The following is a 142,164-nucleotide window of genomic DNA, read 5'->3' on the forward strand; positions in this document are numbered from 1 at the left end:
GATATCTGGCGTTAATAATGAAGAAAAAGGTAAGTTTGTTGCGGAATTTTTAGTTTTGCTTGTAAACATTCCCTTCGTGTGAGGCTCACATAAACATTGCAGCCGAGATTGCGCAGTACGGACTGGAATTCATCTTTAAGAGCTCTAAACGTCAAATTGGCAGAGCAAAAGTCTTTTATTGACAAAATCACGGCCACATCACAAACAAGGATGATTTTTGTCATTTTTGTGCATCGTAAATGACACTTTCATACAAATTGAGATAAACTTGAAAAAAAGTCGGGCCAACGTTTTCAAGTTTACCCAAACCCTGAAACGCAATCCGTTTAAATATTCTCGAATTTTGCCCATCCATGCCGCTTTTTGGCCTTTCTGTGTTTCTTTTGAGTTCTACAGTTTTAAGTCGTTATTGTGATATTTCAGATAATTCTATGACCAGTTGGTCAGTGCCGAAATTGCCTTAAATTACGGGACATTAATAAGAAAAAAACTTAGTTTTGATTCCTGGGAAACATGAGAGCATCTAAGTTGCAAATTTCAATTAGGGAACCTTGTGACACCTCTCATATGAGTACACTATACAGTAAGTTATGATAAGTACCTCGTCTGGCCTTGCGGTCAGTGTTTGCAGAGCTAAGCATGTTTGAAACACTGAATTCTAAAAATAAAATTGAATCAAAATTAATATGAATTCCACAAAGAGATTTTAAAAACGATTTTTCCTACCCTCCCATAAATGGAAATCTGTCAGACCTCCCATAAGCAGACAGATTGCTAATGACAGATTTGCTAATAATAATCTCGTTACCTTGTCGTTAACAGTGAGATTCCTAATAAGCAGCAGCAGCTTCTCCCTTATCTGCATTCTCAGGTGAAATTTGGAGCTCACATTTTTGACAGAACCAAGCCTGAAATACAGCAGAAAAATTGACGTAAGTCACTTTCCAGATATTAAGATATTTGTTATTTGCTCCTTAGAAATTCTTTAGCAAGTGACATAACATTAGTTTTTGTTGAATATAGCACTGTTAAAGTGTTTTGAAAAGCATTTTTTGAAGGACAACTATTTAAGTGAAGTTCAAAAGAGAAATGAAAACAGTAATTAAATGTTAATTATTATTTTTTGTTTGTTTTGTTCTTGGCTTTTTTGGCTTTTTTTATTAGTGTTAATTAATACATGTACAACAGATTGAGTTACCTGTTGAGAGAATTCGCCAATGCTGTTATAAATTGCCTGACACCTTGTTCATTCCCTGCCTCTTGTAACATAGACAGATACTTTCCAACTGTTTCATTCAACCTAACAATAAAAACAGACCACAATATCATATCATTTTATGCAAACCTCTTTTGACTTATCACTAGTTGAGAGCAAATTACTCTAACCACTGAAATAAATTTCATTTTGCATTTGGGCTCAGTTTGTTAGTTGAATGCTGCTCCCTATCATGAATGCCAGAATGTACTCCTTCTACTAAGGCCCTGTCCACACTGACCAGGGTAAATTTGGAAACGTATCCTTTTTTCTCTGGTTAGGCCAACCGTCCACACTGAACCTGCAGCTTTTCAAAAACGCTCACCAAAGAAGCGTATCGTTTTCAAATTTACCTGGGTTAATGAGGATGGAAAACAATTTACGCTGCGTTTTTAAATTTCTCTGTTTTCAAATTTACCCGAGTCGGTGTGGACAGGGCCTAAATGTGGTGGCCTTTATTACTGTTTTTGACCTCCAAGAGAGGATATAAACGTTGGTGTTGGGGGGAGGGGGGTGGGGGGGGGGCTGGGGGCGTTTCATTCAGTACCTATGCTATTGTAAACTTGTAAATAGTAATCTTACAATATTTCTTCCATAGTGACTCCTTCTGTAGCAGTCTTAGGTGACACCTTTACTTTTAATGGCTGTACTCTTTGCTTAGTTCCTTCTCCACTGCTCACTGTCACATGAATTTGAACTACAACACAAAGAAAGCATCCTTTTATAACTTACAGTGATATTAGCAACCATATCACTAAATGGATGTTGGGTGCCTGAGACGTCCAAGAGCTTCCATGTTTGGTATTCCTGAATAGAGGAGTGGCCCATTCCCTGGCAGATCCCAGCAACCCAGCCATGATCCTCCCATGCCACGGGAAACAGGCCCTATTACACTGACAAGGCAGTCAAGAAAGGAGGTTGGAGGTTGGAGGGGGGGGGGGACTAGGAAGAGGGAGAGGAAAAGACATTGGGGTCTCAACATGCAAGAACCTTCAAAACTGCTGGATGAAACAAAGTGCTTGGTTTAAAGATGCTTGTCTCTCAAGAAGACATGGAATCCTGGAACATGGCCCAGATTCCAAGCTTTGCCTGTCCTGAAGTTCAAATCGTGTATCTTATCATGGATCTAATTGTGGATCTAACGAAGTTCGGATAATGGAACTTTGCTCAGCCTTGGGCAGAAGGTTGGCATTAATTTTCTCCTTTTTCCAAAAAAACAAGAAAATTGTGCCAGATCAATGGACCAAAACATAGCACAGATTGACGTTTTTGCATACTCCTATTCACCATCTCTCTCCCCCCTCCCCTCCCCCCCCCCCCACACACACACCTTAACATTAACCCTATTCAGACCGGGGGGGGGGGGCTTTTGAGGCCCGCACTGACTTTGAACTTTTATAACTTTTTTAAGATTTAACCAAACGCTGGCACCAAACTTTCTCAGTTTTCCTAAAATTTATCTGGCAACAAATTTGTAGGGTTGGATGATGTGTCAGGAACTTGACATCACCATGGCAACAGCATTTTGACAGGCATGTTTTACCAAATTTGTAATTTTGCGTGTTTCTGTTACTAAAAATCAACTTAAATGGAATTATTTTTACATTTTTACGGGTTTAAAGCATATTTTTTTTCATTTTGAGTACTTTGCAGTGATTTTGGGTGGTTTTCTGGCATTTTGCAAAAATTTTGAAATCCAAGATGGCGGATTCAAGATGGTGGCTGTTTTGACATCATGATGTAATTGTCACGTGATGTGACGTCGCCATCCCACGTGACGTATACCACAAGAAAGAGTTTTGGACGTACTATACATCCTATAAGTTTCATGGTGATTGCTTAAATATTCTGGAAGTTACATAGGGGGTCTTCCAAAGCCCCCCCCCCCCCCCGGTCTGAGAAGGTCCAAAAAAGCCCGGTCTGAATAGGGTTAAAATGCAGAGCTTAAGTTTTTAAGACTACACTCAGATCAGTCACTACAGCAATTAATTACAAACCTGTGTGATTAGAGGAAGCTAGTCCAGCTGGTAGTACAAATGGTACCACTGATCTGAACCCAGAGTAGATCAAAAGCTTTTCCTTGTCGTTACTGTCATCAACACTGTAGCTTATGTGGAAGCTTAGAGGACCTCGACCCTACCAAAGAGATTGATAAACTAAATAACTGCTGGGAGCAACACATAACTTGAGTAATCTAACATAAAACAGTATTAACGCCCACATCACAAGTGGAGGTTAGGTGCCCAAGGGACCCGGGGGCTGCAATTGGAATCACACCCCAAGGTGCCAGAACACCCGACTGGCCTGCCCAAACCCGCAACCCAGCCACGAGCCCCCTGCCTCAGGCCCCCACCCGAACCCAAGCACCCGTCACACTCAAGCTCAAATTGCTCAGTGGAAGAAAACCAAACACTCAGCTCCCAGATAAATGGCCCGGACCCAGGGGAGGGAAGGAATTGAATGCTGAGAAAGCTACTCCAAACTAAAGAATGCCATGCCAAATGAACAACAAACACAAGCACATGGGATGGCTACCCATGTACAAAATGGAGACACATCTGGATGGAATTTGGCCCCAGCACTCCAGCAACCATATGAATGCCACTAACACTACAAACAAATGCCAGATGCCTGGAACACGCTACTGACAAGGCTCTTGCTCCTTGTCCTTAACTATGATAAATTGAAGAGCTCCGGGGAAGAACGGCCCCTGGAATTTCTGGCTAATTCGAACATTATCGAAACAGCTCCAAATTGCGCATGCAGGTTTGTTTACGTGTGCTTAACACTGTCCTGTGTTTCATTTCGCTGGTCTTTCTTTCATTTTCGCAAAATAACACATGCAAACTCAACCCACATATGCCACCCGGTCGGAATGGAACCCAGGCCACACTGGTGGAAGGCGAGGCCTCACCACTGCGCCATCCCCACTGCCCAAAAGGAGGAGAAACAATGAACACTTTTTGCCAGTCCCTTGGCACTTCATTCATGTTTCACTGTAATAACATCAGTGACAAACTGACAACAAGCAAAAAGGGAAATGGTCAAAACTATTGTACTCAGACAGGACCCACCACTCTGCAAACAGACAGGTGGTCTCTTCCTGTACCCTACCTTTCCCACTTTCTTGTTTGTATAGCCCCCACTCTATCAGGAGTAGAAACTAAGAAAAGTATTAAAACCTCATTGTGCCCATATCTCCAGCAATACAAGCTTCATGCACACCGAATATGAAACTCTCAACTTGAATTTTGAGGCAAATAAATTTTGTCCATTTGGCTAATCAGACAGGTGGTATCTTGCATAACCCCCTACCCCTACACAAGGTGGATCCTTGTCGAGTACACTTGTTATGACCACTTCCCTAATTATTTTACTCTGCTTAGTCGCTTACCACAGGAGTCCACTTTGAGCACATCAGCTGAAATGTGGTCTCCAAGGCAACTCCCTCAGAAGGCCCTATTGTACACACTCCACACTCCGGAATGACACTTGTGTTGAAGTAGACAGTCGCTTTTCCTTGTCGTCCAGTCTTACCATCAGATACCTTGAACGACACCATGTATGTACGTCCTCCTTTAAGGAACTTGCCAAGTAAGACAAAGTTTTGGCTTTTGAGGCCTGTAGTTGTGTGCTTCTCCGGGAGTCGCATTTCTCTGGGTTTTAGTCTAATGATACTGGCTGAATGTTTTGCAGATGCTGGAACATATGTTGGGTTGTAAAGATCAGGAGGGCCATCATCATCATCATCGTCATCATCTTTGTCCTTGTCTTTGTCATTATCATTGTCATTGTCGTCAGTCACTGGAGCCGCTGTAGTGAAATTTTGTTGTGAAGCAGTTGTGGACACCTTGCTTTCATTTTTAGCCCCAGCTCCAAAGTCAGGGTCAACTCCTGACCCAGTTCCAGTTCCAGTCCCTGTTCCTTGCCCAGCACCTGTCCCCCAACCACCACCACTACCCCTGCCGCTTCCTCTACCGTGACCAAAGCCCCCGCCAGCTCCCGAACCACTGCCACCACCACTTCCTGGAAATACTGGAGGACGCCTTGTGGAGTGCCTGACAGGTGGACGTGAAGTAGGCCCTAAGATTTGATCAGGATCTCTGCAGATTCGTCCTTTAGCAAATTTAACATGATTCTGTTGTGCATTCGTTGGTTTCACAGTTTGACTGTTTACTGGGCCATTAGTTGGGTGATGTAATGTCGTACCAACAACCAAGTTGCTTGCTGCAGTCGTTTGAGATTGTGATGGTGGTAGTGTAGGCGACGGCGCGTGTGTACTTCTTACACCAGAATTAGGCATTCCACTGCTCGGTGCACTGTCTATTTGACCAGCTTGACACTCTTCTACCTCCCACTTCTTGTCCTTAACATCGCCAACGTGAAAGAGTTGCCACTTGTACTTGATATTGGCGTTTTCCAAGGGACATGACAAGCACAAGCCTGTAATAACTAGGGGAACACTTGGATTTATAAGTCCCTTGTCACACTGGGGGCAGTTAGCAGACAACCTGAAAAAAACAACAACAACAACTCCATGAACAGTTTGTACCTAAAGCATTGTGCTTCCTGGCACTATCCAGACAACTTTATTGAATGTGGTGTTATCTTGCCTCCTAACATGTATGTAATTAAATAAATACAACATGTAACTGAGGTGATTCTGTTACAAACAGGTCTTGAAGTAAGAATAAAAATAAGAACTACTATGCAGTGGGTTTGGAATGCTACAAAAATGCTACAAAAGTTCGAGCATAACAATCAAAATTGGTGATAAAATAATTATTTGTAGGAAAATAGGCCCATAAGCAGAGATCAGTTTAGGACCAACCCTCCAAGTTTATTTTTTTCCATTAGTGGCCATTTGGCCACCGACTGTTCAAGTTTGGTCGCCGGTGAAAAATTTTAGTCACAAAATTAAGATCGCGCTTTGCCAGTCTGGCACCGTTAGTTTCAATTTAGTCGCCAGCTCCAATACTTTAGTCATCATGGTGACTTAAATGGTCTTAACTTGGAGGGTTGGGGTCGATCCCTGCTTACTGACTTGGGTTTAAACTTATTGCAAATAGATGAGCTTGGGAACGGGTATCTTTAAGGTTATCCGAGTGCCAGATGCAAAATGCAGCAAAGAGGTCACGCAGTAAATTAATTGATCTGCAAAGATCAGCTAAATGCAATGCACAGTAGCCATTCCCAGTGATTCCCGGGAGGTCTCAAGTTCGAGTCCCAGACCGGACTAACACTCAGGGTCTTAAATTTAACTGAGGAGAATATGCTGCCTTTGCAATAACATCTGCAAATGGTTAGATATTCTAGTCTTCTCAGATAAGGACAATTATAAACCGTAGGCCCCGTCTCCTGTATCTTCAGTGTTTTGGTCAGCAGGGGACATTAAAAAACCCACACACCTATCATAAAGAGTAGGACATGGAGTTCCCGGTGTTGTGGTTTGGTCTTTGCCCGTTGTACTGTGCTTACTGTGAAATGCTCGTAGATATTAGCTGTATAAGCTACTCTACAAATCCGAGGGTAAAGAAAAGTGATGTATGTATATATAATATATGTATGGGCCACCCCACAGGTCACGTATTGCAGCAGGGAAGACCACTGGCCACATTGGCTGGAGTTTAACTTTGCCTAAACAATATTTAGCTACATGTGACACACTGTAACATTTGGTACCATAAACTCATTGGCACTGGTCAATTTGTGACCCTACATACCAACTTGGGTGTAACACAAATTATGACGACAGTGGTGATGGTGACGAGAATGATGGCAGTGGCACAATAACATGGGCAGTGGGACAATGATGATTGTTGTGCCATCAATGTTGTGGCGTGCTGACAACAACAACCTCAGAAACAAGGGCAACACTTCAATACTGTTCAATTTTTGCCTGGAATTTTTTTTTATCATTTCAAAAAAGGGTTTCCTTCAATTTAATTTTAAGCTTGTTTGACTTTCCTAAGATGATGTGACTTTTTATGTACATCGTGTGTCCCAACATTAAGCAAACACTTGTATAAGAAACTAACACTACATACCATATAATGATTCGCCTGGGCGCTTCTTTACTTTTGGCACCTCAAGGGAGGGCACTTATTCGAGACAGGGCGCTTATTCGGGGCAGGGCGCTTATTTAATTTTGTAAGAAAAACAAAATGTTCAAAACAAAACTTAAATAAATATTAAAATAACTAACAATAACAGAAACTGTAACTGTAACAAATTGTTGGAAGTTCAGTTACTTTTAAAACAATTGTTCGTTTTAGCAGTAAATACATACATGTACGATACGGTGAATGTTCATGAGTTTATCAACGTCGATGACTTCAGCACGGGCAGTTCAACCCTCCAAGTTAAGACCATTTTAGTCGCCATAGCGACTAAAATTTTGGAGCTGGTGACTAAATTTAAACCAAGGTCGCCAGCCTGGCGACTAAAATTGAGAGGAATGATTGAAAGCATCAGCTTAATTTGGTGACTAAAATTTTTCACTGGCGACCAAAACTTGAGAAGTTGGTGGTCAAATGGCCACTAAGGGAAAAAGTAAACTTGGAGGGTTGCAGTTATACACAATAGGGATGCTTACATGTATTTGAATAGGGGCACTGTATAAGAATGGGGGTGCTTATTAGAATGGGGGCGCATATTGGAATAGGAGCGCTTATTGATAAAAACACATTCATTGGTGGGCGCTTATTCGGAAGGGGACGCTAATTGGAAGGAGGGCGCTAAATTGAATCTTGAATCATAACAGTAGCAGAAAAGGTTAGCATAAAAGAGACTTGAAACTCACAGATGTGCTTCTCTGGTGTCCACAAACAGAATCTGCAGTGCTGTATGTTTGCGGGAATCCTTTACCGACGAGACTGTAACTGTAAATTGAAATACGCTATCTGCCAACAGCCAGTCCAATTGAAATGTAAGAACACTGAGCTTTCTGTTCATTCCAGGGGTTCTTGACTCATTAAAACATGAGATGTTACTGTTTCCTAACGGATTACAACTCCAATGAAACCTGTGTGTAAACGTACAGTAAATTAATGATAATGGTGACGAAGTGATGATGGAATTATGTTTTGATAATTGAGGCCCTGCCAGGGTAAATTCCGACAAGTGACATGGCCCAAAAAGTAGCGACAGCACATAAAATAAAATCGCGACAAACAACAACCCTTCTGGAAAAACTTATTATAAATTCCGACAAGGACAAGCAGTTTTCCTTCAATTATTTTAAGTTACCGGCAGTGACATGAACAGCGATAAAACAGCCACACGGAACATTATTTTTTAAATTTAGACGAGTGATACGAGAACCCCCCCTGGCGGGGCCTCCCTAAGGCAAATGGTCTTTTCTTGTAAATTAAAAAATATAGACCAGATAGCCATGTACTGTATGATGCATCCTTTGAAAGGTGTTGATCAGTAGTTTTCATAAAACACTTATTATAAACAAATAACAAGATAGTGACAGCTTTGAAAGAAATGAATTAAAACGTTTAAAAGAAAAAAGATTTGAAAAGTTGTTTTATTATCTCCATACATACTGTACATATATCCCTAAACTACCGGTATAAGGAAGTAAGGAAGCGCAATGCAAAACAGGGGAATGACCTTAAAAGAACCTTTAGCCAATCTCTTTATTATACTTTCTTACACAACAACCCTCCAAGTTAAGACCATTTTAGTCGCCATGGCGACTTAAATTTTGGAGCTGGCGACTAAATTTGAACCAAGGTCGCCAGCCTGGCGACTAAAATTGAGAGGAAGGATTGAAAGCATCAGCTTAATTTGGTGACTAAAATTTTTCACTGGCGACCAAAACTTGAGTAGTTGGTGGCCAAATGGCCACTAAGGAAATAAATAAACTTGGAGGGTTGCACAACTGAAACAACTGATGGGCCCAATAACTAAACTCAGCCAATCGGAATGCTTAATTACTGGAATAATATTTTTCAACTATTGGACAAATTTCTACATAACTGTTTCCACTCTTTTTTACTGATAAAGTCATGTAATAAATCCCTTATAAACCAAGCTTGTTCAGGATCATACCAGAAGAATATTGGCTGTTGCATTAATTGGTCTCCTCTCTAAGCTAAAGGACCTCACTGTACTAAATTGTTCCATAGCTTGGCTTGTAACATACCGTATACCATAAAAGCACCCCCCCCCCCCCCCCCTGCCACCTTCCACAACTCTCTATACTAACCCTCGTTTCCCTGGATGGCAACTCATGACAATTTGACGGTATGTATGTATTAAGTAACAGGAAAATACAAATTCACGTTTTTTTGCTTTTTCCTACCTAATGTTATTTCCCTCATCTGGGGAATCAGGGTCATGAGAAGAAGATGCATCCATTGTGATTTTCTTGCTTTTACGGCTAACGACCTTCGTCGTACCTCCCTCAATAACTGCCACCAATGGACTCTTCAAAATCCTAAGAATTTGCTTCCTCTCTGCTGATAAGCCTGTGCCTTTTACCTTAACCTGAAGAGAAGTTGCAAGTCAGTTTCATAAATTTAAAGTGTTATAAAATATGCATTTGAAGTAAGATACATGACAACAAATGTAAAGGGTTTAGGTGCTTAATAGAGACCGCAGAGCAGAGGTCTATGCAGGGCTTCAAAAACTTGAAAATCCAGCTTGCCTTTCAGAGAGGAGCTCTCAAATTTGCTTGCACAAGTCAGTTGCAAGCCTCTCTTAGTTTCCCTTTTTAAGGTGACTTACTATAGTTTTGAGGGGGTAAATGAGCCCAACTTTTAACTCTCTTAAAACCATTCAGAAATGTCTTATCTTTCTCTTATTATTGTTGTCTACTGTGTACAACCATCATTATGTGAAATTTGAACAATAAAAATTCCCTTATAAACAACCAAAAAACAGCCAAAATGAACGATCGGTTGCTTAAGAGGGGACTGGGCACTAGAAGTTTCAATGGCGTTTTTCTCAAAATCGACATGTATGACCCCACCTCAAAATTTCAGAAATTACAAATTGGCTCTGATTTAACATTCATGCAAAATAAAATCTGTAAATGATATTTTGCCTCTGAAAATAGTTTAAATAAAGAACTGTCTTACAGATGAGGCAACACTTATAATATCTATGTCTACATAGAAACTTAAAATTATCACAATGAATGTTATAGAAAAGCATAACAGTCAGCAAGGAGAACTGTTATTCTGGTCAGGGGCACACAACGGTCAAACGTCGATCATGCGCGCAGTTCAAACTTTGACCAAACAGCTCCATACAAACCACTTAAATTTCCGCAATTTCTTGCTTTAAAGAAAAAGTTAACGCCGTCACTGGAAAGTTAAGGTTTATACCCCTCAAGTTTATGCATTGTTAATTTAATGACTGATATCCACTGAGTTTCCCCACTCATAATTTTCTTTCACCATACCATTTTTATAATGTTTTCCTTTTCGCATGAAATTCTTGCAAAGTTTGAGGATGACGAAAACCGGAAGTGGTGTTGGATTTTTGCATTTGACTGCTGCAGGGTTAGGGGACTGAAAGGGCAAATTTACATACAATGTACCTCAAGCTGGAAGTGATGTTTTCCGTAATCCAACACACAAGGCGGGACGATAAGAACTTGTTCTGTGAAGCTGACTCCTGCGGGCTTCACAAGCACACTGGGGGATTTCTCAGTGTGAGTTATCTGAAATGTTGGTTAAATAAATAAAAGATTAATGAGGCCCTGCCAGGGGGGTCCCAGAGTTGCTTGCTGAATTTCAAAATGCTTGGTGTCGCTGTTTCATCCGCCATTCTAGGCATTTTTGTCACTTGTCGGAGCTGTGGTCACATCAAGACTACTATCTAAAGTTTTGGCAGAGATACCTTTAGTAAAATAATAATAAAGAGTAAATTTCAAGCTCAGTGATATATAGTGAAGAAATTATTCAACATGACACGAGCGTGGGACAAAGAAAAAATATGAGTCCCAGACAGGAATCGAACCCATGGCCTCCCAGATACCAGTTGGGTGCTCTAACCAACTGAGCTATGAGAGACTCATTGTGAGCTGGGCCATTTACTAGGTTGATATATATGACACGCGTCCTGCATACTGCTAGGATCAGCAATGTCTAAATCATCAAATATGTACTACTAGTAAATAATAAAGATGGTAAATTTCAAGCTCGGTGATATTATAGTGAAGAAATTATTCAACATGACACGAGCGTGGGACAAAGAAAAAAATTAACAAAGGAAATTTAACAAAGGGATTTTCAAACATTCTTGGACATAACGATAAAACATAAAGCTGCAAAAAAAAAAAAATTCCCTCTGTCAAAACTTTACTACTTCAGTGTTAAAATCTCAGAGTTTGTTATTACACAAACAATGAAAAAAATCCAATGACTGAATTTTCTGAAGTCGAGCCAAATTAAACTTGTTTGGTTGATTTTTGAGTCTAATGCTTGCGTGCGCTTTGCGCATGCGCATTAGACTCTTTGTTATATGAAAAAAGCTGTTAGCAATCCCAAGGGAATGGTTCGGGATCGATAATCGTTCGCTGTAATGTAGAAAACAATGATCAGCTGCAAGAACGGACTCCGTACGGACACGCACGATTAGTTTCAATTAAAAACAGCCAATCAGCGACACGTGTTCCCACGCATAATTAAAAGTTCTTTCTCAAGTCACGATTATTCAACACTTGAACAGGACGAAATAATTTTCCAGTTAAGACATTTGTAAGCTTTTTGTGAAAATAAATCTTCGTTTTCAGTTCAGTTAAGCACTTGTGTTTTCGTCTTGCTTTTTCGTCTTTGAGAAAAAATATTTCGACGGTGACTCGCGTTTATTTACACAATGCGACCAAATATTTATTTTGTTTTAAAAAATAGAAAACTTTACCTCGGTTTTTGTATTTAAGTCATTCGAATTTTGACCAATTTTTTCTTTACAGTGCAAACAAAAACCTTCAAAAATAAAAGATGTACATGGATAAATGTAAATCAAGTTACGCGACTAAATCAAAATGCGTTTGTTTGGCCGCTTTGCAGTATTACACTGTCCCGGCCTTTGCCATACACTGAAATCGAATTTCATGCTTTTACGACTCTCAGAGATCTTAAGTTCTTCTTACAGCTAGAAAAATCATAAAATGGTTACATTGATATGGAAGTGATGATTCGCGAAATTTGTACATCATGATAAACAGTCTTCGCTCCTGTGTATGGTAGCTCGATAATAATTGCCTAGTTTCCAGCGTTCAAAAGGTCATTATAAAATTGACGTGAGCATTTACACCCGTTTTTAGGAAAATCTGTCACTAAGTGCTTACAGTACAATGGAGTAACAGTCACTATTTCAAGTGCTTTTATTCCAAAATCTGTTTCAAGAGTCATCATCAAAATGGTGAAAAATCTGAAAGAAAACGATGTGAAGTTCTTCAACCCTTGTTGTAATGAACATGCTTTTTGTAAATCGTCACGCAATCTTGTCCAAATGTTTAATCGTTTCTGCTTTTACGGACAATACGGAAGAAGTAACATCAACTCCTGTTCATACTTTAACTTTTGTGAAGCATATAACATTTATGACTGTTTCGTTTTCATCCATAATCATCCACGATGCCCCTAGCTTGCTATAAGCATTTTAAATTAAACTCCCGAACACAAACCTCTAACCAATTTTAACCGGCTTACGAAAACCGCGCAATCTGTATCACTATGCCATACGGCATTAGACTCATGTCACCCTTGGTGACCTATTTTTAATTAGTTGGGTTGCCATGATAATGCAACATGGTCTAACGCGACAAGCAAAAATTTCAAATACAGTAGCTGATCTCGTAAACTGCCAAATTTAAGCTCGTGAACTGCAACGGTTTGGGCGTGAGAGCAATATATAAGTTACATACTCCAGAAAACTGAAAATCAGAAAACTGTGTTCAGCCACCTTAAATACAGCCACCTCCTAATTAACCAAGTACTGTTCATTAAAGTATCATACCGTCCACAGGTACTGAAGTTCCCTTGCCTCACTGCAGTTTAAAGTGACATCAGCTTCTAAGCGGATCTCTTTGGATCGGTTTACTAGCTGTTTAATTTTAAGCATTAACAAAAGTCATTATTACATAACGGCTAGCTATTTGACATCAGATTCTGTTTTTCCCATACAAATACTTTAGTTTGTGCCATACAATTGTACATGTATTTGTACCCTTGTTGTATAATATGGCAGGAAATAAACTATCAAAGGGTGATCTCTTCACATTGAGAATAGGCACAAAGTCCAGGAAAACTAAATTTCTAACAGTGTTTGATTTTACTGGGCTTTTTAAGGACATACAGTGTATCTTTTGTACAGACAGCCTTCAATACCCTGAAAGAAAGGAAGGCCCAGGGACATGGCGAAGTATTGGCAGGTGGATGAAATTGAATGTCGTACAATATTAAATGTCGTACAATTGAATGTCGTACAATATTGAATGTCGTACAATTGAATGTCGTACAATATATTACCAAAAAGAATGAATCACGTTCAAATTGAGTGGCTCACAGCTGAATGGCATACTACTGAATGGATCACTCGTCCCAGAAAACTGGATGGGATCCTAGCCCTGATGACAACATGTGTAGAGCAGTTCGCACAATAATAATGACAATAATGGTTAGATTTTCTAGTCTTCTCGGATAAGGACGATAAACTGTAGGCCGCATCTCCTGCATCTTCAGTTTTATATGGTCAGCATGGGACATTAAAGAACTCACAGACTTATTGCAAAGAGTAGGGCACAGAGTTCCCAGTGTCTTAGTGTTGCTCCCAGCCTTGTTTCACGGGTTGGTGCTTCACATCCCAGGGGGGGTACTCGGGATTTAAAGTGACGGGGATGATCGAATGGGGGCAAAAATCAAGACCCAAAAAAATCCCTAGGGCTTAAACAAAACCCAAAACAATCCCTGGACCAAAAATCAACCCCCCAAAAAATCCCATGCCAAATTTCTGACCCATTACATTTTTCAGAAAGGGGGAATAATCTTAAGATATAACATACCGTTAGTTTATTCGCAGAACTACCAATTTTAGATTGTTTTAATACCAAAAAAAATCCATACTTAAATCAAGACACCCAAAAAAATACTTGCCATATTTTCCTATCCAAAAAAATTCCAGAACCGAAAATTTCAAACCCAAAAAAATCCTTCGATCATCCCTGTCACTTGAAATCCTGAGTACCCCCCCCCCCCCCCGGCTTCACATAGGGTTAACTTCATTGCGCCTTTCCCCCTTGGACAGAATTGTCCGACAAAAATTGCTATGACTATGACTACATGACTAATTTAAACTGACCTGATTCTTGTGAACTCCAAGTATGTTGATCTCAGGAGGGTAGCAGTGTGGCACGTTAGTCACATAAACTGTGATGGAAGCCTCTTCCTCATCATCCTCGAGACCATTTCTTGCAATGAGATTGATTTTGTATTTTCCTTTCCTGTACAAAAAGGTGGGTAATAAATAAAATTATAATGAGATGCTCTTAATTGTGACCACTGAAGGCTCAAGGATTTGCAATGCTTTATAGGGCGATTTTTTGGACGGCAAGTTTTCAGACATTTGAGGATCTTTTTTACAGTGAAGGAAAAGGATGGATCGACTTTTTTTCTCATTTTGAATATTTTAAAGGCAAAGATCTACCAATTATTTTAATTTCCTGAAAGGACCAAATGTGTGAGAAAATGGCCGTTATTAATCGTCAACACAGAGACAATGTAGTCGCCGGTTTGGTGACTTAACCAGAACGTTTAGTCGCCAAGGATGAAATGTTAGTCGCATTGGCGATCAGTAAGCCCAGTAAGGGGTACTTGGGATTTTAAGTGATGGGGATGATCAAATGGGGGCAAAAATCAAGACCCAAAAAATTCCCTAGGGCTTTAACCAAAACCCCCAAAAATCAACCCCCAAAAAATCCAATGCCAAATTTCTGACTCATTAAATCTTTCAGAAAGGGGGAATGATCTGAAGATAAAACACAAAGAAAAACATTAGAAACATGTTCAGTCTTTGTACTTTATTCGCAGAACTATGCGGCCAAGAGACTACTGCAAATCTTTAGGTCGTTTTTAATACCAAAAAATACCTATTTAAATCCCTTTTTAATTCATGCCACCCCCCCCCCAAAAAAATACTTCCCAAATTTTCGTACCCAATTTAAAAATCCTGGAATTGAAAATTTCAAATCCAAAAAAATCCTTTGACCATTCTCGTCACTTGAAATCCCGAGTACCCCCCCCCCCCCCCCCGGGCCAGTAAGTCCTAATTTTGAGCCCTGGCTAAAGGAATTGACAAGCCTGATCATTACACGTCTAATAAAAAAATTAAATAACGATAACATTCCTGTAGATCTCTTACTTGGTGAATTTGTAGGTGACACTTCGTGATGTGGTATTCAACGTACTGCTTGCCAATCCGTCACCAAAATCCCAATAAAAGGTAACATTGGTTCCTGTCTTTAAACGTGCACTTAAATGCACTGGCTTCCCCAACATAATTGTTCCTTCATGATGAATTGAGAGCTGGTGGAACAAATTGGTAGTAAGAGTATTGTTTTTAGTACATAATGACATAACCTAATGTAACCAGATGCAAAAATTTATCAGCTTTTTCTAGCAGTTACTCACGCACAGAATACATTAAGTGAAGGCGTGAGCGCAAGAGACGCACTTTGTGTTTTGGCCAAATTGAAAATTGTCACAAACAACATTACTCCAAATTTCGCACGCAAGTTCGTTTACGTGTGCTCAACACTGCCCTGTATTTAATTTTGCTGGTCTTTCCTTCGTTTTCAAAAAATAGCACATGCAAAAAGACAAGGTTTTTGCTTGCGCGGCGTCTTTTGACTTTTCTTTTACAAACGATAAACAAAGGAAACCTTTTGTTTCTCAAGACGATGAAGTCAGCTAAATTTTTAGGGTTACAGTCCTATCCCTAACGCAAAAGGTAACCCCAAGGCCGTAGGGTCGGGGTTAGCGTTTCAGATTAGGGTTACAGACTTAGCCCTAACGCAAAAGCCTAGCCCTAACGCAAAAAAAAAAAAAAAAAAAAAAAAAAAAGTTTAACACTAACCCCAAGGGATTAGGGAGTTAAGCCTTTGTTCTTTGCATACGTAATTTCTAAAAAACGAAGCTAGGTTCAGCGAATTTGAATACAGATCAATGTTAAGCACACGTAAACGAACTTGCGTGCGAAATTTGGAGTTGTTTGTGACAATTTTCAATTTGGCCAAAACACAAAGTGCGTCTCTTGCGCTCACGCCTTCAAATATTAGTCTTAAAAGTCTTGAAAGCTGAACTTTAACGAACAAAAGATAACCAGACAAGAAACCCACTAAATGCAGTGAACTTGTGGGGGGTGGGGGGCTCTGTCTGCAGGTCCGCTTGTTTACAAAGAATTTTCACGGATAAGTATTATCCATCCAGGTATTTTCCTCAGGCGGACACTATGGGCTGCTAGTGCCCTCCGCGGATGAGCACTATCGCGTCACCTGATCAAATGAAACCAATCAGTATCGGAGAAAATTTAGTGGTAAACTATAAGCCAAAATAGGCTATAAGTACATCCTGCGAGCCTATCCATTTCTTATCACTAATAATGCACACCTTACAGTACCGCTCAAAAGTTTGTTACCACCATTTTTCTTTGAAATGCATCTCCTTTCACTCCAGCCTCCCACGCAGTCGTTCTAAGGGACGATGGTGTTACACTCCTCCCCACGAACGCCTGCTTAACTAAGGCCAACATTCCTTTCCGCTGCTTAGCCAATCAGATTTTACCTACTAAAATCCCGAAGGTTGACCTTGACCGCAGGACGCTCTCTGTGGGACGAGAACAAAACAATAATTGAAGGCCTAAGCGCAAGAAACGCACTTTGTGTTTTGGCCAAATTAAAAAAATGTCACAAACAACTCCAAATTTCGCACGCAAGTTTGTTTACGTGTGCTTAACATTGATCTGTATTCAAATTCGCTGAATCTAGCTTCGTTTTTTAGAAATTACGTATGCAAAGAACAAAGGCGTTTTGCAAAGCTTACGTTCTCCACAGTCAGCCAGCAGCATGAGTTTTTCGACACATCGCGTGTAAATCTTTCCTTCTAGCATTATTTAACTGTCCGGGGAGGTTGAAAAACGTGTCAGAGCCTTGATTTTAGTTCCTATCCACCATTTTGAGGATTCACTTTAAGAAAAGGACTAAACTGAACACATTGTGACGCGATGTCACCTGATAGGCGTCACGTGAGAGGAAAGAGAAAAAAAAAAATGGCCGTTTGTTCCTGAAAATCATTTAAAGCCTTTGGTTAGTTTTAGCGTAAGTGCTGCTGCCAGGTGGTTGAAGGACATCATTAAGTCTGAATACCCGTAAGTTTACAGCATCGCTCGAAGAACTGAGTGATGTTTCTGCCTTTGTTTTGTACAACAGCGCTGTTTAGCGCTTCGGAAAAAACGTTGCACAAACCGAGGTAGTTTTGAGCCTGGCGGCATAGAGAGTCTAAAACAAGAGGTTTCTTGCCGGGAACTTCGTCAAGGCGAGTTTTGCAGGATCCGCTTAGGTTCTGCCGCGACAAAGTTGCCGAGAAGTGACCTGGTTTTAGACTTAAAAAAATTCTTTATATGTTCCCCAGGGCACCTTCCCTTCGCAAAATATTTTCTGTGTCTCATTAAATATTCATCAATGAATCTATCGATTCGTGCGAACGAAAACCTCATAAGTTTATCTTGTTTTCGTGGGATTTTGTAGATGTGTGATGATGTAAGGAGTGGAGATAGAAGTGAGAGCAAGCCGGCGGCACTCAACTGAAAGCAAAACTAGTATAATGTGACAACACGAGCAAACGTATTCAATCAACAATCAGTCTTTATTTCACTTTCACCTCGGCAAATTACAGCTAACGGTAACAGAGTAAAATAGTCTTGCCCGCAACAACAAAAACTAGATAACTGCAAACAGACTGCAGAAAAGCTAGCTGCAAGCAAACTGGCGTGAAAGCTTACTGCATTAAATGCGCGATCTATAAAAGGTTGAGGCTGACTCACTCTGATCCTAAACTTAACTTGAAAACGGCTTAACTCCCTAATCCCTTGGGGTTAGCGTTAAACTTTTTTTTTTTTTTTTTTTTTTTTGCGTTAGGGCTAGGTTTTTGCGTTAGGGCTAAGTCTGTAACCCTAATCTGAAACTCTAACCCCGACCCTACGGCCTTGGGGTTACCTTTTGCGTTAGGGCTAGGATTGTAACCCTAAAAATTTAGCTGACTTCATCGTCTTGAGAAACAAAAGGTTTCCTTTGTTTATCGTTTGTAAAAGAAAAGTCAAAAGACGCCGTGCAAGCAAAAACCTTGTCTTTTTGCATGTGTTATTTTTCGAAAACGAAGGAAAGACCAGCAAAATTAAATACAGGGCAGTGTTGAGCACACGTAAATGAACTTGCGTGCGAAATTTGGAGTTGTTTGTGACAATTTTCAATTTGGCCAAAACACAAAGTGCGTTTCTTGCGCTTACGCCTTCAATTGTTTTGTTCTCGTCCCACGGAGAGCGTCCTGCGGTCAAGGTCAACCTTATTAATCAGAGCTGTTGGTACTGTGTGCGTGGGAGGCTGCTTTCACTCAAGATGTGTCAGACTCATTTCTTTTGAGAGGAGTCTTATTTATTTCTCTCAAGTGCACTAGAAGAACCAACACTTCACATTTTGGTGATATTCGAAATAGCTTCACTAACATGATTGCACAAAGTTTTTCATTCTCACCTCGCTAATTGGTTCCAACACACTAACGATAATCTTATTGGAAACAACCTGACTGACTTGATTTGCTGCCTCAGCAAACACAACAAACCTTCAAGAAAAGAAGAGAGTTACGAAAAAATTCAAGAAAATATGAAACAAAAAATCTCTGCCCAAAAACTTTTGATAATAAGTCATAGAGCAAAATCAAAAATTTGGAAGAAAATGAAAACATTTTGATTCTTTAGACTCTAATTCCGTAGAGGTTTTCAATATGACTCTCTGCGCCGCCAACGAAACTAAACCCTGACCGGGGTTATATACCTGCCAACTCTCACGCCTTGGGCGTGAGTCTCACGCCTGCGAGTTGAAAACTTCGATCTCACGCCAACTCACGCTTACGAACCAAAACCTCACGCCTGGCCGAAAAATGTGAGTTATTACAACCACAAACGACACACTTTCCAAAAAAATGTAAACTCAAACCAATGTGAGAAACGAAAACTCCATGTAAAATGAGTAAATGGTGATACTTTCCCCGAAATCACAGAGTTTTGAGGGAACGAGGTCGTGTTTAGCAAAACACGTCCATGCACTGTGATCGGGATATGTTCGGACCGTCTTCGGAATACTTCGGACGTCTTCGGACATTGTCGTATCGTCTTCGGAAATCTTCGCACTCTCAGGATAAAAATCTCACGCCTTTGACCCATAAAAAAATGGCAGGTATAGGGTTAGGTTTTGTCTGCGGCGCAGGCTAGGTCATAAGCGCTCTTACCAATATGGTTACAACTCTGACTACGACTCTGTTAATGAAAACCCGGAAAAGAAAAGAGGGAGGCGTTGAGCCAAGCGTCCCATACTGCCGGAGCTTACCCTGGTTTCTGTAGCATTAAGCAGCTAGGAATAAAATTATTTCCATTCCCCCCTGAATCGGATGTTAGTCTATCACAGGCTACCCCCCCCCCCCTTCCCTCAGCATTACAGTGTATGTTGCCAGTACCCATTTATACACCCGGGTGGAGAGATGCACTATGAGAGTAAAGTGTCTTGCCCAAGAACACAAAGCAGTGACCCAGGCCAGGTCTCAAACCCAGACCGTTCGATCCGGAGTCCGTCACACTAACCATTAGGCCACCGCATCTCCCATAATGAAAACCAGCCATTAGTGAATTCTTTCTTCACGCCTTAGTCAATAATGTTAAAAATGCCCCTTACCTTCCTGGTTTCATAAATAAAATAGGAAACTGTGGGCCGCCAGTTAATGGGTCCTCCCTGTCACTACTGTAAAGCTTAAATTGGACTGTTCCTTTTCCTGTAAACGGTGCACTGAGCTGTACAGTGAATTTGGTTTCTCCGTCATCTCCTCTTTTCACTATCATATGTGGTATCTTGTGTGGATCCTCAGGCTTTAATATCACACCTGTGTAAAATGACCATAAAATCAGTTGAACTGTGTACATAAAAGGGACCGAGTGTAACAAATATGCGAGACATGTGAGGCATGGCGGCAAGGCATGCAAGGCGGAAGTGTCTAATCCCAATAAAAAGGCTAACTGCAAGCTACCTTAAGCCTGCCGCACACTAGAGCAACCAGCTGAGCTATTCGACTCACGTGCCCGTTTGCTCAGCCATTTACTCACTGCACATTTCACCACAGACAGTGAGGAAAGTGCTTAGCAAGTTTGATTTAGAAGCCGCCATGTTGAATCACGTGAGCATTCTGCATGTGTTTATTGGTCAGTTGATATATCTGGCTGAGCAAGTTTCTCATGTCGCCCGCACACGTTGAGGATTTTGCCTCTCGAGGCAAAAAATATCAAACACGATAGATATTTTCCTCAAGGCCTTGCGAGGCAGAATTCTCACGAAAAATGTCCGCACACGAGAGAAATCTGCTGAGCAAATGGGCACGCGAGGCAGTTAGTTCAGCTAGTTGCTCTAGTGTGCGGCAGGCTTAAGCTAACTGTAGGCTAACTGGAGTGCCATTTAGGCTAACCCAAGTTCTATTTTGGCTAACTAGAATGGCTTGCATGCCATTCTGCCTCGCACTTTGTAACGAGCCAAGCGACCTTCAGCTCGGGTATGTGTAAATGAGAAATCACGCGGAGAACTTTAATCGAAGGGGACCAAACTACTGTTGAGCTGCACGCGAATTTTCTTCTAGCGAGTAGCGAAATATTGCGAATTATCGCGAATTATCGTTGAGGTAAGGAAAATTCAAAGAAATATCGGCCTTTGTTCTCGCGAAATTTCGCTCGAAGTGACGTGAACTTTTTACGCGACTTTTCGCGTGAAATTTTGCGAGAACAAAGAACAAAATTCACGCTTTTCGGGTGCATTACTTTTTCACAATACTGTAAGTTTAATTTGTATTTCTTGAATAATACAAATATTGTATGACAGGAGCATTAAATGTTGAAGCTACATGTAAAGACAATTAGTGTTTCTATCAATTTATAGAAGGTAAAGTCTGCATACCAGCCTAGTGGCCAAGTTAAGCTGTCAACCCTGTTTTAAATATCATTGTACTGACCTTGCAGTCTTTCTTGCAGACATACTTGCTGTGTTGTTTTCTTTCTACTGTGGTCATTGAATGCGACAACCGTGACATAATAAAGACTTTGAGAGCTGGAGAATGTGTGAGACACCAGTGGAGCTTGTGTAAAAAGCAAAGACATATAACAACATTCATACCTCAAGTCAAAACAACATACAAGCCTAAAAGCGGAGCTCCCTGGTTATTCACTTTGCTTTCACGTTAATCTTAATTGACTGACCATTGACAGAAAAAAAGACTGGAGCCCGCAATGCAGTGACAAAAACTTAAGTTAAAGTGCCTATGAAGTAAAAAATAATTGCTGTTTATTTTAAAGGCTTTTCAAAGTAAAGAAGAATGGCGTTTTCCTTTTTGCAATATCTTTTTTCGTTTTAGAGATATTTACGTTTTTATATTATGCAAATGAGCGAAGTGATGACGTCATTAATTGTTCCACAAAAAGATGAAGCATTGAATCAAGAATATCTCTTGGAATATTTGAGCTGAGTTCTTCAAACTTGGCACGATTAATGTACACCACAAAAGACACAAAATGACACATGTCGTGCCGTTGCCATGACAACAGTTTTGCTACAAATACCCATTTTAATTAATACTGATATCCCCAGTTTTTGCTTAATCAAAGATTATCCACACCCAACAAGCTAATGAGAATAGTTAAGGTAATAGGGCATTATGTGTGTTCCAAGCTGGACCCTCTGTCCCACTTTAAAGGGTTGCAAATTGAGATATTTGGTTTATGTTAGAAGGAGCCTGGAATCAAGAGTGTTGCCATGGTTACGTCATAGTTTGAGCCATCGTGCACCTTTAAGGAAGGTCACTACTGATGCCAAGTTTCAGAAATTTCCCCTTTATATTTTTAGAGATATCCTTGATTTTGTGATCTATCTTTTAGTGGAACAATTTATGACGTCATCACTTTCCTCATTTGCATAACACAAAAACGTGAATATCTCCTAAAGGAAAGAAGATATTTCAAAACGGTAAACGCCATTCTTCTTTATTTGTAAAAGTCTTTCAAATAAGCATTAATTAATTTTTTCTTCATAGGCACTTTAAACCTGGTAAGCAACCAACTTCAAAAAACACATGACTTCGATGAGTTCCACATCCGAGCCCCCGATATGGTCATGTGTTGCTGGTCAGCAGATGCCTCGTTTTGACAGCTGTCAATCGACCATATTATGGCTGTCCAGTATGAATGATGTAAGCGGGCGTTAACCTATTTTGGAGTATGGCCGCCATGTTTGTGCGACTTTGTTGCACCGCTAGCCTTGATGACCATGAAAAATCAAATGCATGGTTTTTCTATTTCTATGCATGCATGATTGTCCTTTTTCCATGGTTATGAGGCTCCGCTCAGTGGCCTGAAGGGCCGCTTGGGAGCTCCGCTATAATCATGACATGAAATAACAACATATAAAAACTTCCTACATGTATGTATCTTACAAAACAATAAGTAAATTACCGTAAAGTTCCGTGTATAAGCCGCACCTTTTTCCTCTAAATTCAAGTCTAAAATCGGGGGTGCGGCTTATCTACGGAAACATCTCTGGTTGGAGTTCTCAAAGGCCTAATTAATATTCATAAAAAACTTCTCAAGACGTCATTGAATAAACATATAACAACCTGAAAACTTTGTTGTTGTTCACTACTTTTTAGTTCCTCTGCAAAGCTGTTTGCAGTGAAGCGTGCCAGTCACTTCGAATCATGTCTTTCCGCCGCGTGCGAGAAGGCACCAAGATATAAAACGCAAATACTCACAAGGCAAATGGCCGACCGCTTCGGTTTTTTATTGACCTTCACAGCAAATACATCTGCTGGATTAACAAACTCTTATTCTGCAGTAAGTTTTTATCCTGTTGCGGGTAGCAGTTTCCAAGAATCTTGAAATAAAAACGTGGTTTCTTCTGAAGAAAATGCCGCCATGTTTGTTTTTAATGCCCAGACTCCTCTCTACAATTCAGAGCTTGGCTACTAAGCATTCATCATTCGCGAACGATTCGAACGAATTACAAGTGTTTCAGGAGTGTTTAGAAGTCATAATCCCGAAAAAATGATATCAAGAGAGCATCCAAGTTTAAGATATTGTGAACTCAAACTAAAAAGGAGGTATGACAAGTGAAATTTAGCTTTCGTAAGACTTAATTTATATTAAACATTGCAACAACCACCGTGTCAGTGTTTCGAAACCGTGCTTGTTTGCCCTTGTTTGTTTACCAATAGAACTTCACTTGATCTTCAAACTTTATGGTCTGTATATTTTTTTTTCCAAAATTTGAGCTTCCAAATCGGGGGTGCGGCTTATCTACGGGTGCGGCTTATACACGGAACTTTACGGTAATACTATTCGCAGGCACACATCCCAATCATCCCAATGGCATGCACCCTTAGCTGGCTTACCTGTGGTTGTCACATCAGGTGACGAATCATTAAAATTCCACCGAAAGAACACAGCACACCCAGGAACTTGTTTGACATTGGCTGTCAAGTTTGAAGTGACATTGGCTTCCACAAACATACAATCCCCGGCATTTTTCTTTATTTCCACCTTCTCGACAGACAATCCCACATAAACTTGACCAGGTTGAGCTACAGACACCAAACTGACAGCATTTGATGCTGTCACATTGACAGTAAAGTTACCACATCTGTCATATACGTGAGACACAGTAACGCATGAGCATACAGAAGAATAACGGTCAGAAGCAGTGTCCATGACTGTCAGCGGAGAACTACCATCCCCAAAGTCAAATCTAAATTTAGGTCTTGACCCACTTGCGGTGAGATATTTTAAAAACATACTCTTAGAGTTTGCAATCAAAAGTGGCGAAGAGAGGCTCAGCTTTTTACCTCCTTGAAAGACTGTAACAAGTTTTAAGCCTTTTACAGGAGCAATCACACCCACAAAAGCACACCTCTTTTGGTGCGAAAACAAATTAAATGCTTCAATGCAGACTTTGTGATTAGCAGGTGTTGCAAATAAGAAAACAGTTGAGGTTGCTGTCTGATTTCCCCGAAGAGTAAGTTGTGTTTTATTCTGAAACTTGTCCCCTAAATACCATTTCATTAAAATGATGCCTGCAGTTTGATTTCCTTGTTTTATGCTGTCCAAATTACTGACTTCACCTCCTGGTCTCTTGATTGACAGCTCAGCATCAGCAGTGATTGAGGTGTTTGTTTTGACTTGTTTTGGTAAATTGATGTGAAGCGACACAAGCAAGGGAACTGCGGTTGAATAAATGCTACTTGCATTTGTTCCTCCACAAATAATATTTTTATCACCATGACAACTGCAAAAAAAAAAACGAGCAAAAATTCTTGAAGTCCTGATGTCAACTAAAGGTCGATATACACGGTACGATTTTGTCGCATGCCATATGCTTGCAACATGCTTACGACAGGCCTACAACACAAATTGTGTCGTATAAATCAATCCTACAACTTGTTTACAACTGTCGTAGGCGTGTCGTTATCTTGCTGCATCCGACAATATTGTACCGTGTAAATCGGCCCTAAGAATTCTATCGAAATTGCTTTGATCTTAAAAATAATTATCAATTAATACTACGTGCATTACAAAATGTGTGAGGTAATGAGAATACGTCAGGATACAGTAATTTGTATGTGGATATTGGGGCTTCAAGGGTTAAGATTATCATATAAAACTTGACCGTGTAAATCGGCCTTAGTAATTCTATCAAAATTGCTTTGATCTTAAAAATAATTATCAATTAATACTATGTGCATTAGAAAATGTGTGAGGTATAATAACGATACATGTAAGTCAAGATAATTATTTTGTATGTGGATATAGGGGCTACAAGAGCTAAGATATAAAACTTTCGCCAAGATTTCAAGACCACCAACTTGTACTCTTCCATGGACTCTCTTGCACTCAAATTTACTCCTGCTCAAATTCCCATGATAGTTAACTAGTGCAGATTTTATATTAAACACTTCTATATACTTTATCTGATCATTTAACAGAGTGCTAATACAGAACCGCTCAAATGTTAGTTACCACTTCCCATCTTGAGAGTAATGAAACGCATCCCTTGAGAAACATGACGCATCCCAGAAGTGTCTTGTTTCTCAGTCTCGTTTTTTTCGTTGATGACAGTAAAAGGAAGCTTTCCCCAGACTCTCATGGCTCACTCTTGGTATCATTAAATCCAGGAAATTTATAATTAATGAGTCCACAGAAGTGAAGGTAGTTTATTAGTCAGATTATAAAAAAGGTTGCATGCATACCTAACATTGCAGAAAGTGTGGTTGATAGTATTATTCTGTTGTATTTGTGTGAGACAAATACAGATGCTTCCATTCCTTACTGCAGCATATCTGAAGCTGTGAAGGAAAAATAACACACAAAAATTAATGTCAATTACTATATACCTGCCAACTTCTTCTGGGTCAAAGGCGTGAGATTTTTATCATGAGATGTGCCAGGATTTCCGAAGGTGACACGACCATGTCCGAAGATTTCCAAAGACGTCCAAAGTATTCCGAAGACGTTCCGAACATATCCCGGTTCCAGTCCCAGGACATGTTTTGATAAACACGACCTCATTCCCAATGCATTTCTTGCCAAAACTCTGAGATTATAGGAATTTCTCCTTTCTCGCATCCTTGGTTAGAGTTTATAATTTATACTACCGGTATTATTTTTAGAGTCCCAAGCTTGCCATCTTCTTGTTTATAAAAGGCTAATGCATGTTAACCAAAAAAAAAATAGTTAATAGTTTTGTGGAAGCTATCTGTTATCCAGATTGTTCTACTTACCTCTCATTAAAAGTACATTGACGGACACAATAGACAGGTGTCATCTGATCTTCATCACCAATAGGTTTGAAAGACGCATCTTCAGCAACTTCGCTGTTATTGAAACAGCCAATGTGCCACGGAACTGAAAAGCAAACATATGTCATTGAATGGTTACATAGCAGAAGGGTACATGTAGTTCCTATATATATACAGTTCTCTCTCCCTCGATGTTAACTAATGCATTACAGGAACGCTATGTCACGGTATGTTAGGTAATTTTATTTATTTTGGTAATTTAAGAGCTCTAAATTTCAATTTGGCAGAGCAAAAGTCATATTATTGCAGATATGTCCAGGATTGAACGCTAATGAGATGCACTTTCCTCATGACAGGCATCACAAAGTGTCCTTATTAATAAAAATTCACCAAAACACACCAAATTTTGTCAAATATGAAGTAATATGGAAATATCAAATAACACAGTCAAACATGAAGTACTGATCATTAAACAATACCTGAATTTAATTCTGGACATAAGTGTATTATTGGCAAAATCACGGCCACATAATAAACAAGGATGATTTTCGAGCATTGTAAATGACACTTTCATACAAATTGGGATAAACATGAAAAAGGTCTGGCCAACGTTTTTCAAGTTTACCTGAACGCAATTGCCCTGTTTTAATCTTCGCGAATTTTGCCCATCCATGCCCCTTTTTGGCCTTTCTGTGTTTCTTTTGAGTTCTTCTACAGTTTTAAGCCATTTTTGTGATATTTCAGTTAATTCTATGATCAGTTGGTCAGTGCCGAAATTGCCTAAAATTGCGTGACATAGCCCCTTTAAATGGCAAAAGATCAGTTATCTAATGAATACAGTGTAAATTACAATAAGCATCTTAAAACAAATTTTCCGAATGCATTTATTTAATAAATATTCATGAAATTAAAATAAGGGGAAATTAGAATTGTAATGGTGGTTTGGATATGTGATCATAATTCGCATAGATTTTACAATTTTATTACTCTGATTTCTCTGTAGAGAATGACCATTTGTCAGCAAAGAGGTGAAGTATCCCAAGACTTTTGACGAACATTGAAGGAGTCTATTTAAAACTACTCCCCTGTACTGCGCAGGTTTCGTTTGTGAACCGCGCGGTTTTGTCTCGTTCCTCTCGTGTGCGATACACGCATTCTGCACTCATGCTTCACGCGTGCCAATGTGCATATGATTTCAGGGGGTACTGTATGATTGTTCAAATGGAATCCCATTGCAAACTCTGCCTCTGCCGAGGTTTGACCATGATGGTGTGTAGCCATGAAAACAGTGCTTTAAATAATTTAGTCAACCAACAAATGTGCTAATTAACTTGTAAACAACCTGGTTGACAGTTTTTTAATATTTTAACTCATTCATAAAAAGATGTCTTTCCCAATGAAACTTTCATTTGAAAGCCATATTCTTAACAAAGTGTCAGTGACCGTCTGGCTGGCGACTGCGGTTCTTACTTACTATGATTGATAAACTGGCTGTCGGGATGATTAACGACCATCCAATTCCACCCTTATATTGGTATTTTGACTACAAATCAAGCATGCTAGCATAGAGCTTATGAAATTTACACTGTCCATTTCCACCTCAACAGATTTCCACATACACACATGTAACAGATGAAGTAAATGTTTTGTTAACGAAACAAAGAAATTACTTTTTTCATATGATAAGCAAAACTCTCCATCCTTGATGATTTATTTAGTAGATTAAATGATAGTGTGTCCTTTGTTTCGTTTGCTATTCAATCAAAGCAAGAGCAATATAAACCTTCAAAATTATCAATTTTATTAAATTATTGCTCACGGATTTTCAATATTAATAACGCATGACTACGAATGCTATATCTTTCCCTTGGCTTACTGTTTGTCCCTAATATAATTATTGCTCTAAAACCAACCTTGCTAGCAAGAACGTCGTTATTTTACGCTTTCTCGCGAATCGTGATCAATACACAGCAAGCCACTTGAATATTTATTTACCTTTCTATCTAAAGACGTGAGTATATCATATTTCAGATCGAGCGTAATACGTTTTACACCCAAAACAAGAAAAAAAAGGAACCGATAAATGATTTGACTCGCAAGTTCACCACAACGGTTAGGTATAGACTGAAATAGCTTGAAAATAATACAAGTAAATTAACAATTAAGCTCTCAACAGTAAAGCGACAGTAATAAAGCCGCGATTGTTCGTTTTGAATGCACGCATTGGAGCGTTTTCAAAACCACTGCCAAATTCACATAGCTTATTGTCTTCGACTATTAAAATGATCTACGATTCCACTTTGTTATAGTTGACCCCAGCGGGAAGAAATTATCTCTCTACAAAGAGAAATAACTTCAGTTCTATTGAATTAAGATAGCCGTAAAGAATAGAATTCTTGATCTCGAAGAACGTTTACCAAATAGAAGCAATGCAATGTGCATAGTTCATGCCGAACGCGTTCAAACAATTCCCATAACAATTTAGGCTAGTCAATAGAACTCAACATGCCGTGAAAAGGACACAAAAGCGACAATTATAAATCGACCTCCTTCAGCGTAAGGAGTCCCACACGTACACAGAAGATCAAAGTCGATGAACTTCACCTACTCGAACGCTAAATATAAGCTTACTCTGCGCGTAATCTTCGATCAACTCACCTTGATCAACATGTCCCGAGAAAGTTCTTGTTGTCCGAAAGAAAGCCAAAAGTAAAATAAATCCAACTGTTAAGTGTAGCTTCTTAGCCATTAGCAAGTTAGATGAACGGTGATCTTTGGCATTTTCTCGCTTTTTCAACGACAAAACATTGACATTTTTCTTGAGTACAAGTGAATCGTTTGCCCATATCGAGATTCCTCGCACAAACACGCTCCGTGCCAAAGTGTATGGTTACTAGTCCCCAGGGAATGCGTCACGGTCAGGGATCACGAAACCCTTTCAGTTTCATTCTCGACTTGCTCATACTTTTCGCAAGAAAAATTTCCAACTGCAAGAGGAATTTTTCCGAAACGCTATAGAACTTACAGAATCTTGCGAAAAATCGCCCTCTACGCCGTCCTATCTCCTCGGGAATAAGCGACCAGAGGACGACGTCTGAAATTCAGGCCCAGGGGAGGGGGGGGGGGGTACTTTGCAGTATACATGACGGGGAGGTCCGACGTATTTTTTTTGGGTTGAAAATTTACACTACTAGTTTTAGGACTTAAAGTCTGTTTGATTAAATAAATCAGTATCGAGGTGCTAGGTTTTGTATTTTTGGGGGTAGAAAATTTTGTTGCCAGGTATTCAGTTTGGGTGTAAAATTTCAGGCTCATGTATTTTTTGGGTTCGCAATATGAAGCTCCGTCGGAACCCCCCGTCATGAATACTGCAAGTACCCCCCCCCCCTGGGAATTCAGGCAACCCTACTCCAGATTTAGCAAAACGCGCCATTTTTCCATCATTGAAATGGGGGGGGGGAGGGGTGTTCTAAATTGTTCATTTAATTGTTCATGAGTGCAATCTGAGTCTGAATAAAAAGAGAAATCAACACCTTCTCTTCACCCCATCCCGAATCATCAGTGAATTCGCGCTTAACCCAAAACGCGTCATTCTTCTTCCCATCATTGAAATGACGAAGGGTGGTCTCCACTCGGTATACAGGGTGTAAAAGCACTTTGAAAATAGAAACGGGGAGAGGGGGGGAGCGTTAATGCTAATATTTCGACTAGCAGAGCTACTCAGTCTTAATTACAGGACGGGATACAAAGGTTTCTATTAGGAACACCATATGTTGCCAAACAGGAGTGCAGGAGGGCATTTTGCGGGCGCATGCGTGCAACCGCTGTACAAAGACCGCGTGATCTTGGGAATAAAAATGGCGCGGAAGATTCAAACTTTGTTTTTTTGTACTGTTTATCGTCACATAATTTAATATAGACGTAAATTTCGCTAAGAAAAAGTGTTATGTGTGTGGCAAGGCTCTTATAAAGCAGATTTTCTGGCCTGCTTCGGGATCGTTGTTGCAAATAATGGGAAAATATGTGGAACAGGTAGGAAAGCCTTCACCGACAAAAATCAAACAGGCCGTAAAAAGAGGAAAACATTTATTCGTGTGCTGGAGTGTGATATATTAGGATCAAAACTTCACATCAAATCAATTGCTGTAATACAGGCAGAGTGCGAGCAAAATTATAGCTTGTCGGGAGATGTTTTGCCTAAAGGGACGGCCACCAAAGAAAAGGGTTTTCCCTGAGGGTGAAGACATGTTTGGCTGTTCTGCACATGATAATGCAGCTCACTGATGACTCTAAAGCAAAGCCAACTTGCCCTCGACTGGCAAACAGGGTTTCCTGGAACAAGAACTGCAGTCAAATCACATTTAGGCGACACAGAAGTAAAACAGTCGTTATAACAGAACGAACATCAATCTTAAAGAAATAAACATTGAATGAAAAATTGAAAATAACATTGTTTATAGTCAAAAATTATTTCTTAAGACATTTTATGCAGCAGTTATTAGAACGTTTCTGAAAAATATATATATCGCTTGTTCGTTTCATGCTATTTTTTGACTGGTGATCAAGGCTAGATTTTGATAAAGGAGCCAAAAATGTACTAATTAACATAGTAAAATGTAAACAAATAGTCTACCAGCAAAGAATTACCATAACACTTTAAAATTAAGACCGATCGCAGTAATTCTTTTCTTGTTCAACGGAATAATTGTGGTACATCGAAATGTGAAGTTATTTTGACCACTGCTTAAGTTTAAGGAAATAATTACAAACGATAGTTTCTCTCTTATAATTAACCAGCGAGAACGTACGTTAAAGAAAGCTAAAAATTACCACAATAGACCATTTTTTAACGCTACCTTCGCAGCATTAGACGATAGTTCAAGTACTTCAGGCTCCATATATCATCGGTAGACGCTGGAGATCAAGGTTAGATTTTGAGATTTTCGCATCGTGAGAACGATGAAATTGCAGTTTCATGAAAAATCTGAACAAAATCATGACCACTCGCTCAAACCCGGGATACTTGATTATAACATCGTATAGTTAAAACTGCTGTTTTATATTTTAGTACTAAGTAGCCGTAGCGCTTTGTCGGTTTAGATCTCCCGGCTATTAAAAACATGGGCAAGGTATTTAGGTTCTCGACATTCGGTCGCCATTTTGTCCACGCGCAATGTTTAATACACATAGCCAAAGTCGATCAGATAAACGGCACGCCGACACCAAAGTATGCTTGTTGTTGCCAGAAGATAAAGCAAGGACTCTTAGTATCGTATACAGCAAATAAAACTTAAAACACCTTTTATTTTGAGCTAAAAATTAGGCCATAAATTGTGAAAAATATGTAAACAATCGATAGCAGAACTTCTCTGTCGTGCGCACTAGCCCATATCGACGCATGCGCACGCAAAATGCCCTCCTGCTAGGTTGCCACTAAAACATTCGGAAGGTTTAACCTTCGTACCTTGATTTAGCAACCTCGTTCCCAGGGCTTTTCCCTTGCTGATTTGGAACGGGCGGGAAAAGATCTTGGCATCGGCCGGTCACGTGAGCTTCAGACACCCGAAAATCATGGGTGTCATAAATTTTAGATAGCATCAATTGAACCAAGGCAACGCATGAATTATCTGTTTTCGGTTTGCTCAGTCAGCTTGGAATGGCTCCAAACCACCACAAATGTCCTCTGTTTCTCTTAAAGCCACTTCAAGAGAATTTTTTATATATATAATAGCATATACAACACGAAAAACAGTCAACAGATTCCACTTGCGCGTGTGAGATTTCAAATCTGCATTGAAATCATGCGGTGCCACAACGTAACCTAGCGAACAAGGGAGCATCGAGCTCAAGAGACAAAACGCTCGATCAAATTAATACAAGAAGCATAACCTTTACTACACAGAATGTCTCTCTATAAAATAAACATTTAGCTTTCTCGAAGTAAAGCTCTGAAAAAGCCGGACAAAAATAAATGTCATCCGTGATATGATACAATACATCTTGCAACAGTATTACATGAAATTAAACAGCCGGACCCGGCATCACAATGCAAGTAATCAACATTATCACGGAATATTTCAGATCCTGTCCTTCCAGAGCAACCATTTTGAGAGCTTATAGAATATCTTGCAAATAGAAAAGAGCCAAAACAATCCGCACGTTCCAAATCACCAAGGGAAAAGCCCTGGGAACGAGGTTGTTGATTTAGAGCATATGAACTTCTGATTTTCCCGACCCCCACCCCCTTCCCTGCCTCCTTGGTCGACCCTGTATTTTCAACAATAGAGAATATTTTGGTTTCGGGAATGTCTTGACAATGATAGTGGTGGCCAGTTTCGTTATTCTTAAGGAAACCAGTGCTTCTAAACAAACAAACAAAATCACAAGTGGAAAGAGCGTATAAAATTCCATTTCTTTATCATAGGTTGGAAGTTGTAAACAGTGTAAACGTGGGCAATCGCACGATAACCCATCCTCGGAGACCCAGGGGCAGTAAGTGGGGCGAAACGAAGGAATAGAAACTTTCGTCGCTACGATTTCTGCCCGGTTTATTCCTTCGTTTCGCCCCACTAACTGCCCCTGGGTCTCCGAGGATGACGATAACCACAACTTTTATAAAATGAAAAAAAAAAACAATGTTCAGCAAATACTAACACAATAATTTCATTGGATGCATCCAAAGACATACTAACCAACCGGTGTCAGAAACTTGAAGAGCTGTTCAATATGTGCAATAATTTCAATAAAAAAAATTCATTCAAAAAATTTTGAGGCCCTCCCAATGAAATGTTTGGTTTCCAATCATTTCTTTTTTGTGTGGAAACAGGGTCAGTCGGTCAGGAATAAAATACGCCGAAAAGAAAAGAAAACAATAAATGACTAGGGATTTTAGGAGCTCCTGAGGGGATGACAGCTGCCGATCCGGAGGCACTGAAAATTTTATAACGAGACCTTGCATAACTTTTTTTAAGTCTTCGAAAGGAGTTTGAAGATGTTTTCACGGATGATTTTAATGTCAGTGGTACTTGAGGATGCATTAAAAGATTAAAAACTTAAAAACAGACGGGAAAGCTTAGAGCAGGCAAGCATCGGGAATTTTTTATTTTACTTTTTCAAGATATAAAGAAAACGAAACATTTCACTGGAATAGCCTTACTAATTTAAATTACTATCAATTTTTTAAAACAGCGTATGAAGCTAAAATGGAAAAATTAAATTAAAAGATCTTATAAAATAATGAGGAAAGAGCTAATTCTTCTTGCACGATTGCGCGTTTTCTTAGGCTAAAGGTAACATAATTCAGGTTAATTGTCTGGCGGCCAACGAATCAATATTAATCTTTTATCTCAGTGTATTCAGTATCTTGGCGGGTTACACTTAATCGTCTACAGCAATAAGCTCGTGGCATTTTGTTTCATGAAAAAAACTCTCCTTATCGACATTCTATTTCCAAGATGTCTTATTCATCGGTTATGTTTTTAGATCAAGAAAATTTAAAGATGGTGCAAGCGCTGCATGTATGAATAGGTAGTAATATAAGTGTTTAAATACTGTTTACTATTTAGTGTGTAGACCAGCTCTCTAGAGTCAACCGTTGAAAACGGTTTGTAACCTAATGTGACAACTTTCGTAGACTGTCCCAAATTTTCAGTGACATGAAAAGAGACAATGGCAGCTGGCGAAAGGAGAGAAAAGAGAGCACTCTCCTTCGTTCCTTTTTCGTCCAGCGCCACGACCAATCGTCATTTTCTTCCTTCTTTTCAATATGAAAGCCTGAATGGATTAGGATTCAATTTTCGTACCGTTAGAGCAGTTTTCAATTGGGTGTCATAAAACCAAAACCAAAGTAATTACTCTGGCCAATCACAAAGGACACAGACAATCCAGTGAACCAATCAAAACTCGAAGCAAATACATGTAACTGGCACGAAGCGCGGGAAAACGTGCGCGAGGGAGTCACGATTGGTTTTGGTTTTACTTCTGATTGGCTAAGAAATTGGCGCGAGATTTTTAAGCCAATCACTAAGCGTAGTAATTCAAAACCAAAGCAAACGCAATTTACTTTCGACACTCAAGTGAAAACAGCTCTATTACATTGCATTTGGCTAAGGTGTTACTTTGCAGATGTATGGTGCGTCTTAGCGCAGGCATCCCAAGCTCACGTTATGAATAAAACAAACTCACCACTTGTGTGTCCGTTGTGTTTTTCGGCTAGTTTGTTGCTGTTTTAGGCTTTTTACGCATAAGACTCCGTCTTATGAAGAGAACTACAGTGGTAGCGTATAAAAAGTCCCAACACAGCAAAAGTTCACGTTCCGACTCACACAATGTACCGTGACGTTTATATGAAGGAAAAGATAATTGATTCTTCGCTTTCTCTAAACGTGAGCTCGGGACGCCCAGGGTCTTGTTGGAAAATGTGATCAATATGTTTCAAGTCAGTCGTTGTTCTTCTGCCTTAAGCCTGGTTTTCACTAGCGACGCAAGCACAAGCACAAGCATAACAGCTCTTATTTCATCGTGAAAACGGCATCGACGCAAGCATAAGCACAAGCGCAAACACAAGCACAAGGATCAAAATTTTTTCCTTTTCTTGTGCTTGCGCTTGTGCTTGCGTTTGTGTGAAAACAAACATCGCATAAGCACAAGAAAATTGTTTACGTCTAGCCGTGTCTAGCCAATTAAAGCACTCGTTCCAGCATTTGAACAAAGTCGCAGAGGCCGCGGTTGGTTTTGATAAACGTTTTTCGAGAATGTTCGGAGAAGTGTAGACAAAAAAAAGGCCCAAGCGCGGACTCGAGTAGCGAAAGAAAAAACGGAGACGAATGCTTTCTTTAAAAATATTTATAATCCCAAATGTTTCGTTTTTCTCCTTTATTAGTCGCTTTCACTTTCTTCGTCACACGAGTAGAGGAGAGAGAGTTTTTGAGAGTTTCTGCCACAATATTTGCAGGGAGAACGGAGTCGAGAACGGAGCCTTCTAACTTGTAAACATCATATTCTTATGCTAATGTGCTTGTGCTTATGTCGACGTTCGTTTTCACTTGGCACGAACTACTTATGCTTGCGTTTGTGCTTGCGCTTGTGCTTGCGTCGCTAGTGAAAACCAGGCTTTAGCTCGTTCAGTATTAATTCGAAGCTTCCCTCGCCCCGGGGGACCCTATATGAAAGGGCGTGGCTCAAGCTTTCCTTGACCTCGAAAGATACCATTTTTCACGCCTGAAAGTATGAAAGCGTTTTGATTTCTGATCATGTGCAACCCAAAACGAGGCCTTGACGGCTAAGAACAGTAATAGACCTTTTCACTGGAAAAAATAATATGCTCCATATTGAAAATAGGTCCAGTTCCAGTTATTTTTTTCTGAAATTATTGTTGATTACTAATCAATATCGTAACGTATAGAGGAGACAAACTAACTAATAATAAAGATATTTTAGCAGGGAGCCCACGTCACAAAAAGGTGGTTTTCAGTGGGGCCCTGCATAAAATAAATAACAAATATGATAAAAATGGTTAAAAAGTGAAAGTTAAAAATAGAAGATGTAAAAAGTTAAATTTTAAAAAATGAATATAAGAAATTAAAAAACTTATCAAATACTTCTAATATGTCTTTTAAAAGTTAAAATGTCAATTGCGCTTTTTGCTTTGTCGGGTAAAATGTTCCATTCGTGAGCAGCTTGATTAATAAAACGGTTCTGGCCCCAGGAGCGACATAACTTGGGCCTACAAATGTCATTTCGTCCATGCACGAGTATTATAATTATGAATGTCTTTAAAGCTATAAAAATTAAAATCCCAGTCAATCAAGCCATTTAATGCCTTAAAAAACAAAATTAATCTATGAAGTCTTCTTCTTTCCATTAAATTATCCCAGCCAAGCTGTTGGAGTGCCTCGGTAGCAGATGAATGCCTTGGCATATCGAGCACAATTTTGGCAGCTAAATTTTGCAGAACTTGGACTTTCTTCATAAGAGTCAAATTGGCTTTGTCTCCCCATGTGACATCCGCATAGTCTAACAGAGGTATTATAGTCGATTTAACGAAAAGTTCTCTGATATCTCTTGGTAGAAAACACTTAATTCTTCGTAATAAGCCCAACCTTTGCAATACCTTAATACGGAGGTTTTCTATATGATCTGTCCAAGTCAAGTTCTCGTTGATGATCACACCCAGACACTTAAAAGAATTAACTCGATCCAGCCTTCTGTCATTGATTGACAAGGCCACTTGTGAAATAAGTAAGCTTCTTCGGACCACCGATGAGCATAAATTTAGATTTCGAAACATTTAATGTTAGTTTGTGTTCGTGAGGCCACTGTGCTAGTATGACAAGGTCTTCATTTAGCATGGTCTGCAAACCAAAAGCTGATTCTGAAGAGCAGTGAAGGGCCGTATCATCAGCGAATAATGTAACAGTACTGTTTCGAAGGACGGTAGGTAGATCATTGATGTAGATGGTAAACAATAGCGGCCCTAAAATTGACCCTTGAGGAACACCAACAGACACCTTTCTAGTAGAAGACGAGGCCTCACCAATAACTGTTTTCTGACATCGAGAAGAAAGGTAAGAGTCGAACCAAGCCAGATGAGTGCTGGTTACTCCTATGTTCTTGAGCTTTACTAACATAATGCCATGATCAACAGTGTCAAAAGCTTTCTTTAGATCAATAAATACTACGCCATTTACTAATCCATTATCCATGTTCCCTAGTACCTCGTCCGTAAACTGAGTTAGAGCTAGACTGGTAGATCTCCCACGCCTAAAACCAAATTGATTAACGGCGAGCAGGTTATTTAGAGCAAGGTAGTCATAAAGTTGGGAATGCACAGCTCTTTCAATTACTTTGCTAACGGTGGGGAGGATGGAAATCGGACGATAGTTATCTTTATCAGTTCTGTCACCTTGCTTAAAGAGAGAAGTTACTTTGGCGCACTTCCACGAAGATGGAAATCTACCACTTTCCAGAGATAAGTTTATGATGTATCGCAGAGAAGGAGCAAGTACATCTGCTGCATCTCTAAGTAAGCGAGCGCTGATGTTATCCAAGCCAATGGCTTTATTGATCTTCAACTGGCTCAGCTGCTTTTCGACGAAAGATAGTGTGACAGGTTGGAGGGAAAATCTTGCACTGCACGTAAAACATTGACTTGGCACGACACCTCTAAAGGCTTTGGCAAGCTTCTTACCGATACTTGAAAAATGATTGTTAAGGGTCTCAGCAATATTTGTAGGATCAGTTTGCAATTTTCCATCGGCAAAGATTGCGTTAATTTAACTTCCGAGTTAGGATTTCGAGTTGGATTTTCGAGTTAGGATTTTCGAGTCAGGATTTTTTTGGCGAAGCAAAACCCATTACAATTATTGTAAGCTAACCGTAAACAGGCTAACCGGAGTGCATAGTAGGCTAAACGGAGTGTATAGTACGGTAAGTGGCGGAAATCTTGAAGTTTTACTTATTTCGGTGATTTCGTTTCGTCCTAGCTCAAAAATCCTAACTCGAAAATCCAACTCGAAAATCCAACTCGAAAATCCAACTCGAAATCCTTACTCGAAAACCCAACTCAGAAATCCAACTCGAAAATCCAACTCAAAAATTCAACTCGAAAATCCAACTCGAAATCCTAACTCAGTAAATAGGCAACCTCGTATAGAGCTGTTTTTTACTTGAGTGTCGAAAGGCGCCTTTACTTTCAACTGGTTTTACTACGCTTAGTGATTGGTTTAAAAATCTCGCACCACTTAATCTTCTCAACCAATCAGAAGTAAAACCAAACCAATCCTGACTCGCCCAACAAACACTGATGAAGGTGTTATCCCCGAAACGTCTGACCTTTTTTAAGAGTACATTCTCTTTCATATAAGAACCATTTTTGAAAGAACGTTGAGGCTGAGATTTGCCTCAAAATTTAAGAAAATGTATGGGCTAAAATAAGAACATCCTCATGCACAGCCAAATTTTGCGCGTTCTTATAAAACAAGAAGACTGTATTTTAAACATGTCAAAGCCACTTCAAATATAAGTTTCACTATTTTTATCATTTAATTTGAGTGCTACGCAGCAAAACATTTTAGTGACTCGCTCGTTTTTCCCCGCTTCTTGTTGGCTACATGTATTTGCTTCGGGGTTTGATTACTTCACTGGATTGTTGGCGTCCTTTGTGATTGGCCAGAGCGATTACTTTGGATTTGGTTTAAAACATATTGTAATAAATTTTTAAGTTTATGTAGTGCCCTTCAAATACTTAATTATTAGCTTGCTTGCTTGTTTGCTTACCTACTACTCTTCAAATTTTTAGACCCAGATCGACGAGAAGTCAAGGGTAGCGAGGGCTCTGGGTACGAGATTTCGATAAAAACCTCTCCTCTTCATTCTTTTGGTCACGTGCTGGAACAGAGAAACGCAAAGGACTCTGGTGACGAGAAAAAGGCCATTAACAGCCCCTACTGCGCAAGCTCCGTTTTAGACTGTCCACAGCCTCTCGATTTTTCAAGGCAAAAAAAGCAGACGAAGTTACATGGCGTCCAGTTCTCTCGCCGTTCTCACCGCGCGCTCATCGATCGAAAAACACGAAAAAATAGAGGGCTGTGGACAGTCTAGCTCCGTCTTGACGGTTTGAGCGCTAAACAATGATGAATTTACGGATTTACAAACAAACGAAGCTACGACTTGGTCTTTCTAAAGGTCCAAATGTGCCAAAACTCTGATCAAATCCACAATTTCTCCCAACTAGAACTATAAAAAATGTATGGAGACCAGTAAAGAAAATTTGTATATTGGCGTCAGTTCAGGAAGGGTTCATGTTCGCAACATGTGCCGTGCTTGGCAGAGAGCTCGTGTTGCTTTCTAATTGTCGCGTTTTGCAATAAGAGTTGTTTGAATGGTTTAATTTTCTCTGCATGGTCTAGAAGCAAACAAGTGATTCAGTGGGGCTCTGCAAATCCATAACTTCCTCCTCCAGATAATATTGCGAAAAAATTTGGTGATATCCTATTCAATCTGTTTTACCATGGTCTAAGAAACGCACTCTTTTCCAGAGACAAGAGATGCAATGGTGACACTACGTAGAAATGCAAAACTTTAACGGGACACCTCCAGATAAAGTCCAAACTGAAAGTCAAAAATGCAAACTCTGGACAGCTATTTCGACCTATCGCCAGCTCCTTGTACACTAGCAGCATTTTTGTCCGAAGTCCCTGCTTTCTATTGTCTCTTTTCCAGACCATAGGCCGGAAAATTCTCGACGAAGAAAAAACATATAACCGCACGTACAGGCTTGTACTTATGGCTGTGACAAGAGGTTTTTTGTTGTCTTAAACTGACCGCATTTTCTAATTAATTTGCTTCGGTTCGCGAGCTCAAAGTGATCTGACAGTTACTTAAAATAAAAAGCCTCGATAAATATGTGTTAGCTAATATCCGCCGATATATCAAATTCTTTCCCTCTACATGAAATGAACTTAAATTTAATTAATTTGACGTGAATCGAATTTACTTCGTAATGAGACTAATGTTTGTATTAAGTGAAAAATGAAGTGGAACCACTCGAAATGTTATATAACGGAAATGCTAATTGGTTCAACCGATTGACTTAGCGGAGCATTGACAGAACTTGGGATTCCTATGAAAAACATTGCTGCACGTTCTAATGAAATCAAAATATTGCAACACAGGTAATAAGGGAATTCCAGATGCTCTGCTTCGAATAATCAACGAGTATAAAATATTTCAAACGTTTTTCCATTGACTCTGTTTGAAATACCGGAAATCTTACACGAGTTAAAATTAGTCCTTGCCCTCTACCGACGCTTTAGATAGTCACGTTCGCTGGAAACTAACCAAGCAGGGAAAATATTTTTGTACGCCTACTTTAGAAGACGGTAACAAAGAGAGACACTTTTGTTTCATATAAAAAAGGCGAAACAACACTGCGGACACTATTGAGTGCTAGCTCAGTGTCTGAGCAATGAACTTCTGAGGCACAAAAACGTCCCACAAAAATGTTATCTCGCCCCTTTCACTTCATTGAAAACCAGGTTCAAAGTCGAAAAATAATAATAAAAAAAAACTCTTTAAATTCATTTTGCAAAAAATTGAAAACAGACAGTACAGCATGAAAATAATGCTCAGGGGCTTTCATTTGAATGGTCACACACTAGGGTTTTATCCATAGACTTCAAAGTTAAACCTATTTGTATAACATAAACAGGGTCAGTGAAAACAGTATTACATGAAAGTACCGCACTCTCTAGGGTTTTATTCACAGCTTGCTTAGATCACATACTTGCAGTATGTCACCGGGAGTGTAAAAGCACAAAACCCGCCGCTTTTAATTAAACAATGACACAATACGTCAATGAAAACAAAAATGTACTTTACGTGAACTGTGTGACCGCCAGTTGAAGGGTGCATAAAAACAAACTTGGCCAAAATCGGCGCTTGTTTCCGGAGGGTCTATTTTTGAGCGCAAACGCACCCAGTCTAGGTATAATGCAACTAATTAACCTCGACCTAATTCTACGGATGTGGAGGTTTCGTCTACATTTCATAAAGTAACCGCATCCCTTAATAATTGATTTAATTTACGCTGAACTATTTCCAAGACGGCTATTTATATTCAGCACGTGCGGTATGGTGGTTAATTTGCAAAGCCCCATTTATTTCCGCCCTGCTTATGGCCCGCTATGGAAATAATCTTTCACGGGTCATGTTTACAACTTTTGGCTAGGGTAAACAGAGAATTTACTTAAAAGATTTTTGGTTACGTTATTGATCAGAGTATAAGACTGAGTGTCGTGGTCAAATTCTTTACCCATTCGATTTCTTTATTGTCTTTGAGGGGAGGGAGTGGGGACCTTGTAACGATCTCATTTTTACGGAAACCACCAAGCGCACATACGGGGAGATAGGTACTTAGATTTTTATCCACTATTTAGTGAAGCACGTTTCAGTTTCATCTATTAATCAGCTACGAGGCGTTTCCCACCCTGCGCGGAGGCGCTCCTTTTCTAGTGGCGTCTTAATGCGAGCATCAAGCTTATCCCGCGTTGACCAAACTGCAACGCAAAACTCCCCGTCTGCACCGATTAATCAGTTTCGGAAACTCGTTTTCTTCCGTCCTAGGTTTCGCAAAAAATTGCCACAGTTTGCGTTCTTGTAGGTCACGTAAATAAGTGGTCAAATCTGGTGACAACAAGCCGTTAAACCTAAGTAAAACGTGTTTGTGCGGTGTAAAGATCATGTACCATGGGTGACAACGACATTGAAGTATTTCCTTTACATGTGTGCTTTAATTCCTTCTCTGGCCGAGCTTTGGACGTTTTATTGACATGAATCATTCGCACAATTCACCGACCGACGTGGGGATCGTGATCTGGTGTCAACGACAGTGAAGCACCGGCGCGACGGAATCCACAGGAGAGTATTAGGACACTCGAGACCAGAAAAACCTATTGCATTCTACCCAAGAGATGAGGAACGATGACACCAACAACAATTTCGATCACGCGCAGTGCGAAAATGAATTCAAAATCTCACGGAGTAGTCGGCGACAGTGGAACCGAAAACTCGATGTGCGGAGAAATGATGATAAATACGAAACAGAACACAGAAGTTGCAAAAGATGTAAATAATGAGATCCGTCATTCCTCCTAAGCTTGCGAAGCCGTGGGCGTTTTGTCAACATAAATCACTCGCAGTATTCACCTAGAGCTATGCTTGGTTGCTGTACTAGCACAGTCAGCGCCGAGAGAACATTAGTATGATTTAATTCAAACATAACAGTAACATTTTCGACATTTGTCGTTAATGTACCGATTTTATTTATTTTACATTTGCTGTTACTGAACTAATATCTCCAGCTATGGGTTGGATCCATGATCTCCTTCCTGCATTTTTTTTAGAAAAACAAAATCGGATTATTTGGGCAAATCGATAAATTCAGTGAACTCGAGTGAATTTAGCTCGAAAACGAAACCACACAACTCCATTTCTGATGTGCCAAGAAAACTAAATCAGACAGGCACACTAATAGACTAAAGTCAACACTGGGGCTTTCATCACAGACAATTCTGGCCATTTAACAGTTTTCAGTTCGGACTACACAACTCCTTTATTGATCAGTGTGCCACAGTACACTCAATCAGACAGGCATGAATTAAAAGTCGAATGTGGGGTTTTCATCTTATCACAGACAATGTTGGCCGTTTAACAATTTTAAAACGGATGTTAAGATTGGCCGACATGATTTGTAGTTTCCAATTTTCGGCACTTTGTTACTTGTCGCCAGTTCTATATTTGGCATTTTATCATTTGGCATTCTACATTATCAAAATCCTCTCCTAGTGGGTCCCGGAAATTGGGAAATCCTACGTTTCGGCTAAATTCAAAGTACAACAGCAAAACTGTTTAAAATTTCTATGGTTAGAGGAATTTGCCCAAGCTGACCAAGCTATCGAGTTCTGAATAGGCATCACGAGTACTGTGGTGGCGTAGGCACGGTCAAGTGCCGTAAGATTATTCATTCTTATTATTGCACTTAATTATTAAACATTCATTTATCTTTACAAGTTTACTGCCATCGTAACGAGTTCGTACAGGCAAGCAGGGCCCATGTAGCTCTCTTATCCTTTTCCGAGAGTGCGCGCGAGAGACGTGCGAGAAAAATGCATAAAATAAATTTTAAAAAAATGTAATCGATCAACTTCTAGCGCTACGCATAGTCGAACAGGCTTTGTCGTGCGATCTTTGTCAAAACTTAAGAAGATAAATCACTGAAAATCTTTTTTAATAATGATCTGCCAGCTTCATGAAATATAAAATATCACCAAAACGCACTTGCTTCTTTAAGTGGTGCTAGACGGTTTTGTTAGTGTGGGGCGCATGCATAAAAACTGAAACAGAAATTAAACGACTTCTACCGAGATATCAAACTAAACATTTATTATTCTTATATATTTACACTGTTTACGCTGGCTTACATCGTCTTCAGACATCCCTTCGTGGTACAATGCAAACAGTAACAGATACCCGTTACAAAATCTCAAGCGAGAGGCGACAAAAACGAGCTAGACAATCCACGAGTTATAGGGACTCCTTGTAATTATATTGTGCTCCATGGGAACTTTAATCACTGATAAGTTTGACCCGTATCCTTTACATAAGTAGCTCAGTACCGTTTTACAAATCTTAACAAGCACTTCCAAATGAACACCATATATTTTTCGGCTAGCTCAAGCTCGGGTTCAGAACAGAAATACAGTAGTAAGCTTGAATAATCAAGGCTAGGTTTTGATTCAAAAGAAGTTTGTTGAATCTACATAGGTGTGTAACTGTTTTCTATAAGTCGATACTAACATTTCGCATCCTCATTCGCAAAAAAGAACTAAAAAAAAAAAAAAAAAATAAGCGGCCGCCATTTTAGAAGAAGTGTTTTACTGGCTTTGTAAAATGGTACTTGAAAACCGAAAAAATAATTACCGATATTTACGGGTTACTTAGATTATCAATGTTTGGAGCAAGTAAAGACATTGAAAGTTGTTTTTTCTCGACTGGCTCACAGGTGGTTTAAAGTACGGTATTGAGTACATTATGAACCCGTCCGGGAACAAATGACCTATCCCACAACCGAAGTTATACGCGGTGTCTGTATTATAAAAGTGCGCACAAAGGCGTCCGCTTGTATCTTATAGGCTGGTTCTCATATGATCGTCTCGATCGTCTCTGTCGCTTCTGTCGTTAGCAAAGTCTGAGGTGATTGGAGCAAGCAAACTTTTTGAAGCGACAGAGGCGACAGAGACGATCGGGGCGATCATATGAGAACCAGCCTTATATACACAGTTCTTTTCTAATATTGCTTAAGTTGTCTCCAGATTTGTCACAAAATAAATTGCCCGCGTTTCGGATAGCTTAGCAATATTATTTTGCGGCCTCGTCACGCGTAAATTCCGCTGTGAAACACGCTTTCTAAATACCATAGTTCCTGACGCAAATATTAGTTTTTTGTGTTTCAAACAGCTCAATATCAAAACAAACATCATCGCTATTCTAAGGTACACAAAACAGCATTCCACGAGAGCCACTGAATTACTCAGCCAAGATGGCTGTTTTAAGTGTTAAATTTGTGAAGCTGCTCTTGCCTAAATACTTACAATTCTTCTGCCTTGGCAGGCCATTTATCTTGGCTACCGGATAGCCTACCTCCTACGCAAGTTACAAAGTCGTGGCAAGTTTTTTTACAAGATGTTCCTTTCTTAACAAACTTCAATCCAGGCCATTTTTAGCTAACCCTTGGTCTAAATATATTTACTTAACTTTTTCTTACTAGATTTAACGATGCAAGACTCTGCTCTACTTTTCCGTAATTAATCATTTTAAAAATTAAACTCTTCTACTTTTTACATTAAAAATTATAGTGTTACTGAACGACACACTTATAACCGGGCGCTATTTCGCTTAATCAACACAGGACTTCATCCGCGATATTAGCCCGTCGGGGCAAAATATTTTCAACACGGAAAACAATTCTCATATCTGCTCTGTTTTCAACGATTGACGCATTTCATGCAAATTATCCTCAAGACGTATTTCAACGTTGATATTCCGAAGTCTTTTGTTGAAAAAAAAAAAGGAATAAATATATAAAAAATCCGAAGTCCTGTCTGGTTTACTACTCTATTTGATTTTAGCTTTTACACCGAATATCATATTTACAGTTATTTGGAAGAACCGTGTTCAGTTTTTATTCCCCTTTCTGGGAATCCATTCGGGTATTGTTAACAATCGGCACGGACTCGCAGCATTCGCCTCGACCCACGTTTCGTTACATCTCCTTCCAGCAAGCGTTGTGTAGGTTGCATTAGAGTTGATTCCAGTCTCAGTTTGTGGCATCGATAAAGAGCCGGTTGCTTGGAATTCTTTTTTAATCTCCTGTTGATAAGATAGCAGAAGTGAATATTAGTACCCGAGGAATTTTATTTATACAGTGCCTCTCTCCACACAGATGTAGTAGGGTCAACTGGACAAATCCTAGAGTCAACATTTTTGGGCCTTTTTTGAAAAAAAAAATGCAAAACGAGCATAGCTATTTCAGTTTAATCTGGATCACACCGCAACGAACCTTTGTTTCACTAATTTTACTCTTTTGCATTCAATTATGTTGAAAAGAGAACAACGAAACTGTACACTCAAATGTTAATCAATTATTAACAAACGAAAAGTCGAGAGTTTCTACGGCGAATTATAACGCAGAAACAATTTCAGCTTGCATACAATTAGAAACAGTTTGTAGATCGAAGATGACTAAAGACAAATGCCTATACTGCAAGCATTTTTTCGAGATGATAATACGAAAGCAAAAATTTCCTTTTTTAGTTTCGATCCGGTCCGGCGAAACCAACAGGAAAACCACGAAACTGCGTGGAACGTGCGGGCGGGAGCGTGCAGCACGGACACTGAGAAATTTTTCGCGTGTCCTCGCGCGCACGTCGCGTATTCTACACGCTCAAATACAAATTTAACGATCATGAGTCATGCTTTTACCTTGACAACGTCTGCCACGCATTTTGTAGTTATTCCTTCTTCACTGTGCTTGACAAACGCGTCGGTGAAGTTGCTTCGCCATGAATACTCGTTCCACGATGTGGACGAGATAGCCACAAGATTTCTGAAATGGTCAGGATTCCGGTTCATTTTGCTTTTTATTTTATTGATCATGGCCCCGGAATAGCTGTAGTCAGCAACGATAAAGAGACGCTTGGCTGTGCAGTTCTTCACGTCGTCCATAAGTTGTCTTGGCGTATAAAGTTCGGAATCGTCTGTGAGTCCGTTGCCGTTATCCCAGAACAGGAGCGAACCGTCATTTTTGGAAGGGCCGGTCAAGTATAGTGTGACTGTGTCCGCACACGTCCTAGATTGGCACAACTGCTTGATGTACTCCTTGACTCCTGTTGCGCTGTTCACTGCGTAAGAGTTGTCTCTTTGATGTACGGCAACTAATGATAGAAAATGAGAGATCAATAACTGGAAATTTGTTTGCTTCGGAGGGAGAGGACGAGACATAAAACAGGCAAATTATCGGGCGGAGTAGTAGCTCCGACATTGAATAATTCCCTTCCGGTTTTAGAGGCAAAAACCTTAACTAAAAACTGTAACCCAGTCTAACATTCTTGTTGTCTTCTTGGTTTATTATCAGATCCAGGGTTTTTTTGTAGCTTAGTAAACTATTATTCCCAAGTTTTATTCTGTGCATTGAAAATAAAATGAATAAAAAGATAACACAACTATAACACCCTTCGTAAAAAAACCTCTTGAATCAGGGATTCGCTAAAAATCACCCAGGGCGGATATAAAATACACAAGGATCTTTCTCGACCCCGAAAAATGATATTTCACCTCCGGGGTAGAGATTTAATGGAAATAGAGAAGCAACGCAACGGAAAATCAGATATTTCGTTCAGCTATCAGCAACCCCAAAGATTTGTTCAGTATGAGAGAGGCATGCATTGTATAAAAGAGGTTAGCAACTTTAGTTACTTTATGACTTCAATGGTAGTACATAATTAAATATTTTAACATCAAATGGAATATTTATGTGTAAATGTGTGCGTGTAATGGTAGAAAAGTTACAAAAAAAGTTGACAAAAAATTAAAGAAACTTTTATATCAACTGTCTTATACATATGCGTTCAGAGGAATTGGAGCTGGCGTAGTCAGCGAGCCGGAATTTACTACGTTTACCTTGAGATTTTAAAACAGAAGGGTAAATAGTTTAACAAAAAGGCCGTCATAAAATCGGCACTTTTTGTCAGTAATCACATTTTACTAGTCTAACAACTGGTTAAACGAAGTTAAACTTTTTAATAAACAGTTAAATCGGTACGTGCTCGTAGATCTTGGCGGTGCCGCATGCGCCTCAATTTACTTAATTAAAACTCAGTGAAAAAATCAGCGACCCAAGAGAAATAGTGACTAGAATATTAATTGACCGAGATGACTAATGCTTCCGCCAAATACGTGAGGTTTTTGAACAGCTCTGCGTACGTGAAATACTAATTAACGTAAAATCAATCTTTCGGCTTGACGAATCATACCCCATTTTTTTGTGATGACATGAGCTCGCCGAAATTAAAAAAGTGGTTTGGACGTGAGCCTGGGATTAATGTTGCGGTATTTAAGTTATATTACATTCAATTTGTTTATTTTTGGGGTCAAGCGAAAGCTTAAAATAATGCGAAAGCTTAAAATAATATAACACGCGCTCTATTAGCCCAAGTCAAACAACAGGCAAACAATCAGTTTTTTTTACACCAGTCAAAACGAAAAAATGCGCTCAGAAAATGTCCGTTATTCGGACATCTCGCATGACGCTATTCCGCCCAGCTAAGGAACTCGCAAACGGAATTATCCAGAAAGTTCCTAAGCATGCTGACAAATTTTAAGGATTTTGTAAACGAATCGAAACAATTTTAACAGATGGATGTGAAATGAGCGGCTTCATTTGTATGGCGGCAAAACGCAAAGAAATTTTTTATTGTTAGAAAACACCACATAAATTTTATTTTTGCGTCAAAAGAAAAAGGCTTGATATCACCTCTGTGCGCTCAGCAGAAGAGTTTTTAATTTCTATTTTTCATTACAACACCGTATTTTTCATGAGCAGGTAATACCTATGTATTGTTTTCAGGGTTTTATTAAAAATGCCACCCATTGGCTTCTGTTTTGTTTTACAGCTTGGTTTACAAGAACGAAAATTAAAGCTTTCACGGTCTTGCCAGCCTATTGTCTTCCTCATCGAAGGAATATTACAAGCAGTTATTGCTTTCTAAATAGCCCTTGTTGGAGATCTGGAGTATTGAAGACACAGTTTTTCCGAAAAATATTCAGCGTCTGGAGTCGAGATTTCAAAGCTAAAGAACGATTGATCAATTCACACAATGCGAGCAGTTTAAGTATTAATGAATTGATTGTAAAGATGTGTGAAGTTATTTAGTTTCGCAATTTTTCGCCGGTACGACAGATAAGTTCTAAACAGCAGAACTGGAAAAGCGACAACGAAAAAAAAGTCGCATTTGATCGACAAGCAAAGAGCGGTAAAGATGAAAAACGCAAAGCTCGTCAAGGGGTTTTTCTGGATCAATTAAAAGCTACTTAAACCAAGTGTTTTCATATTCTAATAAACGAAATTGTTTTTGTTCGTCTGGCTGTAACGCGATGAAACCGCTCGTTGAGATATGAATATTGTACCGTGAAAGGTATCGGTTTCAAAAATAATTACCGCGCTCAGCTTCGCCTATTTACAATTTAACACATTAAGGGTTTAAACCGAGCCGCTTAGCAGCGACCTGCTGCGCCGAAACACAGTGGGCAAAACAGATCTCCAGCGCATAGACGGCAAAGTGGAAAGGTCTTCTCCGCAAGCGAGGATGGAGACTCCATTGACTAACCTTTACCTAGCTGATCAAACAGTTTACTCTAGGATTACTAATCCGTCAGCTACAAAATCTACCATGACACAGCGACTAGGAACTAAACTTAGCAGCATCGCAAATCTCATTAAGCATGGCCAAAAAGAATGATCTGTGATAATAAAGCGATTCAAGCAACGTTCATTAAAAAGCTTTGACAAAACATTTTGCCGACTGCAAAATGAATTAGTGGCTTTCCCATGGCGAGGGCATGCCGCCCGAATAATCTACTCACTTGCGCAAAATAAACAATAACCTAAAAGACAAACAAATATACTCTTGTGTATACTTACGTTCTTCTTTTTGGCCCTGCCCAAAGAAAGTGATGATTTTGTCTCTCTTGTACCGCATAACGGAGTGCAACAATTTCCAAACATTGTGCAGATTTTTTCGATAGTGCGGCCGGCTTGTGAACGGGTCCCAGCCACCGGAGACCAACACTGCGTAGTCGCATTTCTCATAAGTACATCCGTCAGGAGGAACGGGACGAGCTCCGTCAGACCCAGAAGTACATCGTGCAGAGTTGTCGCTGCAAGGCAGACGGAAGTCTTCTCGCACGCCACACTTTGCAAACGACAATGTTTTCACACGCTGTCGGCACTCAAGAAGCTGTGTTTGGGTCTCGTCGTCCTCAGAATAAACAAGCGGAATGAAGTTGATCTCGCATTTGACTTGCCTATTGTGCAAGTTTTTGCAATGTCTCTTTTCTGCTCTTCTAATACACTCATCACGTCCTGAAAAAAGGAAAAAAAATTGAAAAGCTCCATTTAGTTTCAAGAAAAATGTTTTTATTCACGCTAAGAGCCGATATATAAATGTGCTATATATCTGACTGCATATGTGTAAAGGCCGTTTTCAGTATATCCTTGTTTGGTCTGGTCTATGACGATAACTTTCTACACAAAACAAATTTTAGCGGCTGATACAATATGCCAATATCAACGTCCGTTGCTCATAACAAGCTGTTATTAAACCGCGGCTAGACCGCAACGATAGTCGTAAGACTCTATATTTAAATCTTGCTATCAAACCCCGCAAATGGCACGATACCAAAACACAAAATTATAACAATTTCTTCACCGGCGCAAACGCCTCTGAACGACTCGCGTCGCGCGCGATGTCACGCATGCTTGCGATGGAGTTAGTGTAACTATTAAACGGCTAGAAACCACTCACCAGTAAAGACATGATCTCCGTGCAATCTCCTGTTACAGACGGTACGATTCACGTCGAAGTCAACGAGAAAAATGAACACAACGTGGCCAAAGTTTGCGTCGGGGTGAGGATCTAGTACGAATACAGCATCATAGGTGTCATTCCGGTACGAGTGTGAAGTCAGGCGCCGAGGTTTTTTCTCAGGTAGCACGACCCTCAATTTTGACTTTTTTTGGCCTTGTGCTGTGTACAATCTTACTGTCCGCGTATCCAGGTTTCCAAAAGTGGAGGGATCGCATTGGAATCCTCTCGATAGGCCCCTGCAGGGATTACTTTGCAGAGAAGCCACTGTCGCACGGATACGCGTTTCCCAAGCTTGTGTTAAACCATCTTTTCCCTGCACAAAGTTGCCCTTGATGCTGTAAACGCACAACGCACAGAAGAGTTTTGCCACCAGAGACGCCATTCCAACAGGTCTTTTCATCATGTTCCGCTCGCTTCCAAAGATAACACTGTTTTAGTAAAAGCGGTCAATCGGTCAGTTTTTCTTTATACTTAACAATAACAATAAACAATTCCGAGTTCCTACTGTGCCCTTGACGAAAGCGCTACTTTTCTATGTCCCTAAGGTCGCTGGACTCTTTGCCGACTGATTGCTGGTTTCCACTGAGTGTATACCAGAGCGCGCAGGGTACTTAAAAACTTTCCTTTTACAAAATTAAATAACACAATTGTTGATTGGCTCGCGGCTTCCTCTGACACGGTGTTAATTATTTTGGCAATACGCGGTCAACTTGGGTCGGAGTGACTGCTAATCGTTTTTCTTTTTTCTGAAATCTTGACAAACTAGATTCAAATAATGAAGTTGAATTATTAAGCGACACGCATATATTTCGTAACTGAAGAAAGAAAGCCGACAAGGAAATTTCAATTACTTTTCATTCTCTGACTGTGGGTGCGCTAAGTTTAAGAGGAAAGAGAATAGAATAGATTCCCGCTCTCTCAGCAATAGCTGTAAACTCTGCCCCGGAAATACAACGTTCGACCATATCACGCCCACTGCGCAAAAAATTCGCAATAAATGGTGTTGAAAAGCGACGCAGTATGCGGTACGCGTGCACTGTATATCAAACCGGCGGTTTACGAGGAATTTTCCGCAAAGGAAGATTGAAAAAAAGTTCTCTCAAAAGGTCATCAACGATCTATTTTCAGTTTACAGTGTTTGTATTAGGAAAAGAATCGTCAACACTTCTCCCGCAAAGTTTTCTTAAGGAAGGCGTGATGCTGTGGCATTGTTATTGTTTGCTGAATGAGCGGCATTTTTGCAACGTTGTCTAAAAGAGACCTGAAAGAGCCGCGCGAAAAATGATCTAGCTAATTGAGCTCGTGATACTCCTGACTGTTAATAATATTACATTCTTAACTTGCCGAAAGGGCAAACAATAGACGGCAAAGTAGCGATATTTGACATATTTATTTTACAGATGACGACTTAGCGGAGTCTCTTTTATCGAAGCTGGAATATTTGCTTGCGCACGTTTTCTCATATTCAGTCCGATTGTGACGTACTTCTTATAAAATCATTTTCTACAAAAAAAATTACTTCTCCTGTTCTTTTCACTTGGTGATTCACGCGCAACGAAATTGCCTGACATTTAAATGCGTAGAAGCTTGCCTTTGTGCGGAAAACCGCATACTTAAGAATAAGTAGTGATATTTTAACAAGGTCTATTTCGAGACCGGTATCAGTGAAAATTCCTTTATGATACGAAGACCTTGCTATAACGTCAGTTTACATGGTTCTGGTTTAATGCTCACTTAAAAAAGAAAGTCATTTACTATTAACTCTTCATTTCAATACGGATTCTCGCCATCAGAAGGCCGCGCTAGGGTAAAGAGTGAGGTTAGGGGGGGGGGGGGGGAATTGTCATTTAGAGGGGTTTCTATGTAGGCTACATGTCTCTATATCGGTATTTATTTCTTAGCTTCTTGAAACGTTCTTGTTAGAAATAAGCGATGTTTCGTTGTTACTCTAATAGCTTACTTCTCAAAAGGCAACCTTATCTGAAATGGGAAACTGGCGACCTTACATCATAGAATTTCATTGTTAAGATAGTTTTAGACTGAAAATTTGCCAAACGGCTAATGATAAACGATGGGGGACTTGGCAATATTAGAGCGGAAAAATGTTACATCATGTAACCAAACGTTTGGTAATAGTAATTGGAAATTGAGAGACAACAGATGGTGAGATGTCAAGGCAATATATTTTATGATATCAACACTGCACGTGCGTGCATTACGATGAATTATAAACCAGTGAGAAAAGATATACGTCAGCGATCTCATAATGTTACCGAGACAATGCAAGTCGGAATTGCGTAGCATCATGACTTATTATTTCGCAACAGAACATAAAGAGCTAAATCCTCTTATTCAACGGTTTTTTTCTTCTTCTATATACCTGTATACTGAAACAACAAAATCACATTTCCTCGCCGCATCGCTGAAAATGCAAAGTTCAAGTTGTACTGCCGCTTAAGACGTTCAAAGAATAGAACTTGTCGACAGCTACATAAAAGGAGCTTAAATCTTTTCTAAAATCGTCCTTACCAATAAAATCTATTCTTCTAGACATTGCACAAAAATGAGCTAAAAATTCATCGAGTTTGAAACAAACGAGGATCCGAAAACGAAGTTTCCTACAATCATGATATAATCAAAATTAGGCGCACTTTTCAAACGAAATTCTTTCAATAGCAATTCTACAAGCCATTAATACGTAAGCTTATTAGCTAAAAGGCCCTTAATAGAGAAAAATGAGTTAATTTGCGCCACAAAACACTGGGCGGTCAACGATTGTTTGTTTCGCAAAATAGTTCGCCGCGATTGAGCTTTGTTCGGTGAGAGCGGTACACAACTCAAAGGCACTTTTCAATTCAACTTTTCAATAGAACTTATTGTCTTAAAAATATCGGAACCGACTATTAAATATTTTAGAAACATTCCGTCACTTAAGCAAGAAACCCGCTTTTTCCCGAGTTCTCGGTTTAATATTTGTTTTTAATTCAAAATGATTGTTGCTTTGGCTTTTGTTATTTTGAGATTATAATTATCTGTCGCGTAGTGCTAAGGTATTTCGTGGAGAAGAACAGTGGAAGGTGAGCGTAAAGACCTGGGTGGACTAGCTGGATGAGGTGGAACAGCGAGCAAAAGACCGTGAAGGATGGAGGACGTTTCTGGGTAGCCTTATGCTCCAGTTAGAGGAGCGAAGAGGATGAGTGTGTGAGTGTGAGTGCTAAGGTCGTAAAGCAAAACTATTTCCCGACGTTTCTTACGAAGGCGAAGAGAGAGATTTGAAAGGCTACTTGTAGCTCTCATACAGAACCATATAGTCTTATTGAAAACACATAGAGACTTTTTTGTAAGGCCCCTAAAGCAGTTTTGTAGATGTGTTTATCGCCTATCGATCACAAAGACACGATTGAAAAAGTAGCGTTTACAAAACCGCCGTTTTCACTGTTTACGACGGAGCGCTCTTTGTCTTTGTAAACGTCTCTACATATGTACGGCGTTTTTAAATGGATGAGTTTTCGATGAACGTTTTCGATTGTATCATTCTGGACGATAGGCAAAAAAGGCATCAACCAGTCATCAACGCATCGAGGTAAATGTGTCGACAAAAAGGCATTCGTGTGCACGACACCTAAGGCTCACAGTTATAGAAAACTAATAGAAAAAAAATCATTGATTGATACGTAACACTGGAAAAAATTCAAAGAATTTTTTCATCCGCAGAATCGCTTTTGTTACGCTGGCTATTTTTGAAGGGCATGGGGAAAAAACTACATGATTAGCTACAATTTTCTTTCGACTCAACCTGACCAACGCTTAGATAATGAACTTTCAGAACTCTTACAAAAAAAAGCCAACAGCCTCTTGAAAAGACGATGGAAAACCTAGGGATACCTAGCATTAAACCAAAAAATCCCGGTAGTTATCGGTTGGAAAGAAAAAAAAAGGGAATATGTTTCCGCGGAAATAAGTTCGGAAATTGTGGAAGGTTGCCCTTTCATTCCGTGGTTGGTACGAATTGTCTCGTTTCCAGTCTCCCCAAGCGAAAACAATAACCGGAAACCGAATTATAAATGGAAGACGCCATCTCTCTTAGACGGTTGCTGATTTTGGCATAAATTTCCATTATTTAAACAGTCTTCAGCAGATCTAGTTCCGGCAACTGGCAACCAACCCGGAAAAAAAAGAAACAAGATTCCACAACTTAACAATATCTAAAAATCACAGACAAATTTTGACAAACGAAAGACTGTAAAATTCTAGCTCGAAAATGGCTCCGAAAAATTTGGCTCGTAAAAATTCCTAAAATAAGTCTCACAAATCTTATACTAGACGCAAAAAAAATACTTCCAATAAAAGGCCCTCGCCGAATATTAGCTAATGGACTTTTATTTATAAGTATTTACATTTAGTCTTAGCTCTTAAAGAAACAATATTTTTTTAAATTACAAGGCCCCCTTCTGCTAGGGTTGCTTGGGTATACTGTATGCCATTACGATATTTCAGACAATTTTGATGTTCAACTTAGAATTATTTTAGAACTTGTTTTTCTTGTTTAAAGAGTTTTAACATGCAGTATTCGTATGTATAGGTAAAATTTTCTTTAAGTACCTTCAAAGTATTTGGAAACGCGAAATTCTCACGGAAAATAAACCCATCCAAAAATAAATCCATCGAAAATAAACTCATCCGAAAATAAACTCAACGAAAAAAATAATAATTTCAACAAAAGTAAACCCATGGCTTATTAACGATTATCTGGGGTATCGAAAAACCGGCGTAATAATCGAAATGTTCGTTTTCTTTGAACTGTATGTCTGTCTCAAAAGCCTTTTTTTAAGTACAGAAAATGTTCAATACAAACGTCGATTTTCGTTAAAACGCGACACGTGGCCCCGCGAATTACTCCATCGCAGCCAAGTCTTTGTAGGTAGATGTCTGCAGTATGGCAATAGGTTTTGTAGCAGCTTTGCAAAGTCTCACTTGAATGGCCAGCTACCATTCAAGAAAACAATAGAACAAACAACCCGGGACAAGACGGAACAATGCGCGGGGAACAATGCCCTGGCAACAAAGGCAATAGTAAGTCACTCTGGAAGACCAGTAGCATAACAACAATCATTGACAAAAGTGTTGACACATTGTCAATTTACGCCCTTTTTTTTTGTTATATGGACCAATTTCATCCTTTGCCCCACCTTTCCACCCCCTCCCCCCAATCAATGTTGTAGTTTGTTTCTAAGAGTCCTTTGCTACCATTTTACAACATTGGAAGGGGGAGGGGATTTTAGCAGAGAGTCAGAATTTTAAACTAGTGGTAGTCATAAAACGGAGCGAAGTCAATGTGTCAATACTTTTGTCAAAGATTGAAGCTTACGAGAGCTACTGATACCGCCGGGCAATGAGTGCAACCAGTGCGTACTGAAAACTGTGTGTGATTTAAACGGAAATAGGTCCCACGGATTTTTTGGGGGGTCTTGATTTTTGCTCCCGTTCGATCATCCCCGTCAGTTGAAACCCCGAGTACCCCCCCTCCCACCCCCTGGGGAATTCATTATGTTCCTGTTAGTTTATTCACGTCAAAAAGTCTGGCATCTCCGGTCGTACTGAATAACTACAGTGGCAAAGAAAAAAATTGTTGTGCGATTCGATACTATTGCAAAGAAGTTAATCTTTGGTGCAGTTAAGAAGATTATCTCTAAGGCCTCAATACTTCAATCTTTATGGATGACTACCTATCAAAAGATAGCAGTGGTCTTGAAAACAAAAATTGACTTAACGGAAAGTTCTAGTAAAAAGTTAAGACTGTTTCACGCTTCCATGCACAGGAAATAGTTTTGGTACAAAAACCGTAACAAACTCGTTAGAGGATTTTTCATTACTTCTTTAAATTTTGACTTGCGATTTGGCAGTTAAGGACTAGTAAATTCTAACACAATTCTTGGTACATTAAAAAAGGAACAAAAAAAAAAACAGTTTTGACTAGTGACGGTTTGTTTACCAGATGAAAATTCTTTCTGACAAAAAAAAAACGAAGAGTTAAAAACTTTCCGTTCAACCATAAAGATAGCTAACTGCTCGTGAAATAGCCGGGATGCGACTTGTAAAAAAGAAATAAAATGCACACAGATAACACACTTAACTAGTTGAACGAACAGGGATGTTCGGTTTTTAAAACTGTTAGCTGCCAAGTTAAATTTCGGCCATTTCTCAGCTAAGGGTTAACACATTTATAGCCATAATTTCAAGATTCCAGCTATAAGCTATTGATATCGCATCTATCAGTAAAAAACAAAAACAAACAAAACAAAAACCTTCTCGTTTCTCATATAGATATAAGATGTACCCCATTAAGACCCTAATGAAAGAAAGAGTTTTTGCCCACAGAAAAAATATATATACCATGCAAGCAAATGCGTAATACTGACATTAAGGAAGTGACAGTCATGAATGAAACTCTTGCGAGAAACAAGAGAAGAAAATACTTACCGGGCTTCTTTAAATGCTACCAACAGGAACTTTAAGACGAAACCGAGAAGGCGAAACTGACGAGGGAGTGTTCAGGCACTGGATATATAAATGTGCAAAACGCGTTCCCAACTTTCTGCGCAGTCTGGCTCATAATTGAAAATTGAGAAGCTGTCCAATTAGTAAAGTCAAGTACTTCAACTGTACGTCCCACGCCGATTAGCCGGATTAATCGCCGTTCAATTATTTCGCTTTTAGCCAAACAATGATACGTCGCGAATTAGTGTCCGCTTCAAGATGTCCCCTCCCTCGAATCTGCGTCAGAATCTAGAGCATAGACGGTGACGTGGGAGCAATCAGTTGTCGGATCACTTTAAGTCTGTGTCTAGGGAACGTTTTTCCGCCGGCTGTAATAGCATTTTGATAAGGTAATATGCTTTGAGCTTGAACGTTTTCTGTTACGATGGTAAAGAGTAAATACTTCTACAACTTCCCAAGAAAAATACGATGCAACTTTCGGCTAATATCTAAAATTGCGAAACGCGTGACGGTACCATGAAACTTCAGTGTTAAAGACGTCGTGATATCCATCTGGTTGTGGTTTTCCAAACTTTTAAGCCAATCAAAGAGCCCGCAACAACAGAATGAGTAATTTGTCGGCATGTAATTTAAAAACGTCGTCGCCTCCCAGACCAAAGGTCGCGCGAGACGACGAGAGCTAGGGCCTGGGGATGAGAGTTGGGCATCATCACAAGTGCCAACTCAAGCCTCTTTTTTCCCATAAAAGAGACCATTTTTCACGCCCGATCGATCTAGAACTAGAAAGCGTACACGGTAGGTATCACGCCTTTTTTTATGTCAAAGCAAGCGAGAGGACAAGAATCCCCCGTCCCTTTCACATGGGAGTCTTCCCCCCGAGTTGGCATGATTTAACAGTCAAGAGAAAACTCTCGTCGATTCTCATAAAAAATTGCGGAGAATCAAATTCGATATTAATGTGCGTGTAGGAGGCGTTGAAAGCTGGTATGAGAGTGCGAACTTTCTCTAGCTCTCGCTTGATGCGACGTTAACTTGGTTTTCACTTAGTTCATAATTATCAATGTGGCCAAACTGACCTTCGCTTTGAACAAAATAATAAAGGTCATGTTTTGTGCAAAATTTTTCGTGCCATTTTTCGTGCCTTATTTGATCGGAACGAATTTGTAATCCCTAAATTTGCTCAAATGCAAAAGTAATGCCCGCAACTTTCTTAAACAGCAGGTATTTATTTACTAAATCAACAGCGACTTGATAATAAACTAAGTGCTTTTAGTTTACATTTCCGCCGACGAAGCATAACTTAGATTTTTTTCGTCGAACAACAAGAGAAACCAACCAAAATCAGCAATTTATAAAGTACGAAAATCAAACTGTGCTGGGCAGCTGATTGGCTTAAAACTGGTTTCTTCGGAGCACTGAAATGGTTTTCGAAAACGCCACGTTGTTCTGCGAAGAACTTAATGGGAAACATGTCCTTACATTAAAGACTCTTTCGCTTAGTGACTGACTAAGTGTCTGACATCGTACAACATGCTTGAGCCAATAGGAGGGGTCGCAATCTCTTTACGCAATATTTCCCGCCTTTTTGTCTGTGCTTGGTTACTCGCATGAAATCGGCTTCCAGTCTAAAGGCATAAACGGTGGTAAAATGTACTATTCAGAGTTGCTAATTTATGAAAGAATCCAACAATTGAGTTTATATTAATGAACAAATTATGCAAAAACAACAGTACATTCCACTAATAGTTCACAAAAATGCCTTTAAAATGCCTTTAGAAGCGCACGCAAGTTGCGAAATCTGAAAAGCAACCGGAAATATCGAAGGCACTAAAAATGTCCGAAAAGGAAGTTGTTTAGAAAACTTTTTGACACTTTTCGGCTCTCCGTCAATCAGTAATTGCAAACACTTATGGCATTGCTGTCAGGTGGATAACATAGATATATACACAAGATATGCAGCAACGTTCAAGGGAAAACACAAAGCAGTCATGCGGAAAAATTCTTCATTCATTAAACATTTTAGCTAGGCTACGTTGTGTGTTTTGCAGCATTAAACTAGCAAAAGATAAGAAATTGAACAGAACTTGTCTGTATATCATGACAGACAAAATCATCTGAGAAATTCATAAAAACACTGGCAATTCTAACAGTTTTATACTGCACGAGGCGAGTGCCCCCTTAATTATAGACTTGAGACATCGTAAGAGCTTCGGTGATTTGGGTTGCCTTCAAAAGTTAATTCGCAGAAAGTGTCCCTTAAGCTTCAGCGATTTAGACTTTTTTTTCGCGCAGCTAAAAACTGAGAAAGTGTCCATTAAAGGATTTAGCGATTTGCGGTACATTAGCATGGGAAATAAATTACTCGCGTGCATAAACTTCCGTACACTTTGCGGTTTCACTTGCAGAAAACATTTAAAACAACTTCATGCACTAGATATCGAAAAGCAAAGTTATACATATCATAAACAAAGTAATAACATAACTGACCAAGCATCACCCTTAAAAAAAAGTTATTGGACGGTTTACCGCTTGAAACATTTTTATATTTTATCTGTTTCTATGTAGGAGGGCGATTGCAAAAACCTTGCGTAGCTACGCGAGGAAAATAACTGTTATTATCCGCGATCACTTTTTGTCCCTGTTAATGTTGCCCTATTAATGAAGCATCGGATATTACGACCCTAAATGGTGGCTATGTCAACAGAAAATAACACGTCGAATCATTTTGTTTGCTCGCAAAGAATCGGCACGAATCAGGCATACATTGCGCTATTGGACCTACAAGTGTGTTGTAATACTAAAACGGCTACATGTCATGTCAAAAGTTCATCTCAATAAACGATTGTAAAATTACAATGCAAAAGTAATTGTTTAACACTGCAATTGTCTGTTTAAAGGCTCGACCCGAAACAAAAGAACGGAATGAAACAAATTTACAACCGAGTTAAGTGTAAAAACGGAATTTCGAATGAGAAAACCAGCTAGCCCGGGGAAGTAGAGGTCGAAGTAATATTCCAAACTTCGAAGTCGCGTGCCTTTCAACTTTTGTTATGAGAAAGAAACCGAATATTTACCAGTACGTAAGGGTTTGAATAAAAAAATCCAGCCTTACCTACAAATGTCTGTCGTTGAGTGTTTCCTATTTCAGCTCTTTCATTAGCCTAGTGCCTAGAAGTCAGACGGGTTTCAGTTACTTAAATAAGCTATAAGCGTGCATACGCTGTTTAAAAAGCGATACATTTAAACGTATAGTCTTACCAATGCCCTAAAAACCGCCTCTTCCGGAAATGCGACATCAGATCATGTTTTCAGTTTTGTATACATCGACGTTTCCGCAACAAAGTTCCCCAAGCAGAAATCTCAAAACAAAAGTTACGTCCAAGACATGAGTAACAAGTGGCAATTTCCTTCCTGAGATCAAACCCCCAGTGCTTAAACTTCACATGCTGCGAATCTTGTTTGGAAAAGGAAGCGTTTTGTTTTTTGACAATTATTCTTCCATTATTCGTAAATAGACTGGAAGCATCGACGGAAAGGGTTTGACCCAGAATGAAAACTATGCCCTTTTGTGGTTTAGAAAAGCCAATTTCTGAACCAAACCACAATCATGAAAATTGGTTTTGAAAAAGATCACTGAAAATTGCTTAGCGATTTTGCCACATAACATTTGCTACAAGTCACTGTTCGCGCGCGCGGCCTTAAAAACAAAGGAATTAGAATAAATCAACTCGAATTTGCCGCCTGGGTGGTCTGTCTCGACAATTTAAAGTGATTTGGATAGAAGTTAGCAAAAAAACATCCCCGCCCACTGAACAAGAGGTCAACAAAAAGTGACAACTACTCCTCTTTTTCGGATACTTTTTCAAAAACTGCTTTTAAGCTCGTATACTTTTAAATAAGTATTTTTGTAGGCTATTTATGTTATAATTCTCTTCCAAAATATTCGCCCTATTTTTAGACTTTTTGAGCACTTCCTTATAATATTTCACCGTTTGCAACACTTTTAATTGAATCATCCTACAGGGGCTATATTCGCATTTTTTTTTGTGCAAATTTGCCGATTACTCTAATCCCGTCTGCTCAGCGCATTAGAATTCTTGGCACGAAAGGTGTGTCTATAAAATTGATGACTAAGATATAGTGACATTAAACAGACGACTTTCTGAGAGGAAAAAATCACCGCAAATGACCGCGAAAGAGAAGACAAGGAATCAACGCACTGAAAATATTTCATTCTTTTAAATCTAAGGCATATTAGGATGTAAACGACTTCCTTTTAGGTTCTGCACTCAAAAGAAGGAAAACCGAGGAAGTACCGAAATAATCGAAATCTCACGACACGCTATGTCAAGTCACCTTTTCTGGTACATAAAATTCTCATCAAATCAAAGAAAAACTCCTTGTAATACATTCTATGGATTGGTAGAAAAACATTGAAAATACTGATAAATTTAAAATGAAGAAACATAACAAGACGGATTTTGAATACAACATGCGCCATACACCCAAGCTACACTAGGGGACTAATAGAGTTACAATCTTACGTTAGCTGCTACACAATTGGATTGAACACATCTACATCTACATTTTAATATGTCGGTAAAAAGTTCATACGGATATCACACCAACATCTAAAAATAAGTAAAATACAATATGTACATATATAATAACTGAAAAAACAAAAATCTAAAAATTCTAAAAATCTAAAAATTCTTAAATTCTATGGGTAAACCACTAAATTAATAAAAATGCTCGCGCAGTCCAGACTGAAAACACGCAACAGAGTCGGACTCAACAATCGCCGCAGGGAATGCATTCCACTCTCTTATGGTCCTCGGAAAATACGAGTAAAAATACGCGTTTTTCGTCGCTCTATATTGCGTATATTTGAAATTATGGCTGCCGCGAGTTCTGGATTCATTATGTCTACTAAGATAGGAGTCAACATTTATATCTACAAGGTCGTGACTCATTTTACACCTAAGGATTCCTACTCAGTTTGGCAAATTTCAAGTTGTTATTCTTTTTTTCAGCAGGCTTTCTTCGAGATTATCGCATTTTCTTTACGCTACATTAAAGAAAAATTCGAATAGCCAAGGTTAGTTGCATTTTTCCTGTTTCTAGAACAACGTAAGGACAGCAAGGTAATCACGTGACCATCAAGTTCTCTTCCCATGCTCCTCTCTGAAGGCAAAGAAGCCATCTTGAAATTTGAACTCACAAAACTGAAGGTCGAGTTTTGTTCACCGATAAAACTTTATTGCACATATATGTACATATTCATAAAGATTAGTTAAAATATGATTACAATATGATATTTGTTTTTTCTTTACATGTAGGATATGACTGTTTTTCAAACGATTTGCATTTTTCGTTGCGTCTGCTTTCGAGTCACGCACGGAACGAAGGACTGAGGTCTGCAAAATAGGGATGTCTCATGGCGTCTTCCGCTGATATTCTGTGAGCTGGATTGAGAACCAAGAGTTTCTAGGAAAATAAAACAGGGTCGCGTTATTATAAGGAGCCTCCTTTTCTTTGGTGTCCCTCGCAGCCGTTTTTTTTTTGGATGTCATCCCCAAAATGGCTGCGACGGGGACTACGTTTTCTTTGTTTTTGCAGGCGTTTCGTTTGATTTGTCACGCAACAATCATTTTGTGGAGAGAAACGTTCCGTGACTTCTTAAATAACGCCACCGATTAAGATGGCTGTTTATGAAATTGAATATAAGCTTTAGGAAGGAATAAAATAGGATTAAAAAAGAGAATACACGCTAACAAACAATTAACTATGAGGTGAAAATAGTGGAAACCCGTTTTTTCGAGCCCTCGATAACTAGAATCAAAAGTCGTTTCGGTAGGTTTTGTTTTACTCAGTCACTTTCAACTGTACTGCAATTAAAGCCCCCAATAGTGACGTAACGGCTTAGACAAGACTCGGAAAAACAAAAGGAAATGTAGGACGATTTTCCCAGAACACTTTCTAAAGCAGCCGGCATTCGTAAAACACTTACATGAAACAAAAACTTCGCCTAGAATCCTTCTATTTCTCTCTGAACACGCTGATGTTTTTTGAGCCTCGTCGCGGTTATATTCATTTGCATTTTATTTTTAGACATCACGCACTTCGCTATTTCTCGAAACAATTTTCGTTTCTCTTGAAGGTTCGACTGAGAAATCGAGATTGCACTCTAGTGCTAAAAATCGGATGAATGTAGCATAGCATTTTACTATAATCCTCCTCTTTTGATCCAATTCCAACCTCTTGATGCAGAAGAAGGACGTAGGGAGATAGATATGCTAGGAAGCCGAATTGGGTTTTTCAGAATAGAATCATAACTTGTTTAATGACCAGGCCCAGAACAGCTCAAGTCTCGGGGAAAATTTAACAAATACATATTGGACACTTCCCTCATTAAAAAGGTTTATGCTACAAAACAAATACATTTCTGACTTCCCCGGTGAGGGTGCGAACATCAAGGTTATACCCGTTTTTTTTTTTTGGTTTAGAACTGTTTTCTGGTTAGCACTTCAACACAACTCTACAAAAGATTACGCCAAACTCTAAAGTTAGTTTCCAAGAAGTTAAATTGTACCAGAGAGCAATTGAAAGCACTGGATTTTAAATAAACTCTTGCTCATAAACTGTACTTGCAAAGGGACTGTCTATAAACCGTACATTGTGCATGAGGTTTGTTTTCTGTGGTTTGCGTATATTCGAGCCGCCACCTTAAACAAATACCGCCTACAGTCAAGGACTTGAAAAAGACTTGAACTCCAGCTTGGCCTTCGGAGCTCTCAAATTTTGCTTGCCCAGAGCTTTTACATGCTTGTCTTAATTTACTTTTCGGTATGATTTAGTTGGAAGACGACTTGACGGGCAGAAAAATCTACTTGACCCGGACGACCGAAAGGCGCCTTTCTCAAGCCCTGGTACAGCCGTTTCTTTTCTTTTTTTAGGACTCAAGATGGCGGGTCGAAGATCGAATAGCGAAAAACAAAGAGGTTTTTCATAGCCTGCTACTAGCACAGTAAGTGGTGGCTAATCTAGCTGAAGAGGCCATCACTGCGTTCGCACAATAAAAGCGAAGAGACCGGAACTGTTTGCTTAAGGACAACAATCTCCGCCAGTTTCCATTAACGATCAGAAATCTGAGTTTAAAATAAACTGAAACTCTTCATCAACAAACCTGTAACAAATCTCTTCCTGCGGCAGACAGCTTAGGGACTACAACAGCGAATGACACGGCACCTCCGGCTTGAAGGCTTGAAAAGTCCTGAAAGTTGAATAAGACAGCGCTTGTTGAGTTAATAAAGTTGCGTAAAACGATGGCGTACCTTCCAGCGAAAACCCACGCATTTTGCCTTCGGCTCGAACAGAAACAATATCAACATGGCTAAAAACAGAAGTGGAATTTTTAAACTTGAGGCGATATCTTTGGCAATTTAACTCAGGAAATTTGCCTGTTTGATAGATGTGGTGTTAAGAAGCTTCACCTCTTCACGTAAGCCCTCGTTCGCGCCTACTTCGCTGTTAGAACTTCCCCTCGCTTGATAAGACCACCTTTCTCGACTACGCAAATCCGCCATTTTGAAAAGCGGCAAACCAAAACATGGCGTAAAATACAGTACAACGTACGGCATGTATGTAAGGAAAAAAGGAATCTGTTCTGAAATAATTTCCGTCGAATTTTGACTTCTAAAACATCCTCGGTCTATGACCTCAAGATGCGTGGCAAAAAGATTTTGCAGATCGAAGACTTCAGAAATGTGAGTTATCAAGCAATCCTCTTTTGATTTTTTCCTTTATTTGAAATTCTATCGCAGTTTTTACAGGGTTTCTGAAACACTATAATATGTTTGCTAACTTTCCGGTACATCCTCAGTGCTAGAATTTGCTCAACAATAGCTTAAATAATTTGAGCTTACAAATTGCGCGTGAATACTTCATAAATCTAACTCCACGGAAATCAGTATTTGACACTGTGGACTTTACTTTGGGAAGCTGGGGCTTCTTTCTGCTACTGGGCCTCCGTGAACTTACAAACGTCTTTTAAAATTGCGAATTGTACCGAATGATACTTTCTTGTCTATCATACAAAATGTAACTCCAAAGTTCTTGCATTCTTTACGTTTAATTTTAAGGAAGTATTAAATGCTTTTCCTGTTCAAGATGAATGTCAAGTTTTAATCCAATACGCTAAGAGGCGGGCTGCAATCTATGGACAATTTCTCCCTGTTCGGACATTTGCCACTTCAACCATCAAAGGCGATAACCGCGGCGAAGATAACGTACTTTATTGGATATGGAGAAAAGGTATAAGCGAAAACCTGGCCCCTAGCCTGACACGGAAGGAAGGCTATAGCTTGTTCAACGGCTTATTTTGTGTTCAAATTGATGTACTTTTGTTATTTGGGACAAAAGGTTATAAACTTATAAACTAGACAAGGAAAGCAATGGAAGTACGAAAACTCGAACAATTAAGTTTATAAAATGACCTGAGGCCATGACCAAGCAGATATTGCGGAAGCGCATAGAGAAATAATTTGTACGCCTTAGGGTGTTTGCTTTACAGTTCACCGCATTTTTGTGCACCTTGCATTTTACGGGGAGCCACATTTCACCTCAGTGCCACAAAACTGGATTACGCCTTAAGTTTTACCGCCGGCAGAGCCATAATTAATTCGCCTTTTATTTTACCGAACAGCTACAATTGTTTTCGCTTTGCATTTTGCCAAAAGGCCATAGTTCAACACGTAAGCGTCGCGAGGACACAATTTAATCACGTTAACCTTACATTATATCATGACGCAGACAAACTAATACGCCCTCCATTTCATTACAGAGCTGCAAATGTTTTACACCCTGCATTTTGCCGCGAAGTAACATTTTTGTCAAGCCTTGCAATTCGCCACAAAGCCAGCCACAAACTATTACCCCTTGCATTTTCCGCAAAGCAACGTCTTCATACCAATTTACCGCTCCTTTTCCATTCAAAGACACGAAATGCACAGTTTTTTTATGAGAAAGTGTAGCCGTCAAGGGAGCAACCCATTTTTTTAGACAAGAAATGTCACGGAATTTGCTAAACTAAATAGACTTTTGCTCGAGAAAAAGGTGAAAATGTACACTTAAACTGGAGTGCTAAAATCCATTTGTGGTTTTATTGTGGCAACACAATTTCAAGTCAATAAATCTCCCAAGTATTAAAGTTTCACGCAAGTTTTAGAGTGAACGGATAGTACTATGAAAAGCAGAGATCCGAATGTATTTAGCTGAGTACTTATTTGTTTTCACTTTATCTATGGGAAGAAGACAAGAAGATTTCAATTAACAGGAGGCAAACTTGAAGTTCAAATCCAACGAGTTAATCACTATAGGATGCACTTCATTCACTTTTATTCATAATCACATTTAACACTTGAGAACGCACGCAAATAATTCTGGCAATTTCTAATCGCCAATTTGAACAGATAAAAAATAAGAACAAAGTTGGATCGGGTACAAGACACAACAAGCCCTTACCAGCAGTGCGCATTAGTTGAAAATTACACACAACAAACGCAGAATAAATGATAAAATAAAAAATGCCCTGCAACGCGGGAAAAAATAATAGTTACCTTGTAATCTGGAAGTTTGACGGCATTTGGCCATGTTTCTTCCGAAGGCGGGCCTAAAATTCTTGGGGTGTTGTCAAGGAACACAGATTAAACTACAAATGAACCGAAACTCCGAAGAGACCGGCGTAATCTGAGATATGATTCTCGTGCAGGCTTAATCGTTGGCTCTCTGAGCCTGCTAAATGTAAATTAACATAAAAGCCCATTCTGTCTAAAGGTAGACAATAACTTAAATAAGCCGGCAGGACATGAACTATGCGGTAGCTTTTGTAACTCTCTCGGGGAGAATTTAACTAATTGATTACTATTAAAGAAACCACTGCAATGAACGAGAAATGGGTTTCTTTTCATAGAGAATATGAAATCGAAGTTATTGCGTTAAGACACTGAAGAAAACAAAGTGAAATTGAGCAGTGCTTAAAAGTCGTAGATAAAAAAAGGGCGTCTAGTTTCCGAAGTGCCTTGACTATCCCTGATTCGGCGTTATCAAAGCGGCATACGAAAGGGATAGATTGGGCAAATGTTACAATCAATTTACTTCTAGTTTCAGTACCTTGTCAAATCTTTGTTTATAGCCACTTTGCGGATTCACTTTTCTAAAAATGTACATCCTTTTTATCTCAATTACACACCAATTTTCTAAAATAACATAACAAGTGCACTGTAGTCTTTTAAAAAGATTAATTTGCCGACCGCTTTTGAGAGACCGAACGCCTTCAAAAATAAGCCAGTGAGGACCACCTCGATGAAAGGCTAATAAAAAAAGACAAGCCTATATTCACCTAATTTGCATGCAAGATTTGACCTAAAAATCATATCAAAACGAGTGTTTATTTAACACCCTTATTAACCAAAAACAAACCGCAAAGAAAGTAATGGTTTACAACGTTAATGCGAGGAGAGCTACATGCAGTAAGGCTCAAAAACCAAACAAGATCGGCAAGAAAAGCAATTTCAGTGTGTAATGAATTTCAAGCTGTCAAATGGCTTTAATTTCTGCCTACAGTTGGTCGATCATTTAGTTGATTGTCTTTTTTTTTTAGTGTTTGCTTTTTCGTGTTTAAATTCACGTCCCACTCACCCAAGTCTTTTGTAGTTCAAAAGTGAAAACCGAACGTCCCTCTTTAACAGGGCGTTTTGGACTCTGCTTTTATCCCAAGCCCTCAGTTGTAAGTGGAGAAGAAATTCTTTGAATTCCAAGCCGGCGTTTAGCTTACAAAACTGTCCAATATCATCAAAAGATATTGTAACAGAGCTATTCCTTTTAGCACGGAGCTGTAAACAATTAAATATAGAGGCCCTGTCTCAGAAAATGTGCACCGTGGTACATCGATTTGTTATTATTTTGAGTACCCTGAAAGAACCAAATAACTGTGCCATTATCAACCGATATCAACCGCACTCGCGTGCGTGTGATTTTCTTCGGAACACGAAATTCACAAAAAGCAAATAAATTTTTTGTTCAAAGACGAACTGTCACTTGGCGTGTTTTGACGACTTTTTTCTTGCGGTGAAGAAGGAACACAAGCTATCCGTCTGTATAAACACAGTACGAGGCTTTTCGGGGAAGACCTCTGCGTGAAATACGCGCATGTGCGCGCGAGAAAACTCGCAAATATTTCGCGGGAACGAGGAGAAGCTTTTAAATGTTTTGCAACTCTGCCTTCGTTTTTTTCGTGCAGCTATCAGTTCACCGAAATGGCGGAAAATGTTTTTCCTTCTTTACGCTCATTTCTATAACAGTTAGAAGTGGAACTTTTAAAAGCAAAGAGGAAACAAGCCGATACAGGAAATAATCTTGATAAGCCAATAAATTCTCCAACGTAACATTTTAAGAAATATATGATGATCAGTAAAGAGAATTGATCTTTTGAAAATCGCATATCGAACTCTGTGTTTTGCGGTCTAATGTTTATATTTTTTGACAGGTAAATACAATGTTAACACAAGTTAAAAAAGATCGCAGGAGAAGGTCGTAATAACAGATTTTTTTTTTTAATTTGTGCGACAAAGAAAATAAACTAAACTAGGCCGTAACATTCGGGTGTCACCGCTAGTTAGGAGGGTTTAGAACCGAGAGCCAAAATAATTGCCCCTTTTAGTGTCAGGACTACATGCTATCTTGTAGCTGAATTTTAAATTTCAAGCATGGAAAATTCTTCGCCGCGTCACTCAGTTCCTCCATTGAACCCAGAATTTGGACATTTCGCGTTTTGGCTTCGCAGAGGATGGCGAAGAAATGCAGCAAGATGCACAAATAAAACTCTGCCCAAACGGAATTCAAGAAGAGGCAAAATTCCAACTTGTGTCCACATGCGATTTTGCTTGGCCAAGACTTGCGCTCACTTTTATCAAGAACAAATTTGCACGAAGTTGACACATGTTTTTTCACTATTTGGCCGCCCAACGCTTTGTTGTTTGGTTCTTGTACCAAATCGCAGCGTACGCGGGCGAGTTGGGCTGTAGCATTTACAACTACCGCGCATTTGCGAGGAAACTTGCGAGACAAATTGGCCACCCAGCTCAAGCCTGTAGGCAGGTTTATATTTCATAACTTAAGCCGACTTTTACTTTAGTTTATATAATGGTATTTTATCTAAGGCAATTAAATTAATGCATAGCCATTTACTGAGGGCTTGTTGTTTAAAGCACGATTAAGCTAATCTAGTATTTGCATGAATTTTGATTAAAACCCTGTAGCTTTTCAGCGAATTTTTCTGTTGATATTTTTTGTCTTTCACTTTTGACTTCGACTAGAACACACGGTAGTCAAAGACACTTCAAGACAAGGGAAATTAAAACCTCTGTTGACTTTAAACCCTCGCTCAGCCTTAATCGGCTTTCGAACAACCTGGTCTATTGTCTGGTCTTGCCTGGTTGGTGACGTTTTCGCTATCATCGTGCTTGTGGTTTCCTTAAACTCTTTTAGCGTCAATCATCCGTTAGATTAGCATTTATGTTATCATTGTCTTTTGCAACAGAATCGAAATATAGCCAAATATTCATTTTCCGGTGTCCGTCTACGTTAGATTTTGGAAAGCCGATTAATTAACACTAATCCAGACCTAAAGTTAACCAAAGATTTAACCCTTCTTGTGCGAACAATACGTTTGAAACCGCAGATTTATAAAGGAACATTGTAATATTTCTCAAACCAGACAAGAAGTATAAAAAAAGCTGTAATGTTTTCATTGTCCTTTGCAACAGAATCAAAATATAGCCAAATATTCATTTTCCGGTCCCCGTTAGTTTATGGAAAGCCGATTAACACTAATCTAGAATTAAAGTTAACCAAAGATTTAAGAAACATTGTAAGATTTCTCAAGCCAGACAAGTATGAAAAAAAGTTAACAGAAATTATCATTGATAAGATGTAAAACTAGAATCAAACTTGTGCAATTTAAGATAAGCTTTATCTTGCTTTAATCCTTCGGGCCGCCTGCCATACAATCGATGTGTTCTGAGCCATCTTCGCAAAGGGGCTCCCATGCAGGGAATTTCCTCCGAGTAAAAGCACAGGAAAGAATAATTTAACTTTTGGCTCGCTCACTCGACCACACATGCAAGATGAGTCGTGATTCACGAAGACGTCTTCCCAAGAAGTTATAATTACTGCGACGGCAATCTTTTAACTTAGTTGTTTAACATTGTTTGGATCGAGTTTTGTGGTGGTTAAATGTTGTCCTCCTTTGCGCGAAACAGTGCGAACGCATTTCACTTTTTGTCCACACGGTTACTTTAAAATGGCGGCTCTGTGTTGGAGAAAAGCGTTCTCGGTAGTTTTTAGAGATCCTACGCAATCAAGAGTCAATGGCGACGCTTTATAACGGTTAAAATTAACCATAAAACAGAACCGAGAAAGTCACCGAGAAACCTTCACTACCCAAAGCCTGAAAGTTCAAAATGAACGAGAATTTCAGTATGTAGGTCTCATTCACCTCAAAGGATGTTTAAGTTATCTTTGTTGTTTTATTTACGTTTACTTTTTACTAGCTATACTTTACATTTCAGTTTCTCGACGCAGTTTGGTAACCGAAAAGTTCAAAGCACTTTACACGGCCTATGTTCACAAGAAGCAAAACAGAACAAATTAAAAAAGCAGTTCAATCTGTGAATTTCATAGTTCTCATGTATCTACATGTAGAAACTTGAATGTGGTTGATGGAAGACTTCTATCCATTTTGATATTTATAGTGTTTGATATCCGGCTTACAGTTCTAGCAGTGTTTCCTTCCCCATCAGACATTCATAAAACAGAAACATCGTCCTACAAAGAGCGCTAAAAAGTAAATAGGTTTCTACATATCTTGTTGAATTTGTTATAAGTTGACCTCTACAAAATCATGACGTAAATTGACCAGCCAAGAACCACGACGGTGAATTGGAGGACAATTGGACGACCGAGTGTACAGGAAATAGCACACTTCGGCTCTTCGGCTTTGTTCGGACGACTGTTCGGGCTTGTCGGCTTTTCAAGGATTTTATCTGATATGACGCGCGGGAGTTGGGAAGGAAATAAATTGGGTTGCTTTGCAATCTGGTGGAGAAAAAAATCCCGTCTATTCTCTTTTTTAAATTATCCCTACATTTGATAAAATTTCGATTTCTTCATTTCCCGCTAAATAAATGATAAATGTAATATTAATTACGGTAGGGACTAAAATTTATCAAAGGATACTTAAAAATTCGTCTCAACTGGTCATCAATATCGTTTCCTGGAAATAGCGGTCTGCCTCCATTCGCCATTTCTGTGGAGAAAAGAGAACGAATAAGATAATCTCACTGTAGCTGCCTAACGATAGAGCAGTTTTCAATATCTTTTATTTAGTTGAGCCAGCGATTTATTTTTTTGTTAAAAAGGTATGGGAAGGAGGTGAAAGGTTCATTATTATTTAAAATAATTCTTTTTTTTTTTTTACAAAACACAAAAATTTTTATAAAAAAAAAAAAAAAAAAATAATCACCCAAAAAAAAAAAAAAAAAAAAAAAAAAAAAAAAAAAAAAAAAAAAAATAAAAAAAAAAAACCCGGCGGAGGGGGGGAAAGGGGGGGGTTTTTTTTTTTTTTTTTTAAGAATAAAAAAAAAAAAAAAAAAAAAAATAGTGCGTGATGTAGGCATTTCAAGATAAACAACCGCTACAAAACACGAAAGAAGGCCAGTTTTGCCTTTTCTGAGCTCTACGAATGCCTAATAAAAAGTCGTGAAAAAGTAATCTTCCCAATCAAAACAAAGATCAGTTTTTTTTTCCTTTCTAACTAATAAAAAGCAAATACAAAACGAATCGTGAGTTCAAAGTGCTTCCCATTTTCAAGGTGCGACCGGTCGGACCAACAGGAATTGACCGTTGTAAACAATGAAACGACATTTTCCCGGTTAAACCGGGGCCAACCTAGTGGAACGGTTCTTTCCATTTCGCATTCCTTTTCCCCAGTTTCCCGCATCTGTGAGAAGCTACTGAATTTAAAGTGAGACAACTGAACGGTTTGTCAAAATGGAACGGTAACGAACCGTACTCCAGAGGACCAGAGGTGGTCCCAAATATTCCTGTCAGACCGAGCGAAACGGACCTTTCCATTTGACTCCGACCGAAATTTCCGAAATATTTGGCTTAATGGAAAGCGTGACTTGACTTGTGCACGTTTTCCCGCGCTTGGCACTTTTCTTTGAGTTCTGATTGGTTCATTGAGCAAGACTAATAAGGCTGGTTTATTTATGCGATGCAAATGAATGCGCAAGCGTACTGTAACGAAAATACAGAGGCAAGAGCAAGGAATAGATACGTTGCCATTTTCTTGCACTTGTGCTTGCTCTTGCGATACGGCAGTTCACACGAACTTATGCATCCCGCTTGCCGAACTGAACCAGACCTCATTTGCATTCACTTCTTGGATTTTTGGTTGTGGTTGTTCGACCGCCATTTGAAAACAAATCAGAAAAATAACTTTTTGTAAGACCGTTATCAAGGTGACTTAAACTTGACCATCCAAAGCAAGCAGGGTTCTAGCATTTATTTTGTATTTCACTGCTTCAGCACAAATAATTGCCAAGACAGAGACCAGAGAACTGTCGACGCCAATGGTGAAACAATATAACGAGTGCACATATAAGCAAGTTGATGTGCGCATGCGAACGCGATAACATTTTATTAGTAGAAACTCAGCCGTGTTCTATTGAAAATCCGCGAATGTGATTGGTTCTCCCACTGCTTTCTATTTTAACAATTAGACTACGAGCCCGAGTTTTCTACGAGCAAATAGTCAACGAGGCGCAGGATTGCAGTCCAAAACCTACAATATTGTGCACTTTGAAGATAAAAATAAAAAAAATTTACCGCTTAAAGAGCTACTCGCGCGCGCGACTGTTTTCTATCGGCGAATAGAAAACAGTGGGAGAACCAATCAGATTCGCGGATTTCCAATAGAACACAGCTGAGTTTCTACTAATCGCTGATACAGTCGAAGCTCTCGACACCCTCGGGACGCGAGAAAAGTGTCCGTAACTGGAGCTGGTCGCTCACTAGAATGGTTCTCGTAAGCGGCCACAAGAGGTGTAGAGGATAGATGGCCGCTTACGGGAGCTTGCCCAGCTAACAATAACCGGACGGACGTGGATGACGACAAAACAAACACTGAAATATGGTACTGTAATTACTGTAAAATCATTGTGACGAACGGCGGTGTGAAGTTGATTAATAAAAACAAGAAACAGAGGTTGTTAAAAGGATATTCTTTGGATACCCGCTAACAGGAGCTTAAAAACAAATAATTAACAATTATCCTGCGAAATCGCGCGGAATATCGCCTGATACTTAGCCGACGAGGCCGTAGGCCGAGTTGGCTAAAATCAGACGATATTCCGCAAGATTGAGCAGGATAATTGTTTTATTATTCAACAAATTGTCAACGAAACACATTTTGGACATAGAAAAACTGTTATTATGCAGCGCTTTACAAGATTTCGGACGAATCTTCGCAACCTACGAATATCGCAGGATATCTGTTATGTACGGATGACAGATATCCTTAACATTTTGACCATATATGGGCAGCGCGCGCATCTGTTGAATAATAAAAAGTCTTAGTCGTAATCTCTGAAAGTGTCCGCGGCAGATTACGGGAATGTCTGCTTACGAGAATGTAAAAATACAGAGTTTGTGTGGGGGTTAAAACGGGGTTTCAAATAAGGCGGCCGTAAGGAGGCCTGCCCGCTTACGAGAGTGTCCGTTCAGAGAGCTTCGACTGCAGAAAACGATCGCGCGCTCGTTGCTCATTTAAAGATTAATTTTTCTTCATTTTTGGCTTATAAGGAGGTAAAATTGTAGGTTTTTGGACTGCAGTCCTTTAAGAGTTTCTACTAAAACAATTAGACTACTCGCCCTCGTTTTCTATAAGCGATAGTCAACTCGGCTGCGCCTCGGTGACTATTCGCTCATAGAAAACTTGGACTCGTTGTCTAATTGTTAAATACACACTGTAGTACGCTTAACTGCAAACGCATTTAAAATGCAGTTACACAAAGTACACTTACCTGCAAAAATGCATCCAGCTGACCACATGTCTATGGATGTCGAGTAAAGCTTAGCTCCCATGAGTACGTCTGGAGGCCGGTACCACAACGTTACCACCTGAAAAGATCGAAAAAAGAAAAGAAATAGATTCTGAGTATAAAGCGAAACGAGAATGAACTTATGCAGGGGATATTAATTAGGTTTGCTCACCTCAGCTGAGTAGCATCTGACTGGAATACCAAAAGCTCTGGCCAGACCAAAGTCAGCAAGCTTGAGCTCGCCATCCTATGAAACAGTCACACGAAAAACTTATAAACACTCATGTAATTTAGGACTCTACTCTGTACTAGGCCTACTCTGGGACCCAAAGTCGCCGTAACTTTGGGTGACTTAAGGCGACTTTAGCTTATTTTGTCCAAAATTACGGGCGATTTTGGGCGATTTAAGGCGATTTTGGGCGACTTTAGGCGACTTTGGGCAAATTTAAGTGACTTTAGGCAAGTTTAGGTGACCTTTTAGGCAATTTTAGGTGACCGACCTAAGTACAGTTGTGGTCAGATACATGTACATGGGAATCATCATGGTACACCATAAAGCATTGTTACAGAAAATATCTATACTATCTATAAAACAACTAAGAGCGACTTAGGGTGACTTTAGGCGCGGAGGCGACTTTGGGCGACTTTAGGCGACTTTGGGCGATTTTGGGTCCCCGAGTAGGCCTTGTACTGTCTACATTTCTATACCCTGAATTCAAGGTGGACATGCTTGTGTGACCAGAACAAATTGTCTGCCATAAGGAAGTTAAAATAAAGGACCTGAGGCAGGGGCCAATTTCATTAAGGGGTTTCCTCTGATGTGTTTCCTGAGGCGGGGAGGGCGGGGGGCAGACAACCCTGATATTTACCTTAGGGCCCAGTTGTTCTAACGGTGGATAGCACTATCCACTGAACAAATCACTATCCAGTGTATAACTGACAAAGCAAACTACGCTCACTACTGGATAGTGATTAATCTGGTGGATCTATAGTGTTATCCACCTTTTGAGCAACTGGGGTAGAATAAGGCAAGAACAACAGCTGGTATCAAACCCAAGCCACATTGGTGCGAGGTATGGACTTACCCAAGAGTGCCACACCTGCACCTCATAGAGAGGGATAAATTTACTCTTGATAAGTGTGTTACTGCTTTGGAGGTAACACACTCCCAAATTATACTATTTTGTTAGTGATCCCAAAATTCCCTCTTACTTACATTTCATTGGAAACCCTCTCCTCTCACACCAAAAATTTAACTGTGACATAAACTTCACAAAGTTTTATGAAATCCTTATTAGTAATCCCTCCCCTGCAAAAATTGTTCTGCTACCTGTTGCCCCTAATAACGAAAGACTTTCCCAAGCAGCTCTCTAGAGAAAAAAAAGTCGGTTGAACATGTTACCTTGTTAATAAGGAGGTTTTGAGGCTTAAGGTCCCTGTGGAGTACATTGCGGCTGTGACAGAAGGCCAGGCCCCTCAGCAACTGATACATAAATGACTGTGGAGAAATAGTATTAATGGTAACAGTTGTGTTAGCCGGACATTGGATATTGCAGAGCTTTCAAATGGCTTTAAACATAACTAAAAGGCTACAGTTAAGCATATTTGTATTATAACATTAGTGTTACTTTACATGTCTTTGTGATCATAAAAATTCCACTAGGAAGTCATGAATTTATTTATGATCCAGCATGGGCTTGCCTAAGGGAGTGGTCATTATTTATGGGGAGGGAGGGTTGGTGAATGAGGGGGGGGGGGACAAAAAATTTTGTCGCCTCTAAATGGAGGGCAAAAAAGTTTTTGCATCACGGATGGGGGGCGGGGTCAAAAAAGTTTGGTTGACAACCACCTGATGTCCATTTCTAGTAATTAATTAATGCAAAGGGAAACTTCTCTGTAAATAATACTCTGGCTAAGGTATAAACACATTGACAAATGACTGGTCAAATTGCTACTACTAGCTTATTTACAATGTCCTATCAAATTGTATGTTTTTCTATAAATCTATCTAGTTAATCTGATATGGGTTGATGACACCCCCACAGGGTTGGAAACTAAAATTTCGAAGCACTCGCCATCTGGGCGAGTGACCTTTGAATTGCACTCGCCCAGGTCAGTTTTCACTCGCCCAGTCTCCTTTAGTAAAAAAAAAGCCCCCCTCCCCCAACGAATTATAAAATGTTCACCGTGCGTGTCACCGTGGTGGTCGATCGCGATACAGACTGCAACCTATTTCTTAAATGAAAAAATATCCTAAAATAGATCCTAACTCCAAAATAAAAACACAAACACTTACTTCAAATGCATTTTTATTGATACCTATTCCCAAATTCCTGTAGTTTGCAATTTAAGTGTCGAAATTGTACAGTAAAAGCAGCGGGAAATGGCCGTCTTGCAGCGTTCGAGGCTCGGTGGACGAGTCAACGGTATTTATGACCAGAGGTATTACTTTGTACAACTACGTCCATCATGTAACAATCACCAAGCAGAAGCCATTTTTGACTGTTTACGAACGTGAACCAGCTTAGTTGTCATTGTTGGAGATTTCAAAATGTTGGTAGGCTATTGGCTTGTGAACAGTGTAGATTATTTTCAAGTGGAAGGTAAAAAGTTACGCTTATTTTGAATAATATATTCTGGATATGAAAATCGTCCTCGCCAAACCGGGCGAGTGTTCTGTGATTTGTACTCGCCCGACAGTTTTCACACTCGCCTGGGCGAGCGGGTGAGCGCTAATTTCCAACCCTGCCCCCATTTAGAGGGTCACCTCACACCTGCTTCTTAAAGTCACCATTTCACAATTGGTATCTGGGAGGCCATGGGTCAATTCCCAGATTTTTTCTTTGTCTCATGCTTGTGACAGATTATTATTTTATCTTTAAATATTGTTTTTGTTGTTGTCAGGTTTATCTTAGAGTTTGGCTACCCTCTATGTATCTAGATTATCAATAAAATATCAGTAACAGTTTAGTTGATCGAATGAGGTGTCCAAAAAATCTTACAGAGTATTTCTATTTCCTTGATGAAAGAGGCCCCATTAGGGGAGGGGCGTCCGAGTATCCCGTATCCCATTAATTTTTGGCCTAAATATCCCGCATCCCATAAATTCCCATTAGTTCGATATCCCACAATCTCATTTCTTAATATCCCGTATCCCTATAATTTTTTCCCCAAATATCCCGAATCCCTATAATTTTTTCCCCAAATATCCCGTATCCCTATAATTTTTTCCCCAAATATCCCGTATCCCTAAAACCCCTAATGGGGCCTCATGAAACAGAAATTAAATCATTTACACGATGTCCTTTTGATGCTGAGCAGGTTTTTAATTTAAGTATTGAAGTAGCTCAGTCAGCGGCAAAGTGACCATTTGTTGGTCACTTTGTTTTTGATCCTATGTTTATTGCGGGGGGGGGGGGTCTAAAAAGTTTACTTGATCATAAAGGGGGGAGGACAAAAAAGTTTACTTGAGCCTAAGGGGGGGGGGCATAAAAAGTTTCTGATGTTGCCTTCTCCCATTCACCAACCCCCCCTCCCCATAAATAATGACCACTCCCGTATTACTGTAAGGGGCTATATCTGGAATGCCTTGTAACTAGTGTTTATAAAGAAAATGTTAGTCTTATCATTTCCCAGGTTGTTGCCCAATCTTAGAATAACACAATTCATGTAATGTGGTTCTTTGACTGTGCACTGTCAGGGTTTGAAACTAACATATTTACTTACTGGTCTGGCTAGTGATAAGTCAAATTTTACTAGCCAAAAATAATTTTTTACAAGTCAGATTTATATATTGATTTCTATCAAGAACTGCAGTCTGTTCTAAGGCAGGAGAAGAGAGGGCTGGAAGAAGGATTACCAAGGTGACAGGAAAGGGAAGAAATGAAAAAAAAAAAAAATCCCAACATTTCATTCCAAAAGAAATGGGACAAAGAGGAGCGAACAGGATTGAACCACTTCAGAAAGGGGAAGGAGGTGGGAGAAAAAGGTACGGGAAGCCAGAGTAAGAGGTATGGGGAGCGGGAGGTTCAGATCCCCCTGTCCCCCTCCATTGTCACTAGTCAAATTTTGCTTAAAAGCCTGATTACATGGCAAATTTCAGCCCGGGCTGAAATTTCAGAACAAATCTTCTTACAAACACGTCGCGATTACACAAAGAAAGTTTCATCCCGGGCCGAATTACAGCCCAGGCTGAAATGTCCAGCCCGGTTTTTAGAACCGGACTGGAAATCTCAGCCAGGGCAAATGGGCGGAAAACCTTATGTAATAGCATTTTTAATTTCAGCCCGGGCTGAAAGTGAGCTTGCGGATGCGCAGTGGTGGTTTTCAACAAAAGAAAATGGCAGCCATGATGATTACTTAATTTTAAAAGTGTTCAGCCTGGGTTGAAATTCTCCATGTAATAGCAACAAAATTCCAGCCCGGCAAACCGGGCTTAAATTTCAGCCTGGGCTTAAATTCGCCATATAATCGGGCCCTAAATGTCAGTTGTTATTTTCAAGGATAAAGAAAGTGATGTCCTTGAAGAGTGACATCTGTTTCTCTCAAACCATCCATTACCTTAACAACACCCGCATCCACTTCTCCCTGGCAGCTGTCAAAGTACTTTTTTAGATCCTAAAGAAAAACATTTGTGTGGAAAAAAAGTTAAAAAAAAAAACATTGTATATATGTTAAATACAAACAATCCATGACAAATGGTGTTCAAAATATCTACAGATGTGAACATTTAAAGTAAGCAATCTAGGTTTGACAATCAACTGAACGGACTCATTGAAAGAAGTACCTAGGACCTAATCAAAATTACAGTTCGAGACAAATAAACCATTATTTCTCATTTCATAGAAAATTCTTTAAATTTGGAAATTCACAGTTCACTGCTAATAATGAGGGTCGCCCACTACCTCTCGGAACGAGTTAATTCATTGGTTCTTTAAACAATAGATAACAGGTGACAACAATGCCCCTAGCCCTGAATAACAATAGAGGTAGTGTTTACAGCGGGCGAATGAAAATAGAGGTTCCAGAGAGGTAGTGTCTTACTGAATAATGAAATCACACACGAGAAAAAAAAAGCCATTCCACATTTCACAGGTCTGGAAAAAATAAGGCCATTCTTGAATCATGAATTCAAACTACCCTTTACCACCCTCTTTTGAGAGTGACGAGCCAAAGACGTAAAAGCTTTCCTATCCCCCATCACTATTAATATTGGAATGCGACAGACTTAAAAAAAAACATTATCTCCAAATTTAAAAAACTTGAATTTTTTTTTTTGAGAAACTGTGGCTTACTTCCAGTCAGCAAGGAAATTCAAAAACAAAGTTATTACAATGTATTATTTACCTGATCACAGTACTCAAATACCAGCGTCAGCCTTCTCTCACTATGCATTACATCATGTAATCTAACAAATACAATGATGCCATGTTTAGTGATTCGACTTCAATCAATTTGAAATGATTCACTTTTAAAATCTTTGGTTGTGGACACATGCGCCACTTCTATCACTTCATTTAGTACAGTTGAACCTCTTTAAAGCCTGGGCCAAATGAGGATGAGAGTTGATTACAGTTGACTCTCATGAGAGTTTTAGTTTTTCTTCAACTCTCATTGACTATCACCAACTCACGCCAAACGAGAACGAGAGTCTGTCAAACGTCTCTCTTCAACTCTTATGAAAAATTTGAGTACGTTCAAAGTCAATTAGAGCGCATGAGAGTCGATAAGAGTGCATGGGAGTTCAATGCCAAACGAACTCTCATCCTTGTATGGCCCGGGCTTAAAGCCTTGATGATAGTCGATGAGAGTACTAAAGAGTACCTAATTTTAAATCAGTTGTGGCCAACCACTGAACAAAGATTTGGATTTATTGAGATGACCAAAACAAAAAACAAATTACATTATGTTCAGGTCATGCAATATACATTGTATAGTTACTATCAGGGCTGTGCCCTCCCTTACCAAAATAAAGTATACTTTAAGTGTATCAATTTTGACATTAAAGTATACTGCAAATCTATACTCAAAGTATACTTTAAGCATACTTTAAGTATACTTGGAAGAGCTACTTAAAGTATACTTGTAGTATACTTGTTCCAACCTGAAATTGGAACACCCTAAAGTATACTTTAAGTATACTTACAATCTACTTTGCAGTATACTTAAAGTATACTTGACATTAAAACCCTACAATACTAGCAACATGTATACTTAAAATGGAGTACGCATCCACTGATTGACAAAGCTAGCAGTGCCCGGGTGCCTCAGGTGACTTACTTTTGCCTTTGGGTGACCCGTATAACTTTTCTATCAAGAAAGCAGCTAAGAGCTGGGCACCCAAGATTTCTTACAGAAGAAACTTTGGGCACCCTGCAATTATTCTAATCTTGAGCACAGCTTTGACTATGGATGAATAATTTTCATGTACAGTGAATACATGTACTTCAAAATTGAATGTGGTTTTTAAAATAGTTTGAAACGCATCCTAGTTTCCATGGACAATTCAAAGCCTGTTTTTTAATCTGCTGGATAGTGCACTGTATTAAATTACACCCACTTTCAGTGTTATGTGCATAGCTACATTATCTCTTTCTACATCCATCTTTCAACTTCATCTTTCCGCATTCTGTTTGAAATAAACCAATCAAAACCAATGCATGCCATACTGTTGCTGGTTTCATGCAATTAAGTCCCCAAGTTCAGAAGGTCATGCTAGTGGGCTGTGATTGGTGGATTCTGATGTCTTGTTTGTTTAGCACGTCAAAAGATGGATGTCAATAGAAAGCTGCTATGCGCATAACACTGAAAGCGGGTGTAAAGGATTTTTTCCTGAACTAATTACATGCTCCAAGCTAGCCAGCTGTTTTGTAACAATTAAATTGTTTCAACACAGCTGGTCATCTTGGAGCATGATATATACCCCTTCAGTTACAGTGCAGATGTGCATAAATTATAACAAAATTAATTCATATTCTCACTAGGGTTTTTTAGAACCAATCATAAATTTCCACCCAGTGCAGTTTTCATTAATTTTGTTATAGAGTTCTGAATAAACACTAATTCTTATAATGCTTTCAGGTCGTGTCTCAGTGTGACTTGGTTGAGTTAACTGCTGAATGTTACTCAATATATTAGGAAACACCTTGTAAGAAAATGCGCACTCAAAGCTGTGCATCAATAACTTGATAGAAACACAGAACTAACACGAGCTGTTGACGTAATGATGGTGGGAGCAAAGAGAATTAATTTTGCATTTTGATGATCAAAATAAACGAGTGATTTATTTTTTCTTTGCAGTGTTGCTAAAAGAAAAAGAAAATTAAGTTAAACGTTTTCTGTGTTTCTATCAAGTTATAGAAACACTCCTGAAAGTTTGGGAGAACTCAAAAAAGCTGTGGAAACACTCACCTATGGGATTGTGTTTCCATAGCATTTTTCGTTCTCCAAAACTTGCACTCCTGTTTCTAAAACTCGCTAGAAACACGGAAAATGACTGTTTTCTATTTCTTAATTTGAAAATGAGCCTGGTAAAATCATATGCTGGAACAACAACCTCAAACCAAGCCTGATGCTACAGAGTTGAAAAAGTGTACCAACGAAACGGCTTTAGTTACTTCAAGTGGTGCCGCACTCTATAAGGAAAACAACTGTCTACATGCACACTCAAAATGACGAAGTTAATTGCGCGACCAAAAACGGTGTAAAAGCGATAAAAAAGTTTCAATCTTGTGTGCTTGCGGTTTATTCCACTCCAGTTTGCTTGCAGTTAGCTTCACCCTGGTTTGCTTGCGGTTAGTTCCACTCCGGTTTGCTTGTAGTTAGTTTCACTCCGGTTTGCTTGCAGTCAACTTTTATTTGTTAGTAAGAGCAGCATATTTTAGAAAATTAAGCATTTAGACAGTTGTATTCCCTATAGAGCGCGGCACCACTGAAAGTAACTAAAGCCATCCAAACTGACTGAAAATAAATGTGTAGTCTCAGTGAATATCTATACCCACCCCATGGAGGTCATTGGAAATTCTGAGTGCGTGGGGAGTGTCAAAAGCCAAAATTTTTAAGAGAGTATGAAGCTAATTAGTGGAATTTTCAGAAGAGGGGGAGGGGGGGGTTCAAACCAAAACAATAAATCTTCCATGGGGAAGGTATGGATATTTTCTGGAAAAACACAGCCAAATATAATTAACAATTATTCACTGAAGTGGAGGTGAATGGTGGTGGATCCAACATGTTCACCAGCACTAAGGTGAATAATTGTTTTAGTATAATACCACACAAGTTGAATAACTAGCGGGCCAAAGCATCACTTTTGGTAAACAAAGTGACATGTATGTGAAGGCAGTTTGTTTCTCTTAACCCTTTGCGGCCCAGTGTCCGATATATCGGACATCAAAACACACCTTGCAATTTCGCTCAGCGGACTCCCGCTTTTTAGTTCCCAGTCTCCCCCTGCATTGCAACGCCTGGCAGTATAATTCTCCGCCATTTTGTGCTGTTTTTAGCGAGTTTCTGCAGAATTTTGGTGAAATTTTCGATTGTTATGAAGAGAACAAGTTTTCCTTGACTTAGCCCAACATATTTGAAGGTAGGGGAAGTTTTACTTTGGAGGAATATTCACGATTATCTCGACGAAAACGTTGACCTACCCAACGATGGTTGAATTCTAATGTCGAAGGCTTACAAGGTGACACCGAGGATGAAAATAAAGAAGTTATTCCTCCGAGGATGATAATTTTGTTGAAGAACAAGAAAAACTAAACCTTCATGACAATAATATTGAAGATTATGAGTGCAATGAAGGTTTTTCTGATCTAGGAAGGCTACGAAACATTTGTATTTGTTGCTAAGGAGAAAAGGACACAATAGAGTGCAAGAGCAAAAACATTTTCGTACGAAAAGTTGCTTTTAGTTATTTCGCGTGACACTCAAGTACTATGTTTTTAGGGGCCTAATGTAGCTTTGAAAGAGTCAAAGGTAGCAAATGTGATATCAAAATAATATTCAATAAATTGCCTATCAATCTAGACATGTGCAGTAATTTTCATGGCTAAATCAAGGGTGTAGGACATTGAAAAGCATTGAAGTCAACATGTTGCGTTACACTAACTTAATGCTCAACCACATGTTAGACATCATTAATAAGTAACTTATTAATAAATATGTTGATTGACAGATAGCCCTATGTCTTGTCTGTCACATATCCAAATTTGGCTTTAATATGACAGATGTAACTGAAGATAGAGCAACTTTTATAAGACTCATCCAAAATTGAAGAATTTCACAAAAATTAATTTGGGCTCCAAAGGGTTAAGCTGCTCAGAGGTGAATAGTACTTTGCTAATCACCTCTAAGTTAACCAATCAGCGAGTGCGAAAAGCACTATTAATTTGTGTGGTATATACTAATTCTGAATATAGATGTTATTACTGAAGGGGTATACAGTCATGTACATGTGAACGTTGTATAAGAAATTAACAACTCGTCAATATAACCCAGCTGTCCACCTACCTGACAATATTTTTGTGCTTCAATTCTTTTAAAATGCAAATTTCCCTCAGAGCTGAGCTTGGGATGCCCTGGAAATAACACAGTGCAAAGTCAAACTAGCGAGTACTGTAGAACAAAGACCATTTACAAATGCATCAAGATGGACTTTGGTGGTCCTCAAATAGAAAAAAAAATTATCTACAGGTCATGGGTAAAATGAAAAATGCTAACACACTTGGAGTATTGTTATAAACACCGCAGCAATATATCAAATTTAAATAATAACATAAACTGATGCTGGAATTTTTTTTCATCGAAATACTCTGGAGTTTTAAATAATGCTAGTGACATAAAAAAATACTTGAATGTTAGGCTGAATTGATTTTTAGCGAACATCTGTTCGCAAATTCATTACAGGGTATTTTAGGCTTCAGAGTTGTAGCTATTAATTAAAGAGTGACATGTTCGTGATTTCGAAATATCAATTAGAACAAACTCTGGTATAAAATTGTAATCTAGTGTGATGAAATATTTTCAGACATCTATATCCCACAAAATTCTTTCGGTTTCCTTTTAACATTTATGACAAAAGTGAAAAAAATTTCAATGTATGAGTAAGCTAAGAAATCGTGATAAGCTCTTAGACTGTATGAATAATAAAATGCACAGATCGGAGCTTCGTGGGTTGTCTGTGTTGATAAAGAGAGGAAGGCAAATCCAAATCGTAAACATTCTAAATAATTTACCTCATCGTCTTCGTCGAGTCGTACCCTTTTCAGCGCCACTATCTCGTGCGTTTCTTTGTGTTTTGCTTTGAAAACGGTTCCATAAGTACCTATAGATCGTTAATGACAACGAAGTAAAAATTTTTCCCGCGCAACGGAATCAAAAAGAAATTTTGTAAACCGATACTGGACATTCATGCACAAAAAGCAGGAAATGTTCAAGCCATACCTTCGCCGATCTTCTCCAGTTTTTCATATTTCTGCATAATACGATGCCGCCTTTTCAACAATCAACATTCAGAGCTTTGTCTGGTGTTTTTTAGGGCTGAATTAGCTAAGAAGATTTGGTGAATTCACCGACCCTTTCATCGATGACAACAAAACATCATTCACTTATCCAGGCCTTTGTTGATATTTGTCGGAGGTCTGGCGCTAATGGGAGCATCCGCGTAAGAAAATGGCGCGGGCTCATCCCAAGGCCTCGAGTGACTGTAAACTTCCTCTGGGGGAAGGGCTTTTTATGGGCCGTGCCGGGGCGATTTCGGATGAAAAGTTTGCCCAAATTCTTTTCATTTTTGGAGTTTAATCCTCTGAGGATGCTAAATAATCATGAATTCGGCGTCCAAGCCTAAGATGACGTTTGGAAATTGACGTACGCGCGTACAAGCTGGTTTCTTAATTCGTCGGCGCCAAATCTTGGTAAGCTTACAGTCATCTTGTTTGTTATGGTGTGTAAACTATGAGAAATAATTACGTTTTGGCACTATTCAGTGCTTTTAACGTAATATTTCAATCCTTTATTCTTATCTTCTCGTAAGTGTCGACAACTTAACATAATTCAAATATAAACTTCTAGTTTATTTCCCCTGTGAACCGTAAAATTGAATACATATGCCCGTTATGCCGTGGGAAATTAAAAAGCCAGATTTGCAAAAACTAAAATAGCGCTTTAACTGTTAAAAATTAAACTGAGATACGAGTACTTGAAATTTACGCGATAAAAGAAAGTTCTAGTACTGGAAAATTCTGGCTGAGTGGGAATGCAAAGATTATTACAAGCTGGCTTACGTGTATTTTGATATCGTAAGCCACGATGTACGATTAGCGAGATTTGAAAACTAAAACTTCATTCTTTGCAATAAGCAATCTAAAAGCTTGCCAAATATGCAGAAAGAATAAATTCAAAGCTTCGTTGTGAATTGTAGCTGTAATTTACAAATTAAACGCGAATTCTTTCACAAAACCCATTAGACTGTCGGTGCAAATTAATGTACTTTGCCTCAGGGGCTCCTGGTCGAATTTTAACGACACTTTAGTGTTGTTGGAGTCTTCATTCTACCTTTCATCAAATTAAATAATCGTTTAGAAAAAAACCACAGGATCTCATCTTAGCGTGTGAAAAGTTTTCAATAAGCTGTTTTCCCCAAGATTACTTACAATGATTTGTTTATTCATTGAATAAAATCAGTCTGACATTCTTTACGGTTCATTAGGTCGATCATCGCTTATATTCATTGTGACTCGTAATAATTATTCAGACATGTTAATTTTTGCTGTCTAAACAGGCAATTCATTTGTTAATTTTCTGTTCTAGAAAAAATTGTGGTCGCATATTTTGTAAAATTAGCATTAATAATGATCTGTTAATTTTAAAGGTTATTCAAGGACTGATTAAAATAATCATGTATCTCAACTGGTATTTTAATTGATACATTGCCAATATCTTTGTTTATATTGTACACAGTTATATTTCATCAGTCATCTGTAAGTCTATTCATCAGTCAGAATTGTCCCAAGGTTGAGTGAACACTCAAAACAGAAGTTGTAAGGGTGTCCAGTGATTTATAGCATGTTGTTAATGGTATCCACCACAAGGTGATTTATATGGTGGATAGTGTTATCCACTCTTTGAACAAGGAAGGTTACTGTTTAAAAATAATCAACAGACAATATTGTATATGCATGTAATAGCAAGACTTACAAAATGATCTACCATATAATTTATATTGTGGACTGATCAATGTTGTGCTTGCCTAGTTCATTGAAAATTATCACACTTTAATTACTAGAAAAAATCGGTTGGATACAATTTTGTTATTTTTGTAAGTCACATTACTAGGGTTGTAGAATGGTAAAATCTAAGACTTGCCAAGGTGCCAAGACCCTTGTTAAACATCCAAGACCAGGATGTGGTGATTCAAAAATCGGAGCGCTCTGCAGCTCTCTGTCTGCTTGTACTAAAAAAATTTTCTAGATAAATCAGAATGGCAAATTAACAAGCAGTATAGAGCATTATATAAATTTGTGATTTTTCTTTGTTTTTGTTGTTGTTGTTGTTGTTTTATGACTGTTCATCCAGATTAAATTTTTGCTTGGCTTGCGAGATTCCGAAACTCATTGCAAAATTTGAGATTCCAAGATTAGCTTTCATTATTTTTGCAAGCTCATGATTCTGAGACACCAGTATATATGAAGCTGAGATTTCAAGATTCTAATAAGAAAACATCTTTAGTTATTTTAATGTAAAATTTACCATAAAAATTAGTGAAATTAGCTAGCTATGACGCTTCGAAGTCATCTTGACTCCATTATCAAGTAATGGAGTCAAGATGACTCCATTACTATGTCTTATTATGTCTTATTATGTCTTATTTTGAAACAAAATACAAACTATAAATAAAACCACAGCAGGAGTCCATCACTTTTAGGCTCTTTGTCTGCCTTTAGGCTCTTTTCAGGGTTAATATACCATATTACATGTACGTCCAAGTGGTTTTATCAGCATGGTAGTTTCTTTATGTTTTTGATTTACTTCCATGTATGATCAATGCATACACCCCTTAAATAACAACTAGTACCATGTAGTAATTTAAATTACTATCTGCACTCTGTACTGTTCACATTAATGCATGTATCCTCAGAAAGGGTTCTGTACCAGGCTGAAATTAGTATTTGTTTGGCTGGAAGTTCAATTTTTACTGCTCAATCAACCTACAGTTAATTTAACCTACAGTTAATTGATGAAATTTAGTGATATAAAGAAATGATCCCCCAGGATATACTCAATATCCAATAAAAATATATTTTCAATTGCTCATCCCATCCCTGAACAGCCATACTTTAGGTTTCTTTAGCTAGCTGCCAGCATTTTGATGGTTCTGCATATACCAGCCATTCACTATACATACTGATCCATAATAAATATTGAAAAAGATATGAAAATATTTACATTAAATACATGTTTATGTAGCCTAATGCAAATGCGTGCAGAGAACGTTTGGGAGAATTGAAAGTTCATGCAGACCAATTCAAGCCACAGATGAGGGTTTTTTACATTCAAGTACAAAGTCTTCTAAACTTTCTCAACTGTTGCAGTGGGCTATGAAAACAGGAAACAGCTATTTACTTCAGCCAAAAAATGCAGTTAATATGTCATAACTGTGTTTTTGTAGCCCTATGTGAAATGACTATTGAACCAATCAGAGCATGTGTTATAAGATCAACATTTTGTAAACAGCTGTAGCTCATGAGGTCATAATCTCTTCCTTGTACCTGCTAACAACGCTTACAGGGCATAAACAGTCTATTCTGGAAACTGAGAAAGAACATTGAGACAGATGTGTAACTCTAGATTCACTTTCAGCAAAACTTTTAATTGAAAATCAACAAGTGGTTTCATGTTTTAAAAAACTAAATGATTAATTAGCTGATAAATGCTGACAGCCCTGTCATACCTTATTTGATAACTTTTTCCATTCTGTTTCATCAGTTCACCAGTACAAAACCAGGCTTGCTTCCAAATCAACTTATTATATTAACTCTGTCAAAACAAACTATTAATGGTAAATTCAACATTCGCTATGCTGCTGTAAAAGTTTGGAATGATTTGGATGAAAACATCAAATACCTCCCCCTTTAAGGTGGCTCCATAGGGTTTTGAGATATTATGGCGCGCGCACAAGTGATACCCATCAAGAGATCATTTTCGCGTTATTTTTTTAAACTAGTTAAATAAAAGCTGCCGAAATATTAAAAACAAGGACTAAAATATTTTGTGCATTATTTTTTTTTTAAATAACGGCCTTTGTTTTTGAGCTACATCTTCTCAAAAAGTCCTATTTTTTGGTGTTTTTATGGCTTTGATCTTAAATTTCTTTAATTTTCTTCAGTGAAAATTTTTGAAATTCTCCCAACGGATTGAATCTGATGAGAAATAACTTTTAAAAACAAAAAAAGTAGGGGTCGTCCAGGTGGTTTTTGCGTTTTTGGCTATTTTGTGTTTTTTTGACTAAGCAAAAAAACTGGCTTACAATTTTTTTTTAAAAAAACGGCAAAAGGGGCAGTTAAAAAGGTATCACATCTATGCCAAATTTAAAGGAATTTCACCGAAGGAAACTCTAGTAATTACAAGGGGAAAATTTCTATTTTCGCCCGAATAACAATTACGTCATCAGAATAGAAATTGTCCAAGATCGCTATTTGAGCATGCGCGAACTTTCGAACCATACGAGTTGATGAGTAAAGACGAGCGTTTCCCGTTGTTGTCGGGTTTTGTGCAAATATCTGTTAACCCCAAGGTTGCTTAGAGACATACCTTTATCCTTTATGTAGTAGAATCTCTGAAATTCTGCTCGAAGTATCTCACAATCACGGAGACTATTTTTTTATTTTGTCTTTTGCTTTCGATCGTACGAACTTCACAAAAGCGGCCAGAAGCACCGCGGACGTTGTAAAAACCTTTTTAGGGTGTTGTAAACTCTTTAATCTGCTCAACACAGGAAAGCACAGGTGTTATTTCATTGGCAGGAAGCAAGTCTCGCGTTTTCTCGCCGAAAATTTCACGCTCGCGTGAAGCCGCCATGTTTGTTTTGATTTGCCGGCATTTCAAGCTCGCCCTTTTGTACCCATTCCTCGCGCGGTCAAGAAACCCTATGGAGCCACCTTAAATGTTCAAAAATGAAGTTAAACTTGACATCTTACAAAAATACTGCCAACATTAATGAGTTTTCATAGATCTGGCACCTAGTAGTTATATAATACAGAAATACTGCCAACATTAATGAGTTTTCATCTGGCACCTAGTAGTTATTTAATATTTAATACTTAAGTTTTCTTTATTTAGCTTTTATATATTTTTTGCTATAGAATGTTTGTGTTAGCTTTAAACGTTTTTCATTAACCGCTTTTTTTTCCCTTTGCTTTTAATTGCCAACCTCCTCCTAAGTATTAATTTAATTTAACTTCACTCAGCTCGATAAGCTTTTTAGTTTTTCTGAGTGTTGTTACCAATAGTCTGTTTTAATTATATTATATATTATTATCTTTTTCGAAGCATTGTATGTAAGTATTTTTTTGGTAATAAAGTTGTTGTTTGTTGTTACCAATGCAGGTACAAGGTTTCTGTTGCCCATGACATTTTGAAAAATGTTTTTAATTTCTCCAGGGCCATCTTGATTAATTTTGTGAATATTGCTAGCTTTAGAGAATTTTTTAGGCTAGAGAAATGTGAGTCGGAATGCATGCCTCTCACTTGTAAAAGTCTGTTAGTCAGCCATGGATCCGAAATGGTCTGTTACGGGTTTTTTTGTTAACACTGCAACACACTAAATACCGGTACTCAGTCATGAATATGGTTTTGTTTGAACCAATTTGTAAATAACGATAATCATGCACAGCTATTTCTGCTAACTGTAAAAAACTTGGAAAAATTTATTCAAATTCAAATGTAATATAATCTCTTTTTTCCCTGTTAAAAATTGCAATTATAATAAGCATAATTGACAGAATATTAAATATCAAATAGCTGCTGCATGATATTAGTACAACATAACAATTAAGACTTAGTTCCCGTGACCATGTACAACATGAACACAATTAAAATCCTGGATTTCGGGTAAGGAAATTGGGTCAAAAGCAGTGTATTCAGCAGACGTCTACATAACACAGCTGGGGGATTTTAAATAATTATATATAGTCATTCAAGTCAATGTTTTTAATTTTTTTGAAGACATTTTGTCAATATGTTCAAACACTTAAAATACAGGTGGCAAAATATCCGTTTTTTATCATTGGTGAGTCCAACTATGGAACATTCTTGATGCCAATTTTAATTCAATCTGTATTCTGCCTCAAAATAAGTATTTTTGTAACCAACGTGATGAATCTGGATCTGTACAGCTGTTGATAGATTTTCTCAGTTAATGGTAGCCACATTCATTGTTTGTAAATTTATTTTTCCTAGCTTTTGTGTAAGCTGTTTACATGTATATAAATTTATACCATTTGGTTTGTTAAACAGGTCTAGGGCCCTCTTGATCAATGTTTGGATAATGCCATCCACCAGATAAATCGCTATCCATTGGATAAAGTTAATGTTAGCAAACTACACTATCTAGTGCAGGCCGGGCTGCAAATAACAGTCAGTTATCGGACATTGGCCGACCAAAATTTGCTCATGTCCGACAAATTCCCAAGTGTGATCGGACATGATGTCCTGACAAAAATTTTTTATCATAGATCATTTTACGACAACAATGGATACAATTCAACCTTTTGTTTTTGGTGATGTCCGACCAAAATTTTGTTTTGTCCAACCAAGATGGTGTCTTAGTAGGACATAATTATGTCATAGTTTGTTAAAGGTTTGTCGCTGACTGTGTTTTTGATGTTATTTTCCAAGACGTTTCGGCTATTGCTTAAGCCTTCATCAGTTAAAAAATCAAAGCTTTCACATGCAATTTAAAATAGCAGCATGTTAGCGCGCGCTTTAAAAATAACGTGTAAAAGTTTGAAACAAAAGAATGTGGTGCGAAACTCATGTGCGTGACAAGGACTTGTAAACCTCTGGGATGATAGCATGGTCGTTCCCAGAGTGCGAATCCATATGTCCTTTCAAGTGAAAAAAAAAAATTTGCAACCCTGCTAGTGTATAGAGATTTTTTCAGGTAGAATGTGTTATGACATCCTTTGAACAACCAGGGCCAGGACTATCTCAGTGCCAATAATTTTGATAATACATGTTTCAGTTTATAAATTATACTCTATGCTGTAGTCCTTAAAAATTAAGTACAGTTTTGTTATTCTTCTGCTTCAGAAATACTGATCAAGCTAAATGCTGTACAGATGATTGTAAACCTAAGAACAGGAGCTTCCTGAAGTTGTAATACTGACTGAACTTGCATCTTCTGTTTTGGAAAAAGGAGTAAGTATCAGTACTGACAGAAATATTTATCATTTATTATAATAACAATTTAGACAAGGTTTGAGGTTTCTATCTGCTATGAATCATAGTTGGCAAGGGGTGAAGCCTTGTGCCAACTACCAAAAGCCAATTGAAACTGATAGCGAGCTGTCTATTTAATTATTGTTTTAGCATAACCCAGAGACCAATGTATTTGACAGAAAAATCTGTGAAAGTGTATATTAATAGTTTTGTTTTGTGATTTTAGCAATTTTGCTTGTGCATGCTTCTAGGGCAATCTATCAAAAATTATCCAATTAGATTGCGTGTTTGCCTAATAGTCAATCGCTGGGTTATGCTAAATAACTACAAGACATATAGGTACAACTCTTATTATTAGTACTCGAAAGGAACTTTTATTAACTAAAGGAAAAGAACATTGTTTCAGTACAGTGTGCATGTTAAGTTGCATGTGGGTTTTAATTGATGGTCCACAAAACTGTCAGAACTTGCTCAATCCTGGGTAAAGCAAAACTTTTGCAGACCTTACTAAACTGACTCAGTTGACATTGTATTGCTGTGAAAAGATGTAAGTTGTTACATAACAGTTACTGTGGATTTTCAGGTGTTAGACGTGAAAAAATAAGTAGAAAAATTATTATGAAAAGTAAAAAATTAATCCTGAAATTCAAAATAAACTTGACTATCTTTCTCCATTTCTCATAGGAGCCATGGCTGAAACAGGCCAGGCAACGGCAGGCGGGCGGAGCATGTTGGACAACATGGTTGGAGTCAGTGACATGGTTCTTCTTGAGCCCTTAACTGAAGATTCTTTGCTAGAGAACCTGTGGGATAGATACAACAATAAAGATATCTATGTAAGAAATGTGCAATATTCACCTTTCTAAAACCATTAACTAGGAATTCTGCCCTCACCACATGCCAATTCATATGAATCACTCTGTCCTGTTGAAATCTCCCTTAGCTACAATAGCCATTTCTACAATGGTGGGTTAAGATGTAAAGTATATGAAATGATTCATAAATATGAACTGCGGATGTATATGAAAGTGATAGATGATCATCGCAGTGAATTTCCAATTTAAGCAATTGGAATAAAGAAGCCTGGAAAAAAATTCAGGACTTCAACGGGATTCGAACCCGTGACCTCCGCGATACCGGTGCGATGCTCTACCAACTGAGCTATTGAAGCCACACATTGGGAGCAATTATGAGTTCATATTTTCCCGTGAGAGGAGTGAAATGATGTAACTTTCATAATGGTGGGTTAATTGCCTTCGCAGTTTGACCTTTGTGGAGAGGCTCAAGGTTGTAATGTGGTAGACTGTGGACCTTACAATGTACAGTAATATGACTCATTATCATATGATAGTCAACTTTTGGGAGGTGTGGTGACCTAACAGTAAAGCACTGGACCTCCGGTTCAAGCAATCTTGGTTCGACCCCTGGTTGGAGCACTGCGTTGTGTTCTTGGGCAAGATACTTTACTCTCACAGTGCCTCTCTCCACCCAGACCTGTGTATGAATACAGTGCTGGAAATTACTGTCGGTCATCAGACATTGTCTGATCAAAATGCCAAAATGTCCGGCCAATTTTGCAATATGTTCAAACATGATGTCCGAGAACTTATGTGACTGTGTCTTGGAAAATTTAATGTGTTTGATTTAAAATGCGAATTGATGTCCGACCAATTTCTTTCTATGTCCGTTCAAAGTAAAAGTTTGGAAGGACACATGTCCTTTTAAGTAGAAAAAAATATTTCCAGCACTGGAATAGGTACCATAAATACTCACAACTTTATTGCTTGGGTGGGGAAAACTCTGCAATGGACTAGTTAGCATCCCATCCAGGGGGGAGTACAAAATACTCCTAGTTGCTTCATGATACGAAAACCAGGATAAGCTCTTCCTAGCCTGATGGTCCAGTAGGTTCACATGCAGACGTATGACAATCAACTGATCACGTTTGTACATTGTCGCGAATTTACATGTACATGTACAAAGGGAAAGTAACTAATCACAATTTTTACATTGCAGACCTACATTGGTAACGTAGTGGTATCAATCAACCCTTATCGTAAATTCAACTTGTATACTCCTGAGAGAATATTTGAGTACAGATCTAGAAACATCTATGAACTACCCCCACACATGTGAGTACAGAACCTTATGTTTTACTTTTACTTTCTTACTTAAATTTAAAGTTAACAACTGCATCGCTCAATGGAGGTTGGGTGCCTGGGACATCCAGGAGCTTCCACTATTGGCAGCCAGCTCCTAGATGGAGACTGCTCCCCTGGCTGGGAAAATCCTGGCAACCCAGCCATGCGCCTGAAATCCGGAGCACATGGACCCTGGCGCATGGGCATATCCAAAACACCGCTGACCACAAGCGAACACTGACGCTCTTTGTTGTTAACTCCGTTAAATTGCATTGTTGTTAACTACGTTAACTTGCATTTAACTGCATTTAAAAAATATTAAAATAAAATATTAAACTTTTGAAGTACAATATTTGTCATCAAAATGACATTTAATAAAATTTGTGATTTCTGATTGTCATTTTGCATTTAACTTATTGTTAAAAGTAAGTTAGTGCTCTCACTGCTAAGTTAGACTAACATTTAGTAATCTGAAACCCTGGTCGCAAGCCTGCTGTCCTGCCCTACTGGTTTCCTTGAAGCAGTTTAACCATATTTTTTTGAATTAACCCCTCTGTGGAATTAACGCCGCCCTCAAATAAGAGTCACACATTAATTTTTGAGGCGGATATATTAAATGAGCAGATGGGGCATTTATTCCAATAATAGAGTCAAAAAGCAAATGCAGTTACTGTAATAATCAAGTTTTAACAAGCCTCAAAAACATAATATTTTCCTTGAATTTTTCAAGTCCACTTTATTTAATTTTGTTTTCCTTCAGGGTGGGAGGGGTACTGTAATTCAACGAGCATTAAATTTGACCAAGACAAATTTTAAATTTAACGATTTTGCAAGTATTAAATTTAGCGATTTTTGTCCAACCGCTAAAATTAGTATCTGCTAAAAATAATAACCTTAAGGGATTGTTAGCAGTGGTGCCCTTGAATAAACGCTGCCCTTGAATAAACACCGCACTTGAATCACGAAAAATTTTATAAACGCCGCAGAGTTTAATTGAATAGATACAGTACTTCATTTAGACAAAGTATGCATATACCCTTAATGGGGTCCACAAATTTTTGTAGAAGCAGTACTTTTGCCTAAGACTTAATTAGGTTAATAACCAGGGTGTGAACCTTAGAGTCCAATGCGTAAACACTAACTGACAACTGTTTTATTTTAACATATTTTGTTTCACGTTTAAAACAGATTTGCCATAGCTGATGTTGCTTACAGATCCATGAGGGATTACAACCAGGACCAATGTATTCTTATTACTGGTGAAAGTGGAGCTGGCAAAACAGGCATGTTTTTTCAAATGCTAATAAGCATTTATTTTGTCTAACACTGTCAAGAATGTCTCATTTCTCATTAGGATATCATCCTGACTCATTAATTGTGTCAACTTGTAGTCACGGTTTTATGCTGTTTGTTTTAGAGGCATCAAAGGTTGTTATGCAGTATGTAGCAGCAGTGTCTGGCAAAGGCTGGGAAGTGGATAGAGTCAAGGAACAGTTGCTGCAGTCTAATCCTGTCTTAGAAGGTACAGGGGTAAAAATTATCAATAAATATTAGTTGAATAATGAACAAACAAGTGTATACCTGACAACTTTTTCTCAGTCAAAGACGTAGGATTTGTGAAGAGATGATACGACCATGTCTGAAGTTTTCCGAAGATGTCCGAAGTGTTACGAAGATGTTTCGAACATATTCCGATCCCAGTGCGTGGAAGTGTTTTGCTAATAAGACCTTGTTCGCAATGTTTTTCTTGTCAAAACTCGATCTGAGATTTCGGGGAATGAATCGTCATTTTCTCATTTTACATTGGAGTTTTCGTTTCTCACATTCGTTTGAGGTTACATATTTTTGGAAAGTGTGTCGGTCATGGTTGAAATAACTCACATTTTTCGACTAGGAGTGAGAAATTGGTTCGTAAGCGTGAATTGGCGTGAGATCAAAGTTTTCAACTTGCAGATGTGAGACTCATTCCTAAGGCGTTAGACTTGGCAGGTTTACACGTCTCTGAGTGCTTTCAAGAGGTAGCAAGCAAGTGACTAAGCAAACGAATAAATGAGTAAATGATGGAACAATCAAACAAGTCTCAATAATTATTAAAGGTACAAACCAACAAATAAGGGAATGGATGGACAAAGGGACAGAAGAACACTTACTCACAGGTGAATGTCAGTTTGGCAGAATATCAGTTTCAAATGGTATCAAGGGAGCCTTTTGAATATGTTTGACTGCCTCGTACATCACTGACTTGTATTTAATGTTAAGTTTTAATTTTAGAACTTTACTTCTCAAGGAAGTACTAATATTTAAATGAAAAAGTTTTTATGATTGAATGACTTTTGTTGTTGTTGCAGCTTTTGGCAATGCAAAGACTCTTAGGAATGACAACTCCTCTCGCTTTGTAAGTAATAATATTTTTTTCAAAACATAAAATAATGGGTTCCCTTTAATTATATGACCAAAAACCTAAAAAAACACAACTTACAACAACAACCAACAGACCAAGACACAAAACTGCACCTTCTTTGGAGCAAGTATAAGATGATTACAAAAGTCAACACTGGTACTGGGGAAAAAAATCCAATTGAAGATATTTTTTCTTGACTAGCTTCCTACATCAGTTGTTACTGGTAGTTCTGATACAAATTTGCACTTCACTGTTGGCAAATAAATGTAATATATCTGTGAATTTATATTTTTAGGGCAAATACATGGACATTGAGTTTGACTTCAAGGGTGATCCTGTTGGAGGAGTCATAACAAAATGTAAGGCAGCATATCAGTATTTTGATATCCAGGGTTTATTCAGTTTTTTTTGTTACATGTAATTCTGCTTCAGCTTATTTTTTGTTTGTTTGATTAATTAATGGCTTTTTGTGTACAAAGTATCTAATCACATTTCACTCATTGTCATTGCAGATTTGCTGGAAAAGGTAATAGAAAATGTTTGGTCACTATGTTTTTTTGTTAGACATTTGTCTATGAGTTTTTTATTATAATTTGTGCGGAAAGCACTATTTACTTGCGTAGTATATACTAATTTATGTTGTAGGTGCTAGCTGAGTAACCAATGATTTTTTTTTCTTTCAGTCACGTGTTGTTCACCAAGCACAAGGGGAAAGAAATTTTCATATTTTCTACCACCTTCTTTCTGGTGCCTCTGATGAACTTCTTGGTAAATGATTTGTCTTAAATTATATTTGAATTATTTTGTACATGATACTTGCATAATTTTAATGGTTGTCCTGTACTAGTGGTAGCATCCCGATTTCCAGGATTTATTGCCAGGAAAAAATAACAATGCTAACACATTTTTGATAACTTCACTGGAGCTGAAATAGCACAGAAGAAATATAGCCTGTCACTTCCAGCTACTTTTTTATTCTAGTCTATTTTCTATTTTATTTATTTTATTTACTCTATTCTATACAGGTAAACTAAATCTTGAAAGTGATTGTAGTACATACAATTACCTCAATCATAGTGGATGTACAAAAGTTGACACAATTGATGACAAGAAGGACTTCTTAATAGTCGAGGTGCGTTGAGTAATTAATTTTATTCTCAAACTTTTATCTCCCAACCCTCCCTTCCCCTCAGCCTTTCACCTACCAGTTGATAACCCACCCCCTCATTATATAATTCCACCCCTTAGCCTACCTTCCCTCTTCTCTCATTTTAATCGCTATGACAGATGACCACTTAGGATTTGCAGGTTCATCAGCTCTGTCCCCTCCCCTCCAGTCAGCTTTTAACCTTACTCTCCCCTCCTCTTGCAAAATTTTCTTCTCACCTAAGTTCCTTCCCACCCAGTGCTAACAGCTTATGGGCTGAGTCACTGGCAGAAACAAAAGAGGGGAAAAAGGAAAAGGGGAAGGGTTGGCACGGTGGTGAGAGCTCTCGCTAAGTTCCTTCCCACCCAGTGCTAACAGCTTATGGGCTGAGTCACTGGCAGAAACAAAAGAGGGGAAAAAGGAAAAGGGGAAGGGTTGGCACGGTGGTGAGAGCTCTCGCCCCCCACCAATGTGGCCTGGGTTTGATTCCTGGACCCGGATCATATGTTGGTTGAATTTGTTGTTGGTTTTTGTTTTTACTCTGAGAGATTTTCTCCAGGTTTTCAAGTTTTCTATGGTTGTAACATTTTTTTGTAACATACACTCAGTTGGTCAATGACAACATTTTAATTTCCCTAGAGGGCCATGGATATTGTAGGATTTTCTCAAGAAGAGAAACAGTCCATCTACACTCTTTTGTCTGCTATCCTGAACCTTGGAAATGTGACATTTGATGAAGTTTTTGATAAAAGCAGTGGACATGATGCTGTAGCTGTCACAAATGAGAAATGTAAGTTGTCTTCAAATAGTTGTCCTAATAACATGTTTACAAGTGGTACAAAAATGTACTTTTTAGGACTAGCAATTCATTACAATCCCAATTACAGCTTGCCAGAAAATCAATACAGTTATGAACGTTTGCAAGGTGCCGGAGACTTTACTCTTTCTCAAAAACAAACACGCAACTTCTTGAAAATTTGATATGGGATCCAGGGAAGTGTGGCATGTTTTGTAGTATCAAAACTAAAGAAAGCTTAAGTTGGTCTTGTGTCAACTGAAGGCAAATGCTGCCAGAGCATATCATTCTCCGATTTACCAATGTTAAAACATTGCTTATTGGTAAATCGGAGAATGATATGCCTAAAAGCAACTAGGAGTATTAAGCTACTCCCCCTGTTATTTCTGATCCGTCCTTAACAGATTGCTAGTACCTGTTGGTACTACAGGTGATCCTGTAGGAGACCCTGTGACAATGACCCTGACCAGGGCTTTCATTACAAGAATCTTGGCACTCAATCCAGAGTTCATGTGCTAACCATTTGGCCACTGCATCTTCCATAATGGAGGCGCGGTGGCCTACAGTGTAATGGTTAGCATGCTTGATTTCAAGTCAAATGACCCGGGTTCGAGCCCTGACCAGGGCACTGCATTGTGTTCTTGGGCAAGACACTTTACTCTCACAGTGCCTCTCTCCACCCAGGTGTATAAATTGGTACCAGGGAATTTGAGGGGAAGCTGGGGGGTAACCCTGCGATGGACTAACATCCCATCCAGTGAGTAGCAATACTCCCAGTCCCTTAATGCTACAGAAACTGGGATATTTACCTTTACTTATCTCTTATAATACAATAAATTAGAAATAAAGTGTCACTTTCAAACAAAGTTGATATTATTTAGTATTTCAATGCAGTGCATTAACCTTTTAAATCATAAACCATGTGATTGCAGTTTTAGAGAGGGCTTGTGAGATGTTGCAGTGTGGAACTCATTTACTCAAGGATGCTCTGACAAAGAGGACAGTGGAAGCTGGAAATGAGAGAATGGCCACTCCTCTTACAGCTGCCCAAGTATGTGTGTCATAATGTCTTAAAATGGTAATGCACAGATTTTTTCACACATCACATACATGTAACCATATTTTAATTTATATCAGTGCATACCAGTAACGTTTTTATGGTGATTGTTCTCCTTGGCAAAGCAAGAAGAAATCCTGCATGTGCTTTGGCTGCTTGGTCTACAAACTGAAGGCTTACCTTATACTGACAGTTGCATGTTTCTCTCACAGGCCTACTATGCAAGAGATGCTCTTTCCAAAGCCACTTATCGAAGGATGTTTTCCTGGTTGATTCAAAGAGTCAATGATAGTATAAGGGTAATCATATAAATTTTTTAAAGTTTTGATGAGGCATAGTTTAATGAGGGCATAATAACTGTCATGAGGTCAAAAGGCATATTATTTTCTTATCACCTTCACTGGCAAAATCAGGTCTAATTAAAATTTTCATTTGCTAGTCTAAGATGGGTAGCTTTTTTCATTCTTCTCAGCCTGATAAATATCTGGTACACTATGGAATTCCTTAGCATTAAGTCAAGACTGAGTTATCACGCAATCGTCAGTATGATATTGCTCAATATGTTGTATGACGCATAATATTATTTTGATGTTGTCTTTATCAGGTGAAAAAGAAGGGCAAGAGGAAAGTGATTGGTGTGTTGGACATTTATGGATTTGAAATATTTAAGGTACAAACTGTTGTTGTCAATAGATACATGAATGCTGTTCATTGTATGCAACTAGTGAGTACACCATGCCACCGATCATTGCTTATGATTTCTCATGTTGCAATAACGCGTATTGAAAATAATTTAAGTCTGACTTGTCATTGTTCCTACTTGATCATTCGCAGTAATTTATTAGCTGTTTCAAGTTCACTGATTGTTTGTTTTGCAGAGGAACAGTTTTGAGCAGTTCATTATCAATTACTGTAATGAGAAGCTGCAACAGATTTTTATTGAGCTGACTCTTCAGTCAGAGCAAGAGGAGTATGTCAGAGAGGTGGGAAACAATACTGACAATAATATTATAATCATTATGCAGGACAATAGCTGTTACCACTGTTTTATACTGTCAGCTGTTTAAAAAACATGTTAAGATACACATACATTAATTTATAAAGTTGGTATACAATCTTGGCAAACAATACCTATAGCAATGGCCGATTCCCTCTATGGTGCACCTGCAGGGAATCACGGTAGTTGTATTCATCGTTGCTAAGTCTCGCGCGACCTCGCGCATGATTTGATGAATACAACTACCATGATTCCCTGCAGGCGGGTGCCATAGAGGGAAATTATTGGGCATTATAAATTAAAGAAAAATGAAATAAATGTTATTTGAGGATCCATCACTCAGCTGAAAAATAGAGAATGCAAATTTCGTAGTAGGTCTTGGGGATTACTAAACATTTCAGTAATCTTCTTCATTCCCCAAGAACCATACATTACTAGAAGTATTTTGATGCCATACTTATTTCAATTAACTAATTGAAGGAATTATATGTGTATGCAGTATAAGAAGTTCATGGATGAAATGAATTCAAGAATTTCTGGTCACATCAAGTAATATCCAGATGGACAATAAATTTAATCACTGACAGAAGTACATTCTTTTTTTGCAGGGAATTGAATGGACAACAATAGATTATTTTAACAATGCTATCATCTGTGATTTGATTGAAAAGGTGGGTGCAGGCAGTCAGTTATGTTGTATAGCTTGACTTCCCTATAAGACATGCGCTCTTTTCAAAATTGAGAGTAACAAAAAAGTAGCTTCTTTACATGTTTGACACCTTTTAACCTGAATTCACATATTTAGCCTAGTCAGTCAATAATTTCTTTTCAAGAACTCCTTTGATACAGCCATCCCATCAATACAACCACATTGTGGTAGCTAGCCTCTGTGAGGTTCTACTGTACCTACGGCATGTACTCAAATAAGCGCCGCCCCCTAATAAGCTCTGCCCTCAAATAAGCGCTGCATTTGGGACAAAAAAGTTATTAATAAGTGCCGCCCCCGACTAAGTGGTGCAGTCCCGATTAAAAATTGCACTACTAAGCAACTCTAAGTTAACAAAACTTGCATATTTTTACCATCAAAAGTGATCTTTTGCAGTTCAAAGTGATTGTTTTACCGCTCACCCATTAGTTTTTCTATCCAACATTCTTACAATACATAGTTCTGTAAACGTTGTGAAGGTCGCCAACTTTGCCAGGACAGCTAACGCCACTTCTCTCTTCAGCAAGAGACGAATACTGACAATCAAAAGACGCTATTTCAATTCTTTAATCTAAAGGATGAGATTCTTTGTGGCGTCAAAATTTTCAAAAAGCGCCCACCTCGAATAAGTGCTGCACTTGAGGCACGAAAAATTTAATAAGCGTCGCGGTGCTTATTCGAGTAAATATGGTAACTCTTGCCATGTGCCATAGTGCTTGTGTCAACCAGTCAACTAATAAGTTACAGATATTTGAATATCTTACAGTAAGGTACATCTCACGATCCTGTTTGGTTATGTTGGAACGTAGTTTAAAGTGAATATATTTTCAAATCAAAATGAGTTCAATCTAATTTGATTTGTGTTATTATCTCTTTGTTTATGGATAATTTATGGTAATAAGTCTGGAACAAAGGGAAATACAAATCAAACTAGTCTAAAATCACCCTTGTGTTTTATTCTAGCATTATTTCCCAGTTAAAAAATGGGGTGTAAGGAAGGCGACTAGTCAAGAGGACCTTTTTGTTAGTTGTTTAATTGATACATGCTTTAATTCTTTTCTGTTAGAGCGTTTACTTGAGTGTCGAAAGTAAATTGCGTTTGCTTTGGTTTTGCATTACTAGGCTTAGTGATTGGCTTAAAAATCTTGTGCCACTTTCTCAGCCAATCAGGAGTAAAACCAAAACCAATCGTGACTCGCTCGTGCATGTTTTCCTGCACTTCGTGCCAGCTACATGTATTTGCTTCAAGTTTTGACTGGTTCACTGGATTGCCTGTGTCCTTTGTGATTGGCCAGAGTAATTGCTTTGGTTTTGGTTTTACGACACTCAATTGAAAACTGCTCCATCAGCACTGTCACAAGTCATTACTTGCAATAATTATATTGTTTCTGTAGTAAAATTGTGCACATTGTTTGTTGATCGTCTGTCAACCTAAGTATGTAAAATTAATATAATCGTGTTTTGATATTAGTTTACTAGTCCATCATAGGACTGCAAGACGTGCAGATCTAGGTAATGTAATATGTCAAGGGAGGGTTTGGGAAGTAATTTCTATCATTGGTGTTATTTTTTTCTCAGAGTCATGTTGGAATTATAGCTCTTCTTGATGAGGAATGTTTGAGACCTGGAGAGGTGAGGAGACATTCTAAACACTATTGACTTTAAAATATTTCAAAACTGAGATGGTATGTTTTATTGCATTTCCCAAACACCGAGAAGGGAGTTGAAAATACAATGCACAGCAGCAAGGTACTTCCAGGTGCTTGGAAATGTGATTAAACATTCTCTTGAGTGTTTGATATATCTTGTCAATTGAAACTTAAATTATGGAGAAAATGGAGAAATAAAATCATAAAATTCTATGCTACATGTAATTAAGGTCAGATTTCATAACCAGTGTCACAGCTATTTTTCCCTTTGTTTTAAGTACTGAAGAATTATTAATGAGTTTGAGGAGTGCATTTCCAGGAAATTCCGTACCTACCCCAAGGAGGGCCATTGGAAGTACTGAGGGGGGAGGAGGATTTCAAAAGTTAGTTCTTTTCACGAAAGTTTGAATTCAAATTGGAATTTCCAAGTTGGAGCTGGGGGGATTCTTATGCCAACAACACAATTTTAGCAAATAATCAATGTCAAGAAACGGCCGTGAGGGATTTGATGTGCTTTTTATATTCAGGTCACAGATGAGACGTTTCTAACCAAGATCAACAGACACTGCATCGAGCATCCACACTATGAGAGCAGAGCAAGCAAGAAATTCCTCTCTGACGCTTCTCTGCCTCACGACTGTTTCAGACTAATACACTATGCTGGAAGTGTGAGTATTAAACAACCAGGTTTAGTTTGTTGTTTCCCCTTTTTAAGCTTTCAAGTTTTAATACACAGAACACTGTAGCACATTTAGATGATGCAAACACCTTCTCTTCTGGATCGAAGTTTCCCTAACATGAAACTTTGAGAATTGTTCATAGCTGAGCAGTGTTGTGCACCAAAAGTTTGCTTACACATGAATGTGATGGATAGTTACCATAAAATCCTGTTTTTAAGCTTTGGTTTATACAACTGTTTTCTTAAGCATTTTATAACTAGGCTTGAAACTAGGCAGGGATGCGGGAAGAGGGTCTTATAACCAGTAATGATTAATTGTACATAGGTAGCATTTATGGAGGTACCGACCCCACAGAAAATGTGTTTAATAAAAGAAGCTTATCCTTTTAGATGTGGTAAAGTTCAATAGATTTAGGCTCTAAGCCTTATATCCTGTCTTATTTGTTATTTATGTTTTTGTCTACATCTTTTTCCAGGTAACATATTGTGTAAATGGTTTTGTAGACAAGAACAACGATCTGTTGTACAGAGACCTTTCTCAGTGTCTGTATGCATGTGGTCACCCACTGGCCAAAACGCTCTTCCCAGAAGGTGAGTTTTGATTGCATTCTCATGGTAAAAGAATGAGGAAGGTACAGCTGCCAAATGGTAATGTAGCCTGTTCCAGGCGTTCGGTTAATTTTGCGCTGTTCCCAACTAACCGAACGCCTAAAACAGGCTAGTCTCCTCCGCAGCCGTTATTTGGGATGTCACGTGCAACGCTCCCCTCCCTCTCCTTCCCTCTTTCTTTGGGGGAGCGTTGCGTTACATCCCAAATAGCGGCTGCAAAGGAGACTAGGAACAGGCTAGTCTCCTCCGCAGCCGTTATTTGGGATGTCACACAACGCTCCTCTCCCTCTCCTTCCCTCTTTCTTTGGGGGAGCGTTGCGTTACATCCCAAATAGCGGCTGCAAAGGAGACTAGGAACAGGCTAATGGTAATGCAGTTTGAGTTTGACCACTACTGTTGTGTTGTTTTCTTGGGCAAGACACCGTTTATTACTTTCACTTTACCGAGGAGTATAAATGGTTAGAACAGCTTGGCAAGTAACCTGCAGCAGACTAAATGGCCCATCCAGGGAGAAAAGTTGCTAGTCACCCTATGTTGCAAAAAATAGTTATTTCTATGTGGCCACTTCCCGTTAGTGCAAGGTTTTAGTGGTAAAGAACAAATGAATATGTACTATTGTTTAAAGTATTCTTGACGTATGGAATGTTTTACTGTTAGGTTGTCCCACCAAGGCATCAAAGAAGAGACCTCCAACGACAGGAACGCAGTTCAAGGTTAAGCATTGTTTAATGGATGCTTTTGTAGATGCCGGGAGTATGCTTTTGAGAAAGTCAACCTCGTTTCCAGGGTCTCTCTCCTCACCCCTCAGAGGGGAGGGGAGCGAGAGGCCCTGGGGACGAGGTTGGTAGAAGGCATTGTAGAAGCAATGCCTCTTCGCACAAGGATTGTCTCGTGGTGAGGGAAGCGTTTCCCTGTCTCTTTTTGTTTCTCTATTCATTGACGAACTTTGCGGGGAAGGGCCAGATCCCTCTCCTTGTCAGCAAACCCAGTGTCTCAGTTGTACTTAAGGAGAAAGGGGAGACTCCTGCAGTCAACAGACCTCAGTTGATGTTTAGACTACAAGTATTTCTTGGTCTATTATCATCATTCGTTTCCTTTCTTGCAGGTTTCAGTCTCGGAGCTAATGAAGAATCTCAAATCCAAGAACCCTAATTACATCAGATGTATCAAGGTAAATAGCGTCATGTAAAGAGATGCCAAGTGTCCTGGAACTGTACATTCAGTAGACTTTCACTGCTAAAATTTAGCCTACCGACGCACCCTTTCTTCGTACTCCACAGTCTGCTATTTTAAATGTTCTCAGAACTGCAATTGCGTACACGCATTTGGAAGTCATGCCAAAGCAAATCTTGCAGACTAAACCATGAAGCCTAGCCATCTCTTTCTCCACCGTCGCAAACTAAAACTGAGACCCCGATTGAGTGTGCAAAACATTTTTCATTCCCTTTTTTTCTAGTGGAGAAGATCAAATACTGGCGAGAATTATTTATATTTCCATTGCTATTTTCATCCTTGTCTCACTCGTTAATTCTCTCATGTTTTTCCCTTTGTGCAGCCAAACGACAAAAAAGTAGCGGGGCTTTTTGATGACAAACTTGTCCGACATCAGGTTCGATATCTCGGGTAAGATTTTACATTCACCTTTTATTTGACACTTGGACGTTTTACAGTCGAGCCTCCTCGGGGAACTTAAGGGGCATACTTTACATTTGTATTTAGATCCTCTTATGCGACGTAACTCCTGTTGTCTTGCTGAAGATAAAAAATGTTGCGTTTTTGTGTCCAGTTAGGATCAAAACACACGGTACAGTAGATGTCTCTAAACTGGACGATACGAATACAGTCAACTTTCTCAAAGCGGACACCTCACTAAGGGACCTAAGGCGGAGTTTGGTGGTTAGTTGGGTGGTTTTGGCCACATTGCATTTTTTTTGCCTGTAACTGAACTGTCTTTTTAAGGCAGACGCCTCTGGCCCCGAGGGTGTACGGCTTAGAGACAGTTCGCTGTGCAGTGTTTGTGTGTCCAGGACCATGACTCCTTGTCCCTTTACTGGAGGGTACATTATCCTCTTATGGCTGGTGTTCCGTAGTGTCAAAAAAAAATTCAATGGTACTTGTTTTGAACATTTGTGTGAAACAAAAGTTGTATTAGACTTGCCACAAGTCGACGACGAAGTCGCGAGAAGCGAGCGACGCAAACTACCGGAAACGGGCTTTGAGAAAGTCTAAAGTTGTATTTGCCTTAAAGTTTTCTTTGTTGCGTTCGTTATCAGATTGATGGAGAACGTTCGTGTCAGAAGAGCAGGATTTGCGTTCAGACAGGAGTATGATGTGGCACTTCAGAGGTAGGACTGAAACATTTCCCTCTTTCGTCACAAGCTGAAAATTTCTTTTGCTATACTTTGACTCCTTTTTTCGACGTTTTTGCTTGTTTACAAGCAAAAATGGTAGAATAGGGGTTAGTAGACAAAATTTGGAACCACATATTTGTAAACTCTCAAGGGACTTTTTTAATTTCTCAAGGGACTGTTTTAATTTCTCAAGGGATTACTTTCCGCTGTGGGTGATCACTTGCGATTTCGTGGAAAAAACGTGACTTGTCACATTTACAAACGTTATATAACAATTTTAAAAGTGACATGTCAGCTTTCTTATCTCAACGCACGTGTGTCTGAAAGGCGATCTATAAAAAGCGTCGCACAAACAATGGATTGCGTAACTAAAACACGAATAAATAATCACTAGCACTTACATCGCGTTGAGAGCAATGTTGCATGAATCGGCTTTACAACATGCGATCGTATCTACGCAGTTCGAGTGGAATTTCAGTCAAAGACAGCAAAATTCTTTCGTATTTCATCTTCAAATATAATTCGAAAGCATTCACTGTATATGTGGCTTTTGTTTAATCCTGGGTCTTGATATCCGACCCTCGCCGAGCCTAGACAAAACGCAGCTTGAGTGTAACGATTTGTTTACACAATGTTTTCTCCGACAGTAGTCGGAAATATCCGTATTTTTTTTCGTGCTTTTTCATGGAGCAATCGTAACGATACGGCCTTGAACACATTGAACGGCGGTCTACCTATAACAATTCAAATATAGCGTCGCAAAAACAAAGCGTCGAACGCATATTTTGCTGTTTCATTTCCGTAATCGACTGCCTCGAAAGGTCCTTGCAGTTCAGTTAAAGTATAGAATTGTCAGATGTCGCTGAAATTTGCACTGTTTATTTGTGTAATGTTAAGGAATATGTGTATAAATACCCGGCGCGAACGAGCCATTTTTGACAAAATTATATGGCTGCATTTCCTCCGCGAAGATAGGAAATTGTTAAATTAAACTACAAAGAAACTGTAATGATAAGTTCGAAGAACAATGCACAGGATAAACCTTCGACTCATACTTCATGTAAAAACGTCGTATCTCGAAGAGACTTTGATTGTAATCCGCTCTGCGAATTATGGCGAACATCCTGACAAGATCCATTAGTTGACGGTTTTCTTTGATTTCCTTTTCTTGACGATATAATGATTTTGTAACGAGAAACTTCATGTTAATCATTCTTGAGAAGTACATGGCTAAGAGCTCTCTCTTTTGATAAGAAATCCGTGTCGTTGGCGGTTTTCTAGTCGTCAGGATTGTAAAGGAATTGCAAAGCGTAAGTCAAACGTTTGCTTTATACTTCAGGTACAAGATGCTTTGTAGTAAAACCTGGCCTAACTGGGTTGGGATGCCAAAAGAAGGGCTTAAAGAACTGCTCAAGGTAATGTATCATGGTTGTCCAAAACCGTTTGCTAATAATTTTGTGGGGTATGTAGTTCACAGCGGTCAAACGCAAAAAATGACCTCACGTTCGGTTCTCGGCATCTCGAACTTTTCAAAAGTTTGCAAACTTTTGTAAGAAATTGTTATAGAAATATCACGGTGAATTAGAAAATTTCAAGTTGGGAAACTCAGTGGAGATCAGTTATCAAATTTCCTATCCATAAGCTGCATATAAACCTTAACTTCCCAGGGACGGCGTAAAAGAACGATGGAAACACTCACCTCTTTGCTTCCACAGCTTTTCTCGTTCTCAATAATTATCTGTAAATCTGGGCATACTAAAAACATTTTCTCTTTGCTAAGTCGTGGGGTGGACGGCAAATGCAAGTACCAAGAAGCTCCAAGAATTTGCTCAACCGGTTTACATGATATTTCTGAGGGTGGCTGAAAAAACCCTACTTATTCCTTGCAGAGTCTGAATATTAAACCGACAGCGTACGCGTATGGCAGAACAAAGATCTTCATAAGAAACCCTCGAACGGTAAGAAAGAACCCACAAGTCATTGACATTTATTACTTTGAACGTTGAGACTGAAAATTGACCAAGGAACAAAACCTTAAGAATCTCTTGGTCACTTTCCAAAACGGTGTCATGACATTTCTAAGCAAACAGCAAAAGTTTTTAATACTATCTTAATTAATGAATCAATATTACTTAAAAACGTTCGCGCGAAATTCTTCTTACATTGCGGTTTTCTTAATCTTTCACCACAGCTAATTTACGAGTTACTCATGTCAATTGGGTATGTTATTTTTGGCACGTGCAACACGAACATTGAAGCTGTTTTGTCTCTGCGACATGTTGCACGGAATTCAACTCGTTGAACTTTGTGCATCATGTCGCAGGGACAAAATATTGCAGGAATTCGTGTTGCACGTGTCAGCCACACGAGGAGATGTGTCGCTGCGACATGTCCCTGGATCATGTCCCCGCTACAGTTACTTTGTGTGTACACATTTTGATTTGTTGCTGCTACATGTCCCCGCTACACCCCTGCTTCATGTCCCCTCAGTGTGAACAACACATGATTTTGCCGCTGCTACAAGTTGCTGCCACATGTCCCTGCGTCTTGTCCCCACGTGTGCGGAGACCTTTATCATAAAAGGTGATATACCCCCGATCATCTAAGAAAAAGAAATTACAATTGAAGTTAACGCAGCGGCTACCCACCCTATATGTTTTGAGAATGTTTTGTCAGTGCGTGAGCTCAAGCACAACGTGGCGTGACATTTAAGTAGCTACTTTAGGGATTTATAAACAACTATGAAATTTTATCGCTACGTTCGGACCTCTACGTATGCGCTCACGTTGTCGACAATTGCCTCACAGATTTTTGTTGTGAACTTAAACTGTTTTGTTCCCTCAGTTGTTTGACCTCGAAGAGAGACGTAAACAAGGAATGCACCGCTTAGCTATCATCATTCAGAAGATTTTCAGGGGATGGAGGCAGCGAACACAGGTATGCATAGTAAATATATGGAAAAGACTGGGGGAGAGTCCGACAGATTCATCTGCAATCCACCTGGCCCCAGTTGTTCAAAGGGTGGATAACGCTATCCACCGGATAAATCGCTATCCATTGGATAGCGTGGTATGTTTTGTTAACACTTATCCACTGGGTAGCGATTTATCCGGTGGATAGCGTTTTGAACAACTGGGCCCAGTCCTTCGCTATGACGTCTTCTGCTCGGTTATTTCTGTAAGGAAAGATCTGAGGAGAGTTGACTCGACTATAATTCCGAAGCTTCCGGAATGTCAGACCTGCAGGGTTGCCTCGACATAAGAAAGTCAGGGTTTTTTTCTTTTGCAAGGTCAAGGAAATTTTTTGGAATTTAGAATCCAAGCGGGGAAATTCTAAATTTCTTGCCAAAGTCAAGGGAAATCGGAATTTTATTTTACGGTAGGTTTTGATTATGGGTGTTATTGCGTTTTTTTGTTAACTTTTTGCAAATGAAGTTAAAGCGAATTTAAGGTCGCGGGGAATGCTTAGCATCATGATAAATTCATGAGGTGAAATTTTGCTTGTCCTGCATCTTTTTAAACGCTTATTTTTCAGTTGTTATGGGTGTGATTAAGCTCAAATTTTACATAGACCTAAAAAGAAATGACAAAAGATTATGAATGGCATATTTTATTTGGTAGATCGAACTTAACGACGGTGATATACAGTAGCCTCGTATGTGACAAATACGGAGAAACGCGATTTTGTGGCAGAGTTTGCGGATCGATATAGGAGACAGCACACTGTGATTTTGTCAAAACATGATCAGTCAATAATACCTTTACTGTGTCATAACAGATGTGGAATTTTTTGAAGTTTGCCAGCTTGTTTTGATGGTTTAAATGCGCAAATTTGAATTTAATACCTTCTACCTCTTTCTAAAAGTTCTCCTTTAAATTTCCGTTTCTGTTATAATACACTACAGTATTCCTAGTTTACCTATCTGCAGTGGCAGGTCATGAAGTTCTGTATCCGCGCTTAATTTTCTGCCACAAAATTGTCGAAAAAGTCCAAACTTTTAGATTTCCGAAGGTGTCCTGACCAAAACACGATTTGAAAAGGAGAGATGTCATTCTGGTACTCCACGCTTTAACGGCGGGAACAATGCATTTTCAAAAAGGACACGATTGTTTATAAATATTATTGTGATTCCTCAGAGTTGCAATATATCCAAATTTGTATGAATATTAGCCCATCGATTGGTCTGGACTTCCTACAATTTATATAAACGTATAAAGCTAACTGTTGTTGTAAATTTGTCAAATTCCTTAACAGAGAACTGACATTTTTCTTTGTTTTTAAAATTAGTGAAACAGGGATATTTTTCAGAGCCTATACGTCTTTTGGTTACCTGCGTGGGTTTTTTTTACTTTTGAGTGAACATTTTGTTCACAATCCATCCAACACGCGAACACATCAGATCACGCGCTCATATTTTTATCCAGTCATAAATATCTCGTTAAGTTGTCAATGTCAGCCGTTGCACTTCGTACATACGCTTTAAATAAATGCATATGATGAGCCTAAGGTGCCCCCCCCCCCCCCCCCCGACCTTATAGCGTAACGGGCGTAACGAACGTCCAATTAGCTACTGGTTCTTTCTATAACCAGTGAAAATTGAATGACTTTTGGGCAATATGACAACTTAGTATTTTGATTGATGCGTGTAATATCGAAGGGTAAAATATAAAAAAACCCTTTGTGAACCAATAAAGAAACCAGAATATTTTTAATCGTTAACTAGATTAGAAAGAATTGAATTAATCTCGACTGTAATTTCGCTTTCTATGGTTGCTTAAGTATTTCGCTGATACAAAACGAAAGCTTGGCATGTTGAATTTGAGTATGTTAATTGATTTCTTTATCAATAAACAGTATCGAAAGATGAGAGAAAGTGAAATTATCATCGCCAAGTATTATCGTGGATTCAGGGTAAGTAAATTGTTGGCTAAATGCTTAAAGGAAAAATGTGAAACTGTTGTTGTTTGTCGTCGAAAAAGCTCATAATTAAGCTCATTTGATGTATTTAATCTTTGTTGTAATATACGATTCGTGAGGCCGTTGTAGTTTTTCCGGTTTGCTGCGCATTTCACTTCGGCTTAACCTAAGTAACGCCGCATCCTGATACGAACCTTAATTAAGAAATATTTGTTTACACCGCACAAAAAAAAAAAGAACTAGGGGAACCAACAAATACAATCAGTAAACCCTGGACGACGAAAAGAAGCTAATTTTGGTGTTGTTTAATATTCCAGTTGTATAATTAATGTATCAAAGAATCTACTCAACAGCTTCGTTGGGTCTTGACCGTTAAACAAGAAGCGAAGATCTCGAGGCGGTAGTATGGCTGCGTGAAACTCTAGTCTCTGCTTGTAGATTTTTTTTTTTCATTTCAAGTTTTTCGCCTCTCGCTCGAAGGTCCCCACCCGCAGTGTAGGATAGAACCTAGGGGAGTATAGACGTACGCTTTTGTACTAACAGTTTGTTGAGCCTGTTTCGGGTGTTCGGTTGTTGCTATAAAAACGCGGCGAGTAAAAAAAATATTGGGACAAAGTCGCCCCAAGCCCCTCGCCTCTTTTTCAACTAGTCGTTCTTTGCGCTATAAAAAATTCCCAACTAACCGAGCGCCTAATTTTTGTTGAACAGGATCGACGTCTTTATCTGAAGAAGAGGGACGCGGCCATTGTTATAGCCTGTTTTGTTCGTGGCTGGAAGGTAAGCTTTTTTTCAGTGCTGGAACTGACAGCTGAAGAAAGGGAAGTTTCGCTTACCGAAGGCGAAAGTAGTAAGGCATCACGGTTGTCAGAACTGACACTCACAGTACAACACGGTGTTGGAAAATCCCAGGGATATGGGGCTCCCAGGGATGCGGGTGTGTGCAGCTGGGTGGGTGGGTTATTGGGTCTCCTGCATATAGGTCAGAAACAGGGTCACGGTTTCACCCTGTTAGTCTGAAGTGGAATATTCAAATTAAGTGTTCAAGTGCTTTTTTGAGGCAGTTATGTTTGGGGAAAATAGAAAGTTCATGTGTTTCAGTGGCCTGGAATGGAGAAGGATGCTTGTCCTGTCGGTAGGAGTTTAAATTACGAATTTCGATCTCACTGAGGCTGTTCAGGACAGAAGCAAATAAGGCACAAGGGCAACAACAAAAAAACGCCGCCATTCGGTTTTAGCGGTCGTGACAGACTAGGCATTAAAACTGGTATCTTTTTGGGGTAGAAAAGCATAAGCCATGCCCAGATTGGTCTCCTTTAGGGGTGTCATTGAAATCTCTCGGCAATCATCCCCGTCCCTTACATATGGGAACTTTCCCCCACCCCCACCCGGTAGGAGAAAAATCTACTTCAAGTCAAAGTAGGGACAGTTGTTTCATTATTCCCACTAACACGCCCCCACCCCCCCCCCCCCCACCTTACACATTTTGGACCATCAAGGGTTGACTTAGAGAGTTAAAGCGTAATGTCATGAAAGAATCAATCGGCTTTTTAATATTTTATTTCTATTCTAGAAAGCCTTCTCTTTCTTACCGATGCCACCAATTACTCAGACAAATCATACTAATGCCTAGCATTAACTGTTAAACTTAAACACAGTCCATCATTCTTGAAATATTTATCAAATCCACGATCATTAACTTACACCGAACAATGTGCATTCTCACTGAAGGACAGTAATAACGGCTTTCGTTACTTTTAGTGGTTCTTGCGGATTAGTAAGTGTAATAGCGATAATATTGAAACACTAAGCGTAAAAGTAACGCTAACCCTAACCCTAAGCTAACCTTATAACCAACTTAAACTAAGTATTAACACTTTGCTTAGGCTGAGAGTAAATTAAAAAGCACCACCAATGCGCGCTGTGTTACCGTGTGTCCACCCCTGACACTGCTGCCGGTGCAAGATAATATTGCAGAAACAGAATTAGCGGCTGCCTTCCGTCTATCCAGTCTTGGAATCAACTTTTTTCGACTTTGTTTCTCTGCAAGCAACACCATTAAACAGCTGTAGCTTCTTCTTAACAGCTATCTAATTAGCTATCAGCTCAATTATCAGAACTTGCTTGCCGTGTAAGCAATGTTGCGTGACATAGTACATTGTGTGACGGCCTTTAAGGTAACGAAAGCCCTAACAACACATCGTAAGTACTAACTTGTTACGCTTCCGTGTATACATGTAACTCCATCTCTGTCATCACTCACAGCTACCATATCACTTTTCAGTTTGATTTTTGTTTTGTTATGCGCTGACTTTTTTGTTTTAATGAACGTGACCTTAGTCGCTTTTAATCAGCCGTTTTACTTCTTAGGCGCGGAAGCTTTACAAAGCCATGTTATACGAGAAGAAGTGCATTTGGGCCGTTGGTGTAATTCGCACCTACTTTTATGGATGGCAGGTCAGCATACAAACTGCAAAGAGAGTGTTAAACAAAGAGCAAATCAAATCAACCGTTTTAAAATCCCTTTGTTGTAAGGGATTTTACTACGGTTTATATGATTGACTAAATTTAAATTGCCTTTGTTAAAAATCCAGCCAATCAAATCATGTGTCACCAGAGCCACTTGTTCCTCGTGCCCCAGGCTCTGCCGGCTAAGACGGACAAGGGGCTCTGGGGACGAAAATGCGAAATGGCCAATACTGAGATCGAGTCGTGGCGTGTGTAGGTGTGCACGAACACACGAACTTCACTAAATCGGTTTTACTGGAAGGTAGGCTTAACGATTTAACATTTTCGCTTTAATAGAAATTTTACAGATCACACACATGGTGGTGGGGACGCTTTTAAAAAATATTTTGTTATTTTATTGTGTCAATTCTTCAGTCTGCTCGACGTCTACAGCAGTGAAACACTTATTCGACTTACATTTGATAGCCTCCTGTTTCACCGAAGCCTGGCTGTTTTCCAGAATTGTTTCGTAACATTTCAGTACTTTTCAAATCCGTTTCCCATCGAACAGACCTTATTTATATTCGTGTCAAATTTTTTAAGGATTATATTGCAGCTATAAAATGTGTCTGTTCTCTTTTGCATTTAAATATTTTATTATTTTTGTCCTTTCATGTGTGCATCAATGCAATCAATTAATGGTATATTTAAGTGGATAACATAAGAAGCATTCACAACAGTAAATAAGTACACAATGTCCAACCTCAATTCTATTGCAAATTGGGGATCGACGCAACGTCACGTAAGGAGTCACGCGACATGTCACAACTAGTCACAACAGCGTGACGTACGGGGTCACGCGATAAGTCACACTAGTTGCCGCTTCTTTATTCAATACGCGAGATGACCGCATATAAAATTCGCTCGGGGTTCTTTTTCTGTTTTCTTCATCGTAGTCACAAACCCACATGTTGATTAACCCTATTCGGTTTTTTTTTTTTTTTTGCAAGAAAATACAACTAACATCGATTTTTTTGGTTGCATTTCCATTTTTATTTATTTGTACGTACAAATCAAAATTTTACTGTGGGAAGCCATTCAAATATCCCGTGTTAAACACCTTAAGGCGTCTTGTATGAAAAAAAAAACCTCTTGGAAAAGGTAAACAAATTTACATGAATGTCTTATTTTGTTTAATTACAACCACTTGGCATATTTTACTAGCCAATAGACAAATTCGGCTAACGTGTTTACATCGTTGTTGCCACCCAATTCAGACCATGTGATGATTCCTTGGGAGGTTACAATTGTGCAATTTGTCACACGTAACTGAGCGCATGGGAGTATGAACGAACAGAACAACTGTAACCTCCCAAAGGAATCATCACATGATCTGAATTGGGTGGCAACAACGATGTAAACACGTTAGCCGAATTGGTCTATACACTATACTTTGCGTTTACACAGTTTATTGTTTCCTACACGTTAGATCATTATTCTGTTGCTTATTTTGTTTTATTTCCCATTCATCTGATTTCATTCCGTTTCATTAGGCTCGAAAACTTTACAGATCCATGGTTCTTGAAAAGAAGCGCATTGAGGCCGCCACTATAATTGCGGCTTATTGTAAAGGCTGGAAGGTGATTAAAATATAAAATGTCCTAACTGACTGCTGAATGTTTCTTTTAAAGTTAGGAGTATTTTGTGGTACTTCAAGTTAACACTCATCAGTTGTCGCTTTGAGGTGATAGCATAGAATGTGTATTTGTTGTAATACGTTTGATTCTAGTCTTTGTTCTGATTGACTAAAAAAAAAGCCTTGTTTGATTAGGTTTTGAATCCTTTAACCCTTTCAGTGCTAAATTTATCCAAAAACAGTTTTTTCTACCGTTAACTGAATTTTTGATGCTACGATCCTGAATTTCCTTTAACTTTGCTTAAAAAGCACTTTTCCACAATGCAGCAAGATTTTGATGAAGATTCCATTAAAAAATGTACAAAAATGTACTTTGCGCATGCGCATAAGCCAAAATTTGACTTTTTTTTTTTTTTGCGAAATCGTTTCCATTTTTTTCTTGCTCCTTTTCCTTTCGTTTCTCTTCTTTTTATTTGCACTTCTTTCTACTGTATCCGTCCTCCTTTAGACAAAAAATTTTGATTAAAACATTGGTAAACCCTGAAAAGAGGACCTCGATCTTTTACAGGTGTTTTGGCCTTTAAGCACCGATTTGCACTAAAAAGTGATTGACTTTTTCTCGATTAGCTCTGTCAGGATGCGACCGATACGCAAAATGAATAGTTCTTGAAAAGGTCAAACCTAGCTCTATCAGATGCTTATCACTAAAATCTGCTGACTTTCAAATTGATGACGTCACAAGTGTTCATGACTGCTCCTCCAAATGTCGAGAAAAGTCGATTTAGCAGTGAAAGAGTTAAAGGGACACGGTCACCAGTTTCCTTCAAAAACTCAAGAGCCTAAAGACAGGAATACGAATAGTGTCCATTATCACACAGTTACAAAAACGTACTAGTGATGCCATCAGGAACTTTAGATTTTGGACTGGAAAAAACTAAATCTTTATCTCCATCTTGATGTACTAGGTGCATCATGTATGAGAAGACCTATTCGCCAATTTTAGTACTTTTTACGGAAAAGCATTAAAATCCAAGTGACAGTGTCCCTTTCAGGTTGTGTTACATGGGACAATTAAAAGTTTTTTGAAAAGTGAAACCTGTAAACGAAAACTAACTCTAGAGATATTTCTGGAATGTAATATTGCTGTAAACCAGAAACGAGGAAAAACTGCACTTGAGTCTAATGTAACAAAAGTAAGTAATATGAAGATTTCCATTGGTCACGAAAGAAAACAGATTATATCAAAATAAATAAATAATTAAATAAATAAATAAATAAATATAAATATTAATAAAAAGTATATAAATAAATATCTTAATTGCCCACTGACAGTGGGTGTTTTTTTTGCGGATAAATGCCAATGAAAGCTAAAACAAATATCGCAACATACCGAAGGTTGGTAAAAACGGTCAAAGATAACCTTCACGTTTGCCATATTTTATTGTTGCTTTTTGAAATTATTTTGTATACAGCTATTTCAGTTAACGTTGTCCGGATCAAAGCTAAAGGACAAGACTGAAAGGCAGTATGGGTAGAAGAAGAGAGCAACTGCGCGTGCTGAATACTAAAATATATAGTGACACGACAAACGCGGATTTGCACGTTTTCTTTCTCTTCAGACATGTGAAACAAGGTGCTTTTAGCCACACTGAATTTTAGAAGGATTTTCAAAAGTCAGAGCTAAGCGACAGTGAAAGTAAAGCTACAGAAAGGCCTCCTGAGAAGAAAAACAAACTCGTGAATTCTCCACATGCGAAATACAAATTTGTGCATTTAATGAAGCTTATATGCAAATTTGTAGTGAATACCCAGAACGCCATACGGTATTGCCTTTTAGCTTTAAGCTTTGACCCGACAACGTTTATTGAAATAGCTGTATACTCTAAAATGGTAATAAATTTGTTGTTACCTGAGATTAAACAGCCCTAAACTAAAAATTACAAGATCCCTTATCGATTAAAATTTTAAAAGAAAACTCCAACATTCTTTGTTTCGTGCCAAAATAGAAAACTTTAAGATTTATTGCTTGCGAGTTTGTCTTGTAATTACACTGCCCCTCTGACGATTAGCAATATAATAAACATCCCAGAAATATTTTTAGGTTTCCCGATTTTGCCATAACATAAAACGGCTACCATATTTGTGTGTGGTTCGAGCTTTCCTTGCCTTTAACCAATAAAACAGGGTAAAGTTAAATATATCATGCCAAAGGTAATTTATAGACAGAACTGTTCCGACATTTATACTCTTAGGTCGATTGGATAGTGTCTGTGGATGATGTCAGTGAACCTCTTGTATTCAACTACAAAATTAATCGATGAAAGTTCTTGGCCAACATAGAATTCGCATGTGTTGCTAACTGCTCAGATTGTCTGTTATTTTGTTTAGGTTCGTCGTGAGTACAACCCGAAATTTAGACGAAATGCTGCTCCGAAGATCATCAAATTCCTTCGACTCTTCTTGGTATGTGGCTTGTTTCACTTGTTTCATTTTCCATTTTGACATGCTTATTTTACGTAGTTTCAGTCGGCTTTTGAGGTCGTCGAATGGAGTGTAGTGGATCTGTTATCACGTCAATTGAATTACACTTGTGTTTATTTTATCACAGTGCTACAGATATCTGACCGCGCTAAAGAAGAATCTTCCGTCAGTCTCACCCACGGATACACATTGGCCCTCGTCTTCACCCTTGTTTAGGAAAACTAATGGTCTCCTCAAGGATATTTACCACGCTTGGAGAGTAAGTTGTTCTTGTTTTAATAGTACTTTCTTGTTGCCTACGACTGGACAAGTGAGAAACTGAATAAGCAAAAACAAAAACAAATTGAAATAAAGAAGTAAAAACAAAACAAACAAAAAAAGATGAAATGAAGAAGTTAAATATAGGGAGGAACAGAACAGAAAACGCATTTCAAGTCGCGTAAGCCTTCTTCGCTATGATTGGTTAATACTTGCTGCACGAGTTTATTAACCAATCACTGGTCCCGGCTAACGCATGGTAAACACGTGCGTGCTTTTGAATGGCTTTGAAAATCGCTTCATCTGACAAGTTTGGTCAATGACAAATGTATCGTTTTACGAAAAGGAGTACAATTCTATCGCTAACGTTTCATTGTGATGTTTTAAGCTGGGTTTATTCCTTTATTCATCCATTTGGTTTCCACCGTTTTTCTCACCAGTGCAAGAAGTTCAGAGACCGCTGTTCTCCAGAAAGGCGAGCGATTCTGAAAGAAAAACTGCAAGCCAGCGAGGTGTTCAAAGACAAGAAATCCTCTTATCCTTCCACGTAAGCTAAGCAGCCCTCTTTTTGGCTTATTTCTTGCTTTTGATGATTTGCTTAATTGCTGTTTTGTACTCTCAGGGTTCCAATTCCGTTTCAAAGCGACCGTGCGAATCTCATGGCAAATCCAAAGTGGAAAAAGAACGCCAAGAATAACAACCTGCGTATAATATGGGCGGATTCTGTGCTGAAAATCAACAGAAAAGATGGCAAGGTACAAAGAAGTTTTTGACGTACAATTAACAGTCATAACACTGATTTGTCAATACATATATCTTAAGTTAGTGTCTACGCGCCTTGCCCCATGTTTCCGCCAGCCATTTTCCTTGAATGTGTATACGTTTTTCTGCGACTATCAAACAAGAAGGCTTAAGACCCAACAAAAAAAGACTGGGCATACACAACTTAGTGCAGGGTTTGGATGGTCAAGAAGACGTTGAGTGAAGATCCAATTAAAAAACTGCGAAAGAAACTATCGGGAGAAATATTGCGTTACGTCCCAAGAGACGATTGTGAAAAGGTGGTTTGGCGTGTGCCGCCTTAGCATAAGTCTCGTTCGCAGCCCTTAATTATTGGCTCGTCACGCAACACTTCTCCGGGAGCAGCACAGTGTGACACCCCAAATAGCGTTTGCAAAAGAGACTACCATGGCGTCGTTTTCCAGATTCTGATCTCGGATAACTCACAACTCTGTTGCATACAGGTCACGCCAGTGATCATTAATTTTCAATGTTGTCTGCATATGAAACAAGCTCTCTCAACTAGTACTATAAGATGTGTATGAAGACCAGAAAGGAGAATTTTTATATTGACATCGGGACTTAAAGGGTTGATACATCATCAAATTCTCCAAGTAGTACTTTAAGAAATGTGTGAAGACCAGTTAGGAAAATTTGTATGTTGACATCAGGGCTTAAAGGGTTGATACATCATCCAATTCTCCAAATAGTACTGTAAGAAATGTATGAAGACCGGTTTGGAGAATTTATATGTTGACATCAGGGCTTAAAGGATTAAAACATCATTAATTAAATTCTCCCAAGTAGTAGTGTAAGAAATGTATGAAGATCAGTTAGAAGAATTTGTATGTTGACATCAGAGCTTAAAGAATTAATTCATCAACAATTTCTCTTAACTAGTACTGTAAGAAATGTATTGAGGCCAGTTAGGAGAATTTGTATGTCGAAGTCAAGCAAAATTAGGTAGATAAGCAGAATGATTTTTTTGTTAGAAGTTGGTAAAAAAGTTCTGCTGTTGTTTCTTTCCAGGCGGTGCCTCACATCCTGACTATTTCAGACTCGGAACTGCTGGTGTTGGACCCCAAGTCGTTTCTAACAAAATACAACGTGGATTTGGGCGATATTCAGAGAATCTCCGTGAGTCCGCTGAAAGATGGAGTAATTGTGTTCCACATACGTACGGTGCGTGTCTTATAGATCTGTTTGCTTGTTACACGAGCCAGTGTGGCTGAGTGGTTTAGAGCGTCGGTCTTGTGATTTTCAGGTCCTTGGTTTATAGTGTAACAGAGCTAGATAAGTACTTTTCAGTTCTTAAGTAGTGTCCTTTGAGCTGATTATCACAATTTCGTCTTCAATTTTTCTGCAGGACAAACAAGACAAAAATCACCTCAAAGGCGACTTCATGTTTCACACGGAGCACGTGGTCGAATTAGTAGCCAAGCTGTTAGTACAGGCAGAATCTCAACAGGACATGTCTGCCCCTGTGCACGTGTCTGACAGGTAAAACAGGTTTTTTACACCATCGGGTCTCCATTGCAGCTCTCATTTGTGTCGTCACGCAAAAGGTCGCGTGACACGTCACAAAACGTGACATATCCGTTCTGACTGAGTCACGCAACGTTTCCAGCAATGTCAAATAATTGCTACGAAGGAGACTCTAAACCATCTTGTGCGTCTTTAAGTTCTTTAAAAAGAACTTTGCCAGTTGTAGCTAATGTGCTTTTGGTACTGTTATTTTTTTCTTCCTTTTCTGAAGTAGTTTTATCTTTTCCAGGTTCGCTGTGAATTTTGCTGGATCACACGTGGAACTCAACTTCAAGCCAGCAGACAAAGATCTTTCTCAGCCATTACTTTGTAGAAGAAAAGGGGCTGTGGTAGACGTCTTGGTCTGATTGCACCCTTGCTTTTTTTGTTGAAGTGTTTTGGTACGTCCGCTAACGGACAACCCTTGCATGTCGACACCTTTCTTATGTACTCTGCGTGCCGCTGTACATTGTACTGTACTATCCTTAAACAAGATGTTTCGTTATAAAAGGGATAGCACCTATTTTATTTCACAAACGGTTCACACTGCACCAAGAATTCTCAAAACTTTTAGAATTTTAAGATTTTCTTCCAGGGCCCTAAAAAACTTCTGAAATCTTTTTCACCTATTTCCGAAAGAAAAACCCTCCTGGAGTTTTTAAACAAGATTACCAACAAAAATTAAACGCATTAACGGTCGTAGGAAAGGCACAGTTTTTTGCTAGCCGTTTTAATACTTCTGATGGTTATTTTAAAGCTGAGAATGACCACGCCAGTCCCCTTTTTATGCCAAAACTTCTTGTTTAAGCAGTCATTCATTCAAGACTGAATCCTTTAATAAAGAATTATTGCGTAGGGACATCGCTGATTAACAAAGAGCTAATTTTGTAGATGTTGAAGTTTTTAGGGCATCTTTTGACAAGAAAATGATTTTACAAAAAATTGAAGAAATATTGACCCTTTGTTTCGTAGCATAAATATTCTATAAGTTATTCAGTAGTTGAAACTACAAGCTACGTTTTCCTTTTTTTGCTATAAAGTATTCATTACTAGCATTGCTTTCCACATGCCGTCGAAAGTAAATTATTCAGGACGTGGACTTTTATACAATGAACATTTGGTTTTTTTCGTGCTTGCTGTGTATTGAGCCAACGTGTACAAAAAATATATTCAAACATATTTTACAATAAAGCTTTAAACTTTTAATCCGTGTTTGTTCATTGTTCTTACAATGTTCTTGACGCAAATGATTTTTTTATCTTTAAAAGCTCTATTGAATTCCCTCGCTCTTTAAGTCCCCTCTCTAAAAGGTTCCCATATGTTTTAGTTTTTAATTCCCCCTTCCCTAGATGCCAGACCGGCCCTAAGGATAACGCTATCACTTTCGTTCTTCCGTCGGCAGGGAAACAAAACTCACTGTTACTCGTGGGAACAGTCATTAACTGTTTGTTATACCCTTCAACTGAGAATAAGCGCTTTGCTCTCGTAGTCTAAAATGCCAGCCGTCCTCCCGTCCCCATCCCCCAACGGAGGGCCGCGCCACCCTCCGTAGGGGGTTGGGACGAGAGGACGGCTGGCACGTCGAGAAGCAAAAAACCTTTCCTGATATTTCTTAATCTAATTGTAAAATTCATTTTAAATTTAATTGACTTTAATTTACAAAAAGATTAAATTTAATTGAAATTAAAAAGACACTAAACACACTTGCTACGCAATTTACTACACCAAACACACTTGCTACGTAATTTGCTACACCACTTGCTCGCAATTTGCTACACCAAACACACTTGTTAAGTAATTTGGTACATCAAACACACATTTTCTACGTAATTTGGTACATCAAACACACTTGCTACGCAATTTGCTACATCAAACACACATTTTCTACGTAATTTGGTACATCAAACACACTTGCTACGCAATTTGCTACACCAAACACACTTGCTACGTAATTTGCTACACCAAACACACTTGCTACGCAATTTGCTACATCAAACACACATTTTCTACGTAATTTGGTACATCAACCACACTTGCTACGCAATTTGCCACAACAAACACCGTTGGTACGTAATTTGCTACACCAAACAAACTTGCTACGTAATTTGCTACACCAAACACACTTGCTACCGAATTTGCTACACCAAACACACTTGCTACGTAATTTGCTACACCAAACACACTTGCTAAATAAAAGAACAGCATATCGGAGATCTGAAAAGATCCACGGTCCAAAAATATGTAAAAGTAAGACTAGAAAGCCAAGTAAGACTTGAAAGCCAGACTTGAAAGCCAAGATCAGTGAACTTTCAATTCTTGTAATTGCATTTTCCAAACGAGAAAATAAAACAGAAAGAGTTGCAATTTATCCAAATGTGTGGCTTACTGACTCTTCCCGCGCCAATCCCGCGCGATCCCAGACGATAAGTCAAAAGCGATCCCGAAAACGCAAAGCAAATAATAAACAGTACAAAAATAACCCCAGGACTCATAATGAAAAGTTCATTAAAAACATGTCCAATAAAGACCTTACTGAACAAGAAACAGCTTTGCTCGCAAAAGGCCTCAAATTTATCCCTACTCCTCGACCGGCTTCACATTAGAGCCTCTTAAGAGACCTTAATACTTTTACTCGCTCAATGCGTTTAAAATACATGTTCGCTGATTCAAAATTAATTTACAAGGACAATATCCATTCTTCTTTTAAGTGAAGTATATTCACGAAAGGAAAAAAACCGAATAAATTTGATTTTACACGATATTATTTAAATAGGTCTACGTGTTAAGTACACCAAACACACTTGCTACTCAATTTGCTACACTAAACACAACTGCAACTCAATTTGCTACACTAAACACACCTGCTACGCAATTTGCTACACCAAATACACTTGCTACGCAATTTGCTACATCAAACACACTTGCTACATAAGTTTGCTACACCAAACACACTTGCTACGCAATTTTCTATACAAAACACATCTGCTACGCAATTTGTTACACTAAACACACTTGCTACGCAATTTGCTACACCAAACACACTTGTTGCCTAATTTAAAAATTAAAATTAAAATTAAAATTAAAATTAAAATTAAAATTAAAATTAAAATTAAAATTAAAATTAAAATTAAAATTAAAATTAATAAAGATGACATGTTCAACTGCAAAATTAAAATTAAAATTAAAATTAAAATTAAAATTAAAATTAAAATTAAAATTAAAATTAAAATTAAAATTAAAATTAAAATTAAAGTTAAATTTAAAATTAAAATTAAAAACTAAAATTAAAATTAAAATTAAAATTAAAATTAAAATTAAAATTAAAATTAAATTTAAAATTAAAATTAAAATTAAAATTAAAATTAAAATTAAAATTAAAATTAAATTTAAAATTAAAATTAAAAACTAAAATTAAAATTAAAATTAAAATTAAATTTAAAATTAAAATTAAAAATTACAATTAAAATTAAAATTAAAACTAAAATTAAAATTAAAATTAAAATTAAAATTAATAAAGATGAGATGTTCAATTGCAAAATTAAAATTAAAATAAAGATGAGATGTCCAACTGCAAAATTAAAATTAAAATTAAAATTAATAAAGATGAGATGTTCAATTGCAAAATTAAAATTAAAATAAAGATGAGATGTTCAACTGCAAAATTAAAATTAAAATTAAAATTAAAATTAAAATTAAAATTAAAATTAAAATTAAAATTAAAAATTATTAATTATTTATAATGAAAATTAAAATTAAATTAAAATTAAAATTAAAATTACAATTAAAATTAAAATTAAAATTAAAATTAAAATTAAAATTAAATTTTTGTTCCGAAAGAGATGTTCATTAACACGTGTGTAAAAATGCCTATTGGTTTCACTAATATAACGAGCTCCACAGCTCGCACGCGTAAACTTGTCCACAACACGTGATTTTAGAGACTCGATAATAAAATCCATAGGACTAAACATACTGCCAAGTTTGAATGGAGAGAATATAACTTTTACATTTAAATCTTTGCAATACTTATTAATAATATCTTCCCTGTGTAGGTAGAATAATAACCAATATATGGTAGTTTGTAAAAATGGCAGTTGGATATGTCAAATGTGGAGGTATCATCCACTTCCTGTTCTGTGGTTTTAACCTTTCTGAGATAACCTTTAACTGACTAGTCAATGAGCTAACTTGGAAAAAGATTTCGTTTCAAAATAACAGAAATGTTTTTGATGTCATTTTGAAAGCCCTGAGTGGAGTTGTTAATTTTGAAGGCTCTGTCTATGGGAGTTTTTATTAAACCTAATTTGTACTTTAAGGGAGTAAAGCTAAGATAATTAGTTAGTAAACCAGTGTAATATTTTTCCAAAAAACGGAAGAGATACAAGATAATTGATTTTCACCAGCGCTATGCTTAAATAACAATAATAGGCGTTTTGAGTTACTGCGCACGTATCGCGTGACGAAATATTGCGGTGTTGTGTAAATTTTATGTCACGAAACCAGAAACGAATTAAACCACAATATAGCCATTCAATGAGCCCATAATACCAATGACTTTTAATTCAAGGCGTGTAAATTTCTCTGAACGACTAATTTCGACTTATAGTTGATATTTCACAATGGTCGATAGTGTGCCCCTTTCTAAATCACGTTCGTCAGATATAATGATCGTCATTTAGCATCTTTTGTAGAATATATTGCAGACACTTTCACAGGAAAAGTACAGCGGACCTGAACTTGCTTCTTCCAAGATGGAGCAATATTTTTCAACGTCAAAAGCAGACTTAAATAAACTTTTGGTGCGTGTCACACAATAAATTCAATATGGCGGCGCAAAGTTCCGCCCTAGCGACCGACTTTAGGCTTTAGTTTTTGGCACATAGCCAGAATGGAGCGCTTATCTCTTGGGATGGGGAATAAATCTAGGTTAATGCGTGTCAGGGGCTCATAGCACACAAGTTATTGCACGCGTGTCATAGCACGCGTGTCATAGCAAGCGTGTCATGACACGCGTGTCATGGCACGCGTGTCATTGCACGTTTGGTGCGTGTCACACAATAAATTCAATATGGCGGCGCAAAGTTCCGCCCTAGCGACCGACTTTAGGCTTTAGTTTTTGGCACATAGCCAGAATGGAGCGCTTATCTCTTGGGATGGGGAATAAATCTAAGTTAATGCGTGTCAGGGGCTCATAGCACACAAGTTATTGCACGCGTGTCATAGCAAGCGTGTCATGACACGCGTGTCATGGCACGCGTGTCATTGCAAGCGTGTCATGGCACGCGTGTCATTGCACGCGTGTCATTGCACGCGTGTCATGGCACGCGTGTCATTGCACGCGTGTCATAGCACGCGTGTCATGGCACGCGTGTCATAGCAAGCGTGTCATGGCACGCGTGTCATAGCAAGCGTGTCATGGCACGCGTGTCATGGCACGCGTGTCATGGCACGCGTGTCATAGGACGCGTGTCATGGCATGCGTGTTATAGCACGCGTGTCATTACACGCGTGTCATGGCACGCGTGTCATTGCACGCGTGTCATTGCACGCGTGTCATTGCACGCGTACCATGACACGCGTGTCATAGCACGCGTGCCATGACACGCGTGTCATAGCAAGCGTGTCATTACACGCGTGTCATGGCACGCGTGTCATAGCACGCGTGTCATGGAACGCGTGTCATTGCACGCGTGTCATAGCACGCGTGTCATGGCACGCGTGTCATGGCACGCGTGTCATTGCACGCGTGTCATTGCACGCGTGTCATGGCACGCGTGTCATAGCTCGCGTGCCATGACACGCGTGTCATAGCAAGCGTGTCATGGCACGCGTGTCATAGCAAGCGTGTCATGGCACGCGTGTCATTACACGCGTGTCATGGCACGCATGTCATTGCACGCGTGTCATTGCACGCGTGTCATAGTACGCGTGTCATGGCACGCGTGTCTTCGCACGCGTGCCATGACACGCGTGTCATAGCACGCGTGCCATGACACGCGTGTCATAGCACGCGTGACATAGCACGCGTGCCATAGCACGCGTGGCATGGCACGCGTGTCATGGCACGCGTGTCATAGCACGCGTGTCATAGCACGTATGTCATTGCATGCGTTTTATAGCACTTGCAACACTACGCCTTCTAAACTGCTTCTTAATTAATATGGTGACCCCACTTTGTTACATCAAGATTGTGCTCTGAACCCCAGGTACAGATGTTTTTTTAACTTTGCCAGAAGTTTTATCTTTACGTGCTGATCATTTTTCCATCATAAAAATGTTATGCCAAGAAAATAATCACATCTTGTTAACCAGTGATTGGGCAACTGTTTCAAACCAAAACTGTTGTGTCAACTCAAAATGAGTCGTAGTATTGATTCGTCAAAATAGAGGTACTGAAATATACAGGAAACTGTCTTGCGCCACAGCCTGGTTTCCACACGATCGCAGATGATCGCAGAAATTAGAACCAAGAGCTAGAGTTTTATTTGCTGCGATCGTCTGCGATTTCTTGCGATCATATAGAAACGCAATTGCGATCAATTGCGAATGAAAACTATCCCATAATATTGATAATCGATCCCATCATTAGACACTTCTGTGATCGTTTGCGATCTTCTGTGATCATATGAAAACATTTCGCTCTGCCATCGTTGCGTTTACAGTTCAGTAAATTTCTACGATTTTGCGATCGTCTACGATTATTCGTGAATACCTCCACATTTGACATATCCAACTGCCTTTTTTACAAACTTCCATATATTGGTTATTATTCTACCTACACAGGGAAGAAAATTTCATCTATTATTAATACGTATTGCAAAGATTTAAATGTAAAAGTTATATTCTCTCCATTCAAACTTAGCCGTACGTTTAGTCCTATTGAATTTATTCCCGAGTCTCTAAAATCACGTGTTGTGTACCAGTTTACGTGTGCGAGCTGTGGAGCTCGTTATATTAGTGAAACCAATAGGCATTTTCACACACGTCTTAATGAACATCTTTTTCGGGACAAAAATTCCCATGTTTTTAAAAATCTTAATTGTTCCAGGCATTGTTGAGACAGTTGCGATGCGTAAATAAGTTTGTATTTTACGTTAATTTGAATTTATAAAGGCTCATTGTATAGGCTGTTACATATCTATATAACGATCATTCTGTAAACCTCATATATTCATTAAGACAGATGATGATGTTTGAAACATCGAAAAAAACCTTTTTAATTTTAATTTTAACGTTAATTTGATTTAATTTTAATTTAATTTAATTTAATTTAATTTAATTTTAATTTTAATTTTAATTTTAATTTTAATTTTACTTTAATATTAATTTAATTTTAAATAATTAATAATTTTAAATTTTAATTTAAGTTAAATTTTAATTTTAATTTTAATTTTAATTAAATTTAATTTAATTTAATTTAATTTAATTTAATTTATTTTTATTTTATTTTATTTTATTTTATATTATTTTATTTTAATTAAATTTAATTTAATTTAAATTAAAATTTTTATTTAATTTTAATTATAAATAATTAATAATTTGAATTTTAAGTGTATTGTTTTTCATTTAAAATTAAAATTAAAATTAAAATTAAAATTAAAATTAAAATTAAAATTAAAATTAAAATTAAAATTAAAATTAAAATTAAAATTAAAATTAAAATTAAAATTAAAATTAAAATTAAAATTAAAATTAAAAACTAAAATTAAAATTAAAATTAAAATTAAAATGAAAATTAAAATTAAAATTAATAAAGATGAGATGTTCAATTGCAAAATTAAAATTAAAATAAAGATGACATGTTCAACTGCAAAATTAAAATTAAAATTAAAATTAAAATTAAAATTAAAACTAAAATTAAAATTAAAATTAAAATTAAAATTAAAATTAAAATTAAAATTAAAATTAAAAACTAAAATTAAAATTAAAATTAAAATTAAAATTAAAATTAAAATTAAAATTAAAATTAAAATTAATAAAGATGAGATGTTCAATTGCAAAATTAAAATTAAAATAAAGATGAGATGTTCAACTGCAAAATTAAAATTAAAATTAAAATTAATAAAGATGAGATGTTCAATTGCAAAATTAAAATTAAAATAAAGATGAGATGTTCAACTGCAAAATTAAAATTAAAATTAAAATTATTAAAATTAAAATTATTAAAATTAAAATTATTAAAATTAAAATTAAAATTAAAAAAAAATTAAAATTAAAATTAAAATTAAAGATGAGATGTTCAACATCACTCGAGCATCGGACAAAGAGGAATTCTTAAAAAAAAATTAAAATTAAAATTAATAAAGATGAGATGTTCAATTGCAAAGTTAAAATTAAAATAAAGATGAGATGTTCAACTGCAAAATTAAAATTAAAATTATTAAAATTAAAATTATTAAAATTAAAATTATTAAAATTAAAATTATTAAAATTAAATTAAAATTAAAATTAAAATTAAAATTAAAATTAAAATTAAAATTAAAATTAAAATTAAAATTAAAATTAAAATTAAAATTAAAATTAAAATTAAAATTAAAATTAAAATTAAAATTAAAATTAAAATTAAAACTAAAGATGAGATGTTTAACATCACTCGAGCATCGGACAAAGAGAAATTCTGAGTCCCCGTTTGGAATCGAACCCATAGCCTCCCAGATACCCGTTGGGCGCTCTAACCAACTGAGCTACGAGAGATTTGTTAAGAGGTGGGCCATTTACTAGGTTGATATGTGATCACAAACAACTGCAAACAAGGCTGATCATACTACTAAAGCAGACTTTGTGAGACAACAACACGACTAGAACAAATACAGCAGGATTGCAACCGCAGACAGCTGTTTCGTTGTTATTGAGACTCTTCAGTGCGGTGTAGCGATTCTTAATGCCGCCATCTCGGAGAGCCAACGCAAATAAATTGCCCAATATCTCGTACACTGTATCACTGTATCACAGCCATTCCGAACATTAAAGCGCATGGAAAAACCATGCTAAAAAAAAGAACACAATATCGGATCTGAAAAGATCCACGGTCCAAAAATATGTAAAAGTAAGACTAGAAAGCCAAGTCAGACTTGAAAGACTTGAAAGCCAAGATCAGTGAACTTTCAACTCTTGTAATTGCATTTTCCAAACGAGAAAATAAAACAGAAAGAGTTGCACTTTATCCAAATGTGTGGTTTACTGACTCTTCCCGCGCCAATCCCGCGCGATCCCAGACGATAAGTCAAAAGCGATCCCGAAAACGCAAAGCAAATAAAAATCAGTACAAAAATAACCCCAGGACTCATAATGAAAAGTTTATTAAAAACATGTCCAATAAAGACCTTACTGAACAAGAAAGAGCTTTGCTCGCAAAAGGCCTCAAATTTATCCCTACTCCTCCACCGGCTTCACATAAAAGCCTCTTAAGAGACTTCAATACTTTTACTCGCTCAATGCGTTTAAAATACATGTTCGCTGATTTAAAAAGCAATCCACATCCGTTCCATGTGAAATCTAGCTGGCAACCGCCACCACAACCATCAGTGGCGCTAGAAAATTACCTTGAACGCACTAAACTTGAGATTGCTAACTTTGTTTTTTTCCGATTCAAAAGACAATCTTACAGCGAAACAAAGACAAACGCTCAAAGCTCTTAGCGCTAACAGCGAAATAATCCTTAAGAAAGCCGACAAAGGGACGACTACAGTTATTATGGATACCGCTAACAAAATTCAGGAAGGTTATGAACAAGTCTCTAACGAGAAATTTTATAAACCTCTTGAAGAACCGATAGTATCCCAAACAGCCGCTAAAGTCAAAACAATAGTCAACACGCTGTTCTCTAACGGACACATTAAGAAAATGACTTACAAATGGCTCAACTCAGGTCAAAATCCACCGAGAATACCAGAGTTTTATACGCTGACCAAAATACATAAACCAACTCCAGTCGGCAGACCCATAGTTTCTGGTAGCGGTGGTCCAACAGAACTAATTTCTAGTTTTGTTGATTCGCTTTTACAACCTATCGCTAAAAAACAAGAGTCATACATCAAAGACACCACTCATTTTATAAACTTCGTTGAAAACACTCCACTTCCAGACAACGCGGTTCTAGTTACTCTAGACGTTTGCTCCCTCTACACTAACATTCCTCAAGAGTAAGGAATAAGTGTTGTTTGTCAATATTATGAAGAGCATTATCAGTGGAAACCTCCGATCCCAACATCATTCTTGGGAGACCTCATGAGACTGATCCTAAAAGAAAACTCTTTTAAATTCAACGACAAACATTATTTGCAAACGCACGGAATCGCTATGGGCACCAAAATGGCCGACGCCTTCGCAGTCATTTTTATGGCTCACATCGAAAAACAGCTACTCCTAGCCAGCCCATACAAGCCTATCCTCATTGGAGTTCACCTGATTTTTAATGCACTCTGAAATGTTTACAAACTACAGTGATACGCGTGCAGCAGCACCATGTTATGTTTTTCTCAGCTGTTGACTGTCATGAAAACGCTGTAAACGTTGTAGTTCACGAAATCTTTGCTCATTGTAAAATTAGCTGAGCGAAACATCTGCCGCAGGGATTCAAATTCACTTGTTCCGTTCCAGGGATCTGCGCATACAAGCTGAACACACGTCATCTTATTACAGCCATCATTTGCGTTTCGATCTCGTCCACTACAGCACTTTTTATGAAAACGATTTCACTTCTCGACGTGTAAAAAATTGGCGTGTCCCTCTCGAACACTTTGTCCGATACAAAGAGTACATATGTTTTTTAACACTTATTCGCTGGATAGCGATTAATCCGGTGGATAGCATTATCTACCCTTTGAACAACTGCGCTCTGCTTAAAATTATTTTAAAACAGTTTGTAAGAACCTTGAGAAAAAATAACACTTGAGGACTTTGGGCACAGTATTCAAGCCCTCTAAGCGTTTTTTTTTACCTTCTTTTGCATTGAGAACTGTTTCTTCTCGGAGATTGTGTGCATTATTTAAGTCACCAGTTATTATTATAAAGCTACGATTAACACAAAATGTTTAAACGAGACCGTACTTTACGACGTTGGCTTTATGTCGTTCTCAAGTCAGGGCCTGTTTATATGGAAGAGAGTTTTCCCTGGTAGGAGGGTTACCCTCCATACCGAGCCAACCCAGGCGAGAGAGCTTTTCATACGTTTCTTTATAAATAGCTGCAAACTGTTTATATGAGAAATTGCAAAGTTGGCTCGGGGGGCAGAGTGACCCTGGGTGGAGGGTCACTCGCTTTGATGGTAGGGTGACCCTGGGGAGCGAGCCAACTTTTTCCCATATAAACAGTTTGGTTATTTTTGCCTCGCCTACCAGGGACAAGTTGACACATACAAAGCATGCGCAAATGCTAGAATCGGCCAAAACAACATCGAAGTCGGCGGAAAATTTGTCTAAAATGGTCTTCGTCGATGTTTCAGCGTTCCTGATTTTAAAAAAGGCAGCCTTAATAGATATTTCAAAATAACTCTCGCCAGTCTTTTGAACCGAGAGGGCCAAGTTTAATTTTGGCTCGGTCAACAGGGACAACTTTCTCATATAAACGCTCGGTAAAAGATAGCTCGGGGGAAAGGGTTACCCTCCTACCAGGGACAACTCTCCTCCATATAAACAGGCCCTCAAACTCGCATATCAAATGAGAGTGTACAAGTGCTCAAAGTGAACAATAGATCGAAGTGTGAAATACACACAAAACAATACGTTTATCAAATGGCTTGGGACTTATTCATTAGTCTGTGTATTTAAATTTTAATAAATCATCTCGGTACATAACGCTTCTCGTAGATGAAACGTAAACACTCATTTTTCCTTGGCACTTTCGTTCTTAATATGTGAAAATCAACTGTATAAAATTATCAACAAAAGGAAACAGCTTGTTGGAAGCGATGCGATGTTTGCTGTTGCTCAATCAAAGTCGGCAAAGCGGCGTATTTCGCCATCGAAACGCGCGGGATAATGACTAACAAGCGACCTCTTGATCGAAAAAGGTTTCGGTCACCGAAAGCGCTTGAGGCTTGAGTGATCTTGAGTTTGCCAGGCTTGCCGCGGAATTATCTTAGCCCATTTGAACTGAGTGCGCAGGAAGGAAAAATGTCATATTTCGCTATCGAAACGCGCAGGATAATGACCGACAACCGACCGCCTGGTCCAACAATCTTTCGCCAGGCTTGAAATAAGTTTCACTGCCGCGGAATAATCTTAGCCTAATTAAATTGAGTGCGCACTCGATTTCAGCCAGTTTCCGGCGGAAGTTAATTAATTATATCCAAGTAAGTATTCACATGCAAAATGTTTGGTTTCAACTCATGGGATTCCCGAGGTGGCGACGTGGCATCGCTGCCGGCGGCTGATGTAGCGTCATCACCTTAATGTCGCGGGTTCGAATCTTCCAGTATAGGGGTTACTCTAAATGACTTGGGGGCTGAGTAACCTCTCCCCTCTTGAAGATTCGACCCTATGGCCCTAGGAATTGCTCTGTTTTTGTTTTCATTTTGTTTTCATTATTATTATTATTATTATTATTATTATTATTATTATTATTATTATTTGTTTTTGCTGTATTAGCGTTCTTAGGGTTTTTTTCAGACCCCACCACTTTTCAAACGCTGGTGAATCATGAAGAGGGTTATTAATGAGACATTCTAGTGTTTTTTGGCGTAGGATGCTTTGTTTTACATTGCTTGAGTCAGGGGCTCCTGCTTGAGTACATGTATATTGTATTGACAGTGTTTTTACGGAAGCCCAAGCTCGCGTCAAAAGTGTTGCCACGATATCCAAATTCATTCATTTCTTCCTCATTCTTTATTTCAATGTTGAGCTCCCCGACATAGTGCGCAAATAATCCTTCATTTAACAACATTGAAATGGGGAAGGGGTGCTGTTATAAATGAGCTGTGGTACCACAGTTACTAGAAATTGGCTAAGTGTTTCGACAGTTTGTCGATGAGTGTCTCAAGTGCACTTGGGTAATTTTGAGGATCTGCGTTTTTTGTGAACTAGGAAGCCGAAATCATTCAATTCTGTTAGAATTGCTCTTTTAAAATGAAATTTTGCCTAAGTGATAGTCCGTAAATTGAAATTGTTCGAGCCTGAAAAAAAGACTATTTTTAAGAAGTATTTAAAGTGACTGATACAAGTATATACTATGTGGCATTTCAAGGCTGCCTTTGATACTTTTGCTGGAAGAAAAGTTGTGTTTGCAGACAAATGCTGCTGCTATATTGATTTGGACGTTATTTCAGTAAAAAATCTACCTCTAAAACTTAAAGTGATGCACTTAAACACCGATTAAACACGGATTAAAGTATAGCAATGACGTCATGCGATTACGTGCCAAGCGTGGCAAATGAAATTACGCGTGACGGGCTTGTGGTAAGTATTAAACTATTGGAAACGACGGTCTTCATATACTAAATCGCAGTTTTCTGTCCCAAATCGAATCAGTATTGCTCCCTGTTATAAGGTGTGAATTCAGGTCACGAAATCTAGTCGTTTGAACAATCACGAAACAGCTGTTATTTTCGCGGGAAAAGGGGTGTTACTATTGTAGGAAGCATGATGATTTCAGAACAACTATAAAAGATTTTCCACAGAACACCTAGCCTAAAGCACACGTTAAATTATCACTGGCGCATGCAAGGAGATCGGGGCGCGCTCGAAAACTAAGTTCAGCTCGAAAACTAAGTTCGCGCCCTTTAGTAGGGGTTGAACCCAGGCGCACGTGCTTAAGACATGACTTTAAATAAAAACTCTCGTGGCGTATTTTTAACGGTCGTTTTAGTTACGACCAATTTACCACTGATGAAGGGCTAAGCCCTAAACGTCTGGTTTATTATGAACTTTTTGGCACTTAAAATATACTTTTTGCGCGAAGAGAGAGTCCAGGATAACTTGCATGCGCATGCGCCAGTTTTCCCCCCAAAATTGGGGAAAAAACCACATATTTCAGGCCCGCAAATGATCCCGGGACAGCAAATGATCTCCAAATTGGACCGCAAATGATCCCAGGACCGGAAATGATCCCCAAATTGAAACGTAAATGATCCCTTGACCGGAAACAGTCGCCCGACCGTAAACGATGGATATGCATGGACTAAAGAATTTGGACAGAGGATTTAAAGTTTATTTAAACCAGTTTTTTTCTTTATAATACAACAATAACAAAAACAATTAACGCCAGAGAATGTACCGTATTTGAACGATTTTAATTCAAAACTAATATATCGATATAGCTGCTACATATGTACTGATTACTGACCTAAAACGCGACATAAAGTTTAACAATCCAACCAACAGAAATAAGAACTCTCTCTAAAAAAAAATATTTATTGCAGCCAAATGCTTTTAGCTGATAGCCATTCATTCACACGCATCACGCAGCATTTAAAGCGACAATGTCTAGACGAAAAGTCACTGAAAAGTCTAGAAGAAAGTTGAGTTTTGTTGCTTATTGCAATTACCTCCGCCTCTTGTTCTTGAGCTGCTCTCTTTCGAAATTGGTGGTTTATTTTTTCCTTCGAATGTCTTTATCAGGTCACTGAAATAAATTCTGACACAGGATTTTGGCTACGGTCTCGCGTAACTTTCAGTGCAGGAGCGGAGATGATTGACAGTAAGAAATCTGCACGTGCAAAAGTGACAGCTCTACGTGTGCGGTATGCAAATAAATCTTCCCAGAGACGCTGTGATAATACCTCAATCGCTTACTGTAATTACTTAATATTTGCAAGAGCGAATTGTGAAGGAAAATGTGTTTTCAAATAATGCTAAATAAACTACAAATGTGTCATAACCTCCAAAATTCGCACGTAGAAAATTTGTGCGCTTCCAAGGAAAAGAAAACTCGTGTTTACCTTGGCAGCATTGTACAGGAAAAAATTCAAAGTGGTTAATTAGACAGCAGAGACATCTTCGAAGATTCATGTATATTTTTGAAATGCATTATCTAAACGAAAAACTTAAATATTCACATGTTAATTTTATTTCGCACGGTATTTTTACCGCTTTTTATCGTTGAGTTTTTGCAACGGCGCTTGTCTTTTATAAATATCACCATCCGTAGACTATTTATAAAGTCCACGCCATTCTAAATATTTTGTTGTATCATTTACACGAATCATTTCCGGTACTGGGATCATTTGCGGTCCAATTTGGGATCATTTGCGGTCCCAGGATCATTTGCGGGCCGGGATCATTTGCGGGCCTGTACATATATGGCAGCACTTTTGAAAACTCGCGCGCACAGATGACGAGTTTAACTACGCGACTGTGTACTGAAGCAGGATCAGCGGAATAATTTTAAAAAAGCCTAGCTTTCCAGTCAGTGTCTACTGAAAGCTTACGGCCACAACACAAATCGCTATCCGTCAACTATTCCTAGTGTTTTGTAGCTGTTTATTGAATTGGTTTTGGATGCAATTGAGCACAGTTTTTTTTTTTCTTGCATTTATTCGCGCGCTTGGTCGCGTAATTGAATTCGTCATTTGAGCGAAAATTTTTAACCTAGCGAGTGCGTCCCAAGTAAGTGATGCCACTCTCCTCACTTCTGATTGGTTCGTTCTGAGCATGCGCATGCAAGTTATCCTGGACTCTCTCTTCGCCCGCCTTGGTTCAACCCCTATAAAGGGCGCGTGGAAGAGAGAGTTCAGGGACTGGACTAACTTTTGACTCAAAAGTGGGCAAACTTTTGAAAGAAATTGTTAAAGAAATGGTACGGTGAAAGAAAATTTCAAGCTGGGATACTCAGTGGAGATGAATTATCAAATTTCCAATTCATCAGCAGCGTATAAACCTTAACTTTTCAGGGACGGCGTTAACTTTTTGCTTTAAAGCAAAAGTTTACGGAAAAATTAAGACTTTGTATGGAACATTTTGGCGGGAATTACACAGGAACTGCGCACGCGCACTGCGTTTGACCGCTGTGAACCTTTGCCCAAGGTCCATCGGCTCCTCACTCACCGGTGTTCCAGTTTTATTTTGCATGCTTAAAGTTCTAATTATATATATGCTAAAGTAAAATATTTCGGGATGGAAGGGAATCGAGAAAGCTGAACTTATTTCTAACACACAGTGTCTGGTGCTTTCTGGTCTCTTTCTTCAGAAGTCTATCAATGTATGTGTTGTAATAAAAAGTCTCTTGTGGGCTTTGTGTGGCGACGCTAAGGACGACTTCATAATGGACGTTTGCATGTTGTTTTGCAGAGGGCAATAAAAAAATACGAGCAATGAGGGATTTACTTTCCTTTCTTTATTGTTTCCTTTTTGCTTTTTACAATTTACATTTTCCGCTGTATAGTATTTTAACAGACTGATGCGTTGTTAGACGAAAGCTGTGTTTTAATATGCGCAAAAATAGAAAAGGTACATAATGAGCTGACTTTTAATTCTTACTTACAATAGCCCAATTTTTATATATTTAAAGGGACATGATCAGCGTTCATGTTTTGAAAAAAGTCCACCTCAACCCGAAATCAAAAATACGCGTAGAGAACCTTCAGAAATCTGCTTCAACCTTCTCGGTGTATTTTTTTCTCTAAATTTTCTTTTTTAGTGAAACACTGAGAAGATTGCAGCAGATTTCTGAAGGTTCGTTTTAAAAAAAATTCCATCATGGACTATTTTCAAAACGTGAAAACTAGTGTCCAGGTCAGCGCGGTAAGAACGCTGACCATGTCCCTTTAAGGTGGCTCCATAGGGTTTTGAGATATTACGGCGCGCGCAGAAGTGATACCCATCAAGAGATCATTTTCGCGTTATTTTTTAAACTAGTTACATAAAAGCTGCCGAAATATTAAAACAAGGACTAAAATATGTTGTGCATTATTCTTTTTTTAAAATAACGGCCTTTGTTTTTGAGCTACATCTACTCAAAAAGTCCTATTTTTTGGTGTTTTTATGGTTTTGATCTTAAATTTCTTTAATTTTCTTCGGTGAAAATTTTTTAAATTCTCCCAACGGATTGAATCTGATGAGAAGTAACTTTTAAAAACAAAAAAAGTAGGGGTTGTCCAGGTCGTTTTTGCGTTTTTGGTTATTTTGTGTTTTTTTGACTAAGCAAAAAAACTGGCTTACAAATTTTTTAAAAAAAACGGCAAAAAGGACAGTTTAAAAGGTATCACATCTATGCCAAATTTTAAGGAATTTCACCGAAGGAAACTCTAGTAAATACCAGGGGAAAATTTCCGTTTTCGCCCGAATAACAATTACGTCATCAGAATAGAAATTGTCCAAGATCGCTATTTGAGCATGCGCGAACTTTCGAACCATACGAGTTGATGTGTAAAGACGAGCGTTTCCCGTTGTTGTTGGTTTTTGTGCGAATATCTGTTAACACAACGGTTAGTTAGAGACATACCTTAATCCTTTATGTAGCAGAATCTCTGCAATTCTGCTCGAAGTATCTTACAATCGCGGAGACTATTCTTTATTTTATCTTTTGCTTTCGATCGTACGAACTTTACAAAAGCGGCCAGAAGCACCGTGGACGTTGTAAACACCTTTTTAGGGTGTTGTAAACTCTTTTATCTGCTCAACACAGGAAAGAACGGGTGTTATTTCATTGGCAGGAAGCAAGTCTCGCGTTTTCTCGCCGAAAATTTCACGCTCGCGTGAAGCCGCCATGTTTGTTTTGATTTGCCGGCATTTCAAGCTCGTACCCATTCTTCGCGCGGTCAAGAAACCCCATGGAGCCACCTTAAATTCAGCCAAAAACAATAAACGTCGGTACGAGGCTCCAGGGACTAAACTATAGAGTTTGTGGGGTTTATTCCCCGGAGCCTCGTAGTGATGTCTATTGTTTTAGGCTGGATTTTAAAATATCGAAATTGGGCTATTACATTAAGATATTTACTTTTTACTTTTTTAATTCAGAAATCATTATTGATTTTTTTTCGCCAAATATACAAGAGGTTGGTTTAAAGCAATTTTGTTATGAAAAATTCCGTTGAAATTGCATCCGTGTCGAACATGGTTATCAATACCCATTACCGGCTTTAAGAAAAAACTTTAAAGTGCCTACAACAGCCTACAAGCAGCTGACAATATATTAAGTTTTAAAATATTCAGTTCAATAATAAAATAAGTTCTTAAAATGTTTTATCTAAAAAAAACAAATTACGTTGACATCAAATTCGTCCCGGGGTCATCGCGCCTTGGTTTACTTCAGTAGTGCCAGGCCCAGGGCAGAGCAAACGGTCATCAGGAACACGCTGAAGGCAACAGGTGAGCCCGCGTTACACAGGTCAGTGTCACAGCAGCCCACAAAACATTCATATTCGCTTTGGTCACAGGTTCTCTTCGCATATGCACAATATAAGTCATTAAGGCAGTCGTTTATAATTGTAACAGCGCCGTCTTGTTTGGACCATCTTCGGAAGCATTTATTCAACCCGCTTGCACAGGTCACTTCCTCGCTGGCGCCCAGGTTCTCTTTTTCGCAGATGTCACCGGTGCCAGAGCATTGGTAGCACCTGATCCCATTAGCTGAAATAACAGATGAGAGAAAATGAGACGCTTGAATTGAAAGGAAACCTTATTCCTTTGTTTTAAAAATGGATCGCATATCGGTATCACTCCTGTTGTAGAGGTAGCAAATCTTAAGGCCTGTTTATATGGAGGAGAGTTGTCCCTGGTAAGAGGGTTACCCTCCATACCGAGCCACCCCGGGCGAGAGAGCTTTTCATACATTTCTTTATAAATAGCTGCGAACTGTTTACATGAGAAATTACAAAGTTGGCTCGGGGGGACAAGGTGACCCTGGGGAAGCGAGCCAACTTTTTCTCCATATAAACAGTTTGGTTATTTTTGCCTCGTCTACCAGAGACAAGTTAACACATATGGAGCGTGCGCAAACGCTATATAAGACCATATAACGCCAAAACAAAATTGCAGATAAATTGAAATCGCAGTCGGCGGTATATTTGTCCAAAAAAAATGGTCTTGGTCGATGTTTCAGCATTCCTGATTTTAGAAAAGGCAGCCGTAATAAATGTTTTAAAACAACTCTCGCCAGTCTTTTGAACCGAGAGGGCCAAGTTTTGGCTTGGCCAACAGGGACAACTTTCTCATATAAACGCTCGGCAAAAGGTGGCTCGGGGAAAAGGGTAACCCTCTTACCAGGGACAACTCTACTCCATATAAACAGGCCCTAAGAGAGTCTTCTTTAAATATTTGCGGAGGTGCGAACAAGCCTAAATTAAAACAACGTCAATTCAAAACTCATACGCAGATTATATAAACTAGAGTTTATACGAGAAGAATCGTATCTTTACAACGTAAACGATATATATTTCACATGTGAAGATGTCGATTTCGACACGTTTGTTGACGAGTAAGCCATGTTTCATTTCACAATTAGATTACGAGCCCGAGTTTTCTATGAGCGAATTGTCAACAAGGCGGAGCCGAGTTGACTATCGCTCATAAAAAACGAGAGCGAGTAGTCTAATTGTTTTAGTATAAACTCTTTAAGGACTGCAGTCCAAAAACCTACAATTTTACGTTCTTATAAGCCAAAAATGAAGAAAAATTCCGCCGGAGGGCACTATCAGTCCTTATAGTTCACCACTAAATTTTCTCCGATTCTGCTTAATCCCTTTTAGCATTAAGTATATAAAAGCACGTATAGCGTTATTTTTGAGCAGCTGCTGATATTTAAACGAAAGATGCATTTCGTGTTTCTGCTCGACTCAAAAAGATGAAAACGGATGACGTAATACGAGATGACGTGACGCGAAACAAAAACGTGCTCTGTGGATGTTGTAAACTAAAACACGTCACTTGGCAAGCGTAACTGCATGTTTGAAGCTGCTATCAGAAATGTCACAATCTCACTTCATTTGCCTTTGAATGCTTTTTAACTGAATGGGTTATTTATATCTGTTTTTTTTTTCAAATAAGCGGCCATTGATCTAATGCAAACTCACTTCATTCGGCCTTTGAGTGTTTAATTTTTCCATGGGAGTTGCGTCATTGATAGTTCGTGGTCACAGGCTTCGTAGCGCGAATTCTATTTTTTAATTTCACCACCCAAATATTTAAGTTCAACCTTTGATCCTTTTTAGCATTAAGTAAATTTGTTTTGTGAATATGTCTACTTTTCTGTCAACATTTAGATAGCGTTATTTTTGAGCAGCGGATAAAATTTGAGAGAAGATGCACCCGAACACTGTTTCTACTCGACTTACACCATTTTGGATTATGTTGATCTCTGCACACATTTGGCCTCTATCCCAGCCCCCAGATATATGAAAAAAACACAAGGGTGGGGAGGCAGGGGAAAACCGATTCCTCTATTACAATAAATTCGGTCTCGTGTCAAATGGGTGCTGACGTCATTTTGTTTCTATGGTTACTCCGATTTCGACGAAAATTATCTCAGTTGAAAAATTCATCTTTTTTTAGTACAGCTGTACTGATCGATTTTCAGTTGCCTTGTTTACGGTGGCATACAAGTTGTTCAAAAATGAAAGGTATCGTCACTCAAAAATCCGATCAAGCCACCTTAATTCTAAGTAAGTAGTAGATAAAATATGAGCGGGAGATCTGTATAGGCGTTTACAAACGGCCATACAGATCGGACGCGAATATTTTATTCTACTTGTGAAATGAAAAAAATAAATTGAATGCAAAGTATTGTTATGCGAATCGGTAGAGATCCGTATCAAAAGTTAATGAATACTAATTAGCTGAGCAGGGGTTTGTACTTAATTCTATTGTTTGATTTTAATTGGGAATTTACAGTTGTGTACATGAGATCTGAATACTGTGCTGGAATTGGTTTTGCACCCTCATGAAAAGTAAAGAATTTTACAACGCCGCATTAAAGGCTAGATAATTGCTGGGACATGAACTAGAACCGCTTTATTAAATGTATTGTAAGATAAAAGAAAACTAACGTACATGATAATGAAAGTATAGTGTTGTAAATGAATGTTTATAATGATGAAAACATTCTTATTAGTGGCTTGAAAACTATTATAATGATTGACTTTTTGCAGTTTTGTGTTGTTGAACAGACAAATAGTGTAATGAAGCAAGAGAAACACAAGAAAGAAACCAAAGTTGATTCAGGTGACAAAAGAGAGTTTACACTGCTGTAATTTTGCGACAATATCATCGACCAGTTTCTTAACACACTAACGAAAATGAATACAGAAAACGCGCACCGGGCTTGGTCGGCCATAACTGCAACTATCGTAACCTTATTTGGCTGAAAGCTTGAAATTTTTCTCTTAGTTTTAGCTGGAACCGAGAGCAAACTAAAGTCAATGTCACTTTGTTCTTATTTACTTCAACAAAACAACCAATTTATTTATGAAATACCGACTTGATCCATTCATAGCAACCGCGGTCTAAATACTGAACTTGACTGAACTTAACTCAGATCAAATGAGGTCTTATTTTGAAGTTTGGAGTTGAAATAAAACAAAGGCATAAACTTACCAGTTGCAAGAACTGCAGATAAAACGAAAATGCTCAGGATATTACCCTTTATTCTGTGTGCTTCTCAAACCTCGCGTTAACTTGTACGTACGAACTTCAGCAAACTATCGCCGACAACAGAGTGGCACGATCTGACGTAGGCGTATCAGGTTTTCCAATTAACGTTGTCAGATCCGGAAAAGACTCAACAAATGAACAAAAGGTAGCATGGGAAGAAGAGAGCTGCTGCACGTGCTGAAATGAGATATGACGACACGACGAACGCGAATTGGCACGTTTTCTTTAGCTGCGGTCACATCTACGACGTAATTTCAGTTTAACTACAGTCAGTCTCAAGTTACGAGACGTCATACCTAACTATAGTTAAAAAATGCGCGGTACCCCATTTCTATAAACAGGAGCCCATTACAAGGGCTCCTGATATAATCTTTGGCTGCGGTCGCATCTACGACGTAACTTTAGTTTACATTTAGTTAGTCTCGAGTTACGTGACGTCATACCTAGCTAACTGTAGTTAGTGCTTTCGGTCGTCTTTGCGGTCACACCAATGCAGTTAACTAGCTATAGTTAGTTCTGATTAGCTTTTGAATCATTTCGAATTTTAATTAGTTCACAACCTAATTCAAATTTGCCAGAGGGAAAAATTATGAAATTATTTTTTACGTGATGTAACATGAGACTGGTCAATCGTGCATATAAATGCGCTGCAGGAACAGGTCTACAGCATTGTGGCAAAGAATGTCCGAGAAGGAAAAATTCATAAACACTGTTGTGGTCTGAGAATGTGCGCAATACCATGCGTTGCTTAAATAAAAGGCTAGATAATTGCTGGGACATGAACTAGAACGGTCTTAAAAAATGCATTGTAAGATTAAAGAATATAACTAGTAATTTGTCATAACTTGACGTTGTGTCACAGAAAATGGCTCTGAGTGCCCTTTCTTGTATGCTATTTGTGGTGATTTTCTAA

At 38.5% G+C, this 142,164-nt stretch overlaps 4 protein-coding genes across 8 annotated transcripts in view; 1 reads left to right on the top strand and 3 right to left on the bottom strand.

The window, feature by feature from the left end:
• Window positions 1–29,214, bottom strand: part of LOC144660425 (polycystin-1-related protein-like) — a 66,989-nt gene extending 37,775 nt beyond the window's left edge. Inside the window, exons 1-19 of the mRNA XM_078521040.1 lie at window positions 29,020–29,214; window positions 26,344–26,467; window positions 25,813–25,908; window positions 23,962–24,851; window positions 21,535–21,657; window positions 20,217–20,421; window positions 19,023–19,110; window positions 15,638–15,801; window positions 14,579–14,720; window positions 13,238–13,324; window positions 10,812–10,934; window positions 9,570–9,754; window positions 8,058–8,279; window positions 4,650–5,766; window positions 3,253–3,391; window positions 1,838–1,952; window positions 1,199–1,300; window positions 809–908; window positions 602–658 (exon numbers count right to left, since the gene is read on the bottom strand). Coding sequence (XP_078377166.1) covers window positions 602–658; window positions 809–908; window positions 1,199–1,300; window positions 1,838–1,952; window positions 3,253–3,391; window positions 4,650–5,766; window positions 8,058–8,279; window positions 9,570–9,754; window positions 10,812–10,934; window positions 13,238–13,324; window positions 14,579–14,720; window positions 15,638–15,801; window positions 19,023–19,110; window positions 20,217–20,421; window positions 21,535–21,657; window positions 23,962–24,851; window positions 25,813–25,908; window positions 26,344–26,467; window positions 29,020–29,110 — 4,170 coding nt within the window. The 5' untranslated portion in view covers window positions 29,111–29,214. The remainder of the gene's footprint in view (window positions 1–601; window positions 659–808; window positions 909–1,198; window positions 1,301–1,837; window positions 1,953–3,252; window positions 3,392–4,649; window positions 5,767–8,057; window positions 8,280–9,569; window positions 9,755–10,811; window positions 10,935–13,237; window positions 13,325–14,578; window positions 14,721–15,637; window positions 15,802–19,022; window positions 19,111–20,216; window positions 20,422–21,534; window positions 21,658–23,961; window positions 24,852–25,812; window positions 25,909–26,343; window positions 26,468–29,019) is intronic.
• Window positions 29,215–43,287: 14,073 nt separating this feature from the next.
• Window positions 43,288–60,557, bottom strand: LOC144660474 (uncharacterized). Of its 5 annotated transcripts, XM_078521107.1 has the most exons (6): window positions 59,820–60,557; window positions 59,674–59,729; window positions 50,001–50,491; window positions 49,118–49,558; window positions 45,901–46,352; window positions 43,288–45,288 (listed from the first exon to the last, which is right to left on the bottom strand). In XM_078521107.1, the coding sequence occupies exons 3-6, from the start codon at window positions 50,464–50,466 to the stop codon at window positions 45,094–45,096; spliced, it is 1,554 nt and encodes a 517-aa protein (XP_078377233.1). In that variant the 5' UTR covers window positions 50,467–50,491; window positions 59,674–59,729; window positions 59,820–60,557; the 3' UTR covers window positions 43,288–45,093. The 5 variants fall into 5 exon arrangements, 4 of the variants coding, with proteins under 4 accessions (XP_078377233.1, XP_078377234.1, XP_078377232.1 ...); XR_013572095.1 differs by lacking the exons at window positions 59,674–59,729; window positions 59,820–60,557 and having other exon boundaries at window positions 43,288–44,044; window positions 44,187–45,288; window positions 50,001–51,760; XM_078521108.1 differs by having other exon boundaries at window positions 50,001–50,476; window positions 59,674–60,557.
• Window positions 60,558–61,795: 1,238 nt separating this feature from the next.
• LOC144660510 (cyclin-dependent-like kinase 5) lies at window positions 61,796–84,349 on the bottom strand. The gene is made up of 12 exons (XM_078521165.1): window positions 84,164–84,349; window positions 83,956–84,044; window positions 83,231–83,298; window positions 79,070–79,130; window positions 78,284–78,340; window positions 75,126–75,221; window positions 73,896–73,970; window positions 73,706–73,802; window positions 70,857–70,926; window positions 66,179–66,239; window positions 63,748–63,834; window positions 61,796–62,048 (listed from the first exon to the last, which is right to left on the bottom strand). The coding sequence occupies exons 1-12, from the start codon at window positions 84,198–84,200 to the stop codon at window positions 61,953–61,955; spliced, it is 894 nt and encodes a 297-aa protein (XP_078377291.1). The 5' UTR covers window positions 84,201–84,349; the 3' UTR covers window positions 61,796–61,952.
• A 50-nt stretch (window positions 84,350–84,399) lies between these two features.
• On the top strand, window positions 84,400–120,936 carry LOC144660436 (unconventional myosin-Ib-like). The gene is made up of 38 exons (XM_078521053.1): window positions 84,400–84,633; window positions 91,028–91,135; window positions 91,841–91,992; window positions 93,173–93,288; window positions 94,486–94,580; window positions 94,715–94,819; window positions 95,646–95,692; window positions 95,994–96,057; window positions 96,211–96,224; window positions 96,382–96,466; window positions 96,724–96,830; window positions 97,485–97,635; window positions 98,574–98,692; window positions 98,911–98,997; window positions 99,303–99,368; window positions 99,577–99,681; window positions 100,304–100,366; window positions 101,980–102,033; window positions 102,578–102,718; window positions 103,206–103,320; window positions 103,996–104,051; window positions 104,444–104,509; window positions 104,894–104,961; window positions 105,612–105,683; window positions 107,029–107,104; window positions 107,579–107,647; window positions 108,534–108,626; window positions 110,544–110,600; window positions 111,315–111,383; window positions 112,974–113,060; window positions 114,605–114,691; window positions 117,076–117,150; window positions 117,296–117,427; window positions 117,867–117,973; window positions 118,049–118,181; window positions 119,236–119,388; window positions 119,573–119,706; window positions 119,981–120,936. Exons 3-38 carry the CDS (start codon window positions 91,846–91,848, stop codon window positions 120,096–120,098), a joined length of 3,333 nt encoding a protein of 1,110 aa, XP_078377179.1. The 5' UTR covers window positions 84,400–84,633; window positions 91,028–91,135; window positions 91,841–91,845; the 3' UTR covers window positions 120,099–120,936.
• Window positions 120,937–142,164: the final 21,228 nt, after the last annotated feature.

This window comes from Oculina patagonica, chromosome 7 (assembly GCF_052425735.1).
Source record: "Oculina patagonica isolate OP01 chromosome 7, crgOcupat, whole genome shotgun sequence".
NCBI lineage: Eukaryota > Metazoa > Cnidaria > Anthozoa > Scleractinia > Oculinidae > Oculina > Oculina patagonica.

Excerpts from the sequence above, each read along its gene's own strand:
- LOC144660474 (XM_078521107.1), bottom strand. The coding sequence starts at position 50,466 with ATGATGAAAAGACCTGTTGGAATGGCGTCTCTGGTGGCAAAACTCTTC. Across the intron at positions 46,353-49,117 it reads GCAGGGCCAAAAAGAAGAAC|TTGCCGTACATCAAAGAGAC; the intron begins GTAAGTATACAC and ends TTCTATCATTAG. Across the intron at positions 45,289-45,900 it reads GCGTGGCAGACGTTGTCAAG|GAGATTAAAAAAGAATTCCA; the intron begins GTAAAAGCATGA and ends TCTTATCAACAG.
- LOC144660510 (XM_078521165.1), bottom strand. The coding sequence starts at position 84,200 with ATGCAGAAATATGAAAAACTGGAGAAGATCGGCGAAG. Across the intron at positions 78,341-79,069 it reads TATTTGAGTACTGTGATCAG|GATCTAAAAAAGTACTTTGA; the intron begins GTAAATAATACA and ends GTTTTTCTTTAG. Across the intron at positions 66,240-70,856 it reads CAGTTGAGACGAATTTTTAA|AATTTTAGGCCCGCCTTCGG; the intron begins GTATCCTTTGAT and ends CAACACCCCAAG.
- LOC144660436 (XM_078521053.1), top strand. The coding sequence starts at position 91,846 with ATGGCTGAAACAGGCCAGGCAACGGCAGGCGGGCGGAGCATGTTGGAC. Across the intron at positions 97,636-98,573 it reads AGCTGTCACAAATGAGAAAT|TTTTAGAGAGGGCTTGTGAG; the intron begins GTAAGTTGTCTT and ends ATGTGATTGCAG. Across the intron at positions 117,151-117,295 it reads AATTCCTTCGACTCTTCTTG|TGCTACAGATATCTGACCGC; the intron begins GTATGTGGCTTG and ends ATTTTATCACAG.